The sequence below is a fragment of the Aulonocara sp. 'chitande type north' Nkhata Bay genome, linkage group LG18, assembly GCF_057382095.1.
Source record: "Aulonocara sp. 'chitande type north' Nkhata Bay isolate Kocher_YH1m ecotype deep benthic linkage group LG18, A_spYH_male_GT1.1, whole genome shotgun sequence".
In the NCBI taxonomy this organism is placed as follows: domain Eukaryota; kingdom Metazoa; phylum Chordata; class Actinopteri; order Cichliformes; family Cichlidae; genus Aulonocara; species Aulonocara sp. 'chitande type north' Nkhata Bay.
In genome coordinates, this window is record NC_141361.1 from 41,148,290 (window position 1) to 41,255,894 (window position 107,605).

General features: G+C 44.3%; 1 protein-coding gene and 1 long non-coding RNA gene across 2 annotated transcripts; one reads left to right on the forward strand and one right to left on the reverse strand.

Annotated features, from left to right (window-relative positions):
- Positions 1 to 11,706: 11,706 nt before the first annotated feature.
- LOC147309281 (phospholipid phosphatase-related protein type 4-like) lies at positions 11,707 to 89,706 on the reverse strand. Its single transcript, XM_086270707.1, has 11 exons — positions 89,173 to 89,706; positions 70,203 to 70,388; positions 51,068 to 51,197; positions 46,855 to 47,050; positions 46,062 to 46,119; positions 42,377 to 42,550; positions 35,465 to 35,600; positions 31,143 to 31,371; positions 23,663 to 24,278; positions 20,349 to 20,502; positions 11,707 to 19,064 (listed from the first exon to the last, which is right to left on the reverse strand). The coding sequence occupies exons 1-11, from the start codon at positions 89,254 to 89,256 to the stop codon at positions 18,148 to 18,150; spliced, it is 2,880 nt and encodes a 959-aa protein (XP_086126833.1). The 5' UTR covers positions 89,257 to 89,706; the 3' UTR covers positions 11,707 to 18,147.
- LOC147309282 (uncharacterized) lies at positions 33,979 to 42,909 on the forward strand. Its single transcript, XR_015125947.1, has 3 exons — positions 33,979 to 34,751; positions 36,268 to 36,476; positions 37,939 to 42,909. It is a non-coding gene; the product is annotated as an uncharacterized LOC147309282 (long non-coding RNA).
- Positions 89,707 to 107,605: the final 17,899 nt, after the last annotated feature.

The following is a 107,605-nucleotide window of genomic DNA, read 5'->3' on the forward strand; positions in this document are numbered from 1 at the left end:
TCTAGCAAAGGGAAAGGCTTATACCGAGCTGTGGAAGGAAGGAGAAAATGACTTGTATCAGTTGGCTTCGCAGATCAAGCTCTAGCAGATTAGGGCGATCGTGGCTCAAGAGTTGGGAGCTCGTCTTGTAATTGGAAGGTTGCCGGTTTAAGCCCCAGCTCCAACAGTCTCGGCCGTTGTGTCCTCGGGCAAGACACTTCACCCGTTGCCTACTGGTGGTGGTCAGAGGGCCCGGTAGTCCGGCAGCCTCGCCTCTGTCAGTGCGCCCCAGGGTGGCTGTGGCTACACTGTAGCTGCCATCACCAGTGTGTGTGTGTGTGTGTGTGTGTGTGTGTGTGTGTGTGTGTGTGTGTGTGTGTGTGTGAATGATGGATGACTGGATGTGTAAAGCGCTTTGGGGTCCTTAGGGACTAGTAAAGCATTATATAAATACAGACCATTTATCAAGGACGGGTGGAAATTGACTAAGAAGTGACGAGGGGATGTTAAGAAGATGTAAGGAATACTTAGCAGCCGATGAATGAAGAACAAGAGGATGGAGGACAGATGGTGGGTATGAAAGTGCAGAGGAACAAGTGATGACATGTATGAAGAGTGGAAAGGTGGTTGGTCCAGATGACATGTGGAGAAATCTGGGACTGTGGGCTTTTTGTAGACCAGATTGTTTAACACAGTCCTGGACAGTGACAGCATGTATGCTGCTGCTGATTTCCAAAAACAGGACAGAAATGCAGCAACTACAGAAGGAATCAAGTTGATAAGTCACAGCAACAGTATGGGTTCATACCAAGAAATAGTGCTACACATGTGATGTTTGCTGATGGAGGAGTATGGAGAAGGTAACAGAGTTGTATTGTCTTTGTATGAGGAAGTCAGGAAAAACAGATAAGTATGTGAGGGTGGTGCAGGACATGTATGAGGACAGAAAAACAGTGTTTAGATGTGGAAAGTGATGGATTACATCAGGGATCAGCTCTGAGCCCGGTCATGTTCACAGTGGTGATACGTTGGCCTGATCAATCATGTTTGAAGATGACATTGTGATCTGTAATGAAATTCAATGCAGTGCTATTTACACAACAAATCACAACAGTCGCCTCAAGGTGCTTTATATTGTGAGGTCGACCCTACAGTAACACATACAGAGAAAAACCCAACAATCATATGACCCCCTATGAGCAGCACTTTGGTGACAGTGGGAAGGAAAAACTCCCTTTTAACAGGAAGAAACCTCCAACAGAACCAGGCTCAGGGAGGGGAGGGGCCATCTGCTGTGATTGGTTGGGGTGAGAGAAGGAAGACAGGATAAAGACATGCTGTGGAAGAGAGACAGATTTATTTACTTTTTTTTGCCGAAAATTTAAATAGGGGCAGCACGGTGGTTAGCACTGTTGCTGCACAGCAAGAAGGTCCTGAGTTCAATTCCACCATCAGGTCTTTCTGTGTGGAGTTTGCATGTTCTCCCTGTGTTTGCGTGGGTTCCCTCCGGGTACTCCGGCTTCCTCCCACCGTCCAAAGACATGCAGCTTGTGGGGATAGGTTAATTGGATAATCCAAATTGTCACTAGGAGTGAATGTGCGAGTGAATGTGAGTGTGAATGGTTGTCTGTCCCTGTGTGTTGGCCCTGCGACAGACTGGCGACCTGTCCAGGGTGTACCCCGCCTCTCGCCCTATGACAGCTGGGATAGGCTCCAGCGCCCCCGCGACCCTGAAAAGGATAAGTGGAAGCGAACGGATGGATTTAAATAGTTAAAAGTTGAAATGTGAATAGTTGGTTTTTGTATTATATGATTTATTTATTAAATTTTATGTGGAGTGAATAAATAAAAGTATATTTACGGTGGCCCCTACAGACAAAACACATACAAACTCCAAAACACGTAAAAACACGTACGAACTCCGAAGCACGTACAAACTCAGAATTATTTGACTATATATGAATGCTTGTGTATAAATACACAAACAATACACATATGCTTTCATGCTTTTAATTGTGTAATTTAAGTGATCTAGTAGCTCTGTTTTGGAAGTTCAGTTCATGCTAGAAATGTGTTTTGGAGTTTGTACATGTTTTGTCTCTAGGGGCCACCGTAAATATTTATATATAAACATATATAAATAAAACCACTTTTGTTTTTTACATTAGTAATTCCTTTTGTACATAATTTTATATTATTGTTAATAATAAATTAATTAAAGCAACAAAACAACCTGAAGAGCCGGTTCGGAGCTGAAAGAGCCGGAAATCCCATCACTAATATGTGTGTGTTATGAGAGTGTGAGTAATGTGCATGTCTAAGTTGTGGAATAAAATTGAGGCACAGGTGGCCAGAAGGGGACAGACGGTGGGGAGTGTCTCCCCTGTACCCTGGTGACCAGAGATGGGCAGTAACGCGTAACGCGTTACTGTAATCTGATTACTTTTTTCAAGTAACGAGTAAAGTAAGGGATTACTATTGCAAAAACGGTAATTAGATTACTGTTACTTTCCCGTAGGAACGCTGCGTTACTGCGTTACAAAAACCGTGATTTTTTTGCGAGAGTGTCTCATGACAGTGACGTAAGCAAGTGCGCCGTTAGTGACAACAGCTGTGTGCAGATCAACAGTGGATCATATATCGAGTGCGGAGAGAGTATGAGCATGCAGCGTTTAAAGCGTGGAAGTACTGACCTTACTTTGAGTTTGATTCCATAAAAAGTGACAAAAACATTAGTGTCCGCTGTGCGTGGGAAGAAAACTTCTTTTTACAGCGAAAAAACCCCTAAACTTCCAACAAGCACCGAGTAGCTACGACGTAATGGGAAACTCACAGAGAAACTCGCGGATTCTTCAACTGACCGCGGCACACCTGCACCAGGGTCAACCTCCGCCTACCCCACTCCTGCTTTACAGGTGAAAATAGAGCAACAGGACCGCTGAGTCTTTGACTTTATTTATTTTCTGCTGTGTTTTACTTGCATCTATTTGAAAGACTGAGTGTAAACACAAAAAATATTTTATTTTATGTGCAGAAAATACGTTTAAATGTTAAACTAATTTCTTCCAGTCAGAGAATGTTGCATATAATTAAATTTTTGCTTGATGCATAAAGTTAAAAGATTAAAACTAATAAAACAAGTTTTAAAAAGAGACTTTTCCATTTGATTACATTTTGTATGATGGATTATGTAGAAAAAGTAGAATTGGGCTGAAAGATCTATCGCTTTATCACCTACTCAGGTTGTAAATCGTGTTTTTAAAAAGTAACTAAGTAACTAAATAACTAAGTAATTAATTACTTTTGAAAATAAGTAATCAGTAAAGTAACGGGATTACTTTTGGGGGGAACTAATCAGTAATTAGTTACTGATTACTTTTTTCAAGTAACTTGACCAACACTGCTGGTGACACACCTGCACCCCAAGGCCCTGCATGTGTGGTGGAGCGAGTAGAGGGAGGCAGTTGGGGATCGAAATAAGGGAGGGGCAAGCAGCCCCTCCCTGGGTCAGCTCCCCTGCTGACCACAGTAGGCACCCCCGCCCTCTGGAACCCACCAAGGCCAGGGGGCCCAGACCCATCCAGACCCACGGCAGTAGCACCGCCAAGCCCCACAGGACCCGTGGCCAGAGATTAATAACAAGTATGGTTCAGTGCAGAGAGGTTAGGGTCATTAACACATCATGACAAAAGAAGAAACACCCAGTGCATCATGGGAATCCCCGGCAGCCTACACCTATTGCAGCATAACTAAGGGAGGATTCAGGGTCACCTGGTCCAGCCCTAACTATATGCTTTAGCAAAAAGGAAAGTTTGAAGCCTAATCTTGAAAGTAGAGATAGTGTCTGTCTCCTGAATCCAAACTGGAAGCTGGTTCCACAGAAGAGGGGCCTGAAAACTGAAGGCTCTGCCTCCCATTCTACTTTTAAATACTCTAGGAACAACAAGTAGGCCTGCAGAGCGAGAGCGGAGTGCTCTAATAGGGTGATATGGTACTACAAGGTCATTAAGATAAGATGGGGCCTGATTATTTAAGACCTTGTATGTGAGGAGCAGGATTTTGAATTCTGGATTTAACAGGAAGCCAAAACAGGAGAAATCTGCTCTCTCTTTCTAGTCCCTGTCAGGACTCTTGCTGCAGCATTTTGGATCAGCTGAAGGCTTTTCAGGGAGGTTTTAGGACTTCCTGATAATAATGAATCACAGTCGTCCAGCCTGGAAGTAATAAATGCATGAACTAGTTTTTCAGCGTCACTCTGAGACAGGATATTTCTAACTTTAGAGATGTTGCACAAATGGAAGAACGCAGTCTTACATATGTGCATTGAATGATTTCCTGTGTTGTTCAGTGGTGCATTATGGGTAATCTCAGTCTCTCACTGAGCGTGCTCCTGTGACTAGCCAGCACATCATGGAGTGGGTGGGAGGTATAATCCAGCACCGTCCTTATCTTGGACAGCATCCGCCTCTCAGACACCACCCCGAGGGAGTCCAGCTCCGTCCCCACAACATTACTGGCCTTGTGATCAGTTTAGTGAGTCTGTTGGCACCTGCGACTTCTGCAGGAAGTGGAAACACATAGGGAACACAGCTGACACAAATGAACATGATGCCACAGGGGAAGCAAAACTAAACACACTGAACAAGACTTTCAAAATAAAACAGGGAACATGGAGAGACATGAACTGGGACACATGAGCTTGACAGAGAGGGAGTCAGAGGAGAGAGACACAAGGGGAACCTTACAGAACAAGGAATTATTACTTAATATGAGGGAGAAAGAGTCTTTTTTTGCTTTTTGGTAGACATTTCTACTAAAACACTTTCGCCTTTATCCACACCTATTGATATTTTATCAACTTTAGCTCATGACATGAGCTTAGCTTGATAAGCATCTTATCTTAATGACCTTGTAGTACCATATCACCCTATTAGAGCACTTCGCTCTCGCTCTGCAGGCCTACTTGTTGTTCCTAGAGTATTTAAAAGTAGAATGGGAGGCAGAGCCTTCAGTTTTCAGGCCCCTCTTCTGTTGCTTTTGAGCCACTTGCAAACAACATCCACACATAATTTAGAATCATCAGTGGAACCAACACAATACAACCAACCAATGTTGGGATGTCAGGAAACTTGAAAACTTCAAAGAGTAATCAAATTACAGTGTTTAATGGGTCACTTATATTGTTGAGCAGAAGCCATCTGTTTTTGACACAGACAGCAGTTTGCTGGTGAAAACATCGGAGCATTTTTCAGCTAAAGGGAAATTTTCCAAGAAGTAGATGGAAACCAAAAAGAGAGCTAAAGGAAGACAGCGCTGTTCTAGATTCAGCATGCTGATGACACTTTGTGTCTCCTCAGTTTGTAAATAACCACTTCCTAAATGAAATCCTATATCCCCGTCTGCTCCAGTCTGCATGCCAAATATCCTTGGGCAAGATGCTAACCCCAAGTCTCTCTCTGATGCATCCATCACAGCATGATGGTGTGAGGATGTTAGAGAGGAAGAGCACAGAGGAAGGTGCTGGTGTGAATGGGTGAACGAGGCAAGTCGTGTAAAGTGCTTTAGGTGCTCAGCTAGCTAAAGTTCTGTATAAGAACCAATCACCCCATATGTGCACAACTAGCTATTGGTCCAACTAGTTATGAGATATACTAGTCAGCTGAAGCAAATTCTGCATGTTATTCATGTATGAGCTAAACTGCTGCACGCCCATCCTGCAGGTGGCAGCAGCGTTCTCTCTATGTTGGAAGGAGGCGGCATGAAGAAAGACGATAGTTTGGTTTTTCTAGTTCGTTGAAAGTGACTGGTTGTATGTAGAGTTTGTCATAGTAAACTAACATATAACCACTTGACCAGTGCAAGGTTGAACCCTTCTGTTGCAGGCATATGGGTATTAATGCTCACATTAGCCCCACTTGGCAAAACTGCTGTGATCTAGGATATGTCCATGGTTTTACACAGCATATGATGTGATCATCGGAGAATGACTCAAACCTTATGAGATTCTGTGAAATCTTGACTTTTAAATGAGTTTTCAGTAACGTCCCGCTGCATTTAAAACAAGTGTCTCCAAATCGCCAAAGATCTGTGAGTGCAGGTTCAAAACACACGATGTGGTCAAAGAGGCAGAGTTGTGTCTTTGGTCCTCATGGTTGATGTGCATCACTGTCACACACTACAGACGCCTCTGCAGTTCCCTTCTGGGGACAAATCCTGATTGGTCGACTAACCCTGAGTCGGTCACACGTCCATTTTGCATTCGTTAGTGTGTGTGAGCTCCAGTGTGCTGCATTCATGCTGAGCTCTCTGGCATAGTTGCCATGGTGACTTTCTGACCAACCAATCAAAGTTTTGTCTGCAGAATATTTCAGTGTTTTGTGCAAAAACACACATAACAAGTAACATGTTGGACCCACTATATAAATACTGCATAAACACACACACACTGCATGTCTGCATGGAAGTGTATAATAAAGCCCAGATCGCTCTCTTTCCCTCTGTATCGAGTACCCACCCCCAGTCTATCTGCTCTCCTCTCCCTCATGGCATTACCATGGAAACTCAGCTGAGATTACAAGGTTGCACCAGCAGTGAGGAGGACGAGACGGAGGGCGAGGAGCTACTGTAAAAGGAAGCAGGATGTAGTGTGAGATGGTTTTAAATGATTACCCAGCCATCGCCATCATCCTCACTCCCTCCTTTCATTGTCTCTCTGTTGTGTGTGTGTGTGTGTGTGTGTGTGTGTGTGTGTGTGTATTCAGGTCGCTAACCGTCTGACTTTCCTGCTGACTGCTCTGCTGCCTTTTCTTCTTCATGCTCCCTAATGCTGTAACTCCACACAAACAGGAGAATATCCTCAGTAAACATCCCATGCTCCCACTCCACTCCACCCGGGCCCCACACACACACACACACACACACACACAAGCCCGTTCAGCTATCTTAGTGAGGACCTTCATTGACATAATGCTTTCCCTAGCCCCTTACCCTAACCATTAAAAATGAATGCCTAACCCTTACCTTAAACCTAACCATAACCTAACTGTAACGCTGACACTAAAACTACATTCAAACTTGTGAGGACCGGTGTGTGTGTGTCCTCACAAGTGACTGTTGGTTCTCACAAGTGTAGTAGAATGCAGATTTCGGTCCTCACAAAGATAGCTAGACAGGAACACACACACACACAAGTGATCAGGATGTTAAATGTTCGAACTAGGCCTTATTATTGTCGCTCAATAAGCCGTTAACAGGCTGAAACACTCTTGTAAACGCGCTTCTATTCCCTTTCCTCTCCACACCACCACAACTGCACCGCCTCATTTTGCCAGACAGTAATAACTATAACAACACACACTCACTTCATTATTTAACCAATAAGAAAGAAAACTGATATTTATGCAGAAATCAAGTGTTTAACAGATTTGTGCAGCAATTTTCAGTCCCACATGTCGCCAGCTGCTGTTTCACAAAGTGGTAACACTAGTTTGTTCTTCCAGTATTTAAATGATCAATGCTCATTTTATAGAATGGTATACATTATATTATTACTAAACAACACAATGATGCATGCATATATATATATTTACGTGTTTTCTTTTGCAGTCATAGTAAAGCTGTTCAGTTTTAAAGAGCCTCGCAGCAAAGGACACTAGGTTACTGTGAGGTGCAGAAGATCAAGAGGATGAGGATGGATAACAGACGCGTCCTTTTTTGGAAAACCATGCAGATGAAGGTTTTCCTTGAGATTGGTTTAATGGAGTCGAAGGTAGTACTCCAAGATTCCTCTCAGTGTTACTGGAGCCCAGTTCTCTGCTGTGGTATCTGAACCCCTGGTAAGGTCATCCTGTTGAATATGTTGTTACACATTGTGTTTGTGAAAAGTGTACCTGTATATTGTTCACATGTTGAAATAAATTACCAATCAATCAATCAAAGTGGGCAGAAACAGTTGTGTCCTATAGATGCAGCATCAACAGGCCAGTACAATAAAAGAAAGCCAAGCAGCGTGATATCAAAGCTTTATTTAGTTACAGAGACACCACTGCAGAACATCATTATCAGCAAACTGCCAATGTTCCACTTCTTTACAAATTCAGTTCATATCTGTTCATTCTGATACACTCAGACCCTTAACATTGACCTGCTTTGCACACAGAGACAGTCCTATAGTCCAGATCAGAGCTTGTTTTCATTAGAAGTGTTGTTACAGTCACAGATACGACAAGTCCAGTAATTCTCTTCACATGGAGCTCACATTTAGTCTCAGAGGCAGGTTATGGGAATGATTTGGTAATAAAACACACATGAACTGGCACTTAGCATTAACTAATGTGACACAACAAAGCAAATAACACATGAAAATAATACTAAAATTATAAATGATGCTGATTATTCTCAGTAGCAGTGTTAATGTTGTGATTCTGCAGCCTGAGCTTTTGTACCTTCTCTACATACTATGACCTCATTATGTTTAATGTGAGCATCCAGAATCAAACAGGACACAACAAAAACACCAGCTTACCAACAATCACACCTTTACAAAGACTGAACTTCCCAGAAGAACACCGCACATTTATATTCAAGTTGGTCGTCTTTACAGTGACGATGTCGTGTCATCTCAAGAATAGCAACTTATTCCCATAAAAATCTGGATAGTTTAATTATGATATAATAAATGTGTTGCTGTTGTTTTTGTTTGTTTGTTTTGGCAACGCTGTAACAATAAAAGAAACAGAGCATGAAACATACCACCCAGCAAACATGCACACAGTATACATACAGTACAATACCATGTACACGTGAGCATGTCCACTGAATGTAGAACATGACACCGTTTCTCTCTATGATATTAAATTCTATGTCTGCCTTTTCCATCAGTCATCTAGAAATGATGGTGCTAGCTGCAGAAAGATTTGTAGACATGTGGATTATCTGGTTGGTGCAGATGTCAGTGTGCCCTACAGCTGCAGGAGTCACTCGAGTTTCAGGCTTTAACTTTCTTGCCTCTTATTGACTTTAAGTGAGGTGACATAGCGCACTGCCAAATTGTGAGTTGTGAACTGTGCTGATTCGCATTGCTGATGCTGAAAGGCTGAGCACTGGCCAATCAATTCACAGTTTTTTAGCTGCTAGCCAACCTAACTATATTATAAAAATAACTGAAAAAGAGGAAGTGGGTAGTGATAGTGTGCTCGCTTGGCTCATCCTAGCTGCTCATTGAAGCTTGGTTAGCTTGGCTTCCGAGGATATTAGAATGACACGAGGAGACTGGAATGATGAGCACTACAAAGTTCAGGCAGGCCCGCGTCTCCAGGCCGAGCTCAAAATATTTTGCAGTCTATGCTAAACTTTAGCATTTTCACAGAGCTAAAACCCCAAACCTAACACTGCGGTTTGGCATAGAAGATTTACTGATGAGCAAAAAGATACAAATGTCTATGTACAGCATAGAAACAGGAAATGAATGCTGCTGCCAGTCATTACAAAGAGCTAGTATCTTTTATCTTCCAGTTATTATAAATCTGATAGAAAAAACCCTAAAAGTATAACAAGATTAAGATAACTTTACAGCTTCAGTTTTGTTTTGGTATTGCTTATTTGGATCCTGCTGGGCTCGTGTAATGAACGAACAGTAAAATAGCACTAAGTGGTCTAAACCTCAATAAGAAGGAAACTCTGGAAACAGGACATTATTTCCTCCCTGTCCAAAAGAACTAACTAACAAAGTCCTTCCACATTTCTGTGAACACAGACTTTGATCGTCCACTTTATATAAGTTACAGGATTTATGAGCCCTGGAAAGGCCAGCTATTTTCCTCTACTTTATAAGAAGCTTGGCTAACCACCACTTCACCCCAGCTTGGAGTCTTGTGAAAAACACATATTTTTCCAAATATGGACTGATCCCCGCCTACCGGCTGGCGACTGGGACGCGTATTCACCTTTCTGTTTGGGAAGGAGCCTGAGTGTGTGACACTAGTGGTGACTCTGGAACCAGTCTCTTGGAGAGGGGCTGGACTCTGTCCTAGTCTGGAATTGCCTTCGGTGAGAGGCAGTGGGCTGGGGTGGGGATTTTGGTATTAACTGTGGGTGAGAGGGTTCAGGTTTGGAAACAGATCTTGACTGTCATCTGTGCTGAACGACAGTTCAGAGTACCCCGCCTTCTTGGAGTCTCGGGGTGGGGTCTTCAAAGTGCTCCACCTGTTGTCCCCTTTATTGTATTGTATATTTGTATTTTATTGTACAGCACTTTGGTCAGCCTCGGTTGTTTTTAAATGTGCTTTATAAATAAACTTGACTTGACTTGTCCTACAGGGAGACTTTAATGTTCATGTAGGCAACAACAGTGAGATCTGGAGCGGCGTGATTCGAACCCAAACGGTGTCTTGTTACTGGACTTCTGTGCAAACCACAGCATGTCCACAACAAACACCATGTTCGAATAAGGGTTTCCATAAGTGTACGTGGCACCAGGACGCTCTATTATGCAGGTCGATGATCACTTTTTGTAATCGTATAATCAGACCTGTGGTCATATGTTCTGGACACATGGGTGAAGAGAGGGACTGAGCTGTCAACTGATCATCACCTAGTGGTGACTTGCATCAGATGGTGGGGGAGGAGCTGGGCAGACCTGCTGCACCTAAACATACGGTGAGGGTGTGGGTGGGAACACCCAGCAGAGACCCCGGTCCACAAAATCCTCAGCTCCCATCGCTGGTAGAGCTTCAACAGCATTCCAGGGCACACTGGGGATTTTACTTCCTCCAAACCATCAACGTGTCTTTTAGACCCCATTCCTACAAAACTGCTCAAAGAAGTCCTGCCATTAATTAATGCTTCGATCTTAAATATGATCAACCTATCTCTAATAATCAGCTATGTACCACAGGCCTTCAAGCTGGCTGTAGTTAAACCTTTACTCAAAAAGCATCTCTAGACCCAGCAGTCTTAGCTAATTATAGGCCAATCTCCAACCTTCCTTTATATCAAACATCCTTGAAAGAGTAGTTGTCAAACAGCTAACAGATCATCTGCAGAGGTTTATTTGAAGAGTTTCAGTCAGGTTTCAGAGCTCATCACAGAAACAGCTTTAGTGAAGGTTACAAATGATCTTCTTATGGCCTCTGACAGTGGACTCATCTCTGTGCTTGTCCTGCTAGACCTCAGTGCAGCGTTCGATACTGTCGACCATAATATCCTATTAGAGCGATTAGAACATGCTGTAGGTATTACAGGTACTGCACTGCAGTGGTTTGTATCATATCTATCTAATAGACTCCAGTTTGTGCATGTAAATGGAGAGTCCTCTTCACACACTGAGGTTAATTATGGAGTTCCACAGGGCTCAGTGCTAGGACCAATTCTGTTTACATTATACATGCTTCCCTTAGGCAGCATCATTAGAAGACATAGCATACATTTACACTGCTATGCAGATGACACCCAGCTCTATCTGTCCATGAAGCCAGATAACACACACCAATGAGTTAAACTGCAGGAATGTCTTAAAGACATAAAGACCTGGATGGCCGCTAACTTTCTGCTTCTTAATTCAGATCAAACTGAGGTTATTGTACTCGGCCCTGAAAATCTTAGAAATATGGTATCTAAGCAGATTCTTACTCTGGATGGCATTACCTTGGCCTCCAGTAACACTGTGAGGAACCTTGGAGTCATTTTTGACCAGGACATGTCCTTCAATGCACATATTAAACAAATATGTAAGACTGCTTTCTTCCATTTGTGCAACATCTCTAAAGTTAGAAATATCCTGTCTCAGAGTGACGCTGAAAAACTAGTTCATGCATTTATTACTTCCAGGCTGGACGACTGTAATTCATTATTATCAGGAAGTCCTAAAAACTCCCTGAAAAGCCTTCAGCTGATCCAAAATGCTGCAGCAAGAGTCCTGACAGGGACTAGAAAGAGAGAGCAGATTTCTCCTGTTTTGGCTTCCTGTTAAATCCAGAATTCAAAATCCTGCTCCTCACATACAAGGTCTTAAATAATCAGGCCCCATCTTATCTTAATGACCTTGTAGTACCATATCAGCCTATTAGAGCACTTCGCTCTCGCTCTGCAGGCCTACTTGTTGTTCCTAGAGTATTTAAAAGTAGAATGGGAGGCAGAGCCTTCAGTTTTCAGGCCCCTCTTCTGTTGAAACCTACAACTAACCCTAAACAAGTTGCCTGGAGCAACCTGTGGTTAAAACTCTGTCTTTATTGACATTTTGCAAGCAAATATTTGTAGCAACCATGAAACAATTTAGTAATAAGTCAGATATGCACAACAAACTGTTACCAGTTGTATCAGGATTTGATAAAACAGGCTCTTCATTCAGCCAGAGACAATTTTGTTATATTTTTCTTAGGCAGGTCATAAGATGGCCTGTTACCTCAGTGTCAACATTTTTTTTTAACCGTTAGACGTCAGTGGGGATTGAAGCATCACAAGATGAATTTAACTGCAGCAACTGGTTTTTTGACTGACTTGTAACTCATGTTTTTAGTATCCTGAAAAAAAAAATCTGATTTCCAACATGTGATAGTGTGAGACTCCTGTTTGTAGGTCATACTGACTCACAGGAGTGCACATGGTAGCAATCTGCCTCTGAAGTCTGACATCATTAGCTGTTTCCGGGTCCAAACTCAAACACTGCAGCATCACTGAGAGTTACAAACTGTGTGGCTGCTCTACCAGGTGTCACAATAAAGTTTAACATCCAGGAATCCATGAAAAAGGATTTATGAAGTTAGTTAGCAGGCAGTTAGCAGGCAGTTAGCAGGCAGTTAGCTCACTAGCGTCCAAGTAAAGATGATACACCACGTTTTGGCTGAGGGATTTCTGAAATCCCTAACCCCTAACCCTATTACTTACAACATAAATGAAGACAGAAGACTAAACAACAGTTTGTAGGGTTACTGAAGTTGGGCTAGCTGCTATATAATGCTGGTGGCTAGCTACAGAGCAATGGTTATGATAACATAAGTGCATTAGCACAGTGAAGCTGGAGGATGAACACTAACTTTTTTCTCCTCAGTAAAAGTTACGGCGAGAGCCTCTGATGGGCAGAGACAAATGTAATCACATGACAGGAAAAAGATGCTGAAAACAGACCAAACTTCAGCCAGGAGACCATCTGAGATGATCCATCCCAGCACTACTGCTGCATGGTTTGTATTACTTGTAGTGAAAACATCCTGGTCCCCAGCTTCATGCACACATTCTAATCTTTCTCAGCCTACGAGTGATTCTTTTCTGTCCTGTTCAAATATGTGGCGTCTGGTAAACCGTGAGCCGACGAGCTGTAGTTGAGCTAATAAAAACCCAGCGAGGCCGACAGTGATCACTGACTGTTTTTAGGAGCTTGTTCAGATTAAACAGAACAAGATCCAAAGCATTACAACACGTTAAAACGACAAAAGCCTTAATGAACACAGTGTAGTTTGCACCTGGAAGCAGGGTTTACACGTCATCACTTAACAACCGGATGATAATTAGCCACAAATTTTACAAGCAGATATAAAAAATTCACACACAACAATATAAAATATCTATACATTGTATCTATCAAGAGAGATTGAACAAAAAAAAGACAAAAATAACCCTACAATGATAAATAAGACAATTATTAAATAGTTTCAGTTATGGGTAATTTACATTGTATCAAACATTTTTAGGACATAATTTCACCAGATGGTTAAATGAACACAGTGGATGTGTTGTAAACAGCAGGCCATACATCGTGTAACAACAGGCAGGATAGCGTAAGAAGGTTACCCGTGTAGCTGTTAGCTGAAAAAACCTGCAACCCTGGTGTCCTTAGCTAATAACTGTTACTACTCCCAAACCAAAGATCGCTGTGCACTGAAGACTCTAGTCTGATAACACACTCCACACCATGGTGACACACAGAGGTAAGCTCAAATTAACACTGTAAGGTTGCAACTTTGACATAAGTTGTGAGAAGCGCTTCAAATATTACTTTCAGTGAACACGATTAGTAACAGGTCATGTGAAACCATGCCTACTGATTCATAGTACTGAGCCATGTACCAACACTGTAGTGTATGCTGTAATTTGCACTGTGCACCTACCCACAACATAACTACACACTAAAGCAACACAGACCTGAAAAACTGGCTTTGGTCTGCTTGGCTGTAATATTCAGTGCAAACACAGCATATTTGAACAGCACATACCATGGCCCACTATGGCTCTACAGAGATTTTATACTGTACTATAAATTAAGGCTGATGGTGCAAAAAAAGAAAAAACCCTTGTTGTTATATGAAGTTATTATTAGAACCAGAAATCCGCGCAGAGCATAAAGAGGAGCCTGGCAGCTGCTTCGGTGACAGTAATGATCAGGTGCAGGGACACTTGGCTTGTACAGTTCTAGTTCTTGGGCTCACCATGACACCATGTGCACGATTGGCAGGGGGATTATCCACATCATTACTGTATTATTCCATGTTATTTGAAACAATTCCACGTTGTTCCAAATTACACTCCAACTACATCTGAGCATAGGTGCAGGTCGTTGTGTGCTTCAGACTTTAAATCGAATCCCCAGACTCTCAAAGTCCTTCACCTTCATCAACTGACAACATGTGCTTTTCAGTATCATCATCCAAACTCCTCCAGTATCAAACTGTACATCGTAACAATGATAAAATGAAGTAGAAGTGTTTAGAAATATTCATATTAGAAATATACAAATGCTTAAAAAACCAGATGAGAATCATTTATGACCTCCAGTCACAAGTTATGAATGTTAAGATGCAGAATGACGTCCCTGCCAGAGCTTAATAAAACTCCAAATTGTCCTTCAAGCACAAATCATAAACCAATTTTTCTGTTCCACAACTATCACAGCCTGTTTCACTCCATCCAAGCGACACACAAGTATAAAATGTTTAGAATGCAAACGTTCACTTTGAAATATTTGGGCTTTTGGGTTTTTGGCGAGTCAAAGTGACTCTCCACCTGCTCTCACTTTAAACTGTTCTCTTTCCAGGCCTGTACACAGAGATCAACATTGTCTCATGCCGCTCACAGCATTCGTGTCAAACGCAGCTGAACTGGAATCACATGCAGAGCACGAACCACAAACATGTCGGAACAATTCTACACGTGTTCTGGCTGCAGTTTCATACGTGTACGTCCACTCTGCATTCTCCCATTAACAGGACAAAGTTACCTGTAAACTTGTAAAGCAGTAGAAAAAAATGAATTTTTTTAAGCCTTACAAACTTCACCAAACCTTCTGAGCTAAAAACACATGCATACACTGCTCACCAACTGCTGCTTACCTAGAAACTTAGTTAACTTCCACTGCTGAAATGAACTGCAGGGCTCAGTTAGTGGGAAATACCTACCAGATTAAATCTTTCATAGCAAAGAGACAAAACGATTACCAGAAGATCAAAGAACTGATAGTAACTGCAGTCGAAGGCATTCTCAGGGACAACTCTAACCCTACCTCCAGGGAATCAGAATATATTTGTGTTTTTATTGGCGATCCAGAGACGAGGACAGTGATGCGTCCGTCAGTCAGCACGCTGTCTTTTATAGCTGCATCATTCACTGTGTTCAGAAATATCTTTCACTTCTGATATTTCAATTGGCCCAAATAAACATGCATTTGTTAACCAGTGTCTCTTTAATGTGATGATGCTAGAACCCTCCACAACTTACACACCATTTCAAATTTACACAACATCTTTAGCTGGTCTCGAAAAAACAAAAACAACAAAAAACCAGCTGAAAAGAATTCGAACAAACAACCGAAACACAAAAATGACTTCAGCGGCCGGGAAATCATCAAACTGGTGCTTCTTGATCAGGGTACATTCAAGTTGTCTGTTGGTTGGGTAACAACTAAAAGTATCTTTCATATTAGTCCTCTGCCATAATCTTCTGAGGTTCCCTCGTGATTCCTATCAAGCTCCTCTACTTCCTCCTTAGTTCGCCTTGCACTGATTTCCATTGTGCTTATGTGGTTAGCATGTCACAGATCTTTGACTGAAAGCGATTTATGTCAACTTTTGTTTTGAAATTTACTATATTACTAAAGCTCGCTTGACCATTTAAAAACAGCTCGACAGGCCCAGTCTTTCCAGTAGCATCAAACGTTATCATTCACTGCACTGACAGCTGCAATAAGCAAAGAAATACTGGAGCACAAGCAAACACGTACAGAAAGTATATAGATATCTACACAGCACAGCAGCTGGAAATCACCCACCGCACATGTTGGTGCTTTCTGAATGTTTTCACAATCCCAACGTCACTTTGCTGTTTCTAGGCAGATTCTCATCAAGATAAACAAAGTAGAGTCCTGCACAAACACGTGGTATCTATGTGACTCGCCTACAGCTACAGGACTTTTCTTTGATGGCACTTGGGCACAAAGTTTATTGAACAATGTAAACACTGGGTTAAGAAAATGTCTATTAAATATTCTTCTAACTGGCAATCTATACATTTAAAAAGAAAACAACAACAACAAAAACATTTTTTTCCACTGACATCAATGACTGAGTGAAAAAAGTAATAATAATAATAATAATACTGTCTATACTCTATGAATTCACCCACACATGCAAGTATTAAAGTATTTGAGAGTATGAGATAAAAACAAAGTTTTCATTTCATATTTCCACAACTGCGAAACATTATAAAAAATAAATAATAAATATGTGAACAGAGAGCAGGGAAGTGTTAAAAAAAGAATTTTTAAAACCTTTCTCTGGTTTATTCCCAACGTTTTTTTAAAATCTTCGATAATGGGTGATTTATTTGTAAAATAATAAAGTATTATTAATGGAAATATTTTATCTTTTATCATTTATATGTTTTGAAAATAACATATATAATAAAATTACATTTGATTATTTTAAGAGTTTGACCTTTTCCTGAAAATGTTATTTAAATTATGATAATTACATTTTAATTATACTGTACACTTTTTACTTTTTAGTCTTTTTCTCTTAAAATATTCTGATTTCCTTTGAAAACGGAACAAAGTGGCATTTCACTTATATTTACTCGTTCTTCACTTTAAAGTACAAATCCTCACTGTTACTTCAGCGTGCTCGTATAATTATTATCTTTTTAATCATAAAACATTTTCGTATAAAACTTTATCTCATAACCGTTCCAACTTTATTCTGTAATGACTCCATGTTTCGTCCTTAGAGTGGCTGTAATACCAAGTCATAAAGCTGGGAAATCAAACTAAAGAACAGGAAACGAATGAACTTCCTTTGTGCAGGCGATGCTGCGTGTGTCAGTACAACTACCACACAGTAAGAATCATTTATACACTGCGCACCAATAAAACACAGCATGAGAAAAAGTGCTTGTTTTAGTATCTAAACACCATATATGCCCCTTGATATTGTTCTTATTCAACACAAACACAATACCACCATCAAATAAGATATATTGTTATTACCCAGAAGGGACTCTTTGCAGTCCAGACATAATTAAGACCGTGGATTTAATTTCCCCTGTGGCTGCCCACACTCTTATGTACAAACACAATCACAGTTATAGGCTTTGAATACAAATTTCCATCTATGGGCATGTGGTTACGATGTTCGATGTTACCTGTGTGTGACAAAAACGTGGATGTGTAGAAATGTCACCCCTATTTTAGCTGAGCTTTGTAGCCAGAGAAAAGCGAGTCATTAGTGTGAATCTGTCCTCACTGGCAGGGTAATAATACCAGCGTAGACCAGCAGTTTATTTAAGCCTCTTATCTTTGTGCCTACGAAGCAAGTGTAGCGATACGTGATAAAAATATGTAAATATGTAGTAAAATAAGAAGAAATGTTGACTCAAACTCAGTCCAACCGACTCCTTGTATGTTGACCAGGAGCAAACTGGGAGCAGTCATGACTCGACGTCTATGGCCTGTGAACCCAAGTCGATCTCTAACCTACTGCTAACAGAATTTAATAAGCTGGACAAAAGTGGCCATCTACTGTAGCCTGATTGGTCATTTGAGAACGTGTGAATGTCTTTTACCATGTCCTATTGGCTGCAGGTGGTAAGCAGATTGTTCACATCATCTCCAGAAACGTCCCATTGGTCTAGAATGGTTTACTTGTTTTTATAATTGTAGTTATAGATGGATAACTCACACTGAACATGCTATTCTTTATAGGCCAGCCCAAAAGTAGGCGGGGGAGTGTGAGTCAGGATTGGGCGGGGTAAAGTAGGGGGAGGGGTGGGGCTTGGACGCCCAAACACTCCCTGCAGCTGCCTGTTGGGGTGGTTGGGGTGAATGGGGTGCTCTTGAAAGCTTCGCAGGTTTTCGTGAAAGCGGTTGCTGCTTTCGTTGTCAAGGCGGTTGCCGTCATCACAAAGGCGGTGGTTGTTGTGGAATTCAGGGGTAGGCCCTCGATCCTGGACGTGGACCATGTTGCTGCTGCTCTTCCTTCTCAAGGTGGATTCACGGCTGGATGAGGCAACCGACTGGCAGTCCGAGCCGCCGTCACTGCTGGCAGCTGTCGCCTCCACTGGTGTAACCCTGATAGTGGTGACTGCTTGAGGGTGGGGGTGGAAGGGAGGAGCAAAGGTGGCAGTGGGTGTGAACGGCATGTTCGAGTTGTTAGAAGGAGGATTAAAGTTAGCGTGAGCGTTGTTAAAACTGGGATTATTGGAATTGTTAGGATTAAAACTGAGGTGCTGGTAGTTGTTGGGATTATTTGGATGTAAGGGATGTAACGGGTGCACAACATGTGGATGGCTGGTGTAGACACCTCCTCCTCCTCCCATTCCACTGCCCCCTGTGTCCCCACCCCCATCGCTCTCTGTTTCTGTCCCCATGACACTCCTCCTCCCATCCACCGATCCACCGTCCTTCAGCGAATCGCAGCTGTCCGTGTGTCTGTTCAGGTCATTGAGGTTGAAAGCCGACTGCCGAAGGGAAGCTCTTTGTTCTGGTGGTCTCCATCGCCAGGAGCCGCTTCCATCAGTGCTCGGAGGTTTCACTATTGGTTTGTTTGATCTGGACTCTGGGTGGGCTTCAACACGAACGATACTCCCAGTTCTCTCCAAACCTCCCCCTAGAAGAGCAAGCAAGTATTCAGCGAACTGAATCATCAACAAGCATGTAAGTACGAGCCAGAAAAGTATGAACAGCAAAATGTGTTACTGTAGGTGCTCACAGGGATGCACCAGCCCAATGATGGGATGTGTCAAAGTTTCCTTTTGTTAGACGGAGAAATAAGAAACAATTCTGAGAACTACACATTTGTTCCAGCTCCAGTTACTAACAACAGGGCTGGCTATGGTCACTGATTTCCAGGAGTGGGTTTAAAAACAAAACAATTTCCCGATTCAAATTGATTTGAGTTTGAATAATGCAATATCGATTTTTAAATCATGTAAAAATCCAATATAAATACATGCTACAATATAAATGTATTTTGCCAGAAACAGCAGAATTTCAGTGTAAAGCTCACAAAACTATGTGAACAACCACCAAAGAGCTCAAACACCAAACGATTAACGAGCAGGTAAACGGAGTCTGCAGAAAGACGTGAACACAAAGAGCGACGGCACGAACACGCCGTCGGGGCTGGAAGCCGACAGCTCACAGACTCTGATGCTGCAGGTTTCGTCACTCTGACCAAAATTCACTGAATCAGCAACAAAAGAAGATCCAAACTATGCTTCACGTTTGATTAAATTAATTTTTAAACCCACCCCAACTAACAAAGTGTGTCTCAAACCAGCCAACCGAAGAAGTCTTGTCGTATTCATGGATTCAGATCCTAAAGTCACGCCATTACACAGTTAGGGTCAGAGCCAGCACTACACACAGTTTTAGTCTGCTTATCATTATTATACTGTACTTAATTCTGTGTTATTCTTTTTGTAGCTTGTTTATTTTATTTTTTATAAATATCACCTTCTCTTCCTTTGCTCTTTAACCCATCTAGCTTGAGGATTTGGTTCATCAGCACTCTAAACATGTCCTGTTTCTTTTAAATTTGGTTGGACCCAAATGGAAACTCTTTTAGCAAAAAAACTCAAATCCCAAAATGCATTGTGGGATTTCATTTAGAGGCTTTTAAGAGCACAAACACTTTAAATATCAAATCAAAAACGGTCCAAACTGCACACAGCGTCTCCAAACTAGGACCTGGGGAGGTTAAAGGAAGCAGGGAAAGGTTTTTTAAAGCTGCTGCTGGGATCAAAATCCAAATGAGTTTACATTTAAAATGTTTCAGTGTCACATGTTGTCTTGTACTGTTTTCAATTAAAAGTAGAATTTGGATGATTTACGAGTCATTGTGTTTCACTGATGAGCAGTCGGCTGAATCTGCGCTATTAGAAGTACAGACCTCCTCCCACGGCTCCAGTGGTGGAAGCGGGTGGAGATGGATCCTGGTCTGTCAGGGCTCGGTACCGAATGGATCCGGTGCAACTGACAGTGCTGCCACCGTCCTCTGACCGAGGAGAGTGAAGCAGACCCTGTTGTTTAGATAAGGCTATGACCTGGAAAATAAGAGACAGGCAGTGTAACGTGAACTTCTCCACACTTGGAAAACAGGTCTAAGAAGCACGACCGTGTCAGCTTCTCAGCAGCTGCGGCTCTCATGATGCAACGCACCAGCACTGTAATAAAGCACTGTTACTTTTTTATTTTTAAACCAACGAGGAATCCATGTGACAGCTTTACAAACTGAAGCTTTTTGTTTCCCTTATGAGACAACTCAGGATTGTGTCAAACTGAAGGTTTAAAGATTATTGGAAAACAAGAAACTACATTAACTGTGTGTTTGGTCAAAGATGACGACCAGTGTTTTTGATGGAACTCTCTTTATATCTTCTCATGTTGTCGTAGTTATCATTCATTCGAATGTAGCACAAATGTTATTCAAACACACAAGCACAAAGAAACCAATAAATGCAGAGTACTGCATGCTGACTGTGAACATGTGGAGTGTGATACTTTTTGTTTAATTTTGTATTTGTTGTTTGAGTGTGTAAGACAGATAAACAGGGTTATAGTGGAAAAAGAAGCCAGTTTGTCTTTGTTTCCCTCATTATTGGGTTTTTTATTTCAATCAAATGATTTTGTTTTTTTCTGAACGCAGGCTGCTGCCGTTCTTTCAATCACTGCATTTAGACGCAGTCTGAGGAGGGCGCCGTTAAAACAGCGCTATTATATTTTCTGTTGACTGCTTCTCTTGGCTTCAACCAACATTATTAGCAAACTTACTCATGGACAAATAAATAAATAAATCGCTCGTGTAAAACCAATGAAAGGCTCAGCCTGTTGTCGATATATTCGCCCAACCTTGGTGAAGACCTTACAGTGTACAGAAAGTTCCCCTTGGAGCAAGCACACGGTGAAAAGGTGACAGACTCTCTGTGCTCTCCACAGAGAAGCTCTGTGTGCCTCCAGACAATAAGTGTGCCATTAATACAGGATGGGGGCTGGTTCAGGGCACCCCAGGCATCATCTGCAGAAGATTCAATCTCACAACACAAGTCGCCTCAAGGCGCTTTATAGTGTACAGTAGATACAGAGAAAAGCCAACAATCATATGACCCCCTATGAGCAGCACTTTGGCGACAGTGGGAAGGAAAAACTCCCTTTTAACAGGAAGAAACCTCCGGCAGAACCAGGCTCAGGGAGGGGCGGGGCCATCTGCTGTGATTGGTTGGGGTGAGAGAAGGAAGACAGGATAAAGACATGCTGTGGAAGAGAGACAGAGGTTAATAACAGATATGATTCAATGCAGAGAGGTCTGTTAACACACAGTGAGTGAAGAAGAAACACCCAGTGCATCATGGGAATCCCCAGCAGCCTACACCTATTGCAGCATAACTAAGGGAGGATTCAGGGTCACCTGGTCCAGCCCTAACTATATGCTTTAGCAAAAAGGAAAGTTTGAAGCCTAATCTTGAAAGTAGAGATAGTGTCTGTCTCCTGAATCCAAACTGGAAGCTGGTTCCACAGAAGAGGGGCCTGAAAACTGAAGGCTCTGCCTCCCATTCTACTTTTAAATACTCTAGGAACAACAAGTAGGCCTGCAGAGCGAGAGCGAAGTGCTCTAATAGGGTGATATGGTACTACAAGGTCATTAAGATAAGATGGGGCCTGATTATTTAAGACCTTGTATGTGAGGAGCAGGATTTTGAATTCTGGATTTAACAGGAAGCCAAAACAGGGGAAATCTGCTCTCTCTTTCTAGTCCCTGTCAGGACTCTTGCTGCAGCATTTTGGATCAGCTGAAGGCTTTTCAGGGAGTTTTTAGGACTTCCTGATAATAATGAATTACAGTCGTCCAGCCTGGAAGTAATAAATGCATGAACTAGTTTTTCAGCGTCACTCTGAGACAGGATATTTCTAACTTTAGAGATGTTGCACAAATGGAAGAACGCAGTCTTACATATTTGTTTAATATGTGCATTGAAGGACATGTCCTGGTCAAAAATGACTCCAAGGTTCCTCACAGTGTTACTGGAGGCCAAGGTAATGCCATCCAGAGTAAGAATCTGCTTAGATACCATATTTCTAAGATTTTCAGGGCCGAGTACAATAACCTCAGTTTGATCTGAATTAAGAAGCAGAAAGTTAGCGGCCATCCAGGTCTTTATGTCTTTAAGACATTCCTGCAGTTTAACTCATTGGTGTGTGTTATCTGGCTTCATGGACAGATAGAGCTGGGTGTCATCTGCATAGCAGTGTAAATGTATGCTATGTCTTCTAATGATGCTGCCTAAGGGAAGCATGTATAATGTAAACAGAATTGGTCCTAGCACTGAACCCTGTGGAACTCCATAATTAACCTCAGTGTGTGAAGAGGACTCTCCATTTACATGCACAAACTGGAGTCTATTAGATAGATATGATACAAACCACTGCAGCGCAGTACCTGTAATACCTACAGCATGTTCTAATCGCTCTAATAGGATATTATGGTCGACAGTATCGAACGCTGCACTGAGGTCTAGCAGGACAAGCACAGAGATGAGTCCACTGTCAGAGGCCATAAGAAGATCATTTGTAACCTTCACTTAAGCTGTTTCTGTGCTGTGATGAGCTCTGAAACCTGACTGAAACTCTTCAAATAAACCTCTGCAGATGATCTGTTAGCTGTTTGACAACTACTCTTTCAAGGATGTTTGATATGAAAGGAAGGTTGGAGATTGGCCTATAATTAGCTAAGACTGCTGGGTCTAGAGATGCTTTTTGAGTAAAGGTGTAACTACAGCCAGCTTGAAGGCCTGTGGTACATAGCTGATTATTAGAGATAGGTTGATCATATTTAAGATCGAAGAATTAATTAATGGCAGGACTTCTTTGAGCAGTTTTGTGGGAATGGGGTCTAAAAGACACGTTGATGGTTTGGAAGACTGTAACAGACAAACGTTCCCCTTGTGGTCTGAGGAGGAAGCACACACTGTATCCTGCCAGGTAACATCAACTGAAGCCTGGACAAACGTATATTACAAGTAAAGGATGGCATTAAGAGCTGTCAGTCAACAGCAACCATACTGCTGTTCAAATGAGTCCCTGTAGATTCCTGTAGGAAGGCGTCTGTGGTGCTTGTGATCTCCTGCCTGGACTAATGCAGCTCTACCCTGCTACACGTCACTGTCCTGGTTCTGACGTTTAAAGAAAGAAGTCAAAGAAGTTACAAACCTGCATGAGACGTGGCTGTCCTCCAGCACTGAGAGGCCTGCAAGGGATGGTGGTCTTCTCCGTCACTCTCAGCCACTTTTCTCTCACTGACCCACCCCCGTCCATGATGCTGTCCTCGGATTCACTCTCCTGATCCTTGCTGGTGGGATTTTCCTCCTCTGGGATATGAACTAGCTGAGAGGATCCAGGTCGGGACTGGATAGATACTCTGGCCCCACCAGTCACTGCAGTGCTCCCATTATGGGACAGATGATTATGATTGGCCATAGGAACAGAGCTAGCTGCTAGTTTCATGTACTGAACTGGGATGTGCGCCCCAGCACGCAGCTCAGCTTCCTGGCCTGTGGCTATAGGCAGGTGGGTCCCACCGCGGAGCTCCACCTCCAGACCCATGGCAGACGGCTCAGAGGAGCAGCGCAGCTCCATGTTCCTCTGAGGAGATGAAGAGGAGGCGGGCCTGATACCGTCTATCACCTGCAGAGACAGCTTCCTGTTGTCGTTCTTGTTCTTCCATTGGCTGAGCAGCTGTTTGGACCGGGTTGAGTCCATCGAGGCGTGGATGGAAGCGTGACGCCGTGGAATACGACCTTCCTCCAGCGAGGAACCTCCGTGGGATCTGAAAAGAAAGATAAAGGCACTATGAGAAGAAAGAAAAGAGTGACAGCACTGAGCTCATGATCTTCTTTGCTTGATCTTCACAAATGACTAATTGATTTTGGTAAATATAATTGTTCTGTCAAATTCATAAACTGAAAGCACAAATGCCCAGTTAGCGTTCTGGTAGAGCAGCCTTCTGTTATCTTTGTGCCCATGAACATTTCCAAACATGTTATGGTGTTGTTTAAAGTCTGGACATTTCTAATATAACACAGCATCACAATTTAATTTGAAACAACCCCCACCAAAAAAATAATAATTCAGCACTGTATGGATACTCAGAGGACAGAAACCTGGGCACTGGCATTCATGTCGCTGTCCAGCGGCAGCCCCAGTCTCCCCAGTAGGACGATGTACTGGATGCTGAGGTTACTGGTTCCACTGTATCTGACAGAACATCCAGAGAGGAGAACAGCAGCGTGAGCCACATAACAGGGAGCATGCAGAGGCCCATGGCCTGCATGCAGCTGTTCTTCATGTTGCACATGTGGCTCTTGTGTTTCTGTGGCGCTCTGTGACTCTTACCAGCTCTGTTTCTAGGGCTCAGTGCTTCTGCTGCGTTTTGACTGCCTTTTTGCTGTTCTGAGGTCAGTAGGAAAAAATGGCAGTCATAAAGAATCAAATGATTTTTTGTTGTGCAGCAAGCAAGTGTTGCCGTCAAAAAAGGAGCAGGGCATCAAATTGTTCTGTGACTGCTTTCAGCGAAGGCATTTTAAATGAAGTTAGCTCAGGAAGTAGATAACACACTCGTCTGAAGTGCGAGGCCACAGCTTCTCCTTCTGCACCACCTTAACCCCGAAGATCAACCCTGCAAGCGATACTGTCGTGGTATTCTTAGTCTTCGTGTGTTTTGTATTTTGTTCTTTATTCATGCCTTGGTTCCTAGGTTCTGTTAAGATGTTCCTTATTTGGTTCCCCTCTGTGTGCCCCTCTGTGTATCTGTGAACCCTTGTTTCCCCTCCTTGTGTTTTATTCCCCAGCCCGTTATGTCCGTGCTCTCTCCTCCTGTCTGAACCTCTGTGCACTTCCTGTTTTACTTTGACAGTCTCTCGTCAGTGTGCGTCATGTTGTGTTCACTCCTGCCCTGTCTCGTTACGATTATCTGTGTCAGCTGTGTTCCAGATGTGCTCCCACTTCCCTCGTTTACTCTCTGTGCATTTATGTCCACGTCTCCCTCGGTTCAGTGTCGCGTTCTCCCTCATGCTGTGTGTGACTCTCCCTGTGTTTCCTGGTGAGCTTTATATTTAGTTTTTCCCAGTTTAGTTTTGTATTACTCGTGATCCGTCTTTCCAGCAATAAAGCTGTGCTTTCTGAGTTTATTCCCCGCGTCCCCGTGAGTTTTGCGTTTGGGTCCTCTCCTGCCTGCCACACAGCCTAATCATGACAGACTGCACAACAAGCCTGTGTAGAAATGTAAGGAAAGTACAGATTTTTGCCTAAATATAGGGAGTAAAAGTAACGTTTGCAGAAAAATATATACTCCAGTACATGTACCTGACAATTCTACTTAAGTACAGCAACAAAGTATTTGTACTTTGTTATCTCCCACCTCTACTCAGGCGCTGCTTTGGACTGTTCTGCTAACACTGTTGGCTTTGAGTCTGTCTCCCTGTCCATCTACACCGTCTCTGTCCAATAAAGGCTAAAAATGGCCTTTTTGTGTTTTTTCCTGTAAGATGCTTCACATTGAGCCGTCTGTCTTTAAACATCCTGTGCCTCAGGGGATCTTTGTTTTTACAGACACAAACATTAGATCCAGGTTTTGTTTGTTCTTGTTACCTTGGGGACGTCATCTATTAGTACGTTACTCAAATACTTGTTTGTACATGTATAAACCTATAAAGTGAAACAGCTACACCGCCCCATCAGAGAGCCGTTTTGCATCATCGTCCCTGCTCCACAGTGGTTCTGTCCAAGTCGTTTCCAAACCAGTTGTTCTCAGTGTCACCACACAAACTGTGAGGCTCCTTCCTCACATCAACAGACAATTTTGTCACCTCTGAAATCCCTTTGCTGTCTCTGTCATTGCACACTGCCCGTGGGAACAAAGGCACTCAAGGCCGACTGTGGAAATTAAAGAAAAAATAATATACAAATGTATTTCCAAACTTCCAATAATATTCCAACTACATGCATTCACACAATAACAAACAAAAAGTGTACACACACACACGTATGTATGTACTGGTATTTCACGTCTCAATGTGTACTCAGTGGCGGCGGACTCTGTGAGCTAAGACTGCTTAATAAAGACGACGGCTGAACGAACTGTTCACTCATCTGCACATAAAACACACTTTGTCTTCTCTTATAAACACAACAAGAACTTACTGTTTTACTCCTACAGCATAATCTAGTCTGTTCATATGCTCAGCGAATGCCAATGACTGCACGCTGCAGTTCTGTTATTCTACGGCCAACGGCGTCCCTGCAGAGGTCCCGCTCCATCACAGTTAACCTGTTAACAGCCACCGCCAACGCTACATCCAGAAAAGGCAAAGAGTAATGGCAGCATTAAACTGGCATTCAGTTTTTTACTTACATTTTCCATTCTGTTCACCTACTTCTAGATTCAGTGTTACCCGGATGAACGACTTGATATTTGGGTTTCTCACATCTACAGATCAGACAGATCTCTCTGAACACATCTCTCTAGCTGCAGTGTGTGAATGGAAAAACAGGCTATTATTACTGATGTACGAGGGCTGAATACAAAGAACTGGTGTTGCAGTGCTTCCATGTTTGTTCTTCCCCAAACCTCCCACTGTTTGCTTGGGAAAAACGATGATCTTCCAGGTAGCCTACCGAGACCATTAAACAGTATATGATACTCTATCTTCAAATTGTAAAGCAGCATTAAACATGTGTTCAGAATACTTGTTTATTAGTTTATTAGAAAGTTAATATAAATCCTGTTGCCAGAATAAATGACCTACATTAAGTCAAATTCAAATTCAAATTTTATTCAAATTTTATTTGCCACGTACACAGTCAGAAAGAATAAGATAAAATATATAAATTAAAGTTGAAAATAAAATAACTGTACAACAAAATACACAATATAGAACTATATAAGAATGTATGAAGAAATATAAATAAATATATACACAATAACAGCAGCTGTACAAGTATTAACCGGAAATGAAGAATATAGTGACCAGTGTTGTCCAAAACCAAAGTCCAGAAAGTCCAGTGTGTGTGTAAGAACCATATGTGTGGGTCAGTACTGTGTGGTGGTGTGATTGAGAGACCGTATCGCCTGCGGGAAGAAGCTCCTCCTCAGTCTCTCTGTGTTGGTCTTCAGGGAGCGGAATCGCTTTCCTGACCTCAGCAGAGAGAACAGTCTGTTGTTGGGATGGCTGAGGTCCTTCACCATCTTCCTGGCCTTGGTCCAGCACCGCCTGCTGTAGATTGAGTGCAGGTCAGGGAGCTCGGAGCGGATGGTGCGCTCAGCTGACCGCACAACCCTCTGTAGAGCTCGTCTGTCCTGCATGGTGCTGTTCCCGAACCAGGTTAAGATGTTTCCCGCCAGGATGCTCTCTATGGTGCACGAGTAAAAGTTCCTGAGCACCTTGGAGGGCAGTTGGAAGTCTCTCAAGCGTCTGAGGTGGTAGAGACGCTGTCGGGCCTTTTTCACCACGGTGTTGATGTGACAGGACCATGACAGGTCCTGCGTGATGTGAACTCCGAGGTATTTGAAGCTGTCCACTCTCTCCACTGGGCACTCGTTGATGACGGGGGTCTGGTAGTTCCTCTCCTGCTTAGTGCTGAAGTCCACTATCAGCTCCTTTGTCTTACTGACGTTTAGAAGGAGGTTGTTCCTCTGGCACCAGTTCTCCAGATTCCTAATCTCCTTCAGGTAGGCCGTCTCGTTGTTATCAGAGATCAGGCCCACCACGACGGTGTCGTCAGCAAACTTGATGATGGTGGTGGAGCTGGTAGTGGCCACACAGTCATATGTGTACAAAGAGTACAGCAGGGGGCTCAGAACACACCCCTGGGGGGCTCCAGTGCTGAGAGTGGTGGAGGCTGAGACATGTCCGCCCATCCTTACTGCCTGTGGTCTGCCAGTTAGGAAGTTGGAGATCCACTGACACATAGATGAGCTGAGTCCCAGATGCTCCAGCTTGGTGGTGAGTGTGGAGGGAATTATGGTATTAAATGCAGAGCTGTAGTCTATGAAGAGCATTTTAACATAATTCCCCCTTCTAGTGTCCAAGTGAGTGAGTGATGTGTGGAGGAGATGAGAGATGGCATCGTCTGTGGAACGATTTGGATGGTAAGCGAACTGTAGTGGGTCCAGTGTGTCTGGTAGTGAAGAAATGATGAAGTCTCTGACCAGGCGTTCAAAGCACTTCATCACTACTGAGGTGAGGGCTACAGGGCGATAGTCATTGAGAGAAGCAGGGTGGGGTTTCTTTGGGACAGGAACAATGATGGACTCTTTGAAGCATGTGGGGATCACCAACTGAGATAAAGCGATGTTGAATATCTCAGTGAACACAGGAGCTAGCTGGTATGCGCAGTCTCTTAGGATACGACCTGGGATGCCGTCTGGTCCTGCTGCTTTCCTGGTGTTCACTCTCTTGAAGGCTCTCCTTACTTCATGCTCGGAGATGACGAGCACGTTTCCGGTGCTGGCAGTATCTTCCTGTCTGCAGCCGTTAGCACCGCTAGCACTAGCATTGTTGGAGACCTTAGCTGCAGCCTCGAAGCGAGCATAGAAAGTGTTCAGCTCGTCTGCCAGAGTCACGGCCGCGTTCGTCATACCGGTTGTTGGTGCTTTATAGTCCGTTATTGTCCTTAGTCCCCGCCACAGGCTCCTAGAGTCACTCTGTTGGAGTTGTGACTCTAGTTTCCTCCCGTAGCGCTGCTTCACCTCTTTCACCGCCCTCCGCACGTTATATGACGCGGCTTTGTACGGGTCCATGTCCCCCGTCATGAGTCCCGTGTTGTAGGCAGCGGTGCGGGATCTCAGAGCGTCGCGGATGGTTTTATCCACCCACGGCTTCTGGTTGGGAAACGTTGTGATAGTCTTTGTCTCCACGGTATCATCCGCTAGTTTCCCGATGAATCCCACAACCGCTTCCGTAAACACGTTGACGTCATCGTCGGAGCTGTTTCTGAACATGCCCCAGTCTGCGTCATCGAGTGCGTCCTGTAACGCGGCCACCGATTGATCCGTCCAGCGCGCGACCTTCCTCTGAACCGGAACTTCCTGTTTCAGCCTTTGTTTGTATTTTGGCATGAGGAAGATGGCGGCGTGATCAGATTTGCCAAACGGAGGGCGGGGTTGTGCCTTGTAACCGTTCTTGACCGTAGTGTAGCAGTGGTCCAGTGTCCTTTCACCCCTGGTGGGGCAGGTGATGTGTTGATAAAAGTTCGGCGCTGCGCGTTTGAGGTTGGCGCTATTAAAGTCCCCCGTCACAATAAGCGCAGCGTCCCGGTGTTGTGTCTGGTGCTGTGTGAGTGCCTCATGCAGCTCGCATAAGGCGGTGACCGTGTCCGCTTGTGGTGGAATATAAACGGCACTTACAATGACCGATGTAAATTCCCGAGGTAAGGACGACACATGATGGACAGTAGTTCCAGATTTGGTGTGCAGGAGCGTGTGAGAGGAACAACGTTTGCACTGTTGCACCAGTTGTTGTTCACCATTAAACACACGCCGCCTCCCCTTGACTTCCCCGAGTCCCGTGTCCTGTCCATGCGGTGAACCGAGAAGAACTCGGCCGGCTGGATTGCGTGGTCCGGCACCGCTGGGTTCAGCCATGTCTCGGTGAAGCAGAGGAGATTGCAGTCCCGAATGTCTCTCTGGAACTTTGCATGAGAGCTTTCCACTCTGCATTTTTCCTCTGAACATTCAGGACCTGGAAACGATACTCGGCCGTTTTCTGAGTATCAGAGTCGTTGAACTTCAAATGGACCCAAACACAAATATTTTTGTAGCTCCAACGTACATCAGTGATCTTCTTGGTTCTTATCACCCCAGCAGGTCCCTGAGGTCTTGTGACCAGGGGTTGCTGGTTGTCCAGCATACAAGGTTAAAAACAAAAGGTGACAGAGCGTCAGCGGCTCCCAGACTCTGGAACTCGCTCCCTTTGAGTTTGAGATCTGTGGACTCAGTCGTGTCTTTTAAAAAGCAGTTAAAAACGTATCTGTTTAAACTCGCTTTTGGTTGATTTTGTTTTGTTTTAGATTTTGATGTCTGTTTTCTGCCTCTGTAAAGCACTTTGTGATTTTATCTTGAAAGGTGCTATATAAATAACATTTTACTTTACTTATTAAAAACCTCCACCTGGCACATGATTGTATAAAGTGGAATTCAAAAATACTGGCGACCACCAGTGCTTCCCTCAGCCTTCTAGACAACATGGTATCAATTTGCTACGTGTTCTTGTTTTCAAGTTATCACATTGACAAGAATTCGTGACCTGTGACGTTGAAGTCATGGACACCTACGCTCACAAACGTAGGTGTCCATGACACCCACCCCCCCGAACGTTGTCGAGGTGGTGACAATGACCCATCAGCCTCATATTGCCCATCAACACTCCCTCAACATGAAACTACATCAGGTTTCCTAATCATTGCCATTATTCCACGGTTTATAACGATCCAAAGATCATGGACCCTGCAGACAGCTCGTCTTGGTCTGCAACTCCTTACTTTCCAGAATCTCTAAAACAGACAATTTTACTTGCTGGAAAAAATTACTGAAAAAAATGGATAAAATAAACATGATATCTTTTCAACTAAAACAATAAAAAACTAGATATTCCAAAGTGCAACTATGACTATGGACTCGTTAAAAAACAGCTACCTTGGCAGTGTGCTGCTGCTGAAGGTCATCATGTTGTCACGGTTGCCTAACGGACTGGACGGACTTATCACCTCCACTTCAGCACTGGCTCTCTTCATATTGGTCATAGACGGCTCTCGACAGGAGGCGCTACGCGTTAGCATGGGTCCTGTTTGCTCTGGGACTAAGGGGTGGGAAGAAGTCCTTGTAATAATAGGTTCTGGTTGGCTGGGACCCAGTGTGTGGTGGCCTATCAGAAGACAACAAAGCCAAGGCAAACATTAATAACAGGTTAGAAAGGGTGAAGCCACAGAAGTGTCAGTGTGTCATAGCCAGCAGCTCCTCTGTTTCAGCTCTATGGGAAACAAACACCGGCTCTCAGGGTTTGTGACCACACTAAACACTTTCATGTCGAGGTTATGGTCTCATTCGCCAGTTTCAGGTCATGCTGAAAACGAAGTGATGTTCAGTGTGTAAGTTATGATTCCCTTTAGAGCAGGTGAAACCAGTCTATGCTTATTGGTTCTTGACTTTTCATTCACAAATCACGAGCCGATGATTTTCAAAGTTTGATACGACATCTGGTTTAAAAATAGCTAAGATCATGAAAATGTTCATAGCTTCATAAGCGCACATAACCAACCAACAGGTGACATCACAGTGTTCAGGTAAGTATTTCATAGACATCTTGATGCACGCTCAGTCATCCAGGTAAGAAAATCTCCAAAAGCTGATTCTGTTCATCTGGACGTTTTCAGTGGGAAACGTTTCGTCATCATCAGGTGACGTCTTCAGTCTCAGCTGACTGCAGGTTTCAATCTTATAATCAGCACATTTACATAATGACTGAAACCAGCCCACTGAAGGAACAATGGGCTGGGAGGTCAGTTCATTGATCTTAATTATGCAAATTCTCATGACCATTGATCAACAACCATTGATCAACAACCACTGATCAATAACCATGAGTCCCATTCACAGAGAGTTGGGGAATGGCTGCAATCACAGCATTGGAAGATGGTGACAGATGTACCCTTAGGCCCCTCCTCCATTCAGAGATGGTCTTTCCCTTTTCACGTAAACGGCCTCCTTGACTCCGCCCTCAAACCAGCGTTCCTCCCTGTCCAGGATGTTACATCCTCATCATTGAAAGAGTCCACTGGCCTGTAGGTGTAGATAGACTGCAGAGTCCTGGCCTGACGAGGTGGCTCTGCTGTGTTGTAGCCAGAGGTTGTTTGGTTTCCCCGATGTATAAATCCTGGCATAAGTCCCTCATCTGGGACTCTCCTCAGCTCTTTCTGGGACAGTGGCGCGGCTGCCCCTCTGTTGGTCTTCCTTGGTCTCTTGTGTTCTGGGGGCCTCTGGATGTCTGGAGTTTTGATCTCCTCCATACCTGTGGCCCCCCCACACCCTCTAGCAGATCATTACATGAACCTTTTAAAAACAAGCGCGTCCATGCTCACAGGTGTACACACGGGTGATCACACCCACAAACTACACCCTTTTTGGCTCCTACCTCAAAGCACACTGTGTTCTGTTGATCTTATGTGCTGCACAATAATGTTTAATGTTTAGTATTTACTGTTATATTCCCATATATCATTGTGATGTTGTTTATTCTATTACTCTTGTTTTCTTCTGCTTGTTTTCTTTTTTCTTTCTCAGCAGGTGATCCAGGTGATTGATATATGCATTTTTTGTCTGCTTATTTTGTTGGTTTTTGTTTTTTTGCCATTTATCCCCGTCCCTCTTCTCCACTGTTTTTCCCCTCTTCCTTTCTCCCTTTTCTTTTCCTCATTCAAGTCTGTCCCGTATCTAGCAAGTGAAAATAAAAAAATAAATAAAATAAACAATAAAAGGTGAATCAAATAGACCATTACGGCAAGGCTGGGATGGTCCATTTGGTAAAGTAAATCCGTTGAGCATCTTTCTTTGCCTTTAGACAATAATTCTGATGCAAAAGAACCAAACGGGACAGGCGAAAGAAAAAAAAAAATCCTGGCAGTCCTCCTACACTTAACAGCGTACACTATGTTACTCTGTTTGTGTCCGGGGACCCGATCCTTGGGGTGGACCCGTTTTTGGCACAGAGTGTTTTGGGGTTTAAAAGCCACAGAGACGCGGTGTTTAGAGAAAATGCGTCTCTGCTGTTCCAATATTCCTAACATGTACGGGATCACTACAGGTTTTCTCTTAGGCAGCGGTTGTCCTTCTCTCCTGGATCAGCTGGAGCTTTCTTTAGGCGCCTTCCCAGCTTTGACAAAAGTCCAGCTGGGGTAACCACACTTACTCAGGGCCTTCTTGATGTTCTTCTGCCTCCCTGGCTGCTGTGTCAGTGGGGATGGTGTTCGCTCTGTGTTGTAGCGTCCTGATGACACCCAGTTTGTGCTCCAGTGGATGATGAGAGTCAAATGTTGAATACTGATCTGTTTGTGTAAGTTTACGGTACACTTTTAGATGTCCCCCATTACTGATGGAAATCTCACAGTCTAAGAGTGGCAGGTTAGCCTTCTTAGACTGTGGCTTTTAAACCCCAAAACACGCTGCGCCAAAAACTGGTCCACCCCAAGGATCGGGTCCCTCGACACAAACAGAGTAACAGAGTGTACGCTGTTAAGTGCAGGAGGATTGGCAGGATTTATACATCGGGGAAACCAAACAACCTCTGGCGAAGAGGATGGCACAACACAGAAGAGCCACCTCGTCAGGCCAGGACTCTGTTTACACCTACAGGCCAGTGGACACTCTTTCAACGATAAGGATGTAACATCCTGGACAGGGAAGGTTAAGGAACTGACCTCCCAGCCTATTGTTCCTTCACTGAGCTGGTTTCAGTCATTATGCAGATGTCCTGTTTATAAGATTGAAACCTGCAGTCAGCTGAGACTGAAGACGTCACTTGGACGAGTGACAAAACGTTTCTCCCACTGAAAACACTGCGTCCAGATGAACAGAATCAACTTTTGGAGATATTTCATAGACAGTTTATGACGTTGAGCTCAAGTGCAAACAGATCAGCTGATCTCAGTGCCAGCCCACATCAGCTGATAATGGGCTGGGCGTGGCCACAGTTGCTGCACATCTTCCAATCCACCGTGCTTTATTTCATATTTGTAATAGCCCATATGGAAAAGAAATAGTAAAAACTTATAAAAGACTTGCATCAGATGTGACCTACTTCATATAGTGAATCATATCAGGCTTATATGATTTACTCATGAAAGTGGCCACTTTCTCATTACTTTCATATATTGTTTTAGGAAGTATCCAAAACATACAAGTTTCATTTATATAGATCTGTTTTCACTCTTGTATGCTTTTCATACAAGTTTCACACAAGACAGATACAAACTTTATAAGATTTATATAAATCTTTTCCATATGGGAGACCAAGGCTGCAGGGGGCTTCCCATGAAGTATTTCTTCTTCACTATCTGCTTTTACATAACTCTGCATGTAATCCTTACTTATTATTCATCTCTGGCTTTCTTCCAAAGTGTGTATTTAATCCTGTCTTCCTCCTATCACCCCAACCAGGCCGCCCCCCCTGAGCCTGCTTCTGCTGGAGGTTTCTTCCTGTTACAAGGGAGTTTTTCCTGCCCACTGTCTCCAAGTGCTTGCTCAAAAGTGGTAATTTAAATGTCTTGTTGTCGGGCCTGCCTTACAATATAAAGCGTCCTGAGGCGACTGTTGTTGTGACTTGAACTGAACTGAATTGAAATCATACCACTAAATATGAATTAGTGCAGTCGGTAACCACAGCAGTCCTTTCTGATTAGGAGCTCACTTACATTAGCCAGTCTTCATTATAAATGGCAGCACTCGAGATTCACATTTCAACACATGAATTATTAAAAAAAGATGAATATTTAAATTCGGAGGAGTCGACTGACTACAGTGGTCTTGAGAATACTACTTGACAACAACAGCTGTATCAAGAGACCTTTCAGCTGATCAACTTTAGGAATCGTGTGACATTTAAACATCACATTACCCACTTAATAAAATCTGACATTTAGTATTTTCATGCTCACTGGATATACACAACTCTTTTGCCTATAGTTATCAATCACAGCAAAATAATGAAGAAAATTAATCTCAATCAAGCAAAAATGCCAAAGATTTTCAAGTTCTAGCTTCTTGAAAGTCATACTGTGAGCTTTTCCATGAGTTATAAGTATTTTCACACTGGCCCAGGATCACACTTGTTAGGACTGGGCTGAACCCCGAGAGCCCCTCAGATCAAAAACAGTTGTTAAGAACATTCTTTCTGGAAACAATGTTACTAATCGACATGTCAGGATGATGTAACCTGTAATCTAAAGTAGCAGGCGTAGCTTTACCTTGGTGGCTGTTGCCAATTGCTGACTGGCTGACATTGGGCAAGGAGGAGAGGGGTGGCTCTCTCAGTATGGGGGCAGGTTGTGTACTCCCGGAGCAATCTTCACTAGGCTGGAAATTCCCCACGGCATACACACCCTGCATCCAAACACACTGACAGTAATGAGAAGCATGTAGCTAACACAGAACCTTTTGAATATTGAACCAACGAGATTTTCAGTCTGTATGTTTTAAATTAAAAAAATAGCAACATCAAAAAAAACAAAGATTAAGGTAAAAGTGATGTTTCTGTAACTAAATCGCTGGAAGATAATGTGTATTTTTACTATTTTGGGGACTGCACTGACATATGATTATCACCTGTTACTGACATGTATTTATCTTTTGTGTCACATCAATTTTGTAGCAAAACTCTTTAGACTGAGTTAGACTGAGGAAAAGATTGTTCTACCTGATGCCATAGGTTTAAATACCAAGAGCTCTGTGATCATCTCAAGTTCAAAGACACCTCAAGGCCATTACACACTTGTGAAAAATATTCTTCTGCTTCACTTAATCTTAATGCAGCTGTTCAGACCAACAAATCTGTGGGACGGATTTGCAGCATTTGATTTTTCAAACACTGGTTGTGATAAAGGCTGACCAGAGTTTGTTTTTGACTTTCCTCAGTCTCTTTAGTAATACGTGGATGGACAGGCATCCAGGGTTTCTCTGGCTCATCTGGTGATTGTTTGGCATGTTTATGGGGCAGCTGTTTTTTTTTCAGAGGCAACAAGTCTATTCCAAGACTCTCTCTCTCCTGCAGAGAAACCTCTGTCAAGGTTGCATGGCTGTTTCTGCCAAGAGCTGCCAGAAGAACCGCGCTGGATTCCTGCCACTTTCACCGCTCCGACGTGCCAGCGTTCCCCTTACCTGGATGTCTCAGTGTCACCAGCCTGCCTCAGTTTGCCTACTTACCAGCCTACTAACCTGTTCACCTGCTCAGCCAGCTGTCTGCTGTAAAAAGTGTGACAGGTAGGATTTATTGATTCACTCGATAACTCCACTTGTTAACTTGGCAATTTAAAATGTCAAGTTTTCCCTCTCCCCTCCGATCCCTCATGTGCTACCAGCCTATAAGTACTTTCCTGTGTCGTCAAATTGCACGGTAAATAACCTTCATCACTGCATTGTGAGTTTGGGTTGTTTTGAGTTTGTCTGCCCTTTTGGGTCTGCTTGACATAATCGCATATGTGCAGATGAGATTTCCCTGATTGGATTAAACAGATCGAGCTAATTAGACCACTCCGTTTGGCAACAACTGCACTAGTAGCTCAAAACACCAATACTGAATATACAAATAGTAAAATAACACCATTTTACATCAGACACACTGGACTCTGGTCAGGATCAATTGGCTCTCTGAAAGGATTTCTCTTGCTCTTCAGATGTGGTCACAACTCTGCTAACAACAGCTCAAAATTCCCCAAATGCTCACAGAGAAGGTCAAAGCGTATGACTCTTACTCTAGCAAAACACCAAATGTATCAGATCAGTGTGTACATTTTAGACAGCTGACAGCAGAACTATACATAGGTCAAAGCCAAAAAATCCCTGCTGGTGATGTGAACTGCACCACCAGGCTGACTGGTGCCAGTTAAAAGTCTTGTGTAAAATGGGCTTGGTGTAGCCAAACACTTTTAAACTGTGTAGGCACTTCAGTGCACTTATAGGCACCTCCAGACTTTCCCCTTGAAACCATTTATGAATGCTCAGCCACTCCTGATAGGCTGATATGTCCCGACAACAGCTATCGGACTACCATCTCAGCCAACCTGGGGGGCCAGCAGCACTGAAAACCATGCTAGACATTGCGAGTCAAGTCATGTTAACAGTGCAGCCACAAACAGCAGTGACCACCATCTCCTCAGCAGCAGTACTTTGGTAATTAAACTGGCCATGGATCAAGATGTCATTAACCTGCTGGAGGCAAACAGCTAGAGTGGAAGTAGCATCAGTATGCAGATTTGCCACTCAACTACTACATGCAAGTAACACGCCCACTCTCATTTCAGCGCCTGAAGCAGTCCTTCCCAGCTTGTGCGGTATAGAGCCTCAGCGGAGATCTAGTTAGATCTAGCCCTGCCCCCCAGTTACAATGAGGGGCGGGGCTTTTAGTTGCTCTGCCCCTCGACTGTGGCGTTCCTTACCCCCTGACCTCAGAAATATTACTTCATTCCCTCATTTTAAGTCCACCCTCAAAACTCACCTGTTTAAAATTGCTTATGTTTAAACCTCTGCATGCTCTTAACTTTTATCTGTTACTCTTATTATTGTGTATATTCCCAGCTTTTCTGTTTTTATATATATATCTGTTTTATTTGCTGTACAGTGTCTTTGGGTGTTCTGAAAGGCACTATTTTTAAATAAAATGTATTATTATTATTATTATTATTATCCATCCATCCATCCATTCGCTTCCGCTTATCCTTTTCAGGGTCGCGGGGGGCGCTGGAGCCTATCCCAGCTGTCATAGGGCGAGAGGCGGGGTACACCCTGGACAGGTCGCCAGTCTGTCGCAGGGCCAACACACAGGGACAGACAACCATTCACACTCACATTCACACCTAGTGGCAATTTGGATTATCCAATTAACCTATCCCCACAAGCTGCATGTCTTTGGACAGTGGGAGGAAGCCGGATTAATTATTATAATTATTATTATTATTATCTAGAAAAGACTGAGGCTTACCAAGCTGAGACTGAGAAGCTAGAGAAGGCAGGTGATTACAGTGAGGGAAGGTTAGACCCTCCAGTCTTGATTCATTCTTCATCATATGGTGATTCATAATGAGACAAATCAAGATGTGTTCAGCTGTTCATTGACATACAAAGGCCAAAACCTGGATGAACTGCTACTGCCAGACCCAACCTCAGTGCATCTCTCCTGGGTTCCTCCTGACGTTCAGGCGGGATTTTGTTGCTATGAGGAATATTGGGAATATCCCACCAGGTGAGATTGCTACCTGAAGACCAGCCACTATTATACTTTCTCTGGTGTGATATGAGAAGAATTCCTAACCTAAGGTGTAGGAGTGGGTGTTTGTCATTAAGTGTTCCCCATGTTATGCCCAGATGCTCTTTGGAGGAATGGGCTAGGAATGAGCCATCAGGGAGATGGTGATTGTGAGTCCTTCAAGAAGTACTGTGAATGTGTATATAGAGGCCAATGACGTCATCAACAAAATGAGGGAACTATTAATGGAGGAAGACTCGGAGCTATGTCAGCAGGACCTCAACGATTGGTTGACATAATCAAAGACGTCAACTAGAAAAATTGGCAAATGTGGAATTTTGATGTGTCATATTCTAAAACCACATAGTTATGTTTTGCATTTTCATGTGTTTGCATTTCCTTTTGTGCAATACTTTTGTAAATAGTCAACAGTGCAATAGACCTCAATACTTGAAATGTGCAATTCACTTGTATTTTTATTTTTTATTTTTTATTCCTATTTATTCTATTTATCCCCTTCGTATATTTTATTTATATTGTCTCTGTATTTATATATATATGTGTGTGTGTGTGTGTATATATATATAATATTCTGTAACTCTGTAACTTCTGTCGGTGCTGTGCTTTTTTGGAAATCGAATTTCCCAGAGGAACCCACCCGAGGGATTAATAAAGTTCTATCTTATCTTATCTTATTTCTGCAATACACTACTGGAAAATATGGGCGTTTTATGTTCTCAGTCATCCAGGTGATGATGGTCTTAAGAGCTTTAAAAAGGGGCAAATGGACTTCTTTACATTTGTGAAGATGTTTCACCTCTCATCCAAAAGACTTCTTCAGTTCACAAAGGAGCCCTCTCAAGTCAGGCTTTTTGGAGGCTCCTTTTATCAAGCTGGTAAGACTGCTGACAGTCTTTGGTTCCATAGCCAATCTGTAGCTGCCACCGAGCCATTGGACGGTTTACTCTATTATAAATACTGTTATACACATTATACAATGAAGGCATCACGGACGAGCAAAGAAGGTCCACGTCCTGGCTAGTTGCAGCAGTAAATACCCCTTGATATACTCTACCTGATGCTCAGCAGATTAGCACCTTCAATGAACTAGTGAAGGCAACCACGTGGCACCTTCACGGGGTGGCTTTAAACACTGAAGAGACCTCGATAGTGGACGAATTCTGGGAATCAGAGGCCAGCATCTTGCAGTCTGCTTAATGAGACAGCTTTCCTGAAGAAATTGAGTGCAGGTGGGAGAACAGGTGGGAATCGGGTCCCTTAATCAAACTGCTTGATGACCTTGGACCAACAATATGATGAATCACTTCAGCTGATACGGGTGGGTGGTTGTCTATGGCACTGTCAAAGTCTGGAGGATGATTTCCCCTGTAGTCCTTGACTTGAGATGTGGTGGCAAAGCTGTTAATCAGACACGTGGAGTTTAATGTGAAACACCCTGGTGCAGAGGGCCTCTTTGCTGAACTGAGGACAAAGCTTTGGATCCTTTGTGGCTGTGAGGCTGCTAGAAGAGAACAGCACTCTTGTTCTGTTTGCCAAAGATGGAGAGCCCAACCAATCAGCCCAAAGACCCTGTATCCTGCTTGGCTCTGACTTCATATCTCAACAGAAATGTACTGTTTTGGACCACTGCAGGTTAAAGTTGGCCGTTGGCGTGAAAAACATTGAGGTCTGCTTTTCACATTTAGAAGGTGGTGACAGGAAGTTACAAGAAACTTTCAATCCCTCACAGACTTAGCTGTCGGAGCACCAAATACAATTGCACTGCAACCCACCAGAGCTCCTGAATTTGGAGGCCCCTTGGAGAGCAAAATCAGTACTTTGAGCACTGCCCTGACTGCAACCCTGGGCTCAGAAGTCATCAGCCACGAAGTGTTAATATTCCTGGTTGAGATTGAGGGCATTCCTAACATTACGCTTGACAGACCCAGATCCAGCCAGTTTGTGGCTGATGGGGCAGTCCGCGCCTTCAGCACCGTAGGCAGTACATCATGATTCAGGGCGGTTTAGACGTAAACACTGAAGGGCCTGTCAAGTGCTGTCTGACTGCTTCTGGACAGGGTTTCTGCACCACTATCTGGCGGCCCTGCAAACTTGGTTTAAGTGGCAGTGAGATACAGCCTCTCTTCAGCTGGATAATGTCATAATTGTCGATCCCCAATTAACCAGAGCTTCATGGCCTGATGGAAAGATTAGCGAGGTGTTTCCTGAAGCCTTTTTCACACTGCAGTGGTTGAAGTGGGGGACTGTACCTATGTTGGACAAGTGTCACCCAGACTTGGTACTGTAGCAGGTTTTTTGGCAGCTGCTCTGAAGATGTAGCAGGACATGCTATTTGCAGGCCAGGCCACAATAGACAGCGGCAGACTGCACCCAATGCAATTAAATCAGTTATAAGCAATAAAGCAACATGCTGCCAGTCTATTTTGTCTTGTGTTTGATCAGATTCCCAGTTGATTTACTCACTGTGTCCATGTATTATATCATTAATCCTGGTTTTTCCATAAAGACAATACTCGCTCTTGCTCCACACTGGCCAACTGACCGCCAGTGGTCACAGACCTGGTTCTTGTCATTGAAGCAACCATTTCAAAGGCAATGATATCGCAGGTTCACTGTGCATGGTTGTAATCATTTTGGCCATGCCACAGTCCCCACCCACTGTTTTCCCTAGTGAGAGAATAGCAGATTAACAAAAGCTAAAGATGCTAGTTGTGGACATGTGAACAGTAGAAGTTCACAACTGTTTCAGAAGCTGTCCTTTGCACATATATGGTACAGGAAGAACTTGTATGGGAGGGGGTTTCACAATAAAAGCTACCAGGTTGTGATTTTGGCACTTTGGTCATGTGTCTACTTGATCAGTTATTTCTACTCATCCCATTAACTGTTGAAGTATGTAGCTATGCAATGCATTCTGGAAACTTCTCCGTCCCTGTGCTTCTGTTACTGTTTTATAATTTGGTGGTGTGAATGATTTATACCTGTAACTGCCACAGGAGTCTGCTGACAAGAGAAAAAAATAAATAAAAACTGCCAGTCAGGTCTACTTTTATTTAAGAGCAGAATATGAATTTGCGTTATAATTTCCTTTCTCAGTACATCTATCATCTCTCCACACCGATCTCTTATCACAGCAACGAAAGAGCGCAGCCAACACTGTGACAGACAGCTTCACATGTTGTTGAAAACATTCTGCTAGAGTGGAACACCTGGAATACAAAAAGTATTTATTTGTGTGCTATCAACTCATCCTCACCCTGTCCTGCTAACCAGAACCAGTGCAGCAGCCAAACAACAGGATGCTTCAGCCTCAATGAGTTTTTTCTTTTTATTCTGATCTAAATATTTCTAAAACAGCCCAGAGGAGTCCGGACTGCAGCGAGCCTACAAGGAGAAGATCCAAGTGACAAGTAAAAAATAAAAACTTAATCGCAGAGATGCTATTCCAGTGAAACACTTTAAATGGAGAATCATCTGATGGTGGACAGTTGTTCTGCAGCAAAACCTCAAAGATTCTTCTTGCACAAAAGTGTAGGCAGTGTGTGTGTTTGTGTGTGTGTCTGGGTGTTTGTGGGCTGCAGGGTGATGGTGTGTGGGTGCAAGTATCCAACAGTTTCTGCACTACAGTTGAGCAGAAAGATTTCTTTCCAGCCCCTGAAGCTGTTTGGAGCCACATGTCCTAAAGCAGCTATATTACCTCGAAACGATCTTCATCAAACACAAAACTAAAAATCTAGAAAGAAGAACAATCTGACTCTGTGTGCTTTTATCGCTGTAACTGCTGGCCCTCTGAAGCTGGTGTGAGATGACTACAGTAGCATATAGTGTAATGTGCTATGTTATTCTTTCAAATATTGCTTTCGTGTTTCATCGTGATGTATGTAACTGTAACTTTTACCAGGTAAACAGCAATGGCAGCTCCCAGCACCCACCCACAGTATACATCAACAGGGTGGTTTCTAAACTGGATGATCCTGGTTAACCCAGACAGGATGGCCAGCATGACGAAGGAGAACACTAGGAGAGGCTTCAGCAGCTTGGCTGAGTCAGTCAACACCGTGTTGAAGTACATCTGAAACACACAAACTCACGTTAACAAATGTTTGTTTAACAGGCCTCATTCAAACCTGCTATTAATGTGTATTAAGTAACATGTGTGACTGCAAGAAATTCAAGATGGCGCCGAGTATGGCAGCCTCGTCGCGAGCTCCCCCAAGCAACGGCTTTCTTCTGTGTTTAATTTTACTTTTCCTTTATTTTTTCACGAGCAGCACTTGTCTCCTTGTGTACGACCGACAAACCTTACTGGACATAAAAGACGGTCTTTCTTATAACTTTCCGGAGTTCAAGTTTTCCAACACGGACGCTCCGTTTGCAGACCCCCCATTCATCTCACCTGAGACGCCTTTGTTCTCTGGCCCTGGAGGCCGCAAACGCCGACGCAGAGGGAGAAGATCTGGCGTTCTGGTTCGACTGAGACGGCGCACTAACAGACCACCGTTACCCAGTTTATTACTGGCTAATATGCAGTCTCTGGAGAACAAGCTGTGCGAGCTTCGGGCACGGATCTCATTCCAGCGAGAGATGCGGGACTGCTGCGTGATCTGCCTCACAGAAACCTGGCTATCGGACAAAGTACCGGACTCCGCAATACAACTACCGGGGTTCTCCGTGCACCGCGCGGACAGGTCACAGGATCTTACTGGGAAAAGCAGAGGCGGTGGTGTGTGTTTCATGATCAACAACAGCTGGTGTGATTATGCGAACGTGCACCCGGTCAAATCCTTCTGCTCACCGGACCTGGAGTACCTGATGATTAAGTGCCGGCCATTCTGGCTACCGAGGGAATTTACAGCAGTGATTATTACGGCTGTTTACATTCCCCCACAAGCCGACACTGACCGTGCACTCAGGGAACTGTACAGCGCGATCAGCAGCGAGGAAACCGCACACCCAGAGGCAGCGTTTATCACAGCCGGAGACTTTAATAAGGGAAACCTGAAGAAAGTCTCACCAAAACTCCATCAACACATCCATTTTAACACACGTGGAGACCGGCTACTCGACCACTGCTACACCGCTTTCCGGGATGCGTACAAAGCCCTCCCCCGCGCCCCATTCGGCCAATCAGATCACTGCTCCATCCTGCTCCTGCCCGCCTACAGGCAGAAGCTGAAACAGGAAGCTCCAACCCGGAGGGCGGTGCACTGTTGGACGGACCAATCGGAGTCTGCGCTGCGGGACTGTTTTGATCACGCGGACTGGGAAATGTTTCACGTGGCCGCCAGAGACATTGATGAATACACAGACTCAGTCTGTGGATTTATCAGGAAATGCGTGGAAGATGTCGTCCCATCCAGAACAGTCAAATCCTTCCCAAATCAAAAACCCTGGATTAACGGAGATGTTCGCGCGGCACTGGCGGCACGGAGCACCGCCTTTGCCTCCGCAAACACATCGGACTACAAACACGCACATTACCAACTCCGGAAGACGATCAAAGCAGCCAAACGTGAGTACAGGGACAGGGTGGAGCAACAGTTTGACAACCCTCGGAGTATGTGGCAGGGACTAAACACGATCACAGACTTTAGAGGGAAAACCAGCACACCGCAGACCACGGCCTCTCTGTGTGAGGATCTAAACGTATTCTACGCTAGATTCGACGCAGCGAACACCATGAGACCGGACAGTGTGCGCACCGCGGATGACGTCAGTGCGCACACTGTGTCTGAGGAGGATGTGCGGAAGTGCTTCAGGAAGGTGAACGCACGCAAAGCTACTGGTCCGGACGGGATTCCCGGCCGCGTCCTCAGGTCATGCGCGGCTCAGCTGGCTGGAGTGTTCACGCACATCTTCAACCTTTCCCTCTCTCTGTCTGTAGTCCCAGCCTGCTTCAAAATGGCCACCATCGTCCCTGTACCCAAATCCTCCACCATCTCCTCATTGAACGACTGGCGACCTGTAGCCCTGACCCCCATCGTCAGCAAATGCTTCGAGAAGCTGGTCAGGGACTTCATCTGCTCTGCACTACCCGACTCACTGGACCCTCTACAGTTTGCATACCGCCACAACAGGTCCACTGATGATGCCATAGCCCTGACACTGCACACTGCCCTGTCACACCTGGAGAAGAGAGACACGTATGTGAGAATGCTGTTTGTAGATTACAGCTCAGCATTCAATACCATCGTTCCCTCGAAGCTGGACAGGAAACTGCAGGATCTAGGACTGAGCAGCTCCCTCTGCAGCTGGATCCTTAGCTTCCTGTCTGACAGACGCCAAGTGGTCAGACTGGGCAGCATCACCTCATCCCCCATCACACTGAACACTGGTGCTCCACAGGGGTGTGTACTGAGTCCTCTCCTGTACGCACTCTACACCTACGACTGCACAGCCACTAACAGCTCCAACATCACTGTGAAGTTTGCAGACGACACTACAGTGGTGGGTCTTATCACCAACGGTGATGAGACGGCTTACAGGGAGGAGGTCAGCGCCCTGACCCACTGGTGTCAAGACAACCATCTCACCCTCAACGTCGCAAAGACAAAGGAGTTGATAGTGGACTTCCGGAGGTGCAGAGAAGTACACACCCCCATCACCATCAGCGGCGCTGCTGTGGAGAGAGTGAGCAGCTTCCGGTTCCTTGGAGTACATCTGGCTGAGGATCTTACGTGGTCAGTACACACAAACAAAACAGTGAAGAAGGCGCAGCAGCGCCTCTTCTTTCTCAGGAGACTGAAAAGATTCGGCATGAGCCCCCGCATCCTCAGGACCTTCTATCGCTGTGCCATTGAGAGCATCCTCACTGGATGCATCACCACCTGGTATGGCAACAGCACCGCCTACAACTGCAAAGCTCTCCAGCGAGTAGTGCGGTGCTCTGAACGGATAATTGGAGGTGAGCTTCCCTCCCTCCAAGACATCTACAGGAAGCGCTGCCTGAGGAAAGCGGGGAGGATCATCAAGGACTCCAATCACCCCAGCCATAAACTGTTCAGACTGCTTCCATCAGGAAGGAGGTTCTGCAGCATCCGGTCCCGTACCAGCAGACTGAGAGACAGCTTCTTCCACCAGGCCATCAGACTGCTGAACACGTCATAGACACCTCAGCTTCACTACTGGAACTTCAACATTATGCACTCCATACTGTACAGTAATGCCACTGTTTTGCACATGTCTCACTCTGTATATTTTATTTATTGTTTACTCTATTTAATTTGTAAAATATGTGTACACACACACACACACACACACACACACACACACACACACACACACACGTAGAAAAATATTTAGTATACACATCCAGAAATGCATACACTATTATATATTGTACATATATCTATTAGTTTCAGATGTAGCCATTCTTGTATTTTGCACAACTCTGTTGCTTGTGAAGCTCGCACACAAGAATTTCACTCACATGTACTGTACCAGTGTACCTGCACATGTGATGTGACAATAAAAGTGATTTGATTTGATTTGATTTGATTTGCAACAAGCCATAACGGTTAGAACAGGACTGTGGTCACACTGAAGTGTTGTTCTTCATATGTGTAAATGCAGTAACCACTTACTGAGATGTAGACAGCAGCAAAGGCAGCCAGCGTAGCATGCTGGGAGGGGAAAGATTTCCTATAAAGCAGAGCGGCAGAGTGTTCTTGATGTTAATTATCATGTTCAGACAGCTGAGAACAATGCTGAATATTCATGTGCAACAGAAAAATGACTTTCAAAGAAACTTGGACGCGTGACGTGTGCGTGCTGACAAATCTGCCCGAGCAGGTGTTCAATAAGGAGGAAGGATAACCAGAAGGGCAACAGCTCAACCTGGTTTTTAATATCTGCTCTAGGTAAATGCAGCTTCTTAGCTAAAGCTTGATCTGTTGTCCTTAATATACCAAGTATGACGCAGTATAGTTCAGTAAAATGATTAAATGGGTCACTGAGTAGGTCTGTTTAATCTGTTTACAGATTTGCATAAAGGTTGCCTTTAATAATTATATTTTCATAACAGAAAGAACATTTTAATAATCTGAAGGAAATGGTGTTTGGAAAAAGATGCTCGAGATGACTGACAATGCCTTCTACATATAAATTTCAGTGACGTTGGTCAGCAGTTTGGCGTGTGCAGGCACAGTCTGTTACGCTCAACGTAAAACATACAGCTGAAACGCCCACAGTTTGGATTGTGGCTCTTGTTCAGTGCTTTATTATTATTGAAATGACAACATTTCTTTCATTCTATAGCTTCTGCTGTCCAATGTGTGTGCACTTTACAACTTGAGGCAGTACTAGTGTTTTGTGCAAAAACACACCCACATGCATCCACTCTCACACTCTCCCACACACAGTAAATCAAAGCCTCACCTGCCAGCATTGATGAGCCCTATGTCCTGTCCAGAGCAGATATCCTCTAGGATAAACGCTTCATCGCAGGTGGACATGTTAAGGTGGGTCAGGTTAGGTTTGCATACATCCAGCCAATAGGGAGTATGCTGGCCAGTGGATAGCTGAAGAATGTCTGTTATCAGTGCTGTCACACACAGGCCAAAGATATGGACACCTGTAAAAAAAGAAAGCTTTTACAATAGAGAACACTATACGCATTCATATAATACACCAACATATAATAGTCATATTACATAACATCGTTATTCAGTGGCTCCTATTAAGTGCTTGTTTATCTGCTCCAGACATGACAAGAGAAATTCTGTCCTCGTTCACAAACTTTATTTACGTGTTGGAGAATCAAAAATGTGCACGTACATGGATCAGAAAACCGCAGTCTGCAAGCACTTATCTGTAGGGATGGGTTCCGGTATCCGGGGCACCGGTTCTGACATAAACGGTAGTAACCAGACCGAAAAGCAGCGCACATTTCGGTGCTTTATTTCGGTGCCTTTTGTTTTTTCTTGAGATGTCATACACTTTGGATTCTAGCCAATCATTTTACCTTTCCAAGGATAGTAGGCGGGCCCAGGTACGTTCGTTCTTTTGAGCAGAGCTACAGATTAAAGGCAAAGGCGAAGTGGTCAAAGTCTGCATCTTTTACTGTGAAGTACAGCCAAACTCAGCAGCCTGCAACAAGTGCTTTAAGATGATACTGTGCAAAGGAGGTACAGTGGCTTGCAAAAGTATTCGGCCACTTGAACTTTCCCACATTTTGTCATATTACAGCCACAAACATGAATCAATGTTATTGGAATTCCAGGTGAAAGACCAACACAAAGTGGTGCACACGTGAGAAGTGGAACCAAAATCATACATGATTCCAAACATTTTTTACAAATAAATAACTGTAAAGTGGGGTGTGCGTAATTATTCAGCCCCGAGTCAATACTTTGTAGAACCAGCTTTTGCTGCAGTTCCAGCTGCCAGTCTTTTAGGATCTGTCTCTACCAGCTTTGCACATCTACAGACTGAAATCTTTGCCCATTCTTCTTTGAAACAGCTCCAGCTCAGTCAGATCAGATGGACAGCGTTTGTGAACAGCAGTTTTCAGGTCTTGCCACAGACTCTCGATTGGATTTAGATCTGGACTTTGACTGGGCCAGTCTAACACATGGATATGTTTTGTTTTAAACCATCCCATTGTTGCCCTGGCTTTATGTTTAGGGTCGTTGTCCTGCTGAAAGGTGAAGCTCCGCCCCAGTCTCAAGTCTTTTGCAGACTCCAAGAGGTTTTCTTCCAAGACTGCCCTGTATTTGGCTCCATCCATCTTCCCATCAACTCTGACCAGCTTCCCTGTCCCTGCTGAAGAGAAGCCCCCCGAGAGCATGATGCTGCCGCCACCATATCTGACAGTGGGGATGGTGTGTTCAGAGTCATGTGCAGTGTTAGTTTTCCGCCACACACAGCGTTTTGCATTTTGGTCTCATCTGACCAGAGCAGCTTCTTCCACATGTTTGCTGTGTCCCCCACATGGCTTGTGGCAAACTGCAAACGGGACTTCTTATGGTTTCCTGTTAACAATGGCTTTCTTCTTGCCACTCTTCCATAAAGGCCAACTTTGTTCAGTACACGACTAATAGTTGTCCTATGGACAGATTCCCCACCTGAGCTGTAGATCTCTGCAGCTCGTCCAGAGTCACCATGGGCCTCTTGGCTGCATTTCTGATCAGAGCTCTCCTTGTTCGGCCTGTGAGTTTAGGTGGACGGCCTTGTCTTGGTAGGTTTACAGTTGTGCCATACTCCTTCCATTTCTGAATGATGGCTTGAACAGTGCTCTGTGGGATGTTCAAGGCTTGGGAAATCTTTGTGTAGCCTAAGCCTGCTTTAAATGTCTCAGTAACTTTATGCCTGACCTGTCTGGTGTGCTCTTTGGACTTCATGGTGTTGTTGCTCCCAATATTCTCTCAGACAACCTCTGAGGCCATCACAGAGCAGCTGTATCTGTACTGACATTAGATTACACACAGGTGCACTCTATTTAGTCATTAGCACTCATCAGGCAACGTCTATGTGCAACTGACTGCACTCAGACCGAAGGGGCTGAATAATTACGCACACCCCACTTTGCAGTTATTTATTTGTAAAAAATGTTTGGAGTCATGTCTGATTTTCCTTCCACTTCTCACGTGTGCACCACTTTGTGTTGGTCTTTAACCTGGAATTCCAATAACATTGATTCATGTTTGTGGCTGTAATGTGACAAAATGTGGGAAAGTTCAAGGGGCCCAATACTTTTGCAAGTCACTGTAAAACCTCAAATCTGATGAAACACCTGGTGACGCATAGCGTTTTTTAAAAGCCGAGAAATGCACCGTATTTGATAGCTTGCTGCGAGACCTCACACCGAGCACATCTACATCGGGTGTGGTGCCTGTTATCGGACCCGGAGATAGCAACCTCTCCCAAAAACCCGAAGAGGAGAGTTCTGGCCCCGCCCTGCCAGTGTAGCAGAAATGATGAGGATGATGATGCAGCAGCAGCCGTTCTTCTCTGCGTGAGTAGCTTAATGTTGTTCGTGTGTAATTTACGTTGAGTAGGCTAACCACGTTATTACATTAATGCATGTAAGGTGAACTAGCAAACATCATCATAGTTACATGCGGCTGTCCTCTTGTTTGATAGAGTGATACCATATACAGTGGAACCCTGACTTACGAAATTAATTTGTTCCAGAGGGTCTTTCGTAAGTCAAAATTTTCATAAGTCGAAGCACCCAGCTCCTTACCATGCATGGAGGGTTTCACCCCGAGTCCAGCATCCTGAGGCTGTACGCTAAGCAGAAGGAAGGGGGCCGGGGATGTCCAGGATGAGATAACGAACATCCACGAATACATCAGGAAGATGGCCCCAACTGACAGTGAATACCTCAGGCACCAGAAACCCAAGAAAGAGGAGGAACCATCATGGAAGGACAGGCCCCTGCACAGTATGTACCACCGGCAGATAGAGGAGGTGGCTGATATCCAGAAATCCTACCAGTGGCTGGACAAAGCTGGACTGAAAGACAGCACAGAGGCACTAATCATGGCAGCACAAGAACAAGCTCTGAGCACAAGATCCATAGAGGCTGGGGTCTATCACACCAGGCAAGACCCCAGGTGCAGGCTGTGTAAAGATGCCCCAGAGACAATCCAGCACATAACAGCAGGGTGCAAGATGCTAGCAGGCAAGGCATACATGGAACGCCATAACCAAGTGGCCGGCATAGTGTACAGGAACATCTGTGCCGAGTATAACCTGGAAGTCCCGAGGTCAAAGTGGGAGATGCCCCCAAGGGTGGTGGAGAATGACCGAGCTAAGATCCTGTGGGACTTCCAGATACAGACAAAATGGTGGTGGCTAACCAACCGGACATAGTGGTAGACAAACAGAAGAAGACGGCCGTAGTGATCGATGTAGCAGTTCCGAATGACAGCAATATCAGGAAGAAGGAACACGAGAAGCTGGAGAAATACCAAGGGCTCAGAGAAGAGCTCGAGAGGATGTGGAGGGTGAAGGTAACGGTGGTCCCCGTGGTAATCGGAGCACTAGGTGCGGTGACTCCCAAGCTAGGCGAGTGGCTCCAGCAGATCCCGGGAACAACATCGGAGATCTCTGTCCAGAAGAGCACAGTCCTGGGAACAGCTAAGATACTGCGCAGGACCCTCAAGCTCCCAGGCCTCTGGTAGAGGACCCGAGCCTGAAGGATTAACCGGGGGCAAGCGGGGAATTTTTTGTGTATATTACACACAGGTGTATATAGATTAGAGAAGCGTCCTTGGCCTTGGCTGTGATAACATAATGTTCTATATATATGCCCCTGAAGTTAATACATCTTTTGGCAACAACACACTGTGGAATGCATACCAACGTCAAATATCTCAATGGCTGATTTCAAGTAACCATGCAGTATAAAAATATAAACTTTTTGGTTAAGGAAGTGTATCTTGCATAAAATTAAGCTAAACAAAAAACTGTGGAGTGCTCCGCTGTGATGACTCATTATTAAGGAGCAGCTGAGAGAACCTCCTTTCTGTTCCACATATCAAAGTTAGTGGTTCTTTTTGCAGTTGCTTTTCAATCTATTAGTGTTTCGGTTCTTGTTGGAGCAAGTAAATGATACATATAATCAGTGAATATGTCCTCCTACCTATGAAGCGTACAGCCCTGCGAATGTAGGAGTTGAAATTGCAGCCTGCAGCATTGATGTTGGCCTCAGTCTGACTGGCTGATGACTTCCTGGACAGATAGCAGTACAGGATCGCTTCTCCTATCAGAATCTATACACAAAGAAATCAAAGAGTGTTGGCAAAGCAGATTTTTTTGTGATCTGAAAGTTTCTCTGATGTGCTGAGGGCATTTATATATTATTTACTTACAAGTGAAAAATCTGGAGAATAAATGAAGAAGAACATAAAATTTGGTTAAACCTTAGCCAAACTTGAAAGTGGACTTAGACTTTAAGTGAAACTAAGTTGCACACGCAATAACACATTGCTTCTTTGATAAATGAGAACTACATATTAGTAATAACGACTCAGTAGTTTTGCTGACGCCGTCACGTTGGCTGTGTTGGTCCACAAATGCAGGACTTCAAAGGCAAAAAGTAAAACTCAAAACAGCTTTATTGCTGAGCAATCCAAAACAAACAAACACATAATCGAAAATAATCCTGACAAGACATGTTGCATCTTCAAAAACAAAAATAAAATAACTGAGCCTTACACCGGAGTATCGTTGCAACTTGTTTACTGAACCTTCTTTTCAGTACATGTACAGAACATCAGTGTCCATTTTAGTGCCTCCTACAGAACACTCTCTTCTTCCTCTTTCTTACAACATAAATGTAACACAGAACCAATACTGCCTCTCCTGGCATTACCATTGTAACGACACACTCATTCTGTTTCTTTCAGATGAATAACAGGAACATAGGATGTAGGTATCTATGAATAATAACTATTATGCATACTCATATATAACCAACTAATTTCCTGCGATACCACATCTCCTCCCCCCTTAAGTCAACAACTCCCTGGACTTACAAAATAACTGCTTATGTAAAGAATGCTTAACAAGCAATCAACACGTAATTAAGGTAACCATACAACTGTACATATGTTTCAATGTTTCTTTTTCCTTTTTCTTTTTTTTTTAATAACTAGGAAGGTACGTCCTTCCTGTGAGATCAGAGCGCATTGTTGCTCTATTCCTGGAAGATCTCACTCTACCTAACAAAGTCCTTTAAAGTCTCTCTCTCTCTGGGAACGTCACAACACTGGTGTCATTAAGGAGTCTCCGGGGGCCGGAGTCTCCGGAGCATAAGGCAACTCCGTTGCCGGAGGTTGTGGCGATGTGTCCAACTCTGATGGCAAGCAGCACTCAGGCACTGATTCTTTGTCATGCAATGGCTCCACCTCCCTGTCCGGTGTACTGGGAACAGTGTCAGCCACTCTTGCTCTCACCTAATTGATGTGCCGCTTCACAGTTTGACCTGATCCAATGGTAACAATGTAAGACACTGGACCCGATGCTCTCACAATGACTGCGGGAATCCACTTCGGGCCATAGGAGTAGTTTCTGATGAAGACCTTGTCTCCTGGTGTGAAACTTCTCAGTCTTTTCTTGGTGTCATGATTTTCTTTCTGTTTCAATTGTTTGTGCTGCACTTTTGTTTTCACATCAGACATGAGAAAGTCCAAAACTGATCTGAGTCTCCGTGACATCATCAGAAATCGGGACAGTCTGGTTTGCAAGGTATCACCTTTGACTTTCTTCATCCCCTCCTTAAAGGTCTGGACCGCCCTCTCAGCCAGCCCATTTGAAGAAGGGTGGAAAGGTGCTGATCTCACATGGTCAATTCCATTCTGCTTCATGAATGACTCAAATTCAGCACTTGTGAAACATGTTCCATTGTCTGAAACTAACATTTTAGGTAGTCCAAACACACTGAAACTCTGGCGCAGTTTCTCTATAGTTACCTGTAATGTAGAGGATTTCACAGGGTAAATGTCCATCCACTTGGAATGAGCATCCACAATGATTAGAAACATCTCCCCGAGGAAAGGCCCTGCATAGTCCACATGGATTCTGGACCATGGGGACTCCAGCCACATCATGCGGGGAACCAGAGATTTTGAGATGATCAATTGTATCTTTTAAAGCAGAATAAGACACTGGCTCAAACTGTTGGAAGACAGTCAAGCATTCAGAGGCTGGAACTGGGTCTAAAACTGATGATGAATGAGATGGATGAGAAGCCGTTAGAGCTGAGATTTTATCAGAGAAATACTTTAAAAATTTATCACAAAGAGCAGGGGAGGCGTCCCTATAAGTGATAGTGCAAGGGTTTATCACAGAGTTAAAAGTATTAAAAAGGGCTCGGGGTTGTGGCTATTAGTCATAATAATGCTAGACAAAAAGGCAGATTTTAACAGACTTTTGATACTTAGATAAACAATTATGGAGGATGTCCAAAGAGACGTGGAGTTTGCCTTTCCTCCATTTTCTTTCAGCACGACAACCTTCACGCCTGAGGGCGCGAGTAGTATAATTTAGCCAGGGTTGTTTAATCCTCAGAGGTGCCACAGAGTTAAGAATGTCAGTGCATGTAGTATAAAAGAGGTTAGCAAGCTCATCCGCTGATAAAACCCCATTACAGTTAGCAGCAGAGAGGGGAGAGTCAAGGAAAGCATTAATGAAGTAGGCGATTGACTGGGAGTTAATCGTGCACGTTTGCCGCACAGGACCATCACTGTTCAAATCCACATCGCTCACTACAGTATTAAACAAAACCGGAAAGTGATCTGAAATCCCAAAGTCCTCTATGTCCGTGATGCAAATATCCAGACCATAAGACCAAATCAAGTATATGACCTTTAGTGTGAGTTGGTTCACTTACCCACTGGGTGAGATTGAGGGTGCTAATAAGAGCGAGGAAATCCTTAGCTAGCGAACTGTCCTCACAGCAAACATGAATGTTGAAGTCACCGACAATTAGTATACAGTCATAACGTAGCACAAGGCTCCCCAGCAGATCAGCAAATTCTGGAAGAAAATCCTTGATAAGTTTCGGGGGACGATACACCACAGCGCAGAGGATGGAGGGGACGCAGTTCACTTCCAATAACTGCACCTCAAAACTGGGGTACAGAACAGGTGGCAGCTGCCGACATCGAAGTTTGTTTTTAAAAACTGAAGCTAGCCCTCCACCTCTTCCAGTGGTCCGGGGTGAGCTAATAAAAGCATAGTCAGGTAGGAGCAGCTCCGAGAAGGGAAAAAGTTCGCCGGGGCGAAGCCAAGTTTCCGTCAGGAATAAGAAATCCAGTCCCGACGATAGAATATCATTTAAAATAAAAAACAATAAAAAAAATTAAAAAAAATTCGTCAATGACCTTGTATTTAGTAAGACCATACGGAGAGTGGTCACACTGTTACTGGTAGGAAAACGCCGCAGCAGGCGAAGGTTGCCAAGATTCGCACCTCCTCTGGAGGACTGCACCCAGCACCAAGCGGGCGGAGGATCAGCTGGGAGATCCAGGTAACCATAAGGGCCAACAGGGCGAATCCAGCGATGACAGAACAGTCTGAAGTTAGCATGGTCCCGGAGGGCAGGAATAATAATAATAATAATAATGGATTGGATTTATATAGCGCTTTTCAATACACCCAAAGCGCTTTACAATACCACTATTCATTTAGATGAATAGATGACAAGATGTTTATAGAATAGCAATCATTTGTTGCAACATAGGACTTTAAAAAGGCCTTGATACGAACACGGATGCCGCCACGTTTACCCCATCTCCGTGAACGTTTCCTTTGAGAGAAGGTAGATGGTAAGTGGCGGAGGTAATCAGGAAAGTCCTTCGAAAGCGGAGGAGGATTCTCAGGTCTCCATTTAAAATCTTGTGTCTGGTAGTCCAAAGGCCAGAGATTCAAAAGAGTTTGGCGATCATAGGTAACTCACGTGGAGCGTGAGATATGTGAAGACTTATCAAAGTGTCTGAAATGTAACATTCCAGCCTCCCCTTTAGTATGCTTGCTGGGCAACTTGGATGAGGTCACTGCAGAAATAAACACAGCCCACGTTGTCTTTACGGCCCTATGCATTACCAAGAAAATGGTCCTCATTAACTGGAAAAATAAAAATAATCTTAATTCTAACCAATATAGAAACCATCTAATAGATCACATTAGTCTTGATACAACATCTGCCATCACATTTGATCAATCCCTTTGGGCTCCTTTGATCGGCTTCATCACCTAGTGGGGGTGGGGGATCATGGTTTGGTACTGCCTTCGCTATTGTGGTTGATATGGGGGTAGGGACGGCCTTAGGGCATCTGGGGAGTCCCTAGGGATGTTTCCCTAGAGGGCCTAACCCGGGGGATGTGGCCATGGCCTGGTTAGGAGCTCTGGGGGCTCTTAGATGGTGCTTTCCTTGTGGCTGCCTACAGCTGAGATGGGGGAGGGTCTGTGCTGGAGGACGTTGGTTACTGGCCTGGTAGCCTGGCTGCCCCTGGGAGGGTCCGGGACGGGCGTGGAGGCTTGGGGGTCTGGGAGTGCTCCGCCCCCCGGTCTGGGGTGCTGGCCGGGCCTTGGGAGCTTGGGTCCTGGCTGTTGTGTCGCCGGAGCAGTGGGCGGGTGGGTGCAGGGGGGCTCAGCCCCAGTGCAGGGGACCTCTGGTGCATCGGCCCTACTAGGGGGCTCTCTAACTGGTGGGGAGGTTGTTATATCTTTGCAGGTGGTCTCCTCACTACAGGAGCTCATTCTGCAGGTGGGGGGAGAGATATAGAAGAGGTGGAGAATGAACTCAACCTGTGTGTCTATTGTCTTGTGTAGTTTGGGAGATGATTGGATGATAGGGTGGGTGCAGTTTTCTCTGGGGTGGAGTCGAGTGGCCTGCCCCGGACTCTGTGGGGCTGGGCGGTGCTGCTGCTGCGGGCCCCGGTCCGGATGGGCCTGGGCCCCCTTGCCCTGGTGGGTTCCAGAGTGTGGGGGTGCCTACTGGGGTCAGTGGGGGAGCTGGCCCCAGGGAGGGGCCGCTTGCCCCTCCCTTTCTTCCCTCCCCATCCTCAGCTGCCTCCCTATTCCCGCTCTACCACACCCACTCACACACGCAGGGCTTGGGGTGCAGGTATGTCACCAGGGTGCAGGGGAGGCACTCCCCCTCTGTCCCCTTCTGGCCGCCTGTGCCTCAATTTTATTCTGCAACCTAGACATCCACATCACTCTCACATAACACATACATATAGGGCCTTGGGGATGGGCACGTTTTACAGCATCCAGAGGATGGTCGGTGTACTCCAACCCTACCCTCAATTTTAATTGCATTTAGACACTGAGGGTTTTCGGGAGGAGCCGGGCTGCTCTCTGAGAGGAAGCTAGTACCATGCTCTCCTGAGTTTTAAATGCACTTTAGAACAGCACACAGCAACACTACATATGAGCGGGCGTAGGGAGGTTTGAGGTCTTCACTCACACTGGTTCTGTTAGCCGTCAGGGCTGGGGGGCTGGGAGGAGGTGCTGGCCGTCAGACTGGGGTCTGGGATGCGGGGCCTCCCTGCTACTGCAGATAAGGAGGTGGTCCGCTTGCCTCCACCCCAGAGAGAAGGGTTACATCTCCTGGGTCTAGGTGCGGCTTGCCCCTCTGAGGGCGGGGTTACCTGGACCTGGGATATAGAGTATGTTTGGGGAGTGTGACTGTCTGTGCAGTGTCTATTTGTGTCTGTCTACACGTGGGGTGAGTGCCGAGTACTTGGTTGTGCATATGGGGTGGGAATGCACATTTGTGTCTGCGTGCGCCTGTTCGTCTGTGTCTATATGTCAGGTTGGGTCTTAGACTCAACCTCTCTGGGTACATCTCAGGCCCTCTAAAGTACGGAGGCCTATCTCCCCTCACCACACTCCCTGCCGGTGGCTGATGCCCTCAGACGTTGGTGCATTGGTGGTCCTTGTCGCCTGGGGCTAGGCGCTCTTGTATGTACCGGCTCACTCCTGGTGGCCGATTGGCGGGGCCGGGCGCCTGTGGCCTGGCTGGGCTCCTTCCGGGGGGTGGGATGCCCTCTGGCCTCTGGGCCTGAAGCTCGGTCCTCTCTGGCACAGCTGGCTACCGGCCGAGCCTGCGGGCACGCCACTGCAACCCCCTCTGGCCTCTGCTCCGTAGCTGCGGGGTGACCTCTCGTTTGGGGCTCTACTCAGCTCTTCCCAGGAGGGTGGCATGGTTCCCCCCCCCCCCTTTGGTGGTCCTCCTCGGGTCCTTGTACTCTGGGGCCTGGATCTCCTCCATACCTGCTTCATACCCTGGAGGACGGGGCTGTGGCCCCCCCACACTCCCTAGCAGATCGTTACATGGAGAAACCTTTGGAATACAAGCATGCTGATCCACACAGGTATGCACACAGGTGTACACACGGGTGTTCACAGACGCGGACTACACCTTTCTTGGCTGCTGCCTCAAAGCACATTGTGCGCTGTCTATCTTGCGTGCTGCACAATATTGTTTAATATTTAGTATCTACTGTTATCTACTGCTAGCTAGTTTATTGTGATGGTGCTGTTTTTATTATGTTGCTCTTTTTTTGTTTGTTTTCTCTTCTGTTTTTTTTTCTCCATACAGGTGATCCAGGTGTTTTGTTTGTTTTTCTTTCTTTCTTCCCCCCCTTCTCACCGTCTCTTCTGCCCTTTGGTTTTCTCTCTCTCCCTCTCTTTCTTTCATTCTCTCTCCCTGTCCTATCCCCCAGTCATGTCTGTCCCGTTTGTAGCAACCGAAAATAAAATAAATTCATAATTATAATAAAGGTCAATCAAATGGACCAATATGGCAAGGCCATGATGATCCACTTGGTAAAATAAATCCGCTTGGCATCTTTCTGGGCCTTAAGACAACAATTCTGATGCAAAAGATCCAAACGGGAAACAAAAAAAAAAGTAATGTGCAGACATCAGGGCAGCACATAGAGAGAAGACGATAAACAACAAACAACAGCGCAGGAGACGGCTTGCCGTGAACACTGGCGCCATCTTGCCACACTGACTGACTTAACACTTGCTGAAGTGTTTTTTCTGTTGTTTTGACTCGGTGCAGCTTTCTGTTGTTACGACTGTTTTTCACTTCACTTCAGTCCAATTTCATTTCCTCAAGCCAAACTCGACCTAGCAAGCTGGGGCCGTCGCCTTCGACCACCACCGGGGGCAGATATTTTTTCTGCTGCTTGTATTTGACGCTGACTCGTGTTGCACCAATCACCTTAACAGGATCCCCTGTATAAGTTTCCAGCTTGATTTTGATGGGCTGCAGGCTGGGGGACTTGCTGTCTTTCCCTGTTTCTCTGAATGTTGCTTCGTTCATGACTGTTAGGCAACATCCAGTGTCAATTTCAAAGTTCACCTTTGTTCCATCAATTTGCATATCCACAGTGTAGGGGTCTACTCTTCTCAAGTGTACCACACTGCCACGCCCTAACTTGAACAGTTTTCTTTTGTGCCCTTGACTGCACTTGACACAGTTCAACATGAAAGAGTCATCTTTCATGTTTCTCGCCCACATTGTGAGTACTGTAGTGTGAACTCTGCTTTTTTTCTTTCTTTACATATGTCGATCCATACTTTTTCTGGTTCAGTTTAGTCTTGCTTCTACAAGCTCTAGCTATGTGTCCCACTTTGACATCAGGCATGACATTTTTCTTGTTTGTACTTACAGTCTGCTGCTGTGTGCTTGGTTTCTTTGCAACGATAACACTCTTTACTTTCTCCTTTAAAGGTACGACTCTCCTATTGTCCTCTGGTGAGACTGAAACATTTTGCTGACGCCCCTGAGGTCTGCAGATCCTGTGCATTTTTATTTGCAGTCTCCATGGCTACTGCAATTGACAGAGCCTTGTCAAAAGTGAGATCTATTTCTGACAAGAGACATCTCTGAATTCGGTCATCCTTAATTCCGCAGACGATCCTATCTCTCAACATCTGTTGTAACGTGTTGCCATAGTTACAATCCTGCGCCAGGCGACGCAGCTCCGCTACATATTCCATGACGGTTTCATTCGGCTTGCGGGAGCAAGAGTCGAACTTATACCTTTGCACAATTTCACTGGGCTTCGGATCGAAGTGATTTTTCATCAGAAGCACCAGCTCTTGGAAGGTTTTGTCTTTGGGCTTGGCCAGGCTGAGAAGCTGTACGTCGCTGCTCCGACAACACTTATTAATATCGCTCTTTGTTTCTCTGCATCGTCGATCTCGTTAGCTGCGAAAAACTGATCGAGTATTTCCGCATACTCATCCCACGTCTGATTCTTTGGATCGAACTCTACTAGCGTGCCAATTGTAGCCATTTCCGCTTCGAGGTTACTGCCTTCTATTTCCAGCCGAAAACTTTTGCATTCTTTGAAAAGCTAGCCAAACCTGTAGCCGACTCCATCACTTTTTTTCTTCTTCTCTTTTCTTTCAGTCCGGTTGCCCCAAACTCCTTCCCCCTAAACGTCCTCGTCGCCAAAAGGATGTTGCAAAACAAAAATAAAATAACTGAGCCTTACACCGGAGAATCGTTGCAACTTGTTTACTGAACCTTCTTTTCAGTACATGTACAGAACATCAGTGTCCATTTTACTGCGTCCCACAGGGCACTCTCTTCTTCCACTTTCTTACAACATAAATGTAACACAGAACCAATACTGCCTCTCCTGGCATTACCATTGTAACGACACACTCATTCTGTTTCTTTCAGATGAATAACAGGAACTTAGGATGCAGGTATCTATGAATAATAACTATTATGCATACTCATATATTTATATAACCAACTAATTTCCTGCGATACCACAAAACAGAAACTAGGAAGCCTGACCTCAAATGAGGCAACATGGATCCCACGTGGATCACAGCGGGGATCGCAACAGGGATCCCGCGTGGATCGCAACGGGGATCGCAACAGGGATCCCGCGTGGATCGCAGCGGGGATCGCAACAGGGATCCCGCGTGGATCGCAGCGGGGATCGCAACAGGGATCCCGCGTGGATCGCAACATGGATCCCGTGTCGATCGCAACGGGGATCCCGCGTGGATCGCAACGGGGATCGCAACTGGGATCCCACGGGGATCGCAACGGGGATCGCAACATGGATCCCGTGTCGATCGCAACGGGGATCCCGTGTCGATCGCAACGGGGATCCCGCGTGGATCGCAACGGGGATCGCAACGTGGATCCCGTGTCGATCGCAACGGGGATCCCGCGTGGATCGCAACGGGGATCACGCAGGAATCACATGCACATGGGAAGAGGGACACAGCGTGGAGTGAGAACCCAACAAAGGGAACCCTGAGACAACATAAACACACAGAGGATAACAAGAGAACAGCTCACAGTTGACACTAACAATGGACTAATGAGAAAAAGGAAGCAAAAAAAAAAAAAGAACACAATGCAAACAGGATAAGAGACTATCAAAGTAAAACAGGAAATGACAAAAACTGAGACCTCGACTGAGAAGTGAACTTAACACGGAGAAACGAAAACAGGAAGACTGGATTACAACTGGAGACGCTGATGACAAGACACAGAGACAAGACTAGGAACAAATTGGAAAGGGAACTGCACAAAAGGGAACTAATGTAACAAAACAAGAACCAAAGATTTAGAAATTACAAACTCCGATTCACTAGAGAAATACAAAACATAAGATTAACAAATACAAAAAAAAGAAAAAAGAATGGAAAGCTCTTCAATCCAAAAGAACAAATCACAAATCCATAACAGCCTTTAACTTCTTTTACTTGACATTTTGAACTTTTATTTTCAAGCTTTTAAAGCTTGAAGCTTTTAAAGAACCGAGAACGAATTCTCTATAAAAACTGGTTCGAAGTAGGGCTGCCATGATTAGCCGACTAGTCACGATTACGTCGACTATCAAAATCAATAGCGTCGACTAATTTAATAGTCGACGCGTCATTTGAAGCTTTGTAAGATCTGAAAGACGCAGGAATAAGTAGTAGAATTTAAGAGTGTAGTAACGGACTGAAACGGCTGCATCCTCCTGAGGCCGCATTTGTAGGCCGATTACATTACAGCGACGCGACAAAGCCTGTCCAAATTCGAAGAATCCTCGAAATGCGGTTGACAAATGCGTCCTCCTTCTCCCCAGATTTGAAGGATGGGTGTATCCTTCGTGGCCCACCATATCCCAGAATTCTTAGCACGACCCAGCCATTTCCAGTTTCCAACAATGGCGGAAGCTACTTAGTTTTAATATTACTCTTATTACTCTTTCCGGGTCACAAAATAAACTTTTAACATATTTTCAGGCGAGAATGTAGCTGTGTAAACCTCAAATATCTGTTCGGTTTTTCAAGACATCACATATTTGTAAAAGTGCTCAGACGTTTTCAGAGAGGTCTGTTACCCACCAACTCGATAGCTGACCGGGAGCTCGAGGGGCACTAGAGCCGGGGAGAACAGCGAACTCCTGGCACATCGTTTTCAAACCCTCGCTACTCAGGTTAAACATGATATAGAAGTCACTTAGATAACTTATTGTTTGGCTTTTTTGCTGCATTTCGTTGACTTGTACTTGTGACATGTGCAATGACAATAAAGTTGAATTCTATTCTATTCTATTTTTTCAGTGTTTTATTTGCTATAGTTTTCACAAACGTCAGAAAACAGATTAAACAGATGGTCGAGAATTTACTCCAGTGTCCTGTTATTTTGCTTAGGCTGCTGCCCCCGCGACCCAGCCTCGGATAAAGCGGAAGAAGATGGATGGATGGATGGATGGTCCTGTTATATTTTAGATAGCAAGGAGCAGACGGCTGAGTTTATTAAACTCCACCGAGACAATCTGCAAATTTCATTAAATTGCCATAACGGCAATGCTCAGTGGCTAGTGGATCTGAGGGCAGACCACAGCGACCTCCCTGAACAGGGTCCAGTAACCATCACAGTGGCAGATATCCAAGAAAGGGTCTCCAGTATGAAGAGTTGGACAGCACCAGGGCCCGACATGGTTCACGCCTACTGGCTAAAGAAGCTGACTGCACTCCACGAGCGTCTGGCAGCACAAATGAACCAGCTGCTAGTTAACGAGAGACACCCGGAATGGCTAACCGAAGGTCGGACGGTCCTGATCCCCAAGGACCCCAAGAAGGGACCGGTCCCCTCCAACTACCGACCAATAACCTGCCTCAGTACTACATGGAAGCTCCTGTCAGGCATCATATCGGCTAAGATGAACAGGCACATGGGTCAATACATTAGCGGGACACAGAAAGGGATTGGCAAGAATACCAGAGGCGCAAAACACCAGCTACTGGTAGACAGAACAGTCAGCCGAGACTGCAAGACCAGACTGACCAACCTGTGCACTGCCTGGATTGATTACAAGAAGGCCTATGACTCAATGCCCCACAGCTGGATACTGGAATGCCTAGAATTGTACAAGATCAATGGGACCCTAAGAGCCTTCATCAGGAACTCAATGGGGATGTGGCGTACAACACTAGAGGCCAACTCCAAGCCCATAGCACAAGTCACCATCAAGTGCGGGATCTACCAAGGAGATGCTCTGTCCCCACTGCTGTTCTGCATAGGCCTGAACCCCCTCAGTGAGATCATTAACAAGACTGGCTACGGATACCGACTACGGAACGGAGCAGTTGTCAGCCACCTCCTGTACATGGATGACATCAAGCTGTATGCCAAGAGTGAACGAGACATCGATTCACTGATCCACACTACCAGGCTATACAGCAATGACATTGGAATGTCATTCGGACTGGAGAAGTGTAGTCGGATGGTAACAAAGAGAGGGAAGGTAGTCAGAACTGAGGGGATTGAACTACCAGAAGGCAACATTGCAGACATAGAGGACAGTTACAAGTACCTGGGGATCCCGCAGGCGAATGGGAACCATGAAGAGGCCGCTAGAAAAGCTGCAACCACCAAGTACCTGCAGAGGGTCAGGCAAGTCCTGAGGAGTCAGCTGAATGGTAAGAACAAGATCCGGGCCATCAACACGTACGCCCTGCCCGTGATCAGGTACCCTGCTGGGGTAATAGGCTGGCCAAAGGAGGAGATAGAAGCCACTGACATAAAGACAAGAAAGCTCCTTACCATGCATGGAGGGTTTCACCCCAAGTCCAGCACCCTGAGGCTGTACGCTAAGTGGAAGGAAGGGGGCTGGGGACTGGTGAGTGTCAGCACCACAGTCCAGGATGAGACAACGAACATCCAAGAATACATTGGGAAGATGGCCCCAACTGACCGAGTGCTCAGTGAATACCTCAGGCAGCAGAAACCCAAGAAAGAGGAGGGAGACGAGGAACCATCATGGAAGGACAGGCCCCTGCACGGTATGTACCACCGGCAGATAGAGGAGGTGGCTGATATCCAGAAATCCTACCAGTGGCTGGACAAAGCTGGACTGAAAGACAGCACAGAGGCACTAATCATGGCAGCACAAGAACAAGCTCTGAGTACAAGATCCATAGAGGCTGGGGTCTATCACACCAGGCAAGACCCCAGGTGCAGGCTGTGTAAAGATGCCCCAGAGACAATCCAGCACATAACAGCAGGGTGCAAGATGCTAGCAGGCAAGGCATACATGGAACGCCATAACCAAGTGGCCGGCATAGTGTACAGGAACATCTGTGCCGAGTATAACCTGGAAGTCCCGAGGTCAAAATGGGAGACGCCCCCAAGGGTGGTGGAGAATGACCGAGCTAAGATCCTGTGGGACTTCCAGATACAGACGGACAAAATGGTGGTGGCTAACCAACCGGACATAGTGGTAGACAAACAGAAGAAGACGGCTGTAGTGATCGATGTAGCGGTTCCGAATGACAGCAATATCAGGAAGAAGGAACACGAGAAGCTGGAGAAATACCAAGGGCTCAGAGAAGAGCTCGAGAGGATGTGGAGGGTGAAGGTAACGGTGGTCCCCGTGGTAATCGGAGCACTAGGTGCGGTGACTCCCAAGCTAGGCGAGTGGCTCCAGCAGATCCCGGGAATAACATCGGAGATCTCTGTCCAGAAGAGCGCAGTCCTGGGAACAGCTAAGATACTGCGCAGGACCCTCAAGCTCCCAGGCCTCTGGTAGAGGACCCGAGCTTGAAGGATAAACCGCCCGCAGGGGCGTGCTGGGTGTTTTTTTTTTTTTTTTAATATATAATCGCGATTTCAATATGTCACATATTGACAGTGGCTCACCGATGCCAATAACATAATTGCCCAGCTGCATTTCAGAAAGAATGCAAAAGCATTGACATATATTTTTCCTTCCTACGATAGGCTGACGGGCAGGGCAGAGATAGATTTTGGTAGCCCGACTGGAAAAATCGCTAGCCCTGGGACGTCGGGCTAGCGATTTTGCAAGCCCTGTATCTGATTGAGGAATCACTCATCTTTGGAAAAGAGAGTTTATTACAGAGAAATGTCTCTTTCCAAAATAAAAGCTATACTATACGCTTCTTCTGGGCTATATTCTCAGCAGCATATTAAACATATCAGGTCCCCATAAGGAGACTCATGTGCTAACGGCTGTCTAAATGACTCGGGTAAAGTTTGTAGCATGCTGCTTGTTGTTTTTGTCTGCTTCCACTTGTCTTTGCACTAGGATGATGTCGGAGTAAATGTGCAGTCATATTCGTTGTGTTCCCACTAGTGCTGTCAGCGTTAATTTGAAATGACGTTAACGCCACAACACAGCAAATCTCCGTTAACAAGCTACTGCGGATCGCCCCGTGCGTGGGGCTGGACGGCCAACAAGCTAACAAGCTAACTGCGCTAACACACTAGTTCCCACCCATGTAATTGAGCATTGCGTGGCACATCCAACATACTGTTTTACTTTAGTCCATGACGCGCTTACCTTCAGGGTCATACGTCACATGAAAACCAAAATAGTTCCAAAGGCCAGATCTGAATGAGGGTGGGGGAGGTTCAATTTGTCATATTGCAACGAGCTTAGCTTCTGTCTCAGTAGCTTACGCTGCGCTCAGTGGATCTGCGCTCGACAGTGCAGCCTAGGCGGAGTAGTCGAACGCAGATCCACTGAGCGCTCAACACAGACAGCATCGTCAGAAGAAAAGTTGATCAAATAAATAAAAAAATTTGTATTGTTTGATACATATGCGTACCGAACCGAAAGCACTGTATCGAACGGTTCAATATCGATACGAGTATCGTTGCACCCCTAATATATATATATATATAACTAAACACCCAGCACGCCCCTGCGGGCGGTTTATCCTTCAAGCTCGGGTCCTCTACCAGAGGCCTGGGAGCTTGAGGGTCCTGCGCAGTATCTTAGCTGTTCCCAGGACTGCGCTCTTCTGGACAGAGATCTCCGATGTTGTTCCCGGGATCTGCTGGAGCCACTCGCCTAGCTTGGGAGTCACCGCACCTAGTGCTCCGATTACCACGGGGACCACCGTTACCTTCACCCTCCACATCCTCTCGAGCTCTTCTCTGAGCCCTTGGTATTTCTCCAGCTTCTCGTGTTCCTTCTTCCTGATATTGCTGTCATTCGGAACCGCTACATCGATCACTACGGCCGTCTTCTTCTGTTTGTCTACCACCACTATGTCCGGTTGGTTAGCCACCACCATTTTGTCCGTCTGTATCTGGAAGTCCCACAGGATCTTAGCTCGGTCATTCTCCACCACCCTTGGGGGCATCTCCCATTTTGACCTCGGGACTTCCAGGTTATACTCGGCACAGATGTTCCTGTACACTATGCCGGCCACTTGGTTATGGTGTTCCATGTATGCCTTGTCTGCTAGCATCTTGCACCCTGCTGTTATGTGCTGGATTGTCTCTGGGGCATCTTTACACAGCCTGCACCTGGGGTCTTGCCTGGTGTGATAGACCCCAGCCTCTATGGATCTTGTACTCAGAGCTTGTTCTTGTGCTGCCATGATTAGTGCCTCTGTGCTGTCTTTCAGTCCAGCTTTGTCCAGCCACTGGTAGGATTTCTGGATATCAGCCACCTCCTCTATCTGCCGGTGGTACATACCGTGCAGGGCCTGTCCTTCCATGATGGTTCCTCGTCTCCCTCCTCTTTCTTGGGTTTCTGCTGCCTGAGGTATTCACTGAGCACTCGGTCAGTTGGGGCCATCTTCCCAATGTATTCTTGGATGTTCGTTGTCTCATCCTGGACTGTGGTGCTGACACTCACCAGTCCCCGGCCCCCTTCCTTCCGCTTAGCGTACAGCCTCAGGGTGCTGGACTTGGGGTGAAACCCTCCATGCATGGTAAGGAGCTTTCTTGTCTTTATGTCAGTGGCTTCTATCTCCTCCTTTGGCCAGCCTATTACCCCAGCAGGGTACCTGATCACGGGCAGGGCGTACGTGTTGATGGCCCGGATCTTGTTCTTACCATTCAGCTGACTCCTCAGGATTTGCCTGACCCTCTGCAGGTACTTGGTGGTTGCAGCCTTTCTAGCAGCCTCTTCATGGTTCCCATTCGCCTGCGGGATCCCCAAGTACTTGTAACTGTCCTCTATGTCTGCAATGTTGCCTTCTGGTAGTTCAATCCCCTCAGTTCTGACTACCTTCCCTCTCTTTGTTACCATCCGACTACACTTCTCCAGTCCGAACGACATTCCAATGTCATTGCTGTATAGCCTGGTAGTGTGGATCAGTGAATCGATGTCTCGTTCACTCTTGGCATACAGCTTGATGTCATCCATGTACAGGAGGTGGCTGACAACTGCTCCGTTCCGTAGTTGGTATCCGTAGCCAGTCTTGTTAATGATCTCACTGAGGGGGTTCAGGCCTATGCAGAACAGCAGTGGGGACAGAGCATCTCCTTGGTAGATCCCGCACTTGATGGTGACTTGTGCTATGGGCTTGGAGTTGGCCTCTAGTGTTGTACGCCACATCCCCATTGAGTTCCTGATGAAGGCTCTTAGGGTCCCATTGATCTTGTACAATTCTAGGCATTCCAGTATCCAGCTGTGGGGCATTGAGTCATAGGCCTTCTTGTAATCAATCCAGGCAGTGCACAGGTTGGTCAGTCTGGTCTTGCAGTCTCGGCTGACTTTTCTGTCTACCAGTAGCTGGTGTTTTGCGCCTCTGGTATTCTTGCCAATCCCTTTCTGTGTCCCGCTCATGTATTGACCCATGTGCCTGTTCATCTTAGCCGATATGATGCCTGACAGGAGCTTCCATGTAGTACTGAGGCAGGTTATTGGTCGGTAGTTGGAGGGGACCGGTCCCTTCTTGGGGTCCTTGGGGATCAGGACCGTCCGGCCTTCAGTTAGCCATTCCGGGTGTCTCTCGTTAACTAGCAGCTGGTTCATTTGTGCTGCCAGACGCTCGTGGAGTGCAGTCAGCTTCTTCAGCCAGTAGGTGTGAACCATGTCGGGCCCTGGTGCTGTCCAACTCTTCATACTGGAGACCCTTTCTTGGATATCTGCCACTGTGATGGTTACTGGACCCTGTTCAGGGAAGTCGCTGTGGTCTGCCCTCAGATCCTCTAGCCACTGAGCATTGCCGTTATGGGTTGCATCCTTCTCCCATATGCTCTTCCAGTATTGCTCCGTCTCCAGCCTTGGTGGTGCTGTTCTCTTATTGTTCCCTTGCCACTGAGAGTACACCTATACTGGTTCTGTGGAGAACAGCTGGTTTATTCTCCTGCCTTCTATCTCTCTGGTGTACCTCCTCAAGCGGCTGGCCAAGGCTGTGAGTCTTTGCTTGGCAGTTTCCAAGGCCTCAGGTATGGACAGCTTGCTGTATTTCTTAGGCACCTTATTTGTTGCACCTTTCTGCAACTCCGTTAGTTGGCTAACCTCCCTCCGTGCTACTTTGATCTTGCCCTCTAGCCTCCTTCTCCATGGAGGGTACTGCCCCTTGTCGCTGTTCAACTTGTAGCCAAGCATCTCACTGTACGGCTATCATTTGTTAACATGACGCTTGTTCTTATACATGTAATACATTTATTACCAACCTGAAAGCTTATCCGCTGGTCATTCGACATGACGAATGACTTCTGAAATCTTAATCTAGCTCATGATGCTGTAGATTTCTGTTTCGGTCCACTAGTAAAACCTAGTTCTATTAATCTGCACTCATTACTCTTGAACCGGAAGTAAGTCCCCAAAAACTGAATTTTGGAACCGAAACTGAATGGTGAGAAGTGAATCTGAAATTATTTGAGAGCTAAATTTTTAAAGGATAATATACAGTTTCAAAGCAAATGAATTCATTACCAAAATATAAAATTCAATTTCAATTTAGTGATGATCATTTTCAAACCAATAAACTGAACTTCAAATTAGGCTAATTCATATTCAGTTTCTAAAAGCATTTATTCAAGTTACAATTCAGATTCAATCCGAGCAATTCAAATGTAACTTATTCAAATTCAGTTTCTTTATTTTAAAGTGGATGGTAAAGCGGATGCTGCATCCAGGAGCGAAACAACCGCATTATACTGCTAACTTAACTTCTGCTCCTTGCAAGCATATGTGTGGACAGCATGCTAACACTAAGCTAGCAAGAAGTCAGCATGACTATAAAGACTGTAGCCTATAGGTTTATAATGATACCATATATAATGATAAATGGTAAGTATGAGACAATGGATTTCATGTCATTTTATGGAGAAATGTAAGAGTAATGTAATGAGTAGTATAACAAATTACTTTCTCCTGGGAGTAGTTTAGCAATGCACTGCATTGATTTTAATAAAAGTGTTCTGTGTGTGTGTAATACATTACTTTTTATGAGTGATGACCCCAACAGTGGTTACAACAAAGAGGGGAAAAACTTCCAACACGCACAAACATTTAACCACACGGCATGATATTAATTTGTACAAATGTATTAATGTTATTATGACACAAATGACATGCTGCTTAGCCTGTGAGAGCCATATAAGAACTCATAAGACATATAGATAATTTTCATGTTACCTATAAAAAAGACCAACATTAAGTTCAATGAGGAGAGATGATTAGAAAGAATGAACGTGATTTATTGATGAAAAGAATATAGATAGCGGATAGACTCTGGTGGCCCGTCTCAGCGGAGTGGGTGAAAGGGATTAGAGCAGGACGGAGATGCTGGTGGTGGAGATGAAGGTGGCTTGAATGGAGCCTGAGTGATGAGAGGTAGAGATGGGGAGGAGGTGGGTTGCACAAAGCCGTCTGCAAGGAGAATGATAGATGCCAATGAGATTTAAAGTATACAGCATGAATGCTGATTGGCCTGGAGAAGGTCAGGAGAATGTGATTGGACTAGACCAGTGATGATGAGTGATGATGGGAGTGCTTAGATTTAGCTGGCAGCACCTGGATGTGGACAGATGTGAGGCCATACATCTTCTTTATTGAACTTGTGCATAAGCTTCATTTGTATTAAAAAAGTCAGTTCAAAATAATTCATGTCAACAGAGAAATGGCTGGATTATTTCTGTTAGTACAACATAGAAACAGTGTAGAGCTTTCACTGCTCTCAGGTTGGTCAGACTCCCACAGCATTGGGAACAGATCTACAAAATGAGTAGGAGTGCAGATCTGCTGTGGGAAGATTGCTTTCCCAGTCAAACACAATTTACTACATTTGTCTCCACAAAGAAAAGAAGGAGACTTAACAGCTCTATTAGTCAGACAAGGAATACATTTACCTAGTTTAGTTATGTTTTATTTGTGGAAACTACAACCCTCTTTTCAAAGATGTGTAGACACTATATTAAACGTAAATAAAAAGACAACATAATAACCTACAATTTGCTGAAAGCGTATACTGGGGACGATCCACCCAAAGTGGCCAGGGAATGATATAGATGAAAACAAAAGAGGGAGCATAAGGAACAAAAAGAGATGAAGAGAGGGTAAACAGCAGGCCTAACGCTTGCCACTGGTACAACTGTTGATGGTGCAGAAGCAGCAGCCCCGACAGCAAACGTGGGGAAATTTGAAAAACATTTCACCCCTAAACTTTGTTCTACGAGTTGCGTGAGCCCACAGCGACGGTAGAGGAAGTGCCCGGCTTCATTAAGGGATTTGACTGGGCGGAGTCGGTAATGAAAATGAATGAACAGGCTGCGGTCAGTGCGTGAAAGTCCAGTGCACAGTGATCAGCCAAAAAGTGTGTCGGCCCACCGGGCAAATGCCTGATATGCCCATTCCAGCCCTGCAGTATTAGTGTCAAGTTTGAAAGTCTAGTATTATGACTAGCCTAATTCCCACCTACACCTGTAATCACAGTCCCTGAAAGCAAGTGGTGTTTTAGACACTATGTTACTGTGCTAGCCAATGTGAAAGCTGCACATGTGGAGATGTACTTACAGTGACAGTAGGTGCAGCGAAGGCCAGGCTGAAGAGCAAAGGCAATGGACAGACTTCCTGTCTTGGGAGGATGTATGGCAGAGATAGACTGCGATCATTACAACTGTACCCAGAATGCACCGGCTGGAAAATATCCGTCAGCTCCAGGAAGTAAAGACTGACAATAGAGGAGGCCAGAATAGGGAGCTGCAGAACAGAACACAGACCGATGCAAAACAAATGAACACAGTGTGTGGAGATGAAGTTAGGAGAAATACATCAATACAAAAAATCACACACTTGTTTAAAAACAATAAACTGCATGGATATAAGAAATTGACCTGTCTCATTGTGTCTGTTGAAGACTTGTCCTCATTTTTATAGATTCAGGCCAGAGTAACTCAACTAACTTAAAGTACTCATTCAGGTATTTGTCACAGACAAATGGTAAATGGCCTGTATTTGTATAGCGCTTTTACTAGTCCCTAAGGACCCCAAAGCACTTCATACATCCAGTCATCCACCCATTCACACACACATTCACACACTGATACTCCATATGAAGCAATGCCCAAACATTACTCCGTTTACTGCCCTCCCCCCGGCTCAGAGATTTAGTGGGGTGTTGTATATGAGTGTGGACTTGTATACAGTTAAACATGTGTGGGTTATAAAATGGCAAATTCTGAATATTGATTTGAAAATAATGGAATTTGAACAAAGGGGGTTGAAACAGAAAACGTGTAAATGTCATGCTACTCCTTTTTGAGCATAAACACTGTGTAGATATTAGATATTCATGGAAACTTGATGTTTTTACGTTTTTCTCTTGTTATTTTAGTTATATTTACATGTTCAAAATAAACTGTTCTGCCTATCCACATTTTATATGTACATTCACAGGTTAGGTGCTCCTGTTTAAGTGCTTGTTGATGCAAATATCTAGTCAGCCAGTCACAATGTCACAACACAATGCATTAAGGCATGTAGCCATGATCAAGGCTACCTGATGAAGTCCAAACCAAGTGTCACAGTGGGGAAGAAAGGTGATTTAAATGAAGATGAAAGTAGCGTGGTCGTTGGTGCTGCTCTGAGTATTTCAGAAACTGCTGAACTACCAGGATAACACAACCTGCTTCCAGCAGGATAACACACCTTGTCACAAAGGTGAAATAATCTTAAACTGGTTTCTTTGAACACGGCAATTAGCTCACTGCACTCAAATATACTCTATAGCAGGGGTCCCCAACCCCTGGACTCCGGTCCAAATGTGGAGATCAAGGGGGTTTACTCCGGACCTAAAGCATTTTCCCATTTTCTATGTCGTTAGATATTTTATTCCTGCTGGCTGCAGTGGCTGACTTTTGAACAGGCGCGATGGGCAGCTATGTGGGTCAGCGACGTTCTAGTCCACACTCTAAGCCAGCTGGTGGCGGTATTGCACCACCAACTGCCAAAAAAACGACAAAGAAGAACAATGCAGGCCATTCAATGCGGGTTGCTAAGTGACTATCTTGGAAGCTCGCACTTGCTGACAGCACAATGACGACTTGGTGGTGCACAGAAGACTGGGTAAAAGAAGATGGCTCTGTCAAAAATATGTAAAGTGGACTATGAAAGATGAATGGCCATTCCCCATCTGTGAATGCTACTCATGACCACTGATCAGTGGTTGTTGATCAATGGTCATGACAATTTGCATATTATTGATCAAGGAGCTGATCTCACAGCCCATTGTTCCTTCAGTGGGCTGGTTTCAGTCATTGTGCAAATGTCCTGTTTATAAGACTGAAACCTGCAGTCAGCTGAGACTGAAGACGTCACCTGATGATGACGAAACGTTTCTCCCACTGAAAACATCCTGACGAACAGAATCAAACTTTTGGGATTTACTTACCTGGTTGATTGAGCATCGAGACACATTAATGTTGGTTTGTGTGCAATAGATTATTGCATAATTTCTTTGTTAAATAGTTTTAATATCAGTACTTGAACTGGATTGCACTTTTCTGTTCAGCAGATGATGTAATGAGCACATGAATAATTGATCAGTAGTTACAAGACAAAAATCTATATTGTTAATTAAATGTTTAATAAACATGAAAGAAAATATTTTTGTTGGTTCATTTAAAATGTTCTGACCCCAGATTGACTGGATGATGGAGTGGACCTCCTGCTATTGTAGCTGGATACCGCTGCTCTGTAGTCACCAGATCTCAGTCCCACAGAGCATCTTTGGGATGTGTTGGAATGACCGAACAGGAAGGTTTCTATGGAGCACGTCTGATTTTGGTTGGCACTGAATGATTTAAAGAAGCCGAAAAAGAAAATATAATTGAAAAATATTTTTGGATTTACATATAATTTGCATCCTACTTGTCTTTCTAAACCAGCCAGAACAACTGAAAGTCCATTTTAAGTTGGATTAACTCCTTCCTATGTTTGTGGTGTATTACATTCAACTGTTTCATAAAATGTAAATAGAACCTAAGTACATGTAAAATTTATTGTATTATCCTTTTCTAACACTTTTATGTTTTAACTGATTTAAAGAAGAAACACAAAAGACAAAGTGCTACATTTTAGATCTCTCTTTAACCTGTCAGTCAAATGTTCAACAGAAAGAAGCATCATATTGCATATTTTTGGCTTATTTAATGATACAATTATCTGCGCTGCACATATGTGAAACCCAGGGGTTAAAGTGGGCCAGAGTGATCTGCGTAATTTCAAATGGCTGAATCAAAATCCCCAAACACACAAACTGTTCCCACGCAGTTTGTCAGAAAACATATCTGTGAGCTAAATGTGCAGAAAACATGTGCAGCACTGATAGCTGCAGGAAAATGTAAGAGGAAGAGGAGAGATTATTTTCAAAGGTGAGGACTGCTCAGCAAGCTCACATGTAACGTCCTAAATCGCTGTAGGTATTTAAAATCAGATCATTTATCAAGTTTTTGGCTTGTTTTTCTGAAACATCTTGCAAAACGAGCTGACGTATGCAAATGTTGGGTTATTCACAGGTTGCATGAAAATACCAGGCAGCTTAGCGCAGCATAAAGTGGTGTGTTAGCAGGACTGTGATAACGTTTACAGTGATGCATTATGTTGGACTGGCTAAATCTCGATTACATCAAAGGTAACAGACATTAGTTTATAACACTGGTCAGATTCACTCACTGAATTCCACCTGTTATACCAGCTATCAGCCGTAGAACTCACATAACATTTGTTTATATCTTTTTGAAATTTGGCTGGCTAAATCCACACAGAGAAGCTATTACTGAAGCAGCACAGCTGATCACAGCCTGCACACAAAGAATGTACTGCTCCTACGGGGTAAGAGCATCACAGGAGCACAAGCTAGCTAATGTGGCTTAGCTGCTCAAAAGTGTATGCAACTAAAAAGTTGTGTTGGTTCTCAGTCACCTAGGTCATGGCAGTCTAAGGAGAAAGGAACGTTTCTTGAAGACATTTCACCTCTCATCTGAGAAGCTTCTTCAGTTCTAAAAGCCGAAGGTGGAGAGTCCCAGGTATTTAACCTGGGTTGGAGCTGACCCACTCACCATCACATAGCAAGGTCTCACACCCATGACCTCTGCTTATCTCAGAGGCGTCCTCCTTCGTTTGTTTACTGCTGAGAAACCAAATAATGTTCATTTGTCTATTTAGGGTCCTGAGCTCCAGCATCATGACAGGTATGGCTTAACAGCTTGGACATATCAAACATATGACTCCAGCAGACAATCTATACTGCATTTAAAACATGTTTCTCTCCATGTTTGCTCTGATGACTGTCAGGCAGTATTGGGAATACATGTTGTGTTTCAGTGTCAGCAACAAACAAAGTTTCTTGTTTCTAAGCTGGCAAACCCTAATGTCTCTGCTCCTGAGCCGACTGAGCATCTGTGACTGTTTCTGTGTTCACCAGCCCAAGAAATTAGATAATGAATGTTGTTTTTCTCAGCCTGTGAAGACACAGCCTGAATTTTGTGTTGCCAAGCTGCCATGGCAGAGTCTTTCTGTGGTGCTTCACTTGAGACTATGCTAGTAGCACAGCTAAAGCCTTCAAGGACTGTCGCTCCATCTGGAGCCCAGGTAAGCACTGTTTCTGTTGTTGCTACTCCTAAAGACTGTTGTGCTCTCTTGTCTGTGCCAATAATGATTATAGCTCCACCAGTGATTGCCCCTGAGCCTTCACCTCCACCTGTGTCTGCTCCTAGGCCAGCACGGACCCAGCACTCTCCTGCACCCGTTCCAGTTCTTAGTCTGCTGATTAAATTGTGTCCACAATGAAGATTCAAATTTTAAGGATCAACTCCTGGATTTGTGAGTGAACAACCTGTGAGTAGCAAACTTATCAGGGAGGGAAAACAGACCAAACTCATGTCATACACGAACAAACAAATTAGGTTCCTTTGCTGGCTGCAGGACGTCCTGCAAACAGCAGCAGGGTTTGCTTGAGGTGTTAAGGAAGACTGTAAAAACATCTGGTAGCTCAGCAGACTAATTAAAAATTTAACAAGCAAATATACAGCTTGAACTTTCAGGTGGAACCACATAATTTCATGGAAAAGATCAAGAACGAACACGGAGACACAGAAACCCATCATGGTGTTAAACTGACACAAGCTCACAGCAGGGTTCACATAGATTGAACTAAGTGGTGATATTTTATCTATTTTAAGAAATTGTTTTAATAATGACAGCAATTATAAGAAAGAATAAAGATTTCTAAAACTGTTGTTTTTTTACTATTATTATTATTTTTCTGTATCGTTCCAATCAGCCTTTATCTGTCTGTCTTTCCACATAAACAGGTAGCGATTTTAGCATTAGCATCTTGGCTAATCCAATCAGATGGCGACAGACAACATGTCATTCCACACCTGCAGAAGAAAATACTGCTAATGATGACTTGTGACAATATGTCTCTTGTGTAAATAAACACATACATCCAAATGTATTGTTGTTTTTAATAATGGTAAATGGCCTGTATTTGTATAGCACTTTACTTAGTCCCTAAAGACCCCAAAGCGCTTTACACTACAATAATGGTAAGCAACAATGCGTGCTCCACGGCTAGTCTGCCAGAAAATATAACAAGATATCAAATTTAAAATAATCCAAAGAACATGTGTAGCTGCTACTGTACAAAGAGATGAAACATGCCAAAGATGATTGGTTCAGGTAAAACAAGCAAGTCAAAGGTCAAGCAGAACTGGGTACAAGAGGCTGATTAATAGTACTTTTGCTTGAAGAGCCCACCCCAGTTGAAAGTAGGAGTGTGCCACATATGTTATATACTGATTTCATTGCTATAGCAATGCCATTTTCTTGTTCCTTAGTGTAATGAACGAGCCCAGGCATGTCTGAGAGCAAGAGCTGCTTGTCTGATCATAAGTATCTGCGTCAGCAACCTACAAAGCACCGTACCTTGAAGATATGCAAGAAAACTGATATGCAAGAAACAAACTTGTTTCACTACTTGGGGCAAAAGCACAGCACTGAGTACAACCAGGCTACAGACGAGGGAACACCAGCAGCTGGTCATGTTTAACCCAGATGACTACACTAAACATCAATGGAGCGCTCGTAACTGTACCAGGAGCAGCAAACAATGGATGGAAATTATAAAATATTTTATTATGTCAAAATATTGTGTAGGGTTCTGATGAGTTACACGGTTACTTTAATGACTGATAAACTAAAGCGTAAAGCAGTTATTTTGCAGTTATTTACAGTAAAGACCCTACATATTAATCAGTAATTTTCATTTTATTATTTCATTGGAAAAAGTCATTGGTTACACTGGATCCAACAACTGAAAGCAGTTAAGTAGCTGACACACTGTAACAGGTAGGGCTGCCACGATTAGCGGACTAGTTACGATTACGTCGACTATCAAAATCGTCGACAACTAATTTAATAGTCGACTTGTCGTGTGAAGCTTTGTAAGATCCTGAAAGACGCCGGAATAAGTTGTAGGATTCATCCATCCAACCATAATCTTCCGCTTATCCAGGGCGGGGTCGCGGGGGCAGCAGCCCAAGCGGAGAAGCCCATCCTTGTCAGATGCCCGAACCACCTCAGCTGGCTCCTTTCGATGTGGAGCAGCGGCTCTACTCTGAGCCCCTCCCGGATGGCCAAACTTCTCACCCCATCTCTAAGGGAGAGGCCAGCCACCCTTCGGAGGAAGCTCATTTCCGCTGCTTGTACTCGCGATCTTGTTCTTTCAGCCACTACCCACAGCTAGTGACCATAGGTGAGGGTAGGGGCGTAGATCGACCGGTAGTTGTAGGATTTAAAAGTGTAATAACGGACTGAAACAGAAGATGGCAGCACTGCATCTACAAGGATGCCAGCTGCCCTTAAACGCCAAAGAAGAAGAAGCAGTCTCCGTCAGGGGCTGCATCCTCCTGAGGCCCCATTTCTAGGCCGATTACGTCACAGCGATGCGACGAAAGCTGTCTAAATTCAAAGAGTCCTCCAAATGCATCCGCCTTTTCCCCAGATTTGAAGGATGGGTCGCGTGTATCCTTTGTGGCCCAGCCTATCCCAGAATTCATAGCGCGATCCAGCTAATTCCAGTTTCCAACAATGGCGGCCGCTACTTTTTACTACTACTCTTATTACTCTTTCTGGGTCACAAAATAAACTTTTAACATTTTCAGGTGAGAATGTAGCTGTGTACACTTCATATATCTGCTCGGTTTATCAAGACCACATATTTGTAAAGCGCTCCGACGTTTTCGGAGACGTCTGCTACCCACCAGCTCGATAACTGACCGGGAGGTCACTAGAGCCGGCAATAACACCAAACTCCCGGCACATCGTTTTCAGACCCCCACGGTCTTTCGCTACTCAGGTTAAACAAGATATATAAGTCGATCGTGGCTCAAGAGTTGGGAGTTCGTCTTGTAATCGGAAGGTTGCCGGTTCGAGCCCCGGCTCCGACAGTCTCGGTCGTTGTGTCCTTGGGCGAGACACTTCACCCGTTGCCTACTGGTGGTGGTCAGAGGGCCCAGTGGCGCCAGTGTTCGGCAGCCTTGCCTCTGTCAGTGCGCCCCAGGGCGGCTGTGGCTACGCTGTAGCTTGCCATCACCAGTGTGTGAATGTGTGTGTGAATGGGTGGATGATTGTGTATAGTGTAAAGTGCTTTGGGGTCCTTAGGACCAAGTAAAGCGCTATACAAATACAGACCATTTACCACTTAGATAACTTAAAAATGTGATTGTTTAGCTTTTTTCAGTGTTTTATTTGTTCCTCAGTAAATCGGTTTGGCTGAGATTAAAGTTATAGTTTTCACACAGCTGAATAAACGTCAAACAGAAAACTGGTTAAACAGAAGTGTGAGATGCTTGAAAATTTACTCCAGCGTCCTGTTATATTTGAGATATGAAGGATCAGATGGCTGAGTTTATTAAACTCCACTGAGACAATCTGCAAATCTCATTAAAAGTTTAATAAACTATCGAGGACTTTCGGTGAGGCATGTAGAGACATGGTCACGCCACATTGAGCTCCGTCTGTACTCTCCCTTTCTAGCAGCCGAAGCCAAAAGAGAAACATTGCAGAGCGTGATGAAAAACATGCGGGCAGAGGCCTTGGACCAAGCTCTATCGCCTGTCGGTGCAAGTATTTCTCAAAATGTAACCTTGCTGCAGTCGGTCCAAGACAACTTAAACATGCAGGTAGCTAAAGTGGATATGCCACTGGTCAAGGTCGATAACCTACAGGGCTCAGTCCGCCAAGTCAAAAAAGATGCTAACAACTGTATAACTGAAATGGGCAAGCTCACACTCAAGATTAATCAGTTGGAAGATCGAGAACGGAGAAACAACATCAGAATCACTAACCTACCAGTGGGAATCGAAAGGGATCCTTGCGAGATGGCATAACTCAGCTCATAACCTCAGGACGTCGGAGCAGTATGCATCACGTGATAGAGCGGCTGTGGCGTGCGAGACCTGTCGGCAGTCTGGTTGAGCATTTGGAGCCTCGCTACCAAACCAGCATTTAATCTCAGAGAAAGGTATCCCAGAGAAGTAAAGCAAGTGTGTAAGTTCATCTCTGAATGTTTGTAAAACATTCCCACATTAAGCTTAACAACTGATATAAGGAGCTACAGCCTCTTCTCTCTCCCTCCCTCTCTTGGTGCTGCTTCAATCATGAAACTGATCAATGATCAGCTGATCGGCTTTTCTCTCTTGTTTGTTTATCGCCCACTTTGCGCCAGAAAGAGGAAACCAGCGGCTGAACAACAGCAGCACGTTTAAGCTTGATCAGCTGCTGTTAGAATTTATTTAATATTACTTTCTACACCAGGATCTTTTTCTACAGCTGACGGCTGTAACTGTGCAGGGGCGGATCTAGCAAAGTTTAGCCAGGGGGGCCGATAGGGCATGAACATGGAAAAGGGGGCACAAAGACATACTTTTCTTTCTTATTCTCATGTCTAGCTTTTAACAAATAATTATCTGAATCTTACAACCAAAGTTTTCATCTAATATAAAATGTATAGTCCATTATTATATATCAGAACTATTAAGTCAAATTTTTAACTTAGTAAGCTATAGTACTTTTTCCTTTGGGTACCATCTGTGCAGTCTGCAATTCTGTTGAACGAAGATATTGAATCTATTTAATTACTGTAGAAGAATAATTGATTTCTGTGCATTTTTTTGCACATACATTAAATTAAAGTTGATTACGTCGATTAAACATCTATTTTTCTTTTTGCTGGGAGTTTGCAACCCTATTAGTTAGGTTGCTTAATATTTCCTTCTTTTTTTTTGCCTGTCCCATTTGGTTCTTTAGCCATCAGAATTGTTGAAGACCAACAAGGATACCCAATGGATTTATTTTGCCAAATGGATCATCATGGCCTTGCCGTATTGGTCCATTTGATCGACCTTTGTTTTTATTATTTATTATATTTTATTTTCAGTTGTTACAGACGGGACAGATATGAGTGAGGGATAGGAAAGGGAGAAAGAAAGAGGAAGGAAAAGAAAAACAGAAGGGGAGAGGGACAGTGAAAAAGGGAAAAAAAAAATCTCCTGGATCACCTGTTGAGAGAAAAAGAATAGAAAACAAGCAAAAAAAAACCCAAAGCAACATACTAAACACAACACCATCGCATTAATCTAGCTAAGTGTAAACAGCAGTAAACACTAAATATTCAATGTTGTTGTGCAGCAAGCAGGACCAACAGCGCACAATGTGCTTTGAAGTAGCAGCCAAGAAAGGTGTAGTTTATGTCTATGGACAGTGAACACCTGTGTGGATCAGCACGCTTGTATTCAAATGGTTTCCACATGTGATGGTCTGCTAGAGGATGCAGAGAGCCATAGCCCCGCCCCCCAGGGCATGAAGCAGGCATGGAGGAGATCCAGGCCCCAGACATCCAGAGGCCCCAGAGTGCGAGAGCCCAAGGAGGACCACCGGCGGGGCATCCGTGCCACCCTCATGGGAAGGGCTGAGGATCCCCAGACGAGGTGTCACCCAGTAGCCACCGAGCAGAAGCTAGAGGGGGCTGCACCGGCGTGCCCGCCGGCTCTGCCGGCAGCCAGCTGTGCCAGAGTGAACCAAGCCGCAGGCCCGAAGGCTGGAGGCCCGAGGGCCCCCCGCACCCCGGAGGAGGCCTGACCGAGCAACAGGCACCAGGCCCCACTTAGGTTGCTTAATATTTCCACTAAGTACTCTTTAAAATGCCAGAATATGAAGGATGGAGCAGGTTTAAATTTATTAGATTGATCAGTTTTGTTGAACTATGAAATATTTTGGGTGCAGTGTATTTTTTGCATACAGGTATAACAGAATAGCTTTTGTGTTGTTGTTTATTTAAACTTGAGTATGAACTTATACAAAATGCAGCAAGATATTAAAAAACTATTTTATTGATCAAAAAATACACTATATCGGATTTATATCGGTATCGGACATAAAAAAGTGGTATCGTGCCATCTGTAGTATAAAGTGGGATATATTACAAAAATCTAGACCAGAAGGAGGATGGGCAGTCCCAAATTTCAAACTATACCATTTGGCATTCACATTGAAATATATCAGGCAATGGTTGGATCCAGATGCAATGGCCCCATGGTTGGACATTGGAAAACACCTTGTAACCTCGATTACACTACAAGACTTTCTTTTCTCTGGGATTTCACTTAAACAGTGCTCATTGGAGTTACAGTAAATGGTACAAATTCAAATGCTTAGTTTCCAGGAGCTGGTTACTCGCTATACAGTCCCAGAGCAGTCATTATTTCACCATTTTAGATTACGCTCAGCCCTCAAATCGCATAATATCCAGTGGGGAGACAATTTAAAGTTACACTTAATTGTAGAGCTGGTGCAAAACTCACCTAAAAGAATAGCTTCATCTATCTATTTGAATCAATTAAAGTGGTTAAAATCCCAAGATTTTCTATTAAAGAATGGCAAAAAGACCTGGCAGGCCAACAGGAGAAGATGGCCTGGACCACAACCTGGGCCAATGTTGCCAGTTGATCAAAGAATCCCAGCCACCAATTTATCCATTATAAGATTAACCCTTGAGCCCACTGGTGCCATATAAATACAACTGAATTGAATGCAGCATTCTCAGGACTAGTGTAATATTTAGTAATAATATTAACTTACTGTGTTTCATAGTTATTAGCTTATTGAGTTGATTTACTGGCCTACAGACACCTGCTTCAGTGACAGAAAAGGATATTTTACACAGAGACAACGATCTATCATTTACTCAGCTGTCGTCAATGACTTCCCTTTAATCCTCATGGATGTTTTATTAAGTACATACAGGAAGAGAAATTTGAAGATGTGCCAAACAAAGCAAAGCCTTTGTGGATACTGTGCACAGAGGGAAGCAGGCTACAGTAAGGATGTTTTCCTCCTCTTAATGTCTGTAGCTCTGAATGCAGAGATATAAAAATACACCCCATTCAGTGGGCCATGTTGCCTAGCAGCCAGTTAGTGGGTAGGATGGTGTGACAGTGTGTGAGATAGGCAATGTACCAGACACAGAGCAACTCTGTCACGGAAAGAAAGAGAAACTGTGATTGACAGAGAATGTTTTCCACCTAAACTCTGTGCCAGGGGCAAACAATGAGCTGAAACGTAATCGTGCACGCTCCTCACAGTTAGCATCGCACGGCAATATTTTATGTATAGCACAGAATCAGCAAACCCTACATGCAAGCAGGCTTCCTCTTCATTACACATTCATATGAAATTCACACATTTTAGCTGAAAATACAACATTTTGGAAAGACTGGCTCGGGAATCTGCCGCGGGTCGGTAGATGGCATGGATCACCTGTGTTACTGTGCATCATAGAGCAGAAAAATATCAACAGGCCTAAAAGCTGGGTGTGTGAGTGAATATAGAGAATTGTGTAGAGGTTGTTTTGTGCGATGCACTGTCAGAATTGTCCTGGCATGCCTTCTCACTAATGCCTTTAGATTAGAGCTGGGCGATATGAGATTTTTTCATATCACGATATGTTTTTTTCATTTCAGGCGATAACGATATCTATCACGATATAAGCCAAATAACTATATTTGTACAATTTAAATGTGCCGTTGCTCACAAGTAAAATGTGAAATAATCAGCAGCTTGTTTTTAAATATTTATTTCCCATAATAAGTTCAACAGGGTAGATGTACTTAAGGAACATGAGACTTTTTCAGATAAATAAAGGCAAATATTGCAAACTACACAAAAGGCAGCCGCTAAAGCGTTTAAGTTTCAAAATAGAACAAACGAAACAGACTAAATTGTCAATTCCACTTAGAAACAAAATATTAATTCTAAAAATAAATCTTAGTTTGTTTTACAGAAGAACAGACAAAACTGACTAACTTTTGTCAATATCCAATAAACTGAGAACTAAAAGGAAATTCTCAATCTCTCCTTGTTGTATAGCTGAGCTTTTCAAACAGTTTTAACAGTTACTTTAGTCTGACAAAAGCCGAATGACGAATTAGCGCTTCCAGTCAGAGACTGAGGCTACGTCCACACGTACACGGGTATTTTTGAAAACGGAGATTTTCCGTTTTCGTTTTAAAAAATAATCCCGTCCACACATAAAGGCAGAAATGAAGGAAAACGCTGCTATGAACATGCCAAAGCAGCAGGTGGCGCTAGATTCCTAACCGTGCAGAAATGTTGGCCAATCAGAAGTCTAGAAGCCTCGGTGGGAAAAGTAAACAAAGCTGGGGCATAGAAGCAGAACCGAGTCGTATGTGTGGACGGACAGTAACTGTGTGTGTATATGTAAGCATTTAAACACTGCAGAGAGTAGAATTAACAGTAACAGTATTGTAGAAATTCATTTCACCGAAACAATAACGTGGCGCACAGTGTGACGTCAAAAAATGCGCACACCTTTGACGCTGCGTTTTCTCCGTTTTTCTAGTCCACACGTAAATGCAAAAACGGAGTTTTCAAAAATATCCACCCTGGTCGGAGTTTTTAAAAATCTTCGTTTTCAGTGACCAAAAACACGTTTATGTGTGGACGAAAGGTGCAAACGCATAGAAAAATCTGTGTTTTCAAAAATACCCGGGTACGTGTGGACGTAGCCTGAGCATGCACCAGTTTATTATATTTCCAGACTTGCTTTCGGCACAATTTACAGTGCACGCTACTCTGTTTTTTGTCAGACTTGAAATAGCCGAAATACCTTCACACTACGGGACTTCTTTGGCTCTTCTGTTCGACAATCTCTCCGGCATTGGAACCAACATCTGTTTTCTCTTCGGTCACGCTCGGTTGATTTTTCTAGTCGGCGCACTCATTTCCTCCATTACCCGGGCGGTACGGTGGCTGGCTGCTTCCCAAACATGTACGGCTTGGCACTTGTGCTGTACGTAACAAGTCACGTGACGTGACGCTGCAGCTGTGATTGGTTCGGCTCTGCGCTACTTAATTTGGATTGGCTGTTCTTTTTTTTTTTTAAAGAGGACAAGAGCGGCGAGGTCTATCGCGATAGCTTAATTTTTCTATCGAGAAAAAGTTACATACATATCGTTATCGTTCTATCGCCCAGCTCTACTTTAGATTTAGCTGGGCCTGACCACTGGAACGATTATGTCTCAGGGCCAGAAATATCCACGTATCCAACGTCCAACTTCAAACATGACAGTAAGTGAAGGGACCATGAAGAGAAAATTAGAGCGTTCAAAGACTCGCTGTGCTGTCAGACACTTGACCAAGCAGCCAGGCGTGGTTTTACCTCCCATCCTTTCTCTGGACTCCTGTTTCTGCCACACACTCTAAGGAACATGCCCCACTGGTTTGGACGACACATTGGTGCCTGCCATGTGGTTGTTTTGGTGTGTTCGGAGCCAGACGTTAACATTTAAGGAGGAAATAGGGTTGTCTGCTAATGCTTGCACACATACGTGCACATGCATATACTCCACATGCCGCTGGTACTGCCAAAAGGTCTTACTCTGTGCCACGTCATGTTACAACCTGTGGTACAAGAACAAGTGGCCTACAGGAGGTGATGGCAGAGTCAGAGGTTTTCTGAACAGCATCATTAATCAAACTCACAGAAATGCTTTTACAGACTCACACATGTTCTTTTCTTGGCTCTTTGTCTACTTGTCATTAATTAATCAGTCAGTAATTAGAAAAAACAAACTGAGATTTTACTTCCAGTGGCAAACGCCTGTGCACAGTACACAACAGGACAGCGTGTACACTCCTGGGTTGTCCTGAAGACTGATTTTTTGACCTTTGGGGGTTTCGGAGTAATCAGCAACAAATAATCAAAGCTTCCCCCAGCAAGTGGAGGGTTGGGGTGGCGAACAATGACACGTCTAATTTGATAAACACAGCAAAATCACCATTAACGTGAGTTCAAGACAACGTTGACATTTCAGCTAGTTAAAAGTAGATCACTCAGATAGAAATTCACAAGCAGCAGAAAAGCTCTTACTGTCTCCTTTCACACTGCTGCTCTCTGTCACTGTCTGACCTTGTTTTTCACATTCATCATCGTTGTGAAGCAGTAGGATCCTGTCACCAGATTTCTGCTAAAGGGAACTTGAAAAATGTCTAAATCTAGCAACAATTTGGCGAAATTAGCAGCAGTGAGAAGAAATGTGAAAACAGGAAATCAGCTGACACGATGAAGTATGTTTGGCCTTTTCTGTGCTTTTATTTATTTCAGGTTCTTTATGTTTGGCTACTGCAGATTTTAAGAAATAATTCTACTCATATATGACGCTGTGTGGTCAAATACATCAGCGATCTTCAGCAGCAGTTTGCAGAAGGTTTGTCAAAAATTCTCTTGGGACATTTGTCACTTTGTCGTTCATTTTCAGTCCAGTCCTTGTACCTGAACATTTTCAGAGCAATGATTTTTGTTTGTTAAGTCATGTAACTGACATAACTATTATTCATGCATAAACACCATGCACCAAATTCACAGGATGAACCAGTGTTGTGCCTGCAAATAACAAAGATCATTTATATTTGGTTGTCCGTTATTTGCAGGCATGTCTCAAAAACACACGAGAAAACACAATTTGACCGACATTGCTGGTGGAATATTTCTGCACCAACAGCATGCTGGTTCTGCTCGGTGTTTAACCTTCCCTGATGTCTGAAAACTTGACATATTGCCATATGGTGTGCACAGTGTCCTTAAAAAGGTGAAGGAAAAAAGCACAAGTGGCAATCTGTCGACAGGAGATGAACGGTATCCAAAATTCACAACATTAAGAAATGAGGGAAAAATCCAGCAAAGACCTACATCTTGACCTGAGAGATGCACCTGGAACAAGCCAGCCTTTACAAAGAGAAACGGAGAGAAAAGACACGAGAACTGGCCTGACAATCAGCAGGGAGGGATCTTACAGAGAGAGGAATGCTAAACGTTGGGTCAAACCATCAGTATGTGCAGAGGACGTCAGGAGCAAGGCACAACAGTCAGTGTCAACAGCATCCTTAGAACACAGTACAGGCTCTGTCAGGGTTTGGACTGCACCTCAGCCCATCAGATGCTGATTCATCATGGAAAGCATCTTATTGTGTACAGTCAGATGGTTTCTTAGGTGTTTACAGTCTCAGTAGGTTGCATGTCTAAGTAAAGTAAAATCTTTACTTCCTACTAAACTCCATTGCTGGTGTGTACGTAGAGTCTGAGCAGCAACACAGCCCAGTCGACGCCCAACATGTTCACATTGTCGTCCAAATCTTGAGGAAAATGTCATTTTCCTGGTGCAGCACAATTGTGACTGGGGAACAAAAGCACTGCTGGCGCAGATTTAAGACGTAAACACCTTAGATATGGTGACAAGCAGGCAGAAGTTAGGCTGATGTTTAATTCAGTGTAAAGTTAGACTAACAAATCATCTTTGCACGCACTAACCTGACAGTATAAAGCAACAGATGAAATATTATTATCATGTTCTGCAGTCAGTACTAGAAATTAGAGATGGCACGATACCACTTTTTTATGTCCGATACCGATACCGATATCATAAATTTGGATGTCTGCCAATACCGATATGAATCCGATATAGTGTTTTTTAATCAACAAAACCGTTTTTTTTTATATCTTGCTGCATTTTGTATAAGTTCATACTCAAGTTTAAAACAACAACTACACTAAAGCTATTCTGTTATACCTATATGCAAAAAAAAAATAAATTTCATAGTTCAGCAATACTGATCAATCTAATAAACTTAAACCTACACCATCCTCCCTATTCTGGTATTTTAAAGAGTACTTAGCGTAAATATTAAGCAACCTAACTAATAGGGTTCCAACTCCCAGCAACAACAAAAATAAATAAATAAAAAATAGGGAACCACCCCTCACGCTCCACCTCATGATGCTTAATCAACGTAATCAACCTTACTGGACTAAATGACTACAGACCCGTGGCTCTGACATCTGTGGTCATGAAGTCATTTGAGCGCCTAGTTCTCTCCCATCTCAAGACCCTCACGGCCCCCCTCCTGGACCCCCTGCAGTTTGCATATAGAGCCAACAGGTCTGTAGACGACGCCATCAACATGGCCCTACACTTCATCCTGCAGCATCTGGACTCCCCAGGAACCTACGCCAGGATCCTGTTTGTGGACTTCAGCTCTGCCTTCAACACCATCCTTCCAGACCATCTCCGAGACAAGCTTTCCCAGATGAATGTGCCTGATCCCATCTGCCGGTGGATCACTGACTTCCTGACGGACAGGAAGCAGCATGTGAGGCTGGGAAAGAATGTCTCGGACTCCCGGACCATCAGCACCGGCTCCCCTCAGGGCTGTGTTCTTTCTCCTCTGCTCTTCTCCCTGTACACCAACTGCTGCACCTCCACCCACCAGTCTGTCAAGCTAATCAAGTTTGCAGATGACACCACCGTTATTGGGCTCATCTCGGACGGGGATGAGTCTGCCTACAGGAGGGAGGTTGAACGTCTGGTGTCCTGGTGCAGCCACAACAACCTGGTGCTGAATGCCCAGAAGACAGTGGAGATTATTGTGGACTTCAGGAAGCACACAGCTCCACTCCCCCCCATCATCCTGACTGACACCCCCATCACCTCTGTGGACTCGTTCCGCTTCCTGGGTACCACCATCACCCAGGACCTGAAGTGGGAGCCCACCATCACTTCCGTCATTAAGAAAGCCCAGCAGAGGATGTACTTCCTGAGGCAGCTGAAGAAATTCAACCTGCCAACACGGACGATGATGCAATTCTACACTGCAATCATCGAGTCCATCCTCACCTCCTCCATCACCGTGTGGTACGCTGGAGCCACTATCAGGGACAAACAGAGACTGCAGCGTGTTGTGCGCTCTGCTGAGAAGGTGATTGGCTGCAGACTCCCATCTCTGCAGGACCTGTACACCTCCAGGACACTGCGGCGTGCAGCCCGGATCTCAGCTGACCCTTCTCACCCTGGACACAGTCTGTTTGACCTGCTCCCCTCAGGCAGGAGGCTCCGGTCCATTCGCACCAGAACCTCTCGCCACAAGAACAGTTTCTTCCCCTCTGCTGTTGAACACATGAACAATAACCATATGACTGTACCCGCCACTAACACATGACCCTACGCTGTGTCACTGCATCATTCCATGTTTGGCACTGATCACCACCTGCACTCATGTATATATCATGTATATATCTATCCACTTAGCACTTTTAATTCTTATTCTTATTTTTATATTTTTATGACAGTATGTTTGCACTGAAGCACCGCAGCAATTTCCTAATGTTGTAAACCTGCTCAACATTTGGCAATAAAACCCTTTCTGATTCTGATTCTGATTCTTAATTTGATGCAGTGTGAAAAAAAAAATGCACAGAAATCAATTATTTTTCAAGAAATATTAAATAGATTCAACATCTTTCTTCAACAAAATTGCAGACTGCACAGATGGTACCTTCCCAAAGGAAAAAGTACTATAGCTTACTAGGGTATATATATTAGACTTAATAGTCACTATATACAGTAATTGACTTCTATTCATTTTACATCAAATTAAAACTTTGGGTGTAAGATTCGGATAATTATTTATTAAAAGCTAGACATTTTAAATGAGAATAAGAAAGAAAAGTATGTCTTTGTGCCCCCTTTTCCCTGTTAATGCCCTATCGGGCCCCCTGGCTAAACTTTGCTAGATCCGCCCCTGCACAGTTACCAGCGTCAGCTACGTAGAAAAAGATCCTCGAGTAGAAAGTAATAATAAATAAATTCTAACAACAGCTGATCAAGCTTAAACGTGCTGCTGTTGTTCAGCCGCTGGTTTCCTCTTTCTGGTGCAAAGTGGGCCAAAAGCAAACTAGAGACACGGACTCGCGACAGAAAAGCCGATCAGCTGATCGTTAAGCAGTTTCATGATTGAAGTAGCAGCCAGAAGAGGCAGTCGCTCCATATATCGTTTGGTAAGCTTAACGCAGGAATGCTTTACAAACATTCAGAGATGGACTTACACACTTGCTTTACTTCTCTCGGGGATAACTTTGTCGGAGATGAAATGCCGGGTTGCTAGCGAAGCTCCACATGCTATCCAGACCACCAACAGGTCCTGCATGCCACAGCCGCTCTATCACGTGATGCATACTGCTCCGACGTGCTTCGTGATATTTAATGGATCGGATTACATTTTTTATTTTTCTCCGATATCCGATCCAGTAATTTAGGTCAGTATCGGACCGATACCGATACGTAATATCGGATCGGTCCATCTCTACTAGAAATACAGATCAAAACAAAGGCAGCCTTAATGGGCCAAAACCAATATTACTGCTATTATTATTAAAAACAGAGATGTCTTCTTTTTAATGCTGCTAGAAGAACGCTGCAGATTGTGGAGCCTACGGGAAGAAGGCTGCTTCACAGTCTGTGGGCGTATAAACGAAATGCAGCATGATGGCAGTAGGATTTAGCCCAGAAGAGGAGAGAAATGACTGTGCAAGTCCAAGCCTCGCACTGATCTGTCGGGAACAGACTAAAGCCCGAACCTGTGGCTGCTAATGTGCTAATCCTGATTATTCAAAACACAATGAAAGTAAGCTGCAGTAGTGCAGCGTTAAATCTGGACTCTCCTCACTCCTTTCTGTCTGCTGGCTCTGATCGACTGTGAGCCATGAACGATATCTGCACACTGACGATGTTTGATCTCAAATCTTTGTCCCCAACAAATCTGCTGTATGCAAAAGGAATCGTAACAGGATGCAGAGTCACTGGCCTCTGAAACATCAGGTAAACATCACTGCTATACCATTACAGCCTGCCTGGCCAACCTAGAGCAAAAAGCATCCTCAGTGTGTATCCACAACAATTTAACAGGTGATTTCTCTGTGAGTGTGTTTGGCTCCCAGGACAGTGACGAGCATCGGCGAGGAGCACCTGCACCAGCTGCCCCCTCCCTCCCTCCCTCCACCGTCCCCACCAGAGCAGCACAGACCCATCGCTGAGAGCGTTTACATCGTAATAGACGGACAGATGTTCACCTCTACGAAATAGAAGCAGGGCAGCAGGGTGACGCTGTCCTTGGTCTCCTTCCCGCCTTTCAGTCGCTCCTTGGCACGAGACATCACGAGCGCCCGCTGGTCTCTCCCGTTGCCGGGAGACAGGGAGCTGTACCTGATTCCCGTCGTAATTTTGCCGAAACTGCGGCCGACCCCCCCCTCCCCCTCGACCCTCCCTAGCTCCCAAGCCTCTAACGGCGGACCTCCATCGCCGGGCAAGGTGAGCTGGAAGTGTCGGTGCTTCCTGATGGGGTCCGTCGCCCCTGAAAATATGGTGGCTGGTAGGCTTTAAAAAGCCGTGCTAGCGCACGACTCCAGACACCGTCTCCTCCAGAAGTGTTGGACCGCTGTGGCGACACTCAGACCATTCATCGTGGAAACGTGTGTGATACTGAGAGATGAGCCCTTCGGTCACGCTGGTCCTCCGCAGGTACCTCAGAGACGCTCACCCACTCGCTGTCTTCCAGCTCTGCTGCAGCAGGTGAGCCTGGTTGTGTTCGCCGGAATAAGCGTCGATGGTTCCTGTCGGGCTTTTCAAAATAATCTCAAAGTACTGCTTTTTGTTTGTTTCGGCTTTTTTTTATTCAGTAAATGCAGCACAGTTGCTATATATATATATATATATATATATATATATATATATAGCACAGGAAAATGAAGAAGAAAAAGATGTCCCACTATGCACCCATTTAGCCAGGAAAATGTACTGTACTTTCCATGTTATGTGACTGTTTTAGAGTCACAGACCCACTTGTGAATAGTTTTTCGTGGAGTACATGTCAATTATTGACCTATGAAACATAACAGCAAACTTGAGCTGCCACTTTGTTTCTGTTTTTGCCTGACAGAACTGACGACATTCCATAAATTTCTAAGTTATCAGCTAAACAGCAAAAATGTTTCCAAAGACTATGTATGTATCACAAATACACACTTATCTTCTAATTACTATACTTTCACTCACCAACACTGAAGCACAAACATCTTGCAGTTAAACAGTTCGATGCTCTAAAACGGGGGTGTCAAACTCCAGTCCTCGAGGGCCAGCATCCTCCTTGTTTTTGAGTTATCCCTGCCATACCTTCTGCTGATTACCTGGATCAGGTGTGCTTTGCCAAAAAGCTACAAAGGCAGGTTAGTTAGAAAACAAGCGAGACAGCGGCCCCTGAGGCCTGGATTTCGATACCTGTGCTCTAAAGGGTGACAACAGTGCAAAAACGGTCATGCCATACTGTAAACATGCTTTTTTAAATGTACTGCTTGTGTTACATGGACGTTTTGGGGGGGACAGACTCACTTTTTGAGCCAGTCACGAGTGTTAGAGGAGGGATGTGAAATTTATTTTACATCGTAGGCCACATACAGCTGACTTTGATCCTATGTGGGACAATTCATTGGCCAGACTATCCTGTAATCATAAATATAATGTTTTCATTAATTCACAGAAAATGTCATTTTTAAAATGTTTTTCTTATAACTGGGGACTCGCTGTACAAGAAAAATAAAAAAAGTAGTAGCTAAAAACAGAAAAACAGGAATTTTTCTGTCATTTATCTCTTAGTTAATTATTTTTGTGTGATATAAACTGGAATGGGAGAGGTGTTTATCAATGGGAAAAGCTGTAAAACAGTTAAAAGCTCACATTTTCTGAAGCTGTCCAGTGGGCCAGACTGGGGTCTTTGACGGGCTGATTCTGGCCACCAGGCCTGCAGTGTTTCTGACTTCAGCTCTACAGGTTAATTGACACTTCTTCTGTAATAACTACACATATTTTGACATATTAAGAAAAAATACTATAACAAAATCAGGTAGTGCCACTTTGCTCAGCAACTGATCTTTTTTTTACTTCCAAAATATGTTTTTTGTTGTTGTTTTTGTTTGTTTGTTTTTTTAAATATAGCGGTGTGCATCTTCTCCTCCGGTATGTGCACTGCAGACAGGCAGGTTGGAAAGAGTCTGATTTCGGGACATTTTTATTTCCCAGAAAGTCTGACAAACTGTTTATATTCCAAATGTAGAAGTTGTTGATATAATGGCTGAAATTAGCCTAAAAAATGTTACATTTCCTTCAAATTTTCCGCTTTAGATCTCAGTTAAGATGAATACAGTAGCCTATTATTAAAAATAAAATAGCTGAAAACACAGATGTGTTGCATTTTGAAACTGCAGAATGTTTAAAACATGTGGAGGAAACTCGCTAAGCACATGCCTAACATGATCTACGCCTTTGCTTCTGCTGTATCAACACTAACCTTTGAATCACACGTGAAAATCCATCTTCTCAACACACGATCTTCGGAAAAAAATCAAACCTGATCGACGCACATGACGTCACATGTTCTAAAAACCTATTTTCTGCAGCGCGCTTGAATGAATATGAAGGATCCTTTCTCTCAGCACTGGGCCGTAATGTTGTGTAATATGTGGGACACGCAGCCCTCGGGCCATGCTATGGCCGTGGGACACAGCCTGCTGTCAGTGCTGTAACAGGTGATCAATCCCATCACCCACGCTTAGCTTTTCATGAGGAGAGAGAGCTGGAGTGCAGAGAAGTCACTGATCAGGAAAATAAATCATTTACAAATATGATAAATAAACTAATCTAAATACATTTCTGCACTGCATTTTAAGCACATGGTGAAATCGAAAGTGGAAACGGACTGGCATTTTATAGCACCTTTTATCCAAGTATTCATACAGTGCGTTACAACCCGGCATCCACAGGCAGCTCAGAATCACCACTTAACCTACAGGCAAGTCTTTGGACAATTGGACAATGATGCTTATGTATGAGTGTTAATCCTCTAAGGCAGGAATGGCCCAGCGGTCAGTTCTGCAAAGTGTGGAAATTACTGAGACGTCATAAATACAGGGAGTGCAGAATTATTAGGCAAATGAGTATTTTGTCCACATCATCCTCTTCATGCATGTTGTCTTACTCCAAGCTGTATAGGCTCTAAAGCCTACTACCAATTAAGCATATTAGGTGATGTGCATCTCTGTAATGAGAAGGGGTGTGGTCTAATGACATCAACACCCTATATCAGGTGTGCATAATTATTAGGCAACGTCCTTTCCTTTGGCAAAATGGGTCAAAAGAAGGACTTGACAGGCTCAGAAAAGTCAAAAATAGTGAGATATCTTGCAGAGGGATGCAGCAGTCTCAAAATTGCAAAGCTTCTGAAGCGTGATCATCGAACAATCAAGCGTTTCATTCAAAATAGTCAACAGGGTCGCAAGAAGCGTGTGGAAAAACCAAGGCGCAAAATAACTGCCCATGAACTGAGAAAAGTCAAGCGTGCAGCTGCCAAGATCCCACTTGCCACCAGTTTGGCCATATTTCAGAGCTGCAACATCACTGGAGTGCCCAAAAGCACAAGGTGTGCAATACTCAGAGACATGGCCAAGGTAAGAAAGGCTGAAAGACGACCACCACTGAACAAGACACACAAGCTGAAACGTCAAGACTGGGCCAAGAAATATCTCAAGACTGGTTTTTCTAAGGTTTTATGGACTGATGAAATGAGAGTGAGTCTTGATGGGCCAGATGGATGGGCCCGTGGCTGGATTGGTAAAGGGCAGAGAGCTCCAGTCCGACTCAGACGCCAGCAAGGTGGAGGTGGAGTACTGGTTTGGGCTGGTATCATCAAAGATGAGCTTGTGGGGCCTTTTCGGGTTGAGGATGGAGTCAAGCTCAACTCCCAGTCCTACTGACAGTTCCTGGAAGACACCTTCTTCAAGCAGTGGTACAGGAAGAAGTCTGCATCCTTCAAGAAAAACATGATTTTCATGCAGGACAATGCTCCATCACACGCGTCCAAGTACTCCACAGCGTGGCTGCAAGAAAGGGTATAAAAGAAGAAAAACTAATGACATGGCCTCCTTGTTCACCTGATCTGAACCCCATTGAGAACCTGTGGTCCATCATCAAATGTGAGATTTACAAGGAGGGAAAACAGTACACCTCTCTGAACAGTGTCTGGGAGGCTGTGGTTGCTGCTGCACGCAATGTTGATGGTGAACAGATCAAAACACTGACAGAATCCATGGATGGCAGGCTTTTGAGTGTCCTTGCAAAGAAAGGTGGCTATATTGGTCGCTGATTTGTTTTTGTTTTGTTTTTGAATGTCAGAAATGTATATTTGTGAATGTGGAGATGTTATATTGGTGTCACTGGTAAAAATAAATAATTGAAATGGGTATATATTTGTTTTTTGTTAAGTTGCCTAATAATTATGCACAGTAATAGTCACCTGCACACACAGATATCCCCCTAAAATAGCTAAAACTAAAAACAAACTAAAAACTACTTCCAAAAACATTCAGCTTTGATATTAATGAGTTTTTTGGGTTCATTGAGAACATGGTTGTTGTTCAATAATAACATTATTCCTCAAAAATACAACTTGCCTAATAATTCTGCACTCCCTGTAATTCCTGTTCCTTTTCCTGGCATGAGAAACAGCTGGAGCAAAGATGATTACCAGTAACTTCTATAGACGGTATTGCTGGCTCCATAGTTATTGATTAAAAAAAGTGTGGGGGTCAGGTAAGGGTAGCAGGAGGCACATTTCCAATTATGTTTAATTACTCATTAAAGATGGATAAGTACACCAGCTGGAAGATATGAACCAGGGCAAGTCTCCCACCCCAACCTGCAGAAATAACAGTTCACCACATTTGCTGTAAACCTTGATTTGGATTATATATTTTCTTTTTTCTTTATTGTGATAGTTTCATAATAAGCAGATTAAACACACTGAGACAGAAACTCAGAATACAGATTCATCTGCTGGTTCCCAAACTTCACAGTTTTAACTTCTTAAAAATAAGTTAACTGTAAATATTGGTTTAATTTTAAGCAATGATTGAAAAGTTATCAGCCATTAAAACATCTTATTTATATTTTCATTCACCTGAACAAGGATAAGCACTAAAATCAAAATGTACAAGTTATGTAATGACTACAGTGTTAAAGTTATGCATATACAATGACTGTGCAGTGACAGTACACCAGAATATGTTATGTATCAGCCATATTTATAGTGCTGGGGGTTACATGTGGGTGGCTTTGTAATAACTACAGCAGTATCTCTCCTGGTGGCTGAACAGTATAGGAAGAACAACTCTTTGGAGTCTTTTCCTGCTGCCCTATAGTAATTAGCATCCCAAGGCTCTGATACTTTTGCAACATCCCGTGATAGAGCATATCTGCTATATGTCATGCCTGAGCATTACTAGTGCTAAAGCTCACTAAAACATGTAAAAGAGGCTTAAAGAAAGAAAGAAACTGACCTGTGGTCTGATCCTCATCATGTCCTCATGGCAAGCATGCTTGGTTGTATACTACACTCTGATGGGCTCGCACTGTTTTCCTCATTCTGCTATTCTCAGCTCTGTTGGCACCTAAAGATTCTAGGCCAGCTAAACCATGCCAGTCCAATGGGGGATAACTCCCCCCCCCTCCCCCCCTCCCTCTCTCTCTCTCTCTCTCTCTCTCTCTCTCTCTCTCAGTGCAGTGCAATCCGGTTGTTCAGTCTGACGTCACTAGCCGTGTCTGGGTCTAAACTCCGCTGCAGGTCCATATATCAAACGATCACTGTGGCATTACTGAGAGTTGAAAAACTTTCTAAAGTCTTTCATCTTTAATAAAATGATCAGCGTTCTGCTCTACCAGGTGTAACAATTGAGTTTAACATCCAGGCATCCATGAAAACGGAATTTATGACATTTAAGGGAGTTAGAAGTTAGCAGGAAGTTAGCTCGCTAGCTTCTATCTAAATACAATATAGCATGTCCTGACTGCGGGGTTTTGGAAACAAATTCAAACGTACAGCTCTGTTATCACTTCCAGCATAAATGAAGACAGAAAACTAAACAGCAGTGACGTTTGTAGGGTTACTGAAGTTGGGCTAGCTGGTATATAATGATGTGCTACGTGACCGCTAGCGACACAGCTATGTTAGCATAATATAAACAAGCTAACTTTTTTTCCACTCGATAAAAGTTACCGTGAGTGTTCTCGGTGGTCAGGAACAAATGTAATCGCATGGCAGGATGCTGTAAAAGGACCAAACTTCAGCCAGGAGAACAACTGAGATAATCCATCCACAATACGAGGTTAGTCATTCATATACTGCTGCATGGGCTGGGCTGTAGTTACATCCTAAGGTTTTAAAAACTGAGCTTAAATAAATGATTAGTGGTAATAAAAGCCGAGGGAGGTCAACAGGGATCACTGACTGTTTTAGGAGCTTTTTGAGATCAAATAGAAGAAAATACATAACATTAAACATGTTAACAACACAAAAGCCATATTAAACGCAGACTACTTTAGACCCGGAAGTAGGATTCGTCACGTCATCACTGAACAACCGGATTCAGTGGGGATTTTTTTTTTTTATGTTTTGCCCTCCTCCCAAATCCTTCCATCCCCATCACACATGCAGGGGCTTAAGGTACAGGTGTGTCACTGAGGTGCGAGGTCAAGGTCAAATTTATTTCTACAGCACATTTCAAACAGCCGATGCTGCACAAAGTGCTTAACAATATAAAAATGGTATTAAAAAGCAACAATGTAATACAATAATAACAATAAAAAACAATAATAGGACAATAACTAAACTAATTCAAATAAGACCAGAATGCCTGGGTCATAGTGTGTTAAAAGCCAGGGCATAGAAATGTGTCTTTAGTAAAGATTTAAATTGCTCAAGTGTTTGTGCAGATCTAATATTTAAGGGGAGACTATTCCAAAGTCTGGGACCTGCCACAGAGAAGGATCTATCACCACAGGATTTGAGATTAGTCCGTGGGATGGACAGCATTAGTTTTGAGGTAGACCTCGTGGTTTTTCCTGGAGCACAAACAGAGAGGAGCTCAGACAGGTAAGGAGGGGCTCGGGCATTAAGTGACTTAAAAACAAAAAGTAAAAGTTTAAATTGGATCCTGTAGGAGACAGGAAGCCAGTGTAATGAAGCTAAAACTGGGGTTATATGCTCTCTCCGTTTGGTACCATGGCTGTGGCCCCCCCACACTCCCTAGCAGATCGTTACATGGAGAAACCTTTGGAATACAAGCAGGCTGATCCACACAGGTATGCACACAGGTGTACACACGGGTGTTCACAGACGCGGACTACAGCTTTCTTGGCTGCTGCCTCAAAGCACATTGTGCGCTGTCTATCTGTATATCGTTTATTATTTAGTATCTACTGATATCTACTGCTAGCTAGTTTATTGTGATGGTGCCGTTTTTTTTATTATGTTGCTCTTTGTTGTTTGCTTTCTCTTCTGTTTTTGTTCTCCATACAGGTGACCCAGGTGTTTGTTTTTTTTTCTTTTCTTTTCTTTTTTTTTCTTTCTTCCCCCCCTTCTCACCGTCTCTTCTCCCCTCTGGTTTTCTTTCTCTCCCTCTCTTTCTTTCATTCTTTCTCCCTGTCCTATCCCCCAGTCATGTCTGTCCCGTTTGTAGCAACTGAAAATAAAATAAATTCATAATTATAATAAAGGTCAATCAATCAATCAGTCTTTATTTATAAAGCACTTTTCATACAAAAAAATGTAGCCCAAAGTGCTTTACATAGTTAAAAGCAGCCCACCCCACCCTCCAACTCACTCCCCACACTCTCATTAACATAAATGACACATATCCCCCCCCCCCCCCCCCCCCCACACACACACACACATGCGCACACTTAAAGAGTAAAATTGGGCTGGGTTCGCATGAGCCAAGTGAGGAAACACTATAACAGGGAGCCGTCTGCACCGGGAGCCGGTCACAGACCGCAGCCTCCAGGCTGGGCACACAGCAGGAGGGAGGCAAAGGAGCCCCCCAACCAGGCTGAGAGGACCCCCAGAGACCCAGCAGCCACGGTCGATCACAGCCCCGGTGCAGAGAGCCCCCTCCGAGGAAACACTCGAGATATGACACAATAGGATATATACAGGGTAAAACGATAAAATAAATAAGAACAGGATACAATATAAATATAAATATAAATAGAGTAAGAAGATTAAAAAATGAATAAGAATAAAATCAATAAATATTAGGTAAAACCTAAATTAATAATATAAATAGAATAACAGGATAGAATAAATAAGCATAAAATAAATAAACGCTAAGTAAAAGCTAAATTAAAAAGGTAGGTCTTGAGCCTGTTCTTAAAAACATGTACGTTCTCTGCGGCCCTGAGCTCCTCCGGCAGGCTGTTCCACAGACGAGGACCATACCACTGAAAAGCTGCCTCTCCGTGAGTATGTGTCCTGACTTTAGGGACAATCAAAAGGCCAGTACCAGAGGACCTCAGGGTCCGCGAGGGTTCGTATGGTAAAAGCAGATCTGAGAGATAAGAAGGCCCAAGACCATTAAGACATTTAAAAACCAATAAAAGAACTTTAAAATCGATCCTGAAACACACGGGGAGCCAGTGCAGCGATTCTAAAACCGGTGTAATGTGGGCCCGCCCTCTGGTCTTCGTCAGCACACGAGCTGCCGAGTTTTGCAAGAGTTGTAAAGTTGAAATATTCTTCTTAGGAAGACCAGAGAGCAGGGCATTACAGTAATCAATGCGACTGGTAATAAAAGCATGCATCAACATCTCCGTGTTGGCCCGAGAGAGAATAGGGCGGACTCTGGCTATATTTTTTAGATGATAAAATCCAATTTTGGTTACATGTTTAACATGTGGGATAAAACCAAGCTCAGAGTCAAAAATAACACCCAGGTTTTTCACTTGTAGTGAAGGACATAGTGAAAATGCCTGTAATTTAGACAAGAGTTTCTCTCTCTGAGCCTCAGGACCGACGATTAAAACTTCAGTTTTGTCCTGGTTAAGCTGTAAAAAGTTTTCTGCCATCCAAGATCTTATATCCAAGACACAGTTAAAAAGGGCATCCATTGGTCTGGTGTCATCAGGAGACACGGAGATGTACAGCTGCGTGTCATCAGCGTAACTGTGGACGTTCACTCCATGCCTCCTGATGACACTGCCGAGAGGCAACATATACAAATTAAAAAGTACAGGGCCTAGAACCGACCCTTGAGGCACACCACATGTCATTTTATGGATCTTAGAGGAGCATGTATCCATACTCACCATAAAAGATCTGTCAGAGAGATAGGAAGTGAACCAGTTGTGTACAGCACCAGAGAGGCCCACCATGTGTTTCAGTCTGTTTAAAAGAATAGCGTGGTCTACTGTATCAAAGGCTGCGCTTAGATCCAGTAGCACCAGGACTGAGAGCTTTTGGGAGTCCCAGTTACATCTAAGATCATTTAAAACCTTTAGGAGAGCCGTCTCTGTGCTGTGGTTCACCCTAAATCCAGACTGGAATATCTCCAGGATCTGTCTATCATTGAGAAAATCATTAATCTGAGTAAAAACAAGTTTTTCTAAGATTTTATTTAAAAATGGTGAGTTGGATACAGGTCTGTAGTTATTAAAATCATTACAATCCAAATTGCTCTTCTTCAGAAGGGGCCTCACCACCGCCGTTTTAAAGGCAGCAGGGAAGACACCCAACTGAAGAGAGCAGTTCATCATGTATAAAAGCTCAGCCTCAAAAAATCCATAAAGTGTTTTAAAGAGTGAAGAAGGAATTGGATCTAAAAGACATGTGGTGGGTCTCACTGTGGAGAAAACCTTCTGAAAGTTCTCAGCATTAACCAGGACAAAGCTGTCCAGTGTCTCCTCAGGTACAATCGAGCCATCAGATGTGTTTACAATCATATTGCGATTAGATAAAATATCAGATCTGATGGCGCTGATCTTTCCCCTGAAGTGGTCTGCAAACTGCTCACAGAGCGAGTCTGTGGGGGTTCTTTGGGAGCTGTTAAAATCAGGGTTAAATAAATGATCTATGGTGGAAAAGAGGACCTTGGGATTATTTTTGTTATTACTGATTATTTTGGTGAAGTATGAATTTCTTGACTTCCTTAATGTATTATTGTACATTTTAAGTTGCTCGCAAAGTATTTGATGGTTGATAGTATTTTTATTTTTCCTCCATTGACTTCTTCGTTTCTCCAGGGTGATGCATGTTTTACGTTAATCTTTTTGGTGGTGAGTGGAGCAACGGAGTCAAGGCTTTTCTTCAGTTTGCTGTTGAAATGATTAAAAATCAGATCGCAGGGTGCAGGTAGAATCACAGGGGGGCATTCGTCTAAAACCCTGGTAAAATTTGCAGCCACTTCAGAGGTTAGATAGCGCCTCCTCACAGTTCGCACCGAGGTCTTCCGCTGAATAAAACCGGTGATGTTAAAAAACACACAGTACTGGTCAAAGACAGCCAAGTCAACAACAGAGGACACGCTGGTGGACAGCCCATGGGTGATGAATCAAATGGACCAATATGGCAAGGCCATGATGATCCACTTGGTAAAATAAATCCGCTTGGCATCTTTCTTGGCCTTAAGACAACAATTCTGATGGCTAAAGATCCAAACAGGACAAAAAAAAAAAGAAAAAAAGTAGATAAATCTGCAAATCATCAGCAAAACAGTGAAATGAAATGCTGTACCACGAGAAGATGGAGCCCAATGGCAACAAATAAAGTGCGAACAGAGCAGGACCCAAAATAGAGCCTTGAGGTAACCCGTATTTAAGAGGGGCTATTTTGGAGTTGTGGGGGCCCATACTGACATAAAAAAACCTTTCTGACAAATAGGACCGAAAGCACTGTAGGGCAGATCCTTTTAGGCCAGCATGAAATTCTAGCCATGATAACAGGATGTCACGGTCGACCGTGTCAAAAGCTGCTGACAAGTCCAACAATAAAAGGGCAGCAGGGCTGCCAGAGTCCAGAGTTAAAAGAATATCGTTAAAAACCCTTAAAAGTGCCGTCTCAGTGCTATGTAGTGATTTAAAACCAGATTGAAGTTTTTCAGAGATCATATTAAAATCAAGGTGGGCCTGCAACTGTAGGTAGACCACTTTCTCCAAGACCTTAGATAGAAAAGGAAGCTTTGAGATAGGCCTGTAGTTGGACAGAACAGTTGGGTCCAGGTTTTGTTTTTTAAGAAGAGGCTGAACTACAGCTTGTAGCATGATGGGACGCAGCCTGTAGCAAGGGACGTATTAATTAATCTCAGGATAAAAGGCCCAACAGTATTAAAAGTGCTTTTAAGCAAGCTCGGGGGGAGACAATCAGAGGGGCAGTGTGATGATCTTAGGTTACTAACTACCGCGGTCAAGTCCTTAAGGGAGACGGGATCAAACTGCTCTAAGACAGCTGAGCACACAGGAGAAGGACTCTGATCTGAGGCAGCAGACGACGAGACGAGGGCCCTAATCGATAGGATCTTGACATTAAAAAATGCTAAAACATCATCGCACATACTTGGTGAAGAAATGACTCCAGCATTATCACGTGAACTAAGAAAGCGGTTAAGGACATTAAAAAGTACCTGAGGCCTGTGACTGTTTACTGACACTAAGTTTGAGACAAACGTTGTCTTTGCAGTTTTTACAGCTTCTTGGTGAGCAGAAAGACGAGTCCTTAAAGTCTGTAGGTAAACGTGCAATCTGTCCTTTTCCCATCTCCTTTTGGCACGTCTGCAGTCACGTCTGAGGGAGCGCGTAGGTGCAGGAGGCAGTCCTCCTCTGTCTCCTTCTGGCCACCTGTGCCTCAGTTTTGTCCACAACTTAGACGCTCACATTACTCACACTCTCATAACACATACATATAGGGCCTTGGGGGTGGGCACATTAAACGGCATTCAGAGGACAGTTTGTTCATTCACCGTCACCTCTGGCGCCGGTGCCCGACTCTCGATTTTAAACACATGTAGACATTGAGGGTTCTTGGGAGGGGCCGTGCTGACACCAGCTGCTGTCTGGCAGAGGTAGCTGGCACTGTGCCCCTGCCATGTTTTAAATGCACTTTAGAGCAGCACGCAGCAACACCACATATGAGCGGGCGGCGTGAGGTATGGGGTCTTCACACCCTCGTCACCATTGCGGATGGGGGCCGGGAGGAGGAGCTGGCCATCTGGTCTGGGTCCGAGCTGGTGGGCTTCCCCTCTGGGGGTGCTGGTGCCTGGACCCATTTGGGGAGTGTGAGTGCGTGTACTGCGTTCAGTTCTGTGTGTCTCCGTGTTGTGCGAGTGCTGAGTATTTGTATATGTGTGCACGAGGGTGGGAATGCATGTTTGTGTCTGTGTGTGCCTGTTTGTCCATGTGCCAGGTCGGGTCATAGACCCCACCTCTCTGGGAACATCTGAAGCCCCTCCAGGTGTGGGGGCCTGGAGGGGCTAGGTGCCCAGGTATGTAGTGGCTCACTCCTGGCGGCTCCTTGGCAGGGCCTGGAGCCCGTGGCTTGGTCGGGCCCCTTCTGGGGTGTGGAGGGCCCCTGGCTCTCAGATCTCTGGGCCCGGTGATCGTTCCACCCTGACTTTGCCAGTTCTCAGCAAAGCCTGCGGGGTTGTCACCATGGCCCCCTGTGGCTTCTGCACTGTGGCTGCTGCTGGTGACCCTCCCCCCCCTCTGGGGCTCTCCTCAGCTCTTTTCTAGGTGGGTGGTGCGACTGCCCCTCTGGTGGTCCTCCATGGGCTCTCGTGCTCTGGGGGGCCTCTAGATTTCTGGGGCCTGGATTTCCTCGATGCCTGCTTCATGTCCTGGGAGGCAGAGCTACGTCACGGGCGGCACAGGAATGAACCTAAAAGCAGACACTGAACTCGGAGTGGTTCGATGCAAAAGTGAATTTATTTACAAGTGAAAAGTGAAAGTGCACAGGAAAAGTCTCGCAGAGAGGTGGGTCTGAAATCAGAGAGAGAGGAGTTAGCGATATGCGCCGCCAGGGACGGGACATGACTGTACTGTGGAATGTGTGGGTGGCTTACTTGAGACAAGGGTGAGCGGCACTGCGGGGGAAGCCAGAGAAGGTCCGGGGTGTCGATGAGCCGAGAGGGAAGCGTCCTTCCAAGCGGAGCAGGCGAGGATAGTGAACAGGTGGGCAGGCAGGTGAGAGTGATCTTCTGATTACGCAGATTGACAGCAGCTGATGTCCTTACTGGCAGAGATGCAACTGACGTGACTAATGTTGCTGTGAGCATCCCTAATGCTCTTAGAATTTGTTTTACTACAATGAAAACATTTAGAAAAACTGAACCATACTACTGTCATAGTCCCTCTATGTATTGGCACTGTAACGTTGGGTTGTGTTGTGTGGTTGAGAAGAGGCGGCAAAACACCTAGCAGGCTAGGCGGAAGAATACACACTCACGCTGGTGTTGGGAATTCCACAGTGTGTTCTTTAATATACCTTCTCTTCATCAACCATATAAGCCCGGTTGAACGGCTGCAGCTTAACAAACATAGCGCACAGTGTTCGTACAACCCATAACGTTGCAAACAAAGGTGTCTGGAGAGGTAAAACATAAAATCCGTCCCTCTTCATGCACTAGCGTGCAAGCACATGTCCACACAATCACAGAGAGAGAGAGCAGAGCAGTGGCACAAACTGATGACACCATCAACCCTCGACTTGGGTGTCTTAGAGGGACACCACACCATAGTGGCTGTTACATATTCCCCCCGGGTTAAACAAAGGCTGTCCTCAGCCGAACCCAGGTGACCCTCCTCCCGCTACCCCCTTTCACTACACATAGCTACTTTAGGTAGTAAGCAGGTTGTGGAGGAATTGTTACACACCTGTACAGCATCGGTACAGTCCAGACTTAACCAGCCTCCATACATGGTCAGCAGGATAAGAAGTTAAAACCAAAACAGGGAAATGTACAGTGCAAAATCGACAAACTGGCATACATGACAGTGTCCCACATGGTGAATGTCCATTTAAACAAATGTTAAAGAAAGAAAATAAACTTAGGATAGCCAGGACAATTACAGAATGAAATTCCCTTTTTCTTTCATTGTGTTTCTTCTTTTTCCTCAAAAACAGCAACAGTAAGCATAATATGTGAAAACAGTACCAGAAAGTACTGTAGAAAACTTAAACAGCAGTCATGTCACAACAGTAACCAACACGAAATAGGGGAGACCGGGGATAGTTGTTACGTGGGTCAGTTGTAACACTTCCAGTTTCTCCAATCAGGGCTAAGTTTCAAATGATGTGACTCATCCTGTGCATGCCCAATTCAGTTCTGCTATCACGTGAAAAATCAGCACATTTTGTCAAACACAGACAATTTAACACGAAAAAAAGTAATTTGTATGCCCAAAAGTAAGTTTTTCTACTTTATTTCAATTTGTAATAGCATTATCTGCTTTGCAGTTAAACTCATCAAACCTAAATTATGTTATTTGTATGCCTATGGGGATATATTCTGTGTAAGTCTTTAGTGCTAATGTTTTAGCCGTTGGCTGTAATGTTAGCTAGTTCATGGCTATAGGAGTCTGGGTCAGTTGTAACAGCAACAGTCTGGGTTAGTTGTAACAATAATGCAGATGTTACCACACTATTACTTTAACTTATATTAAACAAGTTTGTGAACGACATCAGCAGAGAGAGGTTCACTGGTCACTTTTGTATATGCGGTTAATGCCATTGGCAACACAATTCCTCCACTGTTTGTGTTCCAACACACACATTATGCAGACCTCTGTGTCAGAGATGGACCAGTAGGAAGTACTGGTAGTGGAAATAAATCAGGATGGGTGCAAGAAGCAGATTTCCTCATCTTTCTGAAGCACTTTGCAAACCACACCAAGGTAAGCCATGATAAAAAGTAATGGAATTGCGATGCTGGTGAACAACTACATTTTTTCAGCTTCATTGTTATGTTCAAAATTGGTGCAAGAGTTGTAGGTTATAATGCCCACTGAGCCAATGAGGCCAAACTCAAGGAAGACCAACCAAAATTAATGAAATATTCAGTTGCAGAAAATTCCATAATTTGTCTTTTTTGGGGGGTTGGAATATGTTCAAAAGCTAGATTTCTGCATTCTGTCACACACACACACACACACACACACACACACACACACACACACACACACACACACAGCTACATAAATGGCTCTAAGTGCATTCATGTGTTGAATAAACAAAGATTACATGTTAATATTTTGTTAGTACCCTTATTTCATTATGTTACATTTCACCCCAGGATATGTTACAACTAACCCAGACTATGGGGTTAATTGTAACATTTCACTCTTTGTGTTTGAGGCCATACCATGCACTGGGTAATTGTGCTGCAGAGAAAATAGCTGCACTATTTAATAGCAGAGACATGTAAATACTTTGCATTACATTTTGAATCCACTACCTTAAAAGAGCTCCAATTTACAGACAGAAATGTGAAAAATGTTACAACTATCCCCGGTCTCCCCTACATTAGAAAAAATACAAATTCAAGAACTATGGCAAAGCCGCATCGAACCCACGCCCAGGAAACGCAGGTCCACGCACATCCAATGGAGCCACGACGAAGAGGCCAAATAGAGAACGGCACCACAGTCCACAAACAGCGCTGAAGCGGCTCCAGTCGTTGCCACGGAAATGCACCGCCGCGACCCTTCGATCCTCCCGACGTCCGCGTCCAGGCCAGCCTGGTCCGTTCCCGCGAAACACGGCAGACATCCACTTTGCCGCGTCGTACCTTTTTATGTACCAATCATCAACCGCTCGAAGATACTGCACACTGAGGTCCAAGAGAAGATGTTCGGGCGCCATTTTGTAACGTTGGGTTGTGTTGTGTGGTTGAGAAGAGGCGGCAAAACACCTAGCAGGCTAGGCGGAAGAATACACACTCACGCTGGTGTTGGGAATTCCACAGTGTGTTCTTTAATATACCTTCTCTTCATCAACCATATAAGCCCGGTTGAACGGCTGCAGCTTAACAAACATAGCGCACAGTGTTCGTACAACCCATAACGTTGCAAACAAAGGTGTCTGGAGAGGTAAAACATAAAATCCGTCCCTCCTCATGCACTAGCGTGCAAGCACATGTCCACACAATCACAGAGAGAGAGAGCAGAGCAGTGGCACAAACTGATGACACCATCAACCCTCGACTTGGGTGTCTTAGAGGGACACCACACCATAGTGGCTGTTACAGCACCTTGTCATGGTGGAGGGGTTTGTGTGTCCCAGTGATCCAAGGGACTATGTTGTCCAGGGACTTTTACTGCCCCCTGGTAGTCTCCAAAAGCAAACAGGTCCTGTGTGAGGGGACCAGACGAAGAGCTCTTTATCGTGTTTTTTGTTGTTTTATTTTTGCTGCTTGCTGTCTTGTTTTCTGTGCTCTTTGCCAAGACTTGGATGTGGTGCCTTGCTTAGGATTACCATAATGACCCTAATATCAGTAAAAAGCACAGAATTGCTGCTTTCAGGAACTGCTGGAATTTTGCAATTGCACCAGTGGTTCAAGAGTCACGGTAGTTTGACACCGTATTCACACATAAGGATGTTCATAAGTGCACAACGCACCAGGACATCCTAAGTAGCACTCAGGTGAAGAGAAGGGCAGAGCTGTTAACTGATCAACACCTGGTGGCGAGTTGGATCAGGTGGTGGGAAAAGACGTCGGACAGACCTGGCACACCCAAATTTGCCAGGTGCACTGGGAATGCCTGGCAGAGGCCCCAGTCTAAGAGATCTTCAAGTCCCACCCCCAGCAGAGCTACAAAAGATTTGATGGGAAGCTGGGGACACTGAGTCTGAATGGAACGTTCTACACCTCCATCGCTGAGGCTCCTGCAAGGAGCTGCAACTGCAAGGTGTTGCTTTTCAGGCTTGTTTAGCCTGTAGGATTTCTGACACAGCTGATGGGTACTGGCAGTCCAAATGGTTTGTGGCTCGGATCGTAGCTGAAGCAAAAACGCTGGTGTGGGAGATGTTTGGTGAGGCCATGGATCGAGACTTTCAGTCTGCCTTGAAGCAATTCTGGCAAATTTTCATGCAACTGAGGAGGGAAGCAGTGCTCTGCTCACACAGTGTATAGTGGGGGTGGGGTGCTGATGTGCTCAGGTAGTTGGGAGTTGGAAGGAATACTCCGAGGGCCTCCTTAATCCCACTGACACACATTCTGTAGAAGAAGCTGAGTTTGGGGACAAGGGGGACGACGAGCCCTCTCCTGAGGCCAGGTCACTGAGGTAGTTAGACAACTTCTTTGTGGCCCCTGGGGTGCACAGAGTTCTTGAATGCTCTGGATGTTGTAGGGCTGTTTTGGTTGACACACCTCTATACCATATCACATGGACATCTGGATGGTATCTCTGAAATGACAGACTGGGGTGGTGGATCCCATCTTTGATAAGGTGGTGGGTGTTCTCAAACTTCAGGGGGATGACACTACTCAGCCCCACTGGAAAGGTCTATACCAGGGTACTGGAAATGTGAGTCTGTCCATCAGTTCAACCTCAGATAGAGGAGGAACAATGCAATTTTTAACCTGGTCGCGGAACACTAGACCAGTTATTTATCCTTTCAAAAATATTTGAGGGTCCATGGGAGTTTTCCAAACCAGTCTACATGTGTTTTGTGGACCGAGAGAAGGCATTTCCTGGGTACACTGTGACGATAAAGGGATTGACATGGTCAGCAACAATGAGCAGTTCGCCTGTAACATTTAAACAATCCTCAGTGGGGGCCAAGGAGAGCAAAGTGTGCCAAGCAAATAAAGTCACTGTCATATTATCATCTGTCTTTGTTGGTTTTAATTTATTTGAAAACAAAAAACAACAACAACAAGAAAATATTCCCCACGCCATTATACCCCCGGCAGCCTGAACTGTTGATACAAAGCTGGATGGATCCTGCATGGATACTTTCAAGTTGTTTATGGCAAATTCTGACCCTACCATCTTAATGTCGCAACAGGAAACAAGACTTATCATACCTGGCAATCAATGTTCCCTCTAATGTTTCACGTGTCTGAGCGAACACACAAACTCCCTGAGCGTCCCTTGGACCACTGTGAGCGACAGCAGACGTGAGCACTGTGGTCACGCTGGCATCGAATCCATCCAAGTTACATGTTTTATTAAAGTAATCAAATTACAGCATTTATGTTAGACTACTTTTAATTAACTGTCCATGACCTGTGCAGCATGTTAACACTATTAGAAGTAAAAAATAATTTGAACTTCAATTTTGAAAACACAACTTTCTTTAAATAAAGCTCTGACTTGTATTATGAGTCTGTGGTCTGGGAGAGAGTCTGTAACTCTGTCTGCAAAATACAGGATATAATGACCAATGTTGGGCAATTAATTATATAGTTACTTCTTCAAAAAAGTAACTGAGTTATGCAAACAACAAAGTTTTTTGCAGCTGTTTACCTAAAAATGCAGCCAAGACGTTTTTAAACAAACATTTCAAACTATTTACAGAACAATCAGCTGTTCTGCATCAAATCTGATGCCACACAAATTATTTGTGCCGCTCCAAAAACTAATTTCTGTCCACTATGAGATGAAGGAGAACAACAGCCTGATACCTGCAGGCCT

Bases quoted from the DNA above. Each gene is read 5' to 3' on its own strand.
- LOC147309281 (XM_086270707.1), bottom strand. From the start codon at position 89,256: ATGTCTCGTGCCAAGGAGCGACTGAAAGGCGGGAAGGAGACCAAGGAC. The intron at 47,051-51,067 runs GTAGGAGGACAT...CTTTTTTTACAG, and splicing joins CAGGGCTGTACGCTTCATAG to GTGTCCATATCTTTGGCCTG. The intron at 35,601-42,376 runs GTAAAAGTTACA...GTTTGGATGCAG, and splicing joins CTGCCATTGCTGTTTACCTG to GGTGTGTATGCCGTGGGGAA.